Genomic DNA, 105231 nt, shown 5'->3' with positions numbered 1-105231 from the left:
TCTTCCCTTGCCTTTTACCTCTCATTGTTTCCAGTTGAGAATAAAACGTGAAAAAAAAAAAAGCACACCACTCCACTTTTGTTTTAACTAGCCAACAGACGAAACAATGCAAGAGAGTTCTTCCATCCTCACTTCCACCTCAAGCCATGTAGGGTGTAGGCAGCGGCTGACTTTGGCGGTATGGTTCCCTGACCAAGGACAAAAATCCCCCCCCCCCCGATATTTATTCTTTTCACAATAATTCCTTTCAGTACAGTTGCTTTTTAATGGATCTTCTCAGGAGGTATCCATATAAATATAGGTTTAAAAATATTATTATTATTATTATTATTATTATTATTATTATTATTATTATTATTATTATTATTTTGCGCCCCCTTGGCTTGGTGCCCTCTCCAGGGTGGGTGGGATGGCATGCAAACTTCATAACACTCTTATCCTGCCAACATCTAAAGCATATTTGGCGGGAACTCCAAAGTAGCGGCTGTGGGGATAACCAACGTCTGGGATGGCCAGTAATTCCCGGAGTTCCTGCTCCCACTGGCCGTGAACGGGTAATTACGCTGGTTATGAAGCTGAAGGTCGTGAGATTGTTGTTTTGGAGTTCCGAAGGTTTCTGAAGGTTTCTTTGGAGTCACGAAGGCTCCTCTGGAGTTACGAAGGCTTGAGGTTCCAAAAAGGAAAGAATAATAGAGCTGGCCAAAACTAAGAAGGCGGCCAAATAAAACTTTGAAATAAATAAATGAAGAATAAGAGACTGCAGTCAATGGTGGAGTTGCGCTCTCCCGACTACTGCTCTGTGCATTGGTTTCTCTTTCACTTTCCTTCTCTCTTGGCTTGTCTCGTGCACTCTACACAACGTTACAGAGAGCAGGGGCCATTTATTAGATAACTTGAACAACGTCATAAGGTAAACATGAACCAATCACAACATAGTATTCTGCTAAGTTTCCGGGCGGGAAACTTCTCTCCGACCGTTTACTGAGGCTGTTTTTGGCGCGCTCTGCTGCTAGCGTGGAGGGATCCAGGCAGCAAACCTCTGCCAGATCTCCTTGCCTTCCATGCATAGCGTGGAAGGTTACCTGTACTGCGGCAAAATGCAAGAGTCCACAAAACGTATTCCCACAAGTGGCAGGGGGAAAGAATTGCTACCATTCACATTTAAATCTTAATCTTAATCTCAATTTGCATTTATGAAAACAATATGGGGGGAATACCAACATCCTTTGAAATTCATATTTCTCTGAATTTTCCAGCAGGGGCAGACTGAAAATTTTCACTGAAGCCCTGTGAGACACCAAAATCCGGCGCTCCCCCCACCCACCTCTCACCTTCCATGGGATGTTATAGTTATGACACCTCCTGCAGCGCCCAATAAGCTCTTCACCACCTGTGCTCCCCTTTGTTTGCAGTGAGATTCTCCAGCCAAGCAATTGGAAGAAAATGCATATACTAGGGTAAAATATGCGTATAAACACATAGAAATTAAATAGAAAAAATGCATTATATTAGCGGAATTTGCACTAAAATGCAGGTGAATTTTCAGGAGGACTAAAAAAAACCACAACCACAACAACACACTCTCATGTGAAAAATGTGGAGAACTGAACTAAAATTGGACAAATGAGAAACCAAAATGCCCAAGTTCGTCCATCCCTATTCAAGAGAACTGGAACTCTTTGCTAGGAGGTCCATATGGTGACCTTTGGCAGCAGTCAAATGGGTTTTTATTCAGACAGAACTTTGCCCTGATAAGTTGATTTGTCTGTGGCTGGTGTGTTGTAATTTGTTCATCTGGCTGCTGTTCTTATTGATTTTAGCCGCATGTTTCACCTGCTGTTTTTGTTCCTTTTTCATTATTGTTTTGCATTTCCCTTTTCTTACAGTTTGGTAGCTGCCTTGGGCACTCTTTGGTTGAAAGGAGGGGTTCAAATTTAACAATAAACATCAAATAAATCAATATTTATGTACAGTTTTCCTGTGAGTTAGGGAGAGCTATGAAAATGAACATTCTGGAAGTGGTTGAAAAGGTCTCTTCCGTAGGCGGCAAGGCCTTCTCAGCTTGCTGGAGCATGCTTTAGCATCTACAAGATACAAAGATAGGAACCGTCCTAGAGGTTATAAAACATGCCCCATTAAGTATGAGTCAGATATTGCACCTCATATGGGGCCACTCCCAAGTGAAAGAACGTCATGTCACTAACGTGCCTTAAAGCAGGGGTTGCCAAATGTTTGGGGCCCATGGGTACGTTTGCAAACTGGAGGAACACAAGCTGCAATTATACTTGAAACAAGCCTTAACCAAAGTAGAACACTTCTTCCAAGCCTAATTTCAGCTAGGGAGGGCGGGGAACAGGACCCTGCAGAGAAGGCCTCTGTTGGCAACTTATGACCTAAAGCAGTATGCGAAAATAAATAATCTTTGCTACATAGGTATCTATTAAATAGCAGCAGGTCACAGCCGCAATTTATATTTCAAGCACATTTAATGCACATGGCTTCCCCATACACAAATAATCTTTGCAACTGATTACCAGTCACAGAACTAACTTTCTTTCTTTCTTTCTTTCTTTCTTTCTTTCTTTCTTTCTTTCTTTCTTTCTTTCTTTCTTTCAAGTCGTCATGTACTTTAAAAGTGTGCTAAGTGCACTGGTGTGCCTGGCGTGCTCTGGTCCATGGGGTCATGAAGAGTCGGACACGACTGAACGACTGAACAACAACAACAAGTGCACTTTAGATATATTGGTATGGCTCAGCCACAATGGGCATATAAACACATATATTAGTGAAACAACAACAACAAACTTTATTTGCATAGCCTACAGGCCACTGCATCAAAAAGACACATATTACAGATACTGATAAAAACCCTATATAAACCAATAAAATGAGCTGAATTGGGATTCGGCACAATTAAAACAACTTAAGAACAAAGCTCCGGGCATAGACTATATACCTGCAGAACTCCTGAAGGCAAATATAGGCTGGTGGGCCCCCCTATTGGCAACAATGTTGTCCTACATCAACTCTACAGGCATAATCCCCGACTGCTGGGCAGAGGCGATAATCATCTACAGTGGTGCCCTGCTAGACGAAAAACTCGCTAGACGAAAAATGGCATTCGCTAGCGGAAGGCTGCCCCGCAAGACAAAAATGTCAATGGGGTTGCCTCGCAAGACGGGAAAAAAAATTTTCCGCTGCGAAAACCTCCGCTCTGCATTGCCGCTTCGCTAGATGAAAAATTCGCTCTACAAAGACACTCATAGAACGAATTATTTTCGTCTAGCGGGGCACCACTGTATATTAGTGAATGTAACATACCAAAACACATTACATGGGGGGGATGTTTGCACAAATGTAAGCACTGGTCAAAACTACACACAAAAAATGTGCTTATTTGAATAAATTTGCGCAAAAATGTTGATGAATTTCCACGAGGACTCTTTAAAAAAAATAATCACAAACATGCGGGAATGTAGGGAACTGGCTGGAAAAATGAGAAAGTGGGAGAAACTGAAATCCACACATCCCTCTTCTAGAGATAGGCTGAGTGGTCATGACCCTAAAGGAAGGGGCATGAGGCGCCGTCTGAAGCTTGGGGAAACGTTTAGTGGGATCATCATCAGTCCGTTTCCTCCTTCCCTGACCCTGGGCAAGCAGCTGCAGATGTTTCTGACAGCCCAGCCAGCCACCTGTTGGTTTCCATGGAAGGACGGGGCTTTAAAGGGTGCAGGCTGCCCTGCCAGGGGCCGCGTTCCAAGCTCTTGATGCGGGATGCTTTTCTGAGCAATAGCCCGGGGATCCCATGTCAGCAGCATGCCAGGTGATGCCACTCAGCCAGTGATTAAATGCCACTGCTCACTGTTAAAAAAGGAAACCTCACACACAGAACCATCAATAGGGACACCACTGGACCAAAGTGGGGGGTGGGGGTGGGAGGCCTTCTATTTTAAGGAGTGGTACAAAATGGAGAGCTCACTGGTGGGCCCACCTTTGAATTAGGTATTATCACTAGGGACTCCAGCAAACCTTTGTTTGTTTGTTTCAACCCAGGCCACCCTCCAGAATTACGAAAGGCGAAGGCTTCTGGTTCAGGTGTGGCTGTCCTTTTTTCTTTGTTTTCTTATAAATTTGCAGGCCTTGAAACTCTACAGCTGACACCATGCATAGCAGTCAACTTTTCCCTTTTGTGGTGTAGTGGTTAAGAGCGGTAGACTCGTAATCTGGGGAACCGGGTTCGCGTCCTCGCTCCTCCACATGCAGCTGCTGGGTGACCTTGGGCTAGTCACACTTCTTTGAAGTCTCTCAGCCCCACTCACCTCACAGAGTGTTTGTTGTGGGGGAGGAAGGGAAGAGGAGAATGTTAGCCGCTTTGAGACTCCTTCGGGTAGTGAAAAGCGGGATATCAAATCCAAACTCTTCTTCTTCTTCTTCTTCTTCTTCTTCTTCTTCTTCTTCTTCTTCTTCTTCTTCTTCTTCTTGCAAGGAATCCTATTCGGAATAAGGGGGAAAATTGACAGCTATGACACCATGTCATGGAAGGCTTAGAGTAGTGATAAGGATTCTTTGGCCCTCCAGATGTCATGGACTACAACTCCCATCAGCCCTTCTCTTCGAATCATAAAATCATACGAGTTGAAAAGGACCGCAAAAGGGCAACCAGTCCAACCTCATGGTTGGCAATCCAGACTCTTCTTAAAAAAAAACTCTAACGAGTCCACAACCTTCCAGGGCAGGTCCATTCATTCAGATATTTAAAGAAGGACAACAGGAAACTCCTGACTCCCCCCAGATACAATGAGCTCCAGCACTAACTCTCTCTCTATCTGTCTATCTATCTAACAAAACGTATATGCCACCTGATTGTAGTAAAATATTGAAATTATCAATGAAAACAGTTCCAAACGTTTAAAGATAAATGCCCTGTTCTCAGAGTCAGGGCGATCCAGCCCATGAGGCGATGTGAAGCAGTCACTTCAGGCAGCAGATCTGGGCCTAAGGAATGTGCCACTCGCTGCCAATGCCACATCCTTTCCCCAGCTTCCATGGGCACACCCTGCCACTGTGGCTGGTGCCCCCCTGCCTCCTTTGCCACAGGCATGCCCCGCAAACACCATGGCCACCCTTTCTGCCATGAGTGCACCACACTCCATCATGCCCCCATCGTGTGTGTGTGTCCACAGTTATATCAACTGCAACCAAGGAGGAGAAGGAGGCAGCATAATGTCCCGGCCTGGCCCTGCTCACAGTGGTCAGTCAGGTGCCCGTGGGAAGCCTGCAAGCAGGATTCAAGCACAATAACATTTTCCCCTCCTGCAGTTTCCAGCACCTGGCACTCAGAGGCATACTGTGTCCAACAGTCAATAAAACCCTGCTTTGCACATTAGCGTTGTGCAAGCAATCAGGATGAATGTTCAATAAGCAGGTAATCTGGGGGAGCCCTGCTCTCTTCTCCCCGCCCCCCTTCGACCCGCCTCTCTCACACACAGACCACAAATCCACAGATTTGTTTCTTGGCTAAAATTTGTGCAAATGAATCTTTCTGGGAGCCCTAGCAGAAGAAATCTGTAGATTCTGGGCCTGGGAAAATCAGCCTGCAGCTTTTCTTCCCTGTTCTGCTTTGACAATGGCCATGAATACTTCTGACCTAGAAAAACGATCTTGCTTTACCCGTGCAGAGAGCTGTTTGGGGATCATAAATCCTAGATAGTTCTCTCCATTGTCATTGAAATGACATGAGATAATGCTATATTTAAGGCTGCAAGGGTGGGCAGTTTACCCTTGGACACATTCTTCCCGGGACAGTCATTCTTAATGCCATCAAGCAGGGGGAAGGCATCCTTCCTTTGTCCTTTATCTCTCTTCTTCAAGACTAGCACCCTTGCCAACCTGCTCTCTGATTTTTCTCTACACTGGGATAGCAAAGTCAAGATTTAGAAGATTCCCCCAACTTCAGGGAAGGTACGTGATTCCTGCCGCCTGCCCCAAACTTGTATCTTGCTTTAAAGATTGCTTGTGATTCTTGTCGTATGAAAGACTAGCTGGTTTTCATTGTTGCTGCTATTCTTACATTTTGTTTCGCAAGAATTCTTTTGCTCTGTTTTAAATTGAATATAATTTTAAATTAGCATGGAAGGGAAATGCGGTTCCTCCCTGTTCTTGAACTAAAAAGAATGCTCTGCTCTTTTATTTAGCTCAGATCTCTTTGATTATTGCTATTTATCATTTCTGTCATACTTCACACATCCTATATTAAAACCACCCTGTGAAGCAGCGGGGTGTTATGGAAATAGGACAACATAACCAATCCTAGTTTGCAGAGCATGTGCCAACTCTAATTTGCCGATCAGATGAAAGGGCACACTATGGTTTCCTGCAACCAGGAACTAGAAGTTCCTAGTCTTGATTGGCAAGAGAGGGCAGGAGCAATGGGGACAAATGTATAAGATTAAGCACCAGATTCAGCCAACATGATTCACTAACAAAAGCTAGGACAAGGACTCCTGCTAGAACAGACATAGGCAACCTTCGGCTCTCCAGATGTTTTGGACTGCATTTCCCATCATCCATGACCACTGGTCCTGTTAGCTAGGGATCATGGGAGTTGTAGGCCAAAACATCTGGAGAGCCGAAGGTTGCCTATGCCTGTGCTAGAAGAATGGGGCTAACCTCCCACTCTGTTTCCCCCACCCCAAATCTGCTCTGGATGTTGAGAACCACCAAAACAGTATGTGGGGAGGAGAAATGCTTGCGCTGATGGAAAGACCATATTAACTACTCACTCACAAGATACTAAACCGTAGCTGCCCAAAACGGCTGAACCACCTCTGCGGCTCCCCAGAGGCTCTAACAAGTGTCATGGACAAAGAGTGTTTCCATTGGAACTTCCATCTCAAAACCCATTAAATTTCCTAACTTCACCACCTTGTCTCTCCTCACTTGCCTCCAAGGAGAGCAAACCCCCAATCTGAGTGTATAGCCAAAGTATTTATCAAAAGGGAATGACTGGAGGAGGAGTGAAGCAGCTACAATCTCCACTTCAGGGTCTGCACATCTGTTCGCTTGCACTCACACCCTCCAACATTTCAGGAGGGCAAAGCTTCCCTCCCACCCGATCTTCCTGCTCCTCCCCATCTGCCCAAACTCCATGCTCCTTCTCCTGCCTGATCTTTGCACTCTTTCTGGCCCCCACCTGCCTGATCTTCACGCTGCTTCTCCCCCCCATCACCCACCCATCTCTCATTGCTCCAAAACCTCAGCCAGGGCCCAGTGTTCTCATTTATTTCTCAGTATAACAGTACAATATATGAACAATGGTCCACAGCATGTAAGCACCTTTAGAGTTGCTGCACCCCACCCACCCCACCGTTCCATCTTTAATGCGTCTAATTCAGGCACGTCCAACAGGTAGACCGCGATCTACCGGTAGATCACTGGATGTCTGTGGTAGATTAAAAAGCTCAACAACTTTGATCCCTGGAGCCCTAAAAAAAGAGGACCTTCCTCCCTAAAAAAGCTCAACAACCTGAACCACCCCAAAATGGGGTAGATCATTGCCAGTTTTTAACCACTGGTGGTATAACTTCTTGTTTATCGATTAATGGCACCCCCCCCCCAAAAAAAAGTGGCAGAAGTATTTGCTGGTCAACAACTTTGGCTTGCGCCCCTCAAAAAAAAAATATGGGTAGATCACTGCTAGTTTTTTTATCCGGGAGTAGATATGGTGCTGGAGGAGACTCTTGAGAGTCCCATGGACTGCAAAAAGATCAAACATATCCATCCTTAAAGAAATTAAAGAAATCAGCCCTAAGTGCTCACTGGAAGGACAGATCCTAAAGTTGAGGCTCCAGTACTTTGGCCACCTCATGAGAAGAGAAGACTCCCTGGAAAAGACCCTGATGTTGGGAAAGATGGAGGGCACAAGGAGAAGGGGACAACAGAGGATGAGATGGTTGGACAGTGTTCTCGAAGCAGCTGGCATGAGTTTGGCCAAACTGCGGGAGGCAGTGGAGGATAGGGGTGCCTGGTGTGCTCTGGTCCATGGGGTCACGAAGAGTCGGACATGACTGAATGACTGAACAACAACAAAGATTGCAGTCTCTTGGGTGTTGGCCACCCCTGCTCTAACTCAACAGCAACAGCAATGTTTCAAGTGGCCACGGCTAAGGTCGGCAACACCCACCTGCTGTATTGCTAGCCAATGAAAAGAGGAGTTTGCTCTGACTGAGCACCAGCTTCTGCCAATAGTGACACAAAAGGAGAGTGTTGGTGCTAAAGAAGGTGTAGGGGGCTTGGGAAAAAAATCTAATGGAGGCAAAGGTAAGAGAGCATCTTTCAGCTCTGTTTTTTTGGTGCTGTGCTCTGGTGTGAGCCATTTGACTCGCACCACAGCACAGAACCAAAAACTACACGTCTTTTGGTCCCAAATGGGACATCCAGGATTGGGATCAGGAGTCAGGAAGGCTTCTGTTAACCCAGGATGTGCTGCTTAAAACGGGACAGTTGCGTAGTATGTGCTAAGCCATGATTCGGCTTAGCATTGTGTGCCAATACGGACAAAAGAGGCATTTAAAAGAAAACTTAATGAATATGCCCTTTCTGAAATAATAGGGAAAATGAAACACAGCCATCCCTTCTCCAAATTTTCCAGTGCAGTTCTCCAGCCAAGTGATGTGTACAAAAATGTAAGTACTGGGGTAAGGTGTGCGTGTGCATAGAAATCAGGAGCAGCACATCCCATTGCACTGCTTGTGGCCAATTGGGAAGTGCCTCCCTGCCCTGCCCTGCCCTGCCACTGCCACTGCCACTGCCACCTCGGGGGCTTCCATTGCTTGAGATGGTGGCCTCACCCGTCCTAATGGCTGGGCAGGCCCTGACAGAAATGCATATATTGGTGAAAATAGGATGCATAAAAGGTTCCGTTAGTGGGGAAATGCTTTGCAAAAATGCATATATTAGGCAAGTTTTAATATTAGGAGAAATGTGCACTAAAATGCTCATGGTGACTTCTAAAAGAAAGATTGCATACTGTTGATGAAACGTGAAGGACTGGACTTAAGACTGGGGGGAGGGGGAAGAAACAAAAATGGTCAGATCCTTGTCATCCCTCTCCACACAGAATTAGCCTCTACTGTATTTATTTATTTGTTTGTTTGTTTGTGGAGTGACCCTCGTTACAAATCCATGGAGTATACTGCATGTTCTCAGCTTCTGAACTTCTTGTTCTTGTTAAATCATCTAGCAATGTATACCAGAGTACAGCAAATCCTTCAAGACGAAGGCATTTATTTCTGAGTATGTCAAGAGGACTTGCTCATGAGTATGTTGCCGGAGTCCCAGAAATGGCACTATCGAATGCCCTCCCGCTTGGTGCCTGGCAACAGCCTATCTCCTTCCAGTTTTTAAAACTGAAAGGGGTGTTGACTCTTTACTGTTTAGGGAAGTGCCTGATATGGGGCAGGGCGGGGGTATCTGTTGCCTGCTTCTTTGGTCTGCGTTTTGTTTTGGTGGGTGTATAGGTGATTGCCTGTTTTGTGGGCGGCAGCAGTCTTCCTTTAGTGAAAATGAACTTTGTGGAGCCCACAATAGTTCCTTAGATTGCCAAATGTGCCACGTGGCCCCTAAAAATCAGGGGCTCCTAGTACTATATATTTAAAGCCACATCGTATCACTTTAAACCTTTGTGATTTTCCCCAAATAATTCTGGTTACTATAGTTTATTAACATAAGAATGCAAAGAGCACCTAAGTGGATCAGTCCAATGGCCTACCTAGTCTAGCATCCTATTCTCACAGGTGACTCTGGGATTAAGCATAATGAGACTTATGAGGAGACCCCTGGTCTCCTCACAAAGCTATATTTCTCAGAGTGGTTTAACAGTTAATGCATACACTTTTGCTATTGCTATCGAATAACAACAGGGGTGTGTGGGGGTGGGGTTTTTTCCTCAGTAGCAGGAAAAATATACCATGTGTCCCCATTGTGTCCACATTGCACTCTCTTTACACAGAAGTCATTTTGAAGATACCTGCACATCTTACCCCATAACTTTATTTCTAGGAGGGCTAGAGACTGATGTATTTTTCAAAATGAAAGTTCAGAGTCTGGGGAACTTGCCCAGCAGCTCCAATGTAATCCTTCAAGGGCACTGGGTTGGTGACCCCAGTGCTAGTTGTTACAGATATCAGGTTACACACCTGGGATTCTGGGCTAAAGAAGCAAGGACCTCATTTTTTTTATAATGTAAAGTCTAAATAATGTCTTAATAAAATCTAAATAAAGTCTATAATGTAATACTAAAGAATACTAATTTATTTATATCCATTTCACAGCTGCTAAGTGTTATTTTCATCCCGAATTTAAGACAATTGCCTTTCCACTTGCTGCAGTTCTTATGCTTCCTCTTGCCTGAGCTCTATTGATGCAAGAGTGATGGGAACACATGCACAGTTAAGTCTGAGTGTTTTGTGTTCACTGCAACAATTTAACACATGGGCTATTTTAAAACCTGTTACTTGCATTCAAGCGTAAACAGTTTATTAAAAGTATTAGCCTCAGATGTTCTAATTAAAACAGAAAATGCATCTTCCAAACAGAACTTGAGACACACAATAAAACCAACATGCCAAACACAAAAAACCTATTTAAATCCAAACAAAATAAAAAAAATCCTTCCAGTAGCACCTTAGAGACCAACTAAGTTTGTTATTGGTATGAGCTTTTGTGTGCATACACACTTCTTCAGATACCTTCTTCTTAGCTGAAGAAGTGTGCATGCACACGAAAGCTCATACCAATAACAAACTTACCGGTAGTTGGTCTCTAAGGTGCTACTGGAAGGATTTTTTTTTATTTTTTTTTTACTATGGCAGACCAACATGGCTACCTACCTGTATTTAAATCCAGTAAGTTAAATGGGAGTTTCATTTTACAGATTTGGAGACTGTCTTGTCCAACAAGTATTTTGAGTAATTTCTGAGATAATTCACCTGAATAATTTATCTTGGTTTTAACATATCTAGGTGGGGCTTATTGTCTGTTTGGTTGTAAATTGCTTTGGGTTATCCTAGGCAAGATAAAGCAAATAACTAATTAACTAACTGAATGAATGAATGAATGAATGAATGTCTTCTTCAACAGAGATGGGTGAATTTGTCAATTTTCAGTTCTCTTGGTTTCTCATTTTTTTTTTCAAGCAAGTTCATCACATTTTCCACATGATTTTCCATTTTCTTTCCTAATGTTCTCATAAAAACACACCAGCATTTTAGTCTGAATTTTTCCATACATACAAATGTCTCTATGCAATTTTGCCAAATATTTAAATAAGGTGCATTATTGTCTGTTATTTTCATGAACATTTGATGTTATTGTTTCTGACAGGAATTCCCCCCCCCATAAGTGTCCATCATGGAAATCCGAAGCTTTTCCCACCGCAGGGAAGAGGAGCAAAAGGAGGAGAGGCACAGAAATCTACAAATGAGCTCTAGAACAAGGAAGGCAAAGTTCAGGACCAGGTTAGCCAAGGAATGAATGAAATGACAAAACCCAGTGCTCCAAAGAGTGTTTTTGTGTGTGTGCACACACGCTAACAGTGAATGCCAGAATTTTAAATAATGTAAACCTTTTGTGATAAATTTTGTGAGTTCACGAAAACCAAGAGCGAAGCTTTGGAAGATTCACAAAATTCATTAGGGTTTGCTACCATTCCCACGAGAATGTCACTACAGTTTGGATATTCAGCATATCATATGAGCAGAGTTGCCATTTGTAATGCCAGGAATCTGAATTTAAGATTGGACAAATGGGAAACAGGGATTCACCCATCCCGAACTGAGTACTGTATAGTACTGTTGTATTTAGAAACAGGCTGGGTTTTTTGGCACCTCTAGTCCATGTGAAACATTTTGTTTTTGAACTTGTCCCGTTATATATCTCCCTCGCTGCACCTTGTATTACTTCTTTGGTATTAATGAATTCGTTCATTTCTATCTGCTTTCTCAACCTTGGGGGCAACAGTGAAGAAGAAGAGGGCTTCACACGTCTGGATTTGTCCATAGCATCTGCACTTGCATTGACATCAGAAAAATCATGGTAGGTCTGGTGGCTTACTAGAGGAAACTTTTCCAAAATTCTAAAACACAATGAGTTCATTTGGGGTCAGTTATCTTAGTGATGGAACTGTGTATATTTGCATAAAATCTGTCTGCTGTGTGAATGTGAACTGATATCACCAGCAAACCTTTGGACGCCTTAATTTTCTGGAGCCACACCTGTAAGCAAAAGAAGATAGTCATGTGATGCCTCCAGATGTGGTTCAGCTCCAAAAATCCCTGGTTATTGGCCATGCTGACTAATGTGCGCTGAGAGTCCAAAAGTATCTGGAGGGCACCATCTTGGCTGCCAGCCATCTAGAGCCCTGCTCATAGGTTAAGAACATAAGAAGAGCCTACTGGATCAGGCCAATGGCCCATTTAGTCCAGCTTCCTGTTCTCACATGCTTGTGGGAAACTGGCAAGCAGAACATGAGCACAAGAGCCATCTCTGCTCCTGTGGCTTCCAGCAACTGGTATTCGGAAGCATTACTGCCTCTGACTGTAGAGGCAGAGAGAATGAAAAAGGATAAAGATTGCTAGTTCGGGCAAAACCTGTGTGGGAATGTTCAGGGCCCCCTGAGAAGATATATTGTTTATTAATATCCTTCCTAACTTGCGCTAGCAAGTTCTTTTATTTAGCTGAGTACATTCCCCTCTACACAACAGAAAACTAGTTTCAAACTCATGTGAGTTTCTTAAGACCAGGGGTGGAGCAAGGGGGCGGGGGGCGGTCCGCCCCGGGTACCGCCCTAGGAGGGTGACACTCTGGGGGCAGGCCCCACCCCCGTGATCGACACCGCCGGCGCGGCAACTTTTAAAAGACTGCAACGCGCGAACAGCAGCACAGCGCCTGTGCTGCTGTTCACGCGCTGCAGCCTTAAAGGTTGCCACACCGCACGGAAGGGGTGCCGGCCGATCGCGCCCGCCATCTTGGGTGGACTGTACATGTCCACCCAAGATGGCGGGCGCGATTGGCTGGCACCCCTTCCAACCAGCGCTGCACCACACCGCATTTTAAGGCTGCAGCAGGCAAACAGCAGCACTGCTGTTCGCCCACTGCAGCCATAAAACACGGCGCGGCGCAGCCCAGTGCCGGTCGGAAGGGGTGCCGGCCGATCGCGCCCGCCATCTTGGGTGGACTGCGCATGTCCACACATGCGCAGTCCCCCCAGGTGGCTGCGCATGCATGATGTTGTGATGGGGAGGAGGGGTGCCTTGAAGTTTGCCGCCCCTGGCGGCAGAGCGGCTCGCTACGCCGCTGCTTAAGACAATACGCAATTCAATCTGGCTTGTCCAGATAGAAATGTGTTCTATTATTTTCCTGGTAAGTCCCCTTGAATCCCTCCTAAAAGAATAAAGACACCACAGTCTTATTGTTAAGCAGTAAAAAGAAAGTTTACCCACGATCAGGCAGATCACAGTGTGATCCCTGAAGGGAGGCTTTAGGCTTAAAGTTACAAATGCATAAAACAGGTTTACCCCATAAGGGAGATGATCTGAGGCACTGCTTGGCTGGCAGCCAGCAGTTCATTCCAGGAAGTTCGCAGGACGAAAGGAAGATGGAAGAGGAGAGAGTGGTAGCATGCCTTGTCCTTTTACCAGGTTTGGAAAGATCATGCCCACCCACTAGTCACATGCAAGGAAGGATGCTCCAGGCCGGGAGGAACAGGAAGTTTTGACTGGTTGGACCAAACATTCCCTTGCATGTCCACTCTAGGAAAACAAGGAATGTTGTACTTGACTGCTCTCAGTGGATTACATCCCACAACCTGAACCCTGCGAGAAGACATGGAAAGCTGGGTGCTATATATTTTATCCTTTCTGTCTCCAGGGAAACAAAAATGAGGCAGATGACTACTGTTTTGGAGCTAGAGAAAAGAGGACAGAAGAGAGTTCGTTTTGGGAACGAAATGGAGAAACTGGAGAAAACGGTCATTTGGAACTGCCGGGCCTTGCGTGTGAGAGCTGACAAAAAGGCCCTGCGGCGGAAGGTAAGGGGAGGAGCAGCTTAAAGTGGGTTGTTTGAGAGTCAGGAGTCAGCAGCATCTACAGAGGCAAAGTTTATTGGGCGGATACAAACTTTCAGTGAACCTGCCGTGTAGCATTTCAACTCACATCCACCCGCCAGCTTGGGGCCAGTCTGAAAGCGTGCAAAATGAAGATCAGCCTCAAGGCTGCAGCTTTGTGGAGGAGGAATGTCTGGCTCTGTGCATATGTGGATACTTTTCCATTGCTTTCCGGCAGTGATTTCTTCCAGAGCAACAGATTATGTATGTTAGATGGGATAAGAAAGGGTCAGCGCTGCATGGTTTGCGAAAAGAGAGCCTGACTGTTGTATGTAGATACTCTGTTGTTACAGCAAGTGGGTTAACAACCAGCAGGTAAAATAACCAAGCCAGTAAGGAATCTCAGTGTTCATTGACACCTCCTGATTAGTTCTGAGTCCTGAAGCCCCTTCCAGCCCCATATGCACTATACATTTAAAACAGTTTCATCTCACTTTAATCAGTCATGGCTTCCCCCAAAGAATATTGTGAACTGTAGTTTAAGGGTGCTGAGAGTTGTTAGGGGAACCACCATTACCCCACACAGAGCCCCCAGAGAAGGCGGATTTACTGTTAAACCATTCCAACCATTGTAGCTCTGTGAAACAGTACATTATAAGATAAAGGAATGTGTTAGATTTCCAAAACTGTGGACATGATACTTCCATACAGTGGCCACTTATGCATCTCCAAAAAGGAGGGGGTTGCTCTCCACTAACATTTACTTGAAATAGATCCACTGAAATTAATGGACCCAAGTTAGCAATGACCATTAATTTCAATAGGTCAACTCTGAGTAAAAGTTAGTTGGATCCAACCCAGGAGGACACGTATCTGGATATATGGATTTATATGTATAGATGAAGATTAATGATTTAAATAGAAATACTGTGACAGGTAAGCTGCATGTCAGACATCTTCCTGTAAATCATTTGTTCATATCCCACACTTTTAAGTGGATTTTCCTGACACTTTCCTAGCTACAAAGGTGTATATTTGGATTTAGCGCACCAAGGCAGCTGAACATTTTAACCCGACTTACCTGCACAAACTTAAAATGAACAGTATGCTCCTGAATCCCTCCCATGAAAGGCTGACAGTCTGGAGGCAAACTTAAGCTTCCCGGGAGAGCTGTTCCATGAGATACCTTCACAGGCTTGACGCTCTGTCTGAAACCTTTGAGAGCTGCTGCCAGTCAGTGTACACAATACTGAGCTAGGTGGTCTAACAGTCTGACTCCATATAAGGCAGCTTCCAATGTTCCAGAAAGGGCCTGCCTGATTATTCTGTAGCAGAAAACAGAAGGGTGTTAAGAGTTGCCTGCTCCATTCCTGCAAGTGTATTTATAGAACACTAAGATAAAAAAGGTTTTAAAGCTGTTTGTGGTCCTTGTCCTAGGCTGAAGCAAAGGCACAGTTGGAAAAAGAGGTCATGGAACTGCTTTCTTGCCGACCGCCCATGTTCTGGATCCCTCTCCGGGCTCACGCAGTCTGGGAAAGAATGAGCGTCAAACTGGAATGTACAGTTCTGGCCTCTCCTCTGCCAGAGGTGACTTGGTGAGTGGGCAGTGATGGAAGAACTCAATTTCAAGAACCCCCTGCAATTAGGGCTGTGGGTGGGAAATATGATTCAGTCTGCGTTTAAAGGTGACCCTGCTAAACCCACCCTTTCTGAAGCAACATGCAAAGGGAAACACAGTCATCCTTTTGACATTCACATTCTGAAACTCGAAATTAAGTTCTCCAGCCAAGTAAAGTGTATGAAGATATATCTACTTGGTTAAAGTGTGCGCACAAATGCATTTATTAGTGAAACTAACACAAAAATGCATTATATTAGGAGAGATGGCTTGCCAAAAAAATGTTTATTTAAAAAAAACTGCATACAGAAATATGCTTCTTAGGGGAAATGTCAGCACTAAAGTGCTAACAAATTATCATGAGGACTTTTTCTCGTTTCTTAAAAAATCACAAACTGTCAGGGAAACATGGAGCACTGAATTTAAGATTGGCAAAAAGAGAAACTTAGATAACCAAAATTTACAGATTCATCCATCCCTACCTGCAATCTAGCCTTGCTGCTTCTTTTCATGTCTCTGTGTTTGTTTATTTGCACCTGAACAGGTATAAAAATGGAGTTCGGATTGACCTTCGTCTGGCTCCAGCAGGGAAATATAAGATGAAGAATGAGTTTGGAATGCTGACTTTGGACATCAGCAGGTAACGGACTTGCATGAAAACAAGGAAAAGCCAGATTGTGATTTATCTTTATTGAAATATCAGGCGCCATTTGCGTGTTCAGACCCAGAAACCTCCCCTTAAAGAATTCACACATGACTCAAATATTTGGTTTGGTTTTTGGCAGAATTTAGGCCACAACTTTATTGATTACAGCACGTGAGTGATTGCATAGGCTCTGGTTCGACTAGCTCCCTGCCATGCAGGGTTCCAGCATAGGTCAGCCAAGGATAAGAACACCTGGATAAGCGGAAAGCCGGGAGCAGGCTATCTCTGCCACCCAAATGTCCCCCTGGACTCAGGCACGGGCACAGCCCTCTCTCAGGGTTGACCAAACCATCGAGTCCCTGGATTCCTTTAACGGAATACCCTTCACATAGGGATGGCGAGAGCATTTTCCCATCTCTATCACCTGAACCAGAGCCTATCCGCAACCTTACAAGTTGTGACGGTTTGCTACGCGGCAGGCAAAACACAAATGGCAACAGCCAATCAGCCAAGTGGAGAAAATTCCTGCTGTGCCCCTGTCCCAACGACAGACGACACACGATGGCATAGCAAGGTCAAGTGCACAAGCACTAAAAGTAGGGAGAGGTGGGCAGGTGTTCCGATGCACGCACCAAAAAAGGAAGCTCTGGGACACATGCATGGGCATATATAGGTCGCTCGATACACTTAGACTGCGCCCCATTGGCCAGATTGAACCCAGCATCGAGGGACCTTCCAGTTGGGTGTTGTGGCTAACCAATTGAACCCACCCACAACACAGGGTGTTGGTTTCCAGGTCTCACCGCAATACGTGCCCTCTTTAAGGGAGGACCCAATTTCTCCTGTGAGCTCTCAGTCTTAATAGTCCAACCACAGGTATTTAAAAAAAGTGCTCACTTGTATATTAGGAATCAGGGCTTCCAGACTGAAAGCCGTGTGGCACTCCAACACTTTCAAGAGACTGCCACCTTCCCAGCCTCTTTGTCTATCCCTTGGGACTCTCCCTAGGCCATGCCCCACCCCAAGCCCCACCCCCTCCTTGGCTCTCCTCTTCACGCTACACAAGTGCTTTTGCCTACCTGGAATGGGTCCTTGAAGTACAACAATGGCTCTTATTTCCCTGGATGAAGGAAGCTGTGTGTATGTGTATAGGGGTACCTTTCACTTTTGTGCGGCTACAGTACAGCCTAGTCTGCAAAGTTAAGAATCATGTCAATTGCTCCGCCCACCTTCGCCTCTGGCCCCACCCACCACTTGAATGTGGACCCCGAAAAATTCCCCTCAAGAGATTGCGGCCCTCTGGCCAAAAAAGGCGCCCCATTCCTGCCCTTGGACTCTGGTCTAGCACTCATTGCTGTTGAGGCCTCTTGGGGGCCCCTCAGGGCCAGGTGCTTTTAGCTTCCTCTCTTTCTTTCAGATGCTCCTTGGACGATTCTGCCGAATACAGTGTAGAAGTGAAAAACGCTTATGGCGAAGCCTACTCATTTGCCACGGTGCTCGTCAGGAGTAAGTGGACGTGGGCAAGGGGGAAGTGATTTTCTTTTCTCTCTAAAATGCTTTAGGACTCTCTCAGGAACCTTCCTTGCAGCTTCCTCATTGCAAAATGTTTGGGGTTTGTACATAATGTTTGTTTCTCATTTGCGAGGAGCTAATCTTTTAGCGTGGTAAAAGCTGTACTTTGGGACTTCCTGCCTATTGACATTAGGCAGGTGGCCATGCTGTATCGTTTTAAAATTCCTGTGGGATAACCTGTTTATTTCAGCAACCCTACCTAGGCAATATAATTGAGTTATGCATATTAGTTTTTAAAAGTTTTACTGGTGTTTATGTTTCATAGAGAATTTTATTTTGACCTTGTTTTATAGATGATTTAGTTTTTGTTCTAAATTCTTCCACTTAGAAGCCACCTTGGCAAGTAAGCAGTATATAAATTAATAAGCCATCATCATAATGATAAAACAAAATATTCGTTCAGGAGCCTGAATAAGTTCCTTGCAGTAAAAATGGAAATGGAAGACTTTCCATGTGATGCAAAATTACCTTAATCTGCTGTTATAGCAACGACCCATTGTAACAGAAGCAACATATAATTTAATCATCCACGATGTTTACCATATTGTTTCCCGTGTTTATTTTGGTCCAAGCCCCATCTGTTCCATTATGGATCCCTGTAACCCACTGGGATTTTCCGTTGGTGGTATATAGGAGACTTTCCTACAGCTATGAGGCCGAGACAGTGAGATCTGTGAGTGACCTCTAAGCACATTGTGGATACATTGGGCCTCTCTCCTGGGCAGCCTTCTGGTGCTGTCCAGATGTTCTGGACTACAGCTCCCATGATCACTGGGCATTGGCCATGCTGCCTGGAGCTGATGGGAGTTGTAGTCCAAAGTAATTGAAGGGCACCTGGTTGGGGGAAAGTTGCTCTAGATATCTAATGTGGGTTAGCAGACCTGCTGCCTTCCAAGAGTGCCTACCTTCACTTACGCTCTGCCTGTATACTTCAAAATAAACCAAACAATGCAGAATCCTCCAAGGCTTTAGTGGCCTCTCATCCAAAGGAAACCCACCAGAACTGCTTCTGGAATTCTTCAAGCATAGGAAGCTGCCTTATTCCAAGTCATCCCATGGATCCATCTAGCTCAGGATTGAAACAAAATAGAAAAATTCTTTCCAGTAGCACCTTAGAGACCAACTGAGTTTGTTCTTGGTATGAGCTTTCGTGTGCCTGCACTTCTTCAGATGCATGCACACGAAAGCTCATACCAAGAACAAACTCAGTTGGTCTCTAAGGTGCTACTGGAAAGAATTTTCTATTTTGTTTCGACTATGGCAGACCAACACGGCTACCCACCTGTAACTAGCTCAGGATTGTTGCTGCACAAACTGTTGGGAGCTCTCCAAGGTTTCAGACAGAGACTAGTCTTTCCCAGCCCTACCTGGAAAAACCAGAGATTGAACCCAATCCTTTTGCATGCAAAACTACTGAGCTATGACCCTGGAGGAAATGGGAAACGTGAACACTACTTTGGAGGATCTGCTGATCAGCTCTGGGCATTATTATTTAGATCCTGAGAACTGAAATACAATTCTATAAACCAGGAACTGGGAGCCTATGGCCCTCCAGATGTTGTTGGATTCCAACTCCAGTCATCCCTTACCATTGGTTGTGCTCACTAAGGATGACCAACGACTTCTGAAGGGCCACAGATTGTTTATCCCAGCTATAAGTATATATATTTAATGCCTATCTCATAAATTCCCTTCCCCTCTTTTTTTTTGGTAGAATATTATGGAAAGGAGTCTGGATTTGACTCAGAGATATATAAAAGTAAGTACAAAACTGTAGTTATTTTGTGGTTCCTCTTTATTGGTTTAGCCTGGCACGTGACTTCATAGTACAGTTTGGGGCCATTTTGTTGCCCAAATGATGAGGTGGGAATGCTGGGGAGAAAGCAGTAGCATAGGTAGCCTGGGGTGGGGGGGGAGGTCGCCCATAGGGCGTCATGGGGCTCTGTAGGGCAGCACGGGGGTCTGCAGTGTTCTACACTGGCTGCTGTGAGTCGGGGGAGCTTACGGGTGGCACTGCGGTTCCTCAGGGGGCTCAACAACTTCAATTTCCCCCCAAAAGCTCAACATTTTTGGCCCGCCCCAGGCACTGGGAGGGGTTGCTATGCCACTGGAAGAATGTCTAAATGGTGACTGGGAAGCAGGTTTATGTCTATTCTGTGGAGAGAGAGAACAGATCCTGTTCCAAATAAGCCTTAGTCCAGGGGATGCCAACCTTTTTGGGCCTGTGGGCGCATTTGGGATTTTGAGAGCGTGTTGTGAGCACCACTCACAAAATGGCTGCCACAGGGTTTGTGGCACAACACATTTGCTCACAGAGAGAACCTCTTTGTACTTGTTCAGAATAGAACAAGGAGGGTGAGTGCAAGCAAATCAGGGCGAACGCTAGAAGCTGCATAACCTCCCTGCAAACATACCAGAATGGATGTTCAATAAAGACTGCACACTGTATAACCTCCAAGTAAGCATTTTTGTAAGCAAATCAGGATAAATGCTCAATAAACAAGTTGGCTGGAGGAACCCTAAAGTGGGTTTAAAAAAAAAAAAAGCATAGCTATGATTAGAGGAGGGGGTTTTATAGATGCCCAATAAAAATAATGAATGAGTCAAACACAGCAGTTCCACACTTTCCTTAAACTGGATGCAAAGAGCAGAGAATAGCTCCATGCACTGTCTTCTGCTTGTGAGCTTGGCTGTTTGTGGCAACCGAAAGCTGTGGGTGTCTAGAGAGTTCATCTAACAGAAATGGAAAACCAGAGCAGAAATTGTTACAATTCACATGTTCATTAGAAGTCAGGAATGGAAATGGTTGAGGGTTTTTTTTGATCTGCAAACGTCATGTAAATAATTAGTTGTTTTCTGCATTGTGTTTTACATTTCCCTTCCTCTCAAATGCATTTAAATTAATTAATTGCATCATTAATCACATTAGTTTTGGCCAGAGGAGATAGCAAGATGAGCAAAGTTAGGTTTTAGCAGAAGCTGAACTGCAGCTGAATGGAAATAGCACTGATTGTGATGAACAGATCATCGAATCATTGAATTGTAGAGTTGGAAGGGACCCCAAGGGTCATCTAGTCCAACCCCCTGCAATGCAGGAATCATGCCTATAGCTGTCCCTGGGTGGGCTCAATCCACCAACCTTTTGGTTAACAGCCAGATGCACTGGATGGAAATCGCTATCTCCTTACATCTGGCAAAGCCAGATGCTCTTACCCAACCTCATATTCTCTTTTTAGAGTCACTCAGGGACCTGGAAGCTGACTTTGCTAGCACTTTGAGGCCTGTCTTTTCTAGAGAGAAGGAGCCCTTCATGCTTCGCTGCACTTTTACTTCAGACTTGCAGGAATACCAACGAGACATCCGCTGGTTCAGAGATGGTCTGTATTTGTAAACCCCCCCCCCCAAAAAAAACCACCATCCATGACTATTGCCATTTGACAAGTATTAAGAAAATACTGGCCCAAGACATTTTGTTGTCTGGAGTCGGGCCCCAATACAGCCAACACTTCGGACCAGGATTGGAGCACCTTTTTCAGCCTGAGGGCCACATTCCCTTTCACGGAACTTTTTGGGGGCCACGTGCTTCCTGATGCTACATACCTGGTTCCTGGTACTAATTACAGGAATATTTCTCTTGGGGGCAAGGGGGGGGGAAGGCACCTGGCTTCTCCCAAATGAATGCTGGAAGAAGAGATTAAATGAATTTGGGGATGAAATTCTTAAGCAAATTATCCAAGATTGAGTGTTTATGCAAGAATACCCTCTGCATTTAATTTTCCATTAACATTCCCAAATAGGGCTGGAATTACAATTTCACGTTCTGAAATTTTGCTACGTTTTAGCTCTGGTAGGAAGCCACCAACTAGGTAAGTCTTCAGTTACCATCTTTCTCTTGCGCTCAGGTGAGTTGCTGAGAGATTCTGATCGCCGCCAAATAAAGTGTGAGGCCCAGGAGGCTTCCCTGACAGTCTCTTGTGCTTACAAAGAAGATGAAGGGTTTTACAGCATCCGCATACCGACACATGATGGGTACAACGAACAAAGAGCTTATGTGTTTGTTAGGGGTAGGTGCACTTGTTTGCTGCTGTTTGGTGATGGCATTGTTGTATAATTGTAATTTACAAAGGCCCTAAAATGTCAATGGTCTGTATGGAACTAAAAAGAACGTAGGTCCTGCTTAGAGCCTTACAGTCTTTAGGGAGAAAGCGAAAGCAAAACCACAGGTCAGTGGTGAGTAACCTCTTGCCTACAGGCTTAGGTCCACCAGGTCTTCCCATTTAGCCCATGAGGCTGTTTTGGCAAAACCACATGCACCAGCCCTACACCTGATGCCATTTAGGATGTCAAGTGCAGGGCAGGTAAAGATGCATCTGGGCTGAAAGAGGGTTCACAAGTGCCAGCCATCAGCTGATCAGTGGCACCTTCACAGCTCCTTGCATCGTGCTTTGTTGTTGTTGTTGTTCAGTCGTTCAGTCGTGTCCGACTCTTCGTGACCCCATGGACCAGAGCACGCCAGGCACACCTATCCTTCACTGCCTCTCGCAGTTTGGCCAAACTCATGTTAGTAGCTTCGAGAACACTGTCCAACCATCTCATCCTCTGTCGTCCCCTTTTCCTTGTGCCCTCCATCTTTCCCAACATCAGGGTCTTTTCTAGGGATTCTTCTCTTCTCATGAGGTGACCAAAGTACTGGAGCCTCAACTTCAGGATCTGTCCTTCTAGTGAGTACTCAGGGCTGATTTCTTTGAGAATGGATAGGTTTGATCTTCTTGCAGTCCATGGGACTCTCAAGAGTCTCCTCCAGCACCATAATTCAAAAGCATCAATTCTACGGCGATCAGCCTTCTTTATGGTCCAGCTCTCACTTCCATACATTACTACTGGGAAAACCATAGCTTTAACTATACGGACCTTTGTTGGCAAGGTGATGTCTTTGCTTTTTAAGATGCTGTCTAGGTTTGTCATTGCTTTTCTCCCAAGAAGCAGGCGTCTTCTAATTTCGTGACTGCTGTCACCATCTACAGTGATCATGGAACCCAAGAAAGTGAAATCTCTCACTGCCTCCATTTCTTCCCCTTCTATTTGCCAGGAGGTGATGGGACCAGTGGCCATGAGCTTAGTTTTTTTGATGTTGAGCTTCAGACCATATTTTGCACTCTCTTCTTTCACCCTCATTAAAAGGTTCTTTAATTCTTCCTCACTTTCTGCCATCAAGGTAGTATCATCAGCATATCTGAGGTTGTTGATATTTTTTCCGGCAATCTTAATTCCGGTTGGGGATTCATCCAGTCCAGCCTTTCGCATGATGAATTCTGCATATAAGTTAAATAAGCAGGGAGACAATATACAGCCTTGTCGTACTCCTTTCCCAATTTTGAACCAATCAGTTGTTCCATATCCAGTTCTAACTGTAGCTTCTTGTCCCACATAGAGATTTCTCAGGAGACAAATGAGGTGATCCGGCACTCCCATTTCTTTAAGAACTTGCCATAGTTTGCTGTGGTCGACACAGTCAAATGCTTTTGCATAGTCAATGAAGCAGAAGTAGATGTTTTTCTGGAATTCTCTGGCTTTCTCCATAATCCAGCGCATGTTTGCAATTTGGTCTCTGGTTCCTCTGCTTCCTCTGGTTCCTCTGCATCGTGCTTAGTGAGTGCCAACAATCAGCTGATTGTCAGGGCTTGCAAAACTCTGTGCATAGTGCTTTGCAAGCCCTCTGATCAGCTGATTACCAGGGCTTCCATGCACAGCGCTATGCAAATCCCGACAACCAACTAATTGACAGGGTTTACAGAGAGTTGTGTAAAAACGAGTCACCAGTTGTCATTGTGAGATCGAGTGAATGGTCCCACCTACTTTTCAAGCTTGGCCTGTGGGTGAGTGAGAGGAGATAAGTATCCAGCCCACTGGCCGGATTCAGTTCCACATACATACAGTAGATGAATTTTGTACAATGTCTTCTCTAAAACTTGACCATGCTTTCAAGGGCCAGAAGATAAACTTGGGAGCCATTCTAGCTTGTGGGCCAACCTGACCTACAGGAAACCATCTAAGCATGGCTTTTTCTTATCTTTAGATGCCGAAGCTGAAACTGCTGGAGCTCCTGGGTCACCCCTCAGTGTGCAATGCCATGATGTGAATAGAAACAGTCTCATACTTTCCTGGATTACTCCCAGTGATAATGGTGGAAGTCCTGTCATCGGCTATTACATTGAAAGGTCTGTCCTCAGAAGTCACAGACCTGTTATCTCTTTCTTTCCCAGATCATGTTGCACCCAAACTGTAAGGTCCTTCTTTTTCCAGGTGTGAAGCAGGCACAGACGAATGGGTATTGTGCAATGATAAGCTCGTGAAAGGCTGCAGATCTCCTATTTTAGGTCTCACTGAAGGAAAGACATACCAGTTCCGAGTAAAGGCCGTCAACCGTGCAGGCATCAGTAACCCATCGAAGGCCAGCGACCCAGTGACAATGATAGACCCAAATGACAGCAAAAGAGTGCTAAGTACATTGGTTTTTTTTAATTGCTCCAAGACAATTGCTATTTTCTTAACATCCAAGGCAGCCTCCAAGATAATAAAATCCACCAGTAATCCCAAAATAAAACAATTTTAATGTTCAAAACACAGAACAATTACCCAATGTCAGCAGAGTACAAGAGCAATATGTCTGTGCAGGACCACTCAGAGTAATGTCACATGTCCTATCAAAAAGTGGCTGGTGGGGGCAGTCATCTTCCTCCCAAGAATGCCCCCAGGCAATGGCACTATGTCACAACAGAGCATCATTCCCAGTGATCCATTCTGGAAGACATATGGGAATATCACTGGTCTGCTTTAAAGCAGCTCAGCAACATAGGGTTTCCCTCCCTTGTTTATGAAACAGAGAGGGAAGACAAAATCCTCTTCTACTTCTCTTCCACCTCGTCTTATTGGTAAGCCCCCCTGACGAAAATCAACACATTTTAAACAACTCCCTAAAATTATTGCCATACCCCAAAAGTGACCAGTAAAAAAATCTAGGCTGATTATTCTGGCCCAGCCTAAAACAAGAAGAACAAAAAGACTAGCAACTGCAACACTTTGCATACAAGAGTCCACTGTAGTTCAAAATGGTGACAGTAAGGAAAGGGGGGACTTCTCCCAACTTCAGGTCCCTTAAACCAAGGGTAGCCAATGTGGTACCCTCCAGGTGTTGTTGGACTTCACTTCCCATCATCCCTGACCAGTGACCATGTTGGCTGAGGCTGGTGGAAGCTGGAGCCCACCAAAATCTGGAGGGTGCCATGTTGAAGAATATCTCTGAAGAATTCTGCCCCCTTGCAGTTTAGAGGACCCCAGGGGAGGAGCTCTCATCAGGTATGCATCCTCTGAACCCTGTCCCCCATTCCTCACCATGTAGGCTCCCCCAGCCACCAATTTAGCTTTAACACAAGTCTGCACGATTGTTTTGGAAGCTGAAGGAGCAAGGACACAAGCTTCAGCCTTCTAGATTCTACACCAGAGCTTTCCAAACTGTGTATCACTACACATTAGTGTGTCAGCTGCAGTGTGTAGGTGTGTCACACGAATGCTCCCTGTGTTCCTCCCAGGGCTGGTTTGCAAGTAAAGATGAACTACTGTGTTGCAAAATTGAATTACTGTGTCGTGAAATGATGCATATCTAAAAAGTGTGTCACCACTATGAAAAGTTTGGAAAGCTCTGTTCTATACCATCATTGCATGGTTGCTTAAGAGCTTTGGGACCAACTCACCCACTGTGCTCAAGACTAACCCCCATTATATAATAATAATTTATAATAATAATTTATTATTTATACCCCGCCCATCTGGCCGGGTCTCCCCAGCCACTCTGGGCGGCCTCCAACAAATACCAAAATACATTACAAAGTCACAAATTAAAAACTTCTCTAAACAGGGCTGCCTTCAGGTATTTTCTAAATGACAGGTAGTTGTTTATCTCTCTGACCCCTGATGGGAGGGCGTTCCACAGGGCGGGCGCCACTACCGAGAAGGCCCTCTGTCTGGTTCCCTGTAGCTTTGCTTCTCGCAGTGAGGGAACCGCCAGAAGGCCCTCGGTGCTGGATCTCAGTGTCCGGGCTGAATGATGGGGGTGGAGACGCTCCTTCAGGTATACAGGACCAAGGCCGTTTAGGGCTTTAAAGGTCAACACCAACACCTTGAATTGTGCACTATGGATTTAAGGCCACTAAGAGATGAGCAAGCTCACATATATGTTTTTTGTCCATAATGAGGGCAGGTCATTTCCCAGCCACAGCCCCCTAGTCAAGCCAGGTAGCATCCTGGCCATTCCCTGCCCCCAAACTCAATTTGTAATTCTTTTCACAATTCCCCACTTGTCCCCATCTCTTTCTCTTTCTCTCTCTGCTCCCTTTCTAGATATCCCTTATGATGATGGAATGAGGACAATTACAGTTTCCAAAGATGAACTGGAACGTAAGTTCACATGTGACCTTTGTCCTTTCCCCCACCAATGATTAATGTCATGCCTGAGAACTTCTTTATGTAACTAATAATCACTTAGGAGTTTAGCAGAATAGAAATGCCCAAATAACTATATTTTGCTCAAAATGGAACTGGCTCTGAATGGGCATTTCTGCTAAATAAGGGGGTTCTCCAAAAACATTTACTTCCCTTGATTTCTCTGTACTTTAAATACCTGAGGAGCCCTAGTTCCTAGAAGTGGGGTGTGCGGTTGGGTGACACTGCAGAGATGCCCTCCCAATACCATCATCGCTGTTGCTTAACTGGATGGTGCTGGAGGGGGGTGAGAGGGCTGCATGAATGCACTTAGGGCCGGCCCATGCATGAGGTGCAGTGAGACAGTTGCCTCAGGCAGGAGATGCAGGCTTTAAGAAGTGTGCCGCTCACTGTCTCCTGCCACTTCCACCACACACCACCGCCGCCTTCTTTTACTCCCTCACTGCATTCAATGCACTGGGGCTGCCCTGGGCCACCTCCAGGCACCTGAGGAGGGGGCACAGAGAAGGAGACAGTGGCAGGGGAGCTGCAGAGAAGGAGGAAGAGGCTCTACTGGGAGGTGGCATTTTCTGTTTTGTCTCAAGAGGCAAAACCTCCTGGACTGGCCCTGGATGCAGCGATGGGACTTTACCACTGCTCCATCCCACCCATGTCTAGCACCAATGCTGGTGGCAGAGTTGAGGTACCATTGCTGCTGTCTCCTTTGAAAAACATTGGACGGTGGAGCAGAATGAAAATTATATCCATGGGGTCTGACCAGTGGTGACTAGGGATGGAAGGATCTGTCAGCTTCATTTCTGCAAGTCTCTCATTTTTATTCAATTCAGTTCTGCAAGTTTCTGTAGCAATTGCCAGGGGTGTTTGTTTTTGTTTTTTGAATTTGCAGGCTTTCCTGAAAAAATCGCAAGGATTTTAGTTTTAAATTTCTCCTATCTGCAGTTTTGACTGGTGTGCACACTTTTGCAACAATTTCTCATATAATGCATTTTCACCAATTCTTTTACACATTTCCCCTTAATATATGCATTTTTGCAAATATTTGGTTGGAGAATTCCCATTGCAAAGTTCAGATAAGTGTTTTTTTTTCTTTTAATCTGGCTGTGTTTCAGTTCTCGTAATGTTTCACAAATGCAAATTTGATAAATTTGGCTTCAAACATGTATTTCTACTTGTACTTCTCATCATCTATTTTGGGGGCTGCTCCCTTTGGCAGCTTTTATCCATCTGGCTGTTAATTGGTCTTCCTAGCAAACCCTTTTCTATTCCAAATTAAATTGCTGAAACGTTGGCTTGTTGTTTTTCTCCCACAGCCAAGATCAAAGTCCCTTTGCCACCCACCAACGTTCATGCCAGTGAGATCAGGGAAGAGTATGTGGTCCTCTCTTGGGATGAACCAGACCCTAGAGGCAAAGAGCCACTGAGTTACTATGTTGAAAAGGTAAGGAAAGGGCACAGAGAACATACAAGAAGCACCATCTGTTAGTTGCTAAGGATGCTGGAGAAGTCCATCAGAAATGGGAGTAGAAATTGCCAATGTTCCCTAATTCATTCCCATGTCTGGAATGAAAACCAACCCAGTGAATGCAATCAGTAGCATTGCTCTTGCGTTTTTCAGTCTCAAACAATACCTAACAATAAATTATTTATGACTCCCCTGTCCGTCCACCCACAATGTGTCTTGCATTTCCTTTGCGCTGTAATGAATTATGTGCAATAATGTAATGGTAAAATGATTAATTAATTGATTGATTGATTGCATAACATTTCACCACAGTGGACAGCAAGATGTCATTTTTGTTGGAAGCTGAACTGCAGCAGAATGGAAATGGTGTTGCATCTGGCAAATACGGGACAGAACTGAAGTCAGTGCCGTCCTACATTACTGTTAGTTGCTTCAAAGATCTTGTGAAGATCTCTCTATATTTTTGCCCTGGCTTTTCCCTGACCTATAGGATTTGACTTTGTTATTTCTGTATTTCTCTCTTAACTTCCTGTTTTCATAATGTTCTTTTACTGTTTCAATTATAGTGCTGTTTTTATGCTGCTTTTGTATACCACTGGGGATTTTAAACACCCACCCAACCCACACACACCAATAAATGGCCTAGAATGGCTTTTCAATTAATAAATAAAATTAATTAGAAATGGGCAAGGGCTTCCAAGTGTGCCATCGATTAACTCAGAAATTATTCAAATTGTTCCCCCCACAAATTGCAAGGACTTGGGTATTTTTTCCAAGCTATTCTCTCATCTCCTTAGACACCTTTGACTGCACTTAACCATCCAGGGATCCTTTACCTTTACCTTACTTATATGTCACCTTGTTGTGCTGAGTGCAAAAGTAGCAGCTTTTATGATACCTTCAGCTTCCGAAAGGCCACCGTGAGAACAGGACTAGACTGGCCTTTTGATCTGATCCAGCTCCAAGTGCTCCAAGCCAGGGGAAGGACATTAGCTCAGTCATAAAGCAGCTGCTTTCCATGCAAAAGGTCACAGGTTCAATCCCCAAGCTCTCCCAGGTAGGGCTGGGGATATCCACTGTCTAAAACTGCTGCCAGTCAGTGTGGACAATACTGAGCTAGATGGACCAAGGCAGCTTCAGGTGTTCCTATGACAGAACCACATTGGCAAGAGATTAGAACTGCACTGGTCAGTCTGTGCCATTGCAATGGGGTCAGAACAGGAGGCGGAAACTTGCCGCTCACTCGGGTCTGCACAGCTTTTGATACCCTCCTTCCAAGTTGCGCTTGACTCTGTTTTTGAAGGTGTGCGGGAAAAAATGAGGCTTCTGACTACCATCCCCAGCCAGTGAGCTGTGTCCTGCTTTGTGGGTCTCAAGTTTTGCAGACCTGCATTAACTGGGTCTAAGCAGAACCCTAATGAGGCTCTTTCTGGGGACTTATCATGAATTTTCCACTAGAAATCTAAAGGCTTGGTGCAGCCTTGTCTCAGTTGTCTGTGCTAGGGTGACCTCCCATCCGGACTACTTGCAATGCTCTGTATGTATGGCTGCCCTTGAAGACACTCTGAAGGCTGCAGCTAGCAAATAAGGCAGTTGATAGCAGGTTGAGTGGGGCAGCCCGAAGGGACCATGTGTCACTGATCCCAAAAGCACTGCCCATTTGCAGAATGCCCTCCCTCTGTCTCCCTCACTATTGACTTTCAGGAGAAATCTGAAAACCTTCCTGCTTGCCCAGGCAGTGGATGGCAGAAATGCACAGTTCCTGGCAACCCCGAGGTCACTGGTTGAGTTAATGTTTTCAGAATGTTTCAAATGTTTTATCATTATGGTGTCTGCTGCCCTGGGCTCCTTCTGGAGGAAGAGTCAAATATAAATCAAATAAACAACATTAATAATAATCTTTTATCCTTGTAGCGCTTCTGTCTCTACTTTATAGCAATTTGTTGTTGTTCAGTCGTGTCCGATTCTTCGTGACCCCATGGTCCAGAGCACGCCAGGCACCCCTACCCTCCACTGCCTCCCGCAGTTTGGCCAAACACATGCTAGTCGCTTCGAGAACACTGTCCAACCATCTCATCCTCTGTCGTCCCCTTCTCCTTGTGCCCTCCATCTTTCCCAACATCAGGGTCTTTTCCAGGGAATCTTCTCTTCTCATGAGGTGGCCAGAGTACTGGAGCCTCAACTTCAGGATCTGTCCTTCCAGTGAGCACTCAGGGCTGATTTCTTTAAGGATGGATAAGTTTGATCTTTTTGCGGTCCATGGGACTCTTTGCGGTCCATGGGACTTTTTGCAGTCCATGGGACTCTCAAGAGCCTCAAGATTATAGCAATTAGCCACTGATAAATCACCCTTCCTATCTTCTCAGTCAATAGCAGGCAGTGACAGCTGGCAGATGGCTAATCTGGACACCCCAGTGAATTCCACAACATTCACTGTCTTCGATCTGGACAAAGGGAAGTCCTATTGCTTCCGAGTGCGGTCTGTGAACAAGTATGGAGTGAGCGAGCCTTCCTTGCCCAGTGAGCCCATCTCTTCTGGAGAAAAAATAGGTAATCTTTTTTCTTTTCTTTTTTTGGAATCGTTTCAGTGAACATTTCTCCTGATGTACCTTGTATGCAGTTTTGCTTGCATACATTTTACAAGCAATTTCCCCAAATATAAAACATTTTGGTATGTTATTTTCACTAGTATAATATGCATCTTTACACACACTTTCCTCTAATATACACTTCCTTACACACGTTGGTTGGAGAACTTCATTGCAAAATTTGGAGAAGGGCGAATTTCAAAGGTTAATTGTATATCAGTTCGCAGAGTGTTTTCGGGAAATGCAAATTCGGGAAATGCAAATTGCATTAAAATGTGAACCAAACCCAGTTTCCTCCCCATCCCAATCCGTGGTTGATAGCAATAACACCCTACTATAAGGAGCTATAATAGGCTCCCAATAGCTGCTGTTCTTTGGTGATTCCACCCCTCTTCTTTTTTCTTCTTCAGCTCCCCTCCCACCCCCATCCCAGGTGCTGACCTTCAGAGACACAAACACTTCTGTTTTCGTGAAGTGGAGCAAGCCAAAGGAGGGCCAGGAACCACTTGGCTATTATATATATTGCCGGGAGGTTGGGACAGATGAATGGCAAACGGTCAACAATAAACCCATCACATGCAATGAGTAAGTTGGTAATGCAATTTGGTATTCCTCTCTGCATCTCCTCTCTCACCTTCTTTGAGGGCATGGGCTGGATCCTATCACCCAGCTCTGAGATTTGAAACAGGGGAGGGGGAAAATCCATTTGTTTGTACTATTTTATAACATTATTGGGTTGGATACAGACAGGTAAGTTAGCTAAACTGAGGTCCCACTGAAATCAATAATGAAAGGCGAATGATGACTTATTTGGAAGTCCCATTTATCTCAATGGGATCTAACTGTAACTATTGTACAGGGCAATCCTGTGCATGTCTACCCAGAAGTCAGTTTCACTGTGTTCACTGGGAGATGTTCAAGACAGTGTGATTCATGGAATCATAGAGTTGTAGAGTTGGAAGGGTCATCTAGTCCAACCCCCTGCAATGTAGGAATCTCAGCTGAAGCATCCAGGACAGATGGCCATCCAACCTCTGCTTAAAAACCTCCAAATAAGGAGAGTCCACAACCTCCCGAGGGAGTCCATTCCATTGTCAAACAGCTCTTGCAGTCAAAAAGTTTTTCCTGATGTTTAGTTGGAATCTCCTTTCTTGCAACTTGAAGCCCTTGGTTCAAGTCCTACTCTCCAGAGCAGGAGAAAACAAGCTTGCTCCATCTTCCATGTAATGGCGGCACAGTGGCTGCAGGAGTCCATCCACTGCCTCCCCCTCAGCTGCAGGGCAATGTGGTGCCTGCAGACACTCGAGCCACCACATCACTCCCAGGAGAGACATGTGGCTCGGGCACACTGCAGACCCACGGTAAATGCCGCCCCCCCTGGGTAAGTGGCACCCAGTGCGCCCCACTCCTCCCCCTGCCCCCCTTACTACACTGCTGACCCCTAGGTCATTTTCACATGTACTACTAGTAAGCCAGGTGTCCCCCATCTTATATTTGTGCAGCTGGTTCTTCCTGCCTAAGTGCAGAACCTTACATTTATCCCTATTTGACTTCATTTTGTTAGCTTGGGCCCAGTTCTCCAATCGGCTAGTCGTTTTGAATTCACTAGGAGCTGCTCCAGAAACCCTTTTTATTGTGTAATCAATATTACTTGTATGCATGGTGGTTAGGTACGATTCTGCTTTCAATATTGTTTGTGTCTGGAAATGTAAATAAATAAATGAATAGGCTGAACACTGCAAGCACTTTTGCATTCTGAGTTTGGAGGGTGACTTGTAAGGTGCTAATAAATGACTGTGCAGGGCGGATTTCGTTTGTTTATCAGGTTCACCGTTCCAGGGCTCAAAACAGGCAAAGAGTACGTCTTCTGTGTGAAATGTGTTAATGAAGCTGGCGTGGGTGACAGCTCCCCTGAATCAGATGCCATCATTGTGAGGCAGGCTATCTGTAAGTATTGTGTTTGGGGTGGACATTTTTGTCCTCTAGCTTTCTCGTTTTTCCTCCTTTAAACTCTATCCATTTTTGCCCTCTAGCTTTCTCGTTTTTGTCCTCTAGCTTTCTCGTTTTTCCTCCTTTAAACTCTATCCATTTTTGTCCTCTAGCTTTCTCGTTTTTGTCCTCTAGCTTTCTCGTTTTTCCTCCTTTAAACTCAGTTCTCTGCATTTCTGCAGGAACTTGCATTTAAAAAAGAAAGAAAGAAAGAAAGAAAATTCCTCTGAAAATTCATTGGCATTTTAGTGTGAATTTCTTTTGTATGCAGCTTTGACTAATATAAACATCTTTTGCAAGCAGTTTCCCTTAATACAATGCTTGTGTGTGTGTGTGTGTGTGTGTTATTTTCACTAAAATGTCAGCCTGGTGTGTCACATTTCAGCCATCTTTGTGCATATTGTTTGGTTGGAGAACTGCTTTGCAAAATTAGGGGAAGTGGAAATTTTGAAGGCTAGTTGTGTTTTAGTTCATGAATTGGTTTGAGAAGCATGAATTAGGTCCTTTCTCCTTAAAAGGCAAACCAATTCGAATTTCTCTTAGTTATGGCGTACACATTATCCCCTGAAACAACCACAACTTGAGAGAGAAGATGCATGCCGATCAGATTCTAAACCTTCATTATCCTTTATTTCCTGCATAGCTTGTCCATCAGCCCCGCGGGACTTTGCCTTGCTGAGTTGCGGGAAAGAGAACATGACCATTGCTTGGAAGCCTCCCAAACGCAAAGGAGGCACAACAATCCTGGGCTATTTCCTGGATCGACATGATGTGTCGCAGATTGAATGGCACGAGATCAACATTAAGCCAATCGCTCAGCGTGTTTACACGGTATGGGTGTGCCATCAGTTTGCCTCTGAAGAAATGAGTAAATAAATTACTATCCCTTTTAGGCGAGACTTTCGCTCTCTTTCGATTCTATAGGTCACCAGCCTGGATGAAGGACACTTCTATGAGTTCCGTGGTTATGCAATGAACGTGGTTGGTGTTGGGAAGGTGTCAGAACCCAGTGACATATTCAAGTGCGAGGAGTGGACAATGCCAGAGCCAGGTAAAAGTCAATGCCAGGCCTTGAGACTTGACTGATTGCTGTCTTCACATGCCCATTTATTGTGCACTCTCTGCATTTCCAGTGCTGGGTTTTAAAATCTGTGGTCTCACAATGTGATCCCAAATGCGTACACACCCTGTACTTTGCCACAACTCCTGTCTGATGGGTTATGCCTCAAACCAGCTTCACACCAATTAAGAGTCCCAAAACTGTTCTTAAATCATAGGTAAAGGTAAAGGGACCCCTGACCATTAGGTCCAGTCGTGTCCGACTCTGGGGTTGCGGCGCTCATCTCGCTCTATAGGCCAAGGGAGCCAGTGTTTGTCCGCAGACAGCTTCCGGGTCATGTGGCCAGCATGACTAAGCCGCTTTCAGGCGAACCAGACCAGCGCACGGAAACGCCATTTACCTTCCCGCCGGAGCGGTCCCTATTTATCTACTTGCACTTTGACGTGCTTTCGAACTGCTAGGTGGGCAGGAGCTGGGACCGAGCAACGGGAGCTCACCCCGTGGCAGGGATTCGAACCACCAACCTTCTGATCGGCAAGCCCTAGGCTCTGTGGTTTAACCCACAGTGCCACCTGGGTTCCTTTCTTAAATCATACCATCAGGTAAAAGCATCTTGCCCAGTCTCACCTTGGAATTTAAAACAGCAGGAGAAGACTGCCTGACCAGGAATGTCTGGGCTTTAGGACAATTGTGCGGTTGTTCAGCAACCAAACTCACAGCAGATGAGTCCCAAGCAGATGGAACGGTGGTCTAACTATGCCCCCTCCTGGCAGGTGTTGGGGGGAATGTATGTCCATGGATTCAACTTTATAATTCTATGGTTCTATGATTCTATGAAATTAAGGGGCATGTGTGCTCCTTGCCCCTGTTTTCCCGCCTTCTCATTTGCACATGCTTTGAAATTTCATCTGCCCTTGAAACAGGACCTCCCTATGATGTCAGGTGTACAGAAGTGAGAGACACATCTCTGATGCTTCACTGGGAGCCACCTGTGTACACTGGAGCAGGCCCTGTCACTGGCTATTACGTGGATGCCTGTGAGGAGGGATCAGACACATGGGAACAACTGAACAAGCAGCCAATATCCAGCACTCACATGAAGGTCTTTCTCTTGTATTTCCTGTGCCTTTTACATCTGCATTACAGCTGTCGTTGCTCTTCTGATGCCAAGGTCCACTGAAGCCTGCAGGCTGAATCCAGCCCATGAAGCCTGTTCTAGTGTACCACCAGCCCTCTTGCCAAAATTGGGAGTCAGATAGTAAAGCTCTCTTCTTACCTTGGAAATAAGATCTCTTCTTCCTGCTCCATGGCCCCCAGGGATGGTGTGTCCCGTTAGACCACTTGAGGCGAAACAGGAAGTGCTGTTCTGCCGCTTCCGCCACTCCTGTCACCACTACGTCTGCTGCTGTTGCCGCAACTTACACCAACCGCTCCTCCTCCACCTCACACCCTGCTGCATCCACCGCTGGCAGAGAAATGCTGCCACCGCCACCAACAACAACACTGATTTCAGGCAAGGTTGCACCAATTTGGGGTGAGATATCACCCAAAACTGTGAGATATTGTGCGCTCTGCAAGTAGTTCTCACATGATTTCCAGTGTGATCTCACCCAAACTGGACGCAATCTTGTCTGAAATCAATGCCAATGGTGATGTTGCTTATCCGCCACTGGCGGAGGTGGCAGGGCGCCCATGGGGGTGCTGCCTCGGGCAACTGTTGCCTGAGGCAGTGGCCTCACCCTGCCTAACAGCTGGGCCAGTTCTGTTGGCCCCATTACAATAAGTCTTAGAGATTCAAGAAACACACTCTAAAACCGGCTTCCTCAACCTCGGCCCTCCAGATGTTTTTGGCCTACAACTCCCATGATCCCTAGCTAGCAGGACCAGTGGTCAGAGTGGATGGGAATTGTGGTCTCAAAATATCTGGAGAGCCGAGGTTGAGGAAGCCTGCTCTAAAAACTTCTTCCAATGGTGCTATGCTAAAAGGAGAAGGCCTTCTTCTCCCTGTTTTTCTACCTCATGGCAGTGCTGTGCCAGTGGAGGGAAATTACTGTTTTTCTACCCAAGCAGCGTAGAGATAAGAGAAGAGGAATATCTCCTCCTATTTTAGGAGGAAAACACTCTCTGCCTCTGTGTGTGTGTGCGCGCACCCATGCCCTCATCTGACATGTTACCCCTGGCTGTTACCAAAGGAAAAAAAGAACGGGGAGGGGAAATGAAAGCAAGTACTGGAGTTGCTGCACCTCTGACATGTTACCTCTGACTGTTACCTGCTCTTTTTCTTATATTTTTCTTGATAGCTGTCTGATCTGGAGACAGGAAAGTGCTATATTTTTCGAGTGCGGGCCCTGAATAAGGCAGGAGTTGGCCCACCATCCTTGCCATCAGATCCTGTGATAGTAAAAACCAAACCAGGTACAAGGCTTCTGCCTCTGCCCTCCACTTCCTCTCCCCTTCCTCTCTCAGCATTCCGTATTATTTCCACATTTCTTCACAAAAACCTGCATTTCCTTGGAGAAAGTTTAGGTCACTAGGCTGGGGCTGATGGGAACTGTAGTCCAAAACCTCAGGAGCGCATCAGGCCAGGGAAGGTAGACCTTTCATCGGAAATCTTAATGCCATTATACAAATGTATAGTGTGACGGCCTTTGGTATACTGTGTACCATTCTGGTCACCTCGCCTCAAAAAGGATATTGTAGAGTTGGGAAAAAGAAGAGCAACCAAATGATCAAAGGGATGGAATGACTCCCTTATGAGGCAAGGCTGAAGTTTTTGGGACCTTTTTGTTTAGAGAGCAGCTGAGTAAGTGGTGACATGATAGAAGTCTATGGAGAAAGTGGATAGATAAAGGTTTTTCTCCCACACAGCAGTAGAACTCATGGACATCCAATGAGGCTAAATGTTGGAATATGCAGGACAGGTAGTCAAGCTATTGGAACTTGCTCCCAAAGGAGGCAGTGATGGCCAGTAACTTGGATGGTTTTAAAAGAGGATTGGACAAATTCATGGAAGACAAGTTTACCAGTGGGTACCAGTCATGATGGTGGTGCTGTTCCTCCAGAGTCAAAGGCAGCGTGCTTCTTAATACCAGTTGCTAGGAATCGCAGTTGGGCATCACTCCTGTCCATCTTGCCGGCTTCCCTTAGGCATCTGGTTGGCCAGTGTGAGAACGGGATGTTGAACTAGATGGGTCATTTATTTACCTGATCCAGCAGGCTCCTCTTATGTAATGGCATTGTTGTTGTTGTTCAGTCGTTCAGTCGTGTCTGACTCTTCGTGACCCCATGGACCAGAGCACGCCAGGCACCCCTATCCTCCACTGCTTCCCGCAGTTTGGCCAAACTCATGCCAGTCGCTTCGAGAACACTGTCCAACCATCTCATCCTCTGTCGTCCCCTTCTCCTTGTGCCCTCCATCTTTCCCAACATCAGGGTCTTTTCTAGGGAGTCTTCTCTTCTCATGAGGTGGCCAAAGTAATGTAATGGCATTAGGCAAGGAGAAAAGGTGATAAAAATTGTGTTTTAATTCACTGTGTTGAAAAATTAAATTATTATTTTTCTTTTAATTTGCAGGCACAAAAGAAATTGAAGTTGGGGTGGATGAGGAAGGATTCATCTATATGGCCTTTGAGGCTCCAGAAATGGTTGACACCTCAGAGTTTATCTGGTCTAAGGATTACGAAGGGCCTCCAAATCCCGACAGGGTCGAGGTTGTAAACAAAGATGATAAGTAAGCTTGCAGTGTTGCCAATTTTTTAATTGGGTGTGCTTTTGTGCCGTTAAAAGCCACCCAAAGTACAGAACCCTGAGAATGACTACAGTTGCATAGATATGTCTTAATTTGTGTGTTTGCATTTTATTTTATTTTAAGATCTAAACTCATTTTGAAATACGCCACTGAAAGAGATCTGGGAACATACTCAGTAGAAGTAACAGACACTGATGAAGACATCTCTGCCAGTCATCTTTTAACCCAGGAAGGTAAAATTTTTTTAAAAAAGAATCTAGCTAATTCTGCACAATTGGAGGCTCAGATATAAACTTCTCTCAAGTTGCTAGGTTTGAAATTGTGCATCCTCTGTGCTCCGTCCTCAAATGTGCCTGAAAGGGATTGGGGTGGGCAGGTTCTGTTCTGCAAGACTCTCCTTTTTCACAAGGACAAGAGGTCTCAGCGTAGATTGGTGAATGTTTTCTTCCTGCACCTTGGAATGTTGGAGAATTCTGACAAAAATGGGAAAGGGAGCAGAAATAGTGTGTGCTCTTCTATGGTCACAAATGGAATCAGTCAAGTGAATACAACCAGTGTTCATTCACAACGTTGTTCTTTTTAAGTCCTCAAGCAGTATGACATGAGGGATTTTTAAACACTGAAATGAAGGTAAAGTATATAAGTAACTTAACTAGTTATGTAACATACGTTATATACCAGACAGTGAGACAAATACCGTAGTATCTGATGGAAACTGAGCTGCAGTAAAAGAGAAACAGCACTGATTGAGAGGAATATAGGTCAGAATAGAAATTGCTGCCTTCTTACATCCTCTACCTCCACAAAGATGTCTCCTCAAGCAAAATCCAATCAAGTCTCCACTTTGGTTTCATCCGCATCATCCTCTAAGAGGAACCTTGCACAACTTGTGATCCACCAACCCAAACTAAGCTAAGCAGCCATGAAAGGCAGCCCACAAAAGGGGGCCAGTCCTTTACCTCCTGACACCCAACAGGCCACTGTATGTGGCAGGCAAACTTTACGTGACTTGGTGGGTTCCAGGTTACACACTCTAAGGCAATGCAATAAGAGGGAACCAATGTCATTGTGGGGGCATTGCACTCAAGCACCCCAGACTAGGTGTACAGAACCTTTAGCCCATGAGCTGAATGAGGCGCTCCTGGCCTGCCTATCCCTTGGGGACTCATGCCTGGCCTGGCCAGGGCCATCTCCCAGACCACCCATTGCTGTGTGCCACCCTTGAGTGTTTTCTATTAGTTACTGAATCGGCTCCTTCCTAATGTAAATTATGGTCTTACACTAAGGCTGTCTCAAAAGTTCTACCACTCATTTATTCAGCACAGTAGAAATTTGGCAACTGAACCAAAGCACCAGCACCCAATGGGGAAAGGGTTGGGATGTGCATGGCTCCTTCTCTTAAATCTAAGGCCTACTTCTGTTCATTGCATTTTTTTCAGAACTGGACAAGCTGCGGAAGATCAGCCAGGAGATCCGCAACCCGTGTAAGTTGTTGTTTTAAAAAATGATATGTGACTTTGCAGCTACAAACAGTGACCAGGGGATTAACAAACACAAGGGTAAAAATACAGTGGTACCTCGGGTTACAAACACTTCGGGTTACAGACTCCGCTAACCCGGAAGTAGTACCTCGGGTTATGAACTTTACCTCAGGATGAGAACAGAAATCGTGCAGCGACAGCAGGAGGCCCCATTAGCTAAAGTGGTACCTCAGGTTAAGAACAGTTTCAGGTAAAGAACGGACCTCCGGAATGAATTAAGTTCATAACCAGAGTTACCACTGTAATTAAAATTTAAAATAGAAAATAATAAATAACTCCTAGTGGTTTTTGTGCACATTTTTGTATATTTTCTGTTTGTACGTTTTATATCAGCCTTCAGCAACCAGGCAAGCTTGTTTTAGGTGTGTTGTGTAGGCCCAGTTTGCACAGAAAGCCAAGCAAAACCAGGGCTAAGGGTGAATGCATACAGGCATGTACTTTGTGGCCACTTTCCTCCTCTTCCGCTCTATCTGGAACCAAGCCATGGTTTAGTTTAACATTGTGGCCAAACCCAGAATCACAGTTGGTTTTGTTCCAAACCACAAGCTGTAACCAAGGTTTGTTCTTGACTTACTGCTCATGGTTTGTCTGGAGATGAACATAATGCTAAGTCAAAAGTGTTTTACTATGAGTATTCATGCCATAGCTGTCAACCTTTCCCCTTTTTTCTGGGAAATTCCCTTATTATAGCATTGGGAAACAGCAGGGAGGGTTGACAGCTATGATTCATGCCCTTGGGCATTGGTTTTGCCATGGATTGGCATAGCATTAAAGGAAAACCAGACCAAATAATTATGTTTTGGGGTTGTTGTTTTTACATTTTGCAAGCTTCCCAAGGAGTTCAGCAATAAGCCATAATCCATCAAATGTTGCTAGTTCAAGTTGAGCTTCACTCTTCATCCTTGGATTCCAATAACCTGGCACATCTTCTTCTGTTCCTTTCAGTAATTGACCTGATATCTGGATGGAACATTGATGTTCTGGAGAAAGGGGAGGTGCGGCTGTGGCTGGAGGTTGAGAAGCTCTCCCCAGAGGCAGAGCTGCACTTGATTTTCAACGGAAAGGAGCTTTCAAGCACTCCAGTGAGTTCCCCGTCATTTGCTTTACGACAAGGGTGAGGAACCGCTGCCCTGCGGGCCAATCTGGGATCCAGTTTGGCCCATGATGCCATTTTCCCCAAACCTGTCACTCAACTGATGCCACTTGGTGATGTCAGCTGATGGGAAGAGGAGTAAGGTTCAGGTCTGCATTGGCTGTGCACCAAGAAACTGGGGCAAGCATCCATTAAAGCATGATTTAACACACACACCCCAGCTTATTAGCTAATGGGGCTGTTAAATCCTGCTCAGTTTTGCCACGTAAGGCATTTCCTTGTGGGGAATTGGTGTCTGCAGACAATTTAGCAGAAATACCCACCCACTCGCTCATCTGCTGATGAGTTTCCCTCAGATGCAATGGAAGAGGTTGTTCCAGTGGAAGATGCTGACAGTCCAGACACCTTCTGTATGAAAAATGAAAAATGGAGAGGGCTCCATCTTGTACTTCTCAGGCTGCAAAATGTCTTGGGGCAATTCTGCCCCTAAGAATCCCTTCCTGCTTGCACCCTTCTTGCTTTCTGGAAGCTACAAACCCCATTTCTCAATTTTGAAGTCTTTGGACTAGTGACTGATATAAATAAATTGTTGTTGTTGTTCAGTCATTCAGTCGTGTCCGACTCTTCGTGACCCCGTGGACCAGAGCACGCCGGGCACGCCTATCCTTCACTGCTTCTTACAGTTTGGCCAAACTCATGTTAGTAGCTTCAAGAACACTGTCCAACCATCTCATCCTCTGCCGTCCCCTTCTCCTTGTGCCCTCCATCTTTCCCAACATCAGGGTCTTTTCTAGGGAGTCTTCTCTTCTCATGAGGTGGTCAAAGTACTGGAGCCTCAACTTCAGGATCTGTCCTTCTAGTGAGCACTCAAGGCTGATTTCTTTAAGAATGGATAGGTTTGATCTTCTTGCAGTCCATGGGACTCTCAAGAGTCTCCTCCAGCACCATAATTCAAATAAATTTAAATAATTATAATTTAAATAAATGGTTCCTTCTTATTCTCGTGTTTGTCTTTAGCTGTGATTTTAGTGGGATTTTAAAACGCATTGTTCAGTTCCTCACTAGCCATGTTCTCCTTTGCTAACAACTTATTTTTGCTTGTGTTGCTGTTGCCGTTGTTTACATTTAGACACATAAGATCAATTTTGACAAAGCAAAAGGCCTTGTGGAACTGATCATCCAAGACTTCTCTGAGGACGACAAGGGGACATACACTGCCAAGCTGAAAGACGGCAAAGCTGAAAACCAGTTTACTTTGGCTCTGGTTGGGGACGGTATGTGGAGGGTCAGGAAGCAAAAGGAGGCAGCTGCAAATGTCTCTTGTGACTGTGGGTCCAGTGTAACTTTTAGGCAGCCTTCCGCAACCTGATCCCTTCCCATCAGCCCAAACCAGCCCAGGCCAGGGGTAGGTGAGACTGATTAGAACTGTGGTTCAAAACAGTTGGAGGACACCAGGTTAGGGAAAGGCTGCTTTTAAATGTTTAGGAAGTGTCTGAACTTGATTCAGTGTTTAGGGAACAGCTCTTAAATAGTTGGGTTTTAAAAAATAAATAAATCACAAAGTTATGGAAATGTGGTGAATCACACTTAAGATTGGGAAAATTAGAATTTGAGACAAACTGAAATGGAAAGATTCTTCCATCCCTACCACCCATGGGCAAGTGCCATTGCCTTCTCTTGTCTCGCAGTCAGTCTCCCACCTTCGCTCTGTATTCGTGCCCTTGGGTCTTGAGTACTGCACTGGAAAATCTAGTAGATCAACACATCTGGGGAAGTTACTCGTCTTAGCACAGTGTTAAACAAACGACACTATCCTTCATGAATCAAGATATCTTGCCTTGCCGCCGCACGCTGATCCGATGGTGTATTTATTCTTCCAGATTTTGATAAACTTAAAGCAGAGGCTGATGCTAAGAAGAGAGAATGGAAGAAAAAGCAGGGTAAGATACCCTTGCAGTCAATGGCTCTATACCTGACTTGAGAAGCTGCGTTTGTGGCAAAAGGGGTCACCCACAAAATGCACCTGGGATGGGGAGGTGGGGGAGCAAAGCTGTGATACCAAATGGCATTTGTTGACATGGGGCAAAGTAGGTCAAGGTTACAGGTAGAGGAGCTGAAAAGTTAGCAAGGGTTTTGAACAGTGTGTTGTGCTTTAGAGACAGTCCCAAAGCTAGACACAGACTTGTACAGTGGTGTGGATGGTGAAGGGGAACAATTAATCCCCAATGGCTTCTGCTGTAGGGACATTGAGCCAGTGTGGGGCCAGCGGATGCACCTCCCCACTTGGATGCCTGATTCGTTCTCATCTAAGAATTTTTCAAAACCAGGGTCTTTGATTTCTGACATTTCCATTTAAAATTGTTTAAAATGGGAAAATGCCTAATTTCAACAAGCAAAAGAAGAAGGAATCAATCCTGTCCCCAAAGTGATAGTGCTCAAAATTCCACCCATCTCATCACCTGCCTAGTTCTGCCTAGCCAATATTCCCTTGACTGTTTTTAAAAGAAAATTATGCTTAGGTAGGCCTAGAAACCAACCCCTTCTTCAAATCTGCAATGACTTTGAGCACAGCAGATGACCAAGATTGCTTCTTTCCACTTAACAGGTCCACATTTTATTGAACAGCTACAGTGGAAGGTCACTGAAGAGTGTGAAGTCCTGTTGACCTGCAAGGTAAATAGCACAATCCCGGACATTGGCATTATTATTATTATTATTATTATTATTATTATTATTATTATTATTATTAAAAAGAAAAGAGGAGAAACAATATCCACAGTTAATAGGCAGTTAAGAGTGCAATCCTATCTATGCCTAGTCCTGTTGAATTCAATGGGGCTTACTCCCAGGTAAGTGGGGTTAGGAGTGAAGCCTATTGTTTTTTGCATAACAAATATGCAAAATGTTCTGTCTCCTGGTCTCAGTTAACAAAATAAATCTATCCCCACAATCTCAGCCTTGTTCCCATTTTACCAGAGGCTAGTGGGTCAGTGGTACAGTCGTAGAATTTTTTTAAGTGCAAGAGATCATTAGTCTTTGTAACCGTGAACTCAAGGAGAGTCCAACAATGCAAGCAGCTGTTATTGATCCACTCTGTATTATACATACTCATCAAAGAGCAGCAGTACATACCACAATACTCAATTTATTAGGAGCAGCAGGACTGTAATCCTGTTGGGAGTAAATTTACAGGAAGTCAATTTCATTGAACTCATTGGTACTCACTACTGACTGCATAGCATCGTCATATTGTATAAGATGTTGAACTTTAACAAAAGATTATCAACCAACAGAAATGCAATCAATCTTGCAAGGAAGCTGCAATAAGTTACTGTTTAAACCACTAGCATGAAACAGTTATCCCATCCAATAAAAGCAAAACAGTATCTAGCCTCTATTTAAGTATCTCCCTCTTTCTCTGACTCAGTCTATGCTTCTCTGTCCCAGACAATAAATTATACTTGAAAATCTCTTTATCGTTCATTTCACTTGCTGGAGCAAGTAGAATTCGTCAATTCCCTTATACTCCCAGGAGGTATTGTCATTGCGCAGACCCCATAAAGTATCCTGGAGCTGTGCTCCCTTGCACTCTCACTCCACACTACCACTGCTGAGAGCTAAACTATTTGTGACATTAATTGTGCCAAAAATGGGATTCCCTGGCAGGGCTGCCCTAGGGGATGCTGTAGCAGCGGAAAGGAAGAGTTTCTACATTGCTTCCCCTAACTAGATTTCAAGTAAGCCTCCACCCTCCTACCCATTTCCTTTCAACAGGCAGGAAACATGAAGAAGGAGAGCACCTTCAAATGGTTCTTTGATAACAAACCTCGTTCAGATGGTCAGTATGACCCAAAGACAGGTGCTGGAGTCCTGCGGATTAAGAAGGTAAAGGGTATGCAATAGCCAACTGGATCAGTAATGTACAGGGTAGAATTAAAATGGATTTATAGACGCTACATGTTAAAATGGGGAGGAGGGAATGAAAGGCTGCCCGGATAATCATGGTACACAGGAATGTGGACCTTCGTTGTATCTGATCACCTTACACATCAATGATGCTCAATGCTTTTTTCATTTCTTGATAGACAAATATATGTCTGTATTTATGTCTGTATTTGGCTAGATTACCAAAGCAGACAAGGGGATATACAAAACTGTGGTTTCTGATGACCGAGGGGAAGATACAACTCAGCTTGATCTCTCTAAGGAAGGTATGTTTCTCTTCATTCATTGGGCAGGAGATATATTGTTGTCTGCTCATTAAAAAATATTTATAACCTGCCCTTTATCAACACAAATCCAGAGTGTATCAAGCAACACACTCTGGTGGGGTTTTTTTTAAAAAAAAATCATTTATTTAAACAAGAGTATGCACTTCAATAACAAGAACAAAAAACAAAAACAGCAGAACCGAATGAAAACGAAAATTATACATACACACAAGAAGTACAAATATGGGTTGTTTCATTCACATGCCCTGGAAATTATAATAATTATTATTGGTGTTGGGAGCAAATAGCATTTTAAAGAAAGATTTGTTTTATTTATAAGTAGCCCCAAACATCTGGAAGGTACCAGGTAGGGTTCAAATTCCCACTCAGCATAAATCTCCCTGGGTGACTTTGACCTCTCATTTTCTCTTGGCTCAATCCACCTAAACTGGATTTGTTGCGTGGATAAGAGGAAGAAAGACTTGTGTGGCCAGCACTTGCCAACAGCTGTGCTGTCTGGGGATGATGGCAACTGTAGACCCAAACATCAGGAGGGTACCAGGTTGAAGAGGATTGATGCCCATTCTTCTGAGCTCCTTGGAAGAAGGGCAAGATCTGAGTGAAATTCTAATTGAATAACCCCTAATTCTCTTCCAAGTAATCCCACGGTTATCCAGAACATAGTTTGAAAATGTAGCCATTCTGATATGTTTGCTACGTGTTGCTGCTTGTTTGTTTTTATCTACTTAAAAGGATTTTTTAAAATGTGTTTTACAGCGTTTGATGACATCCTCAAGGAACTTGCCAGGATCAGCGGTAGGTTGTTTACTTCTAAACCCACATCCTTGTGGTATCAATAACATTACATTAAAGATGCAAATAGGTACAAGGCTTCCGCCTTGCTGAAGCTAAGCAGGTCTGGGTTTGGTCAGTGCCTGGGATCAGTGGCCTCTGGGAATGACATGTATACATACCGGAACCTGTCTTTGCTATCATCATGGAAGAAAGGCAGAAAGTGTGTTAAAAGAAAAGCAAAAATAAAAATAAAAATAGGAGGCCTGATCATCTTTCTCAACTGCATTTCCATCCCCACAACCCCTCCCTCCCCACAATTCTCTATTTAGTTCTTTCTGCATCACCTTTGAAAGTCCAGCCTACTGTAGAAGGCATCAAGATCTACAGCGAGGTGAAATACTACACAGATGCCATGAAAGCAACCTGGGACCACAAGTACGTGTTTATTTATTACTGCTTAATTGATTTAGAATGCTTATACGCCCACTTTATAGCTCCAAGCGTTGCTCAGGGTCTTGCAAAGGATTCTCAAAACGAAATTACATTCAAAACTAAAGTTTGATGTAGATGTTCAGTTTCATTGTTCTGCATTGAACAATGACAATAAAGATTATCCTATCCTATCCTATCCTATTTCACATTCAGATCTAGCATTTTTGGAAATTATTAGCATAAGAGGTATGTGTACTCATGGGTGGGGAAGTGTTCAAAAATGACACGTCCACATGGTTTGCACAATCATATCTTGGTTTCTTAAGCCAATATATGCCTTTTGCCTGCATGCCACCACTTCTCTAACCAATTCTCAGCAATTGAGCTTTGTTTTAAAGATGGAGGGGGGGAGGGAAACCTTTACACCACTTGTCAGAAGTCATTGCCTCCACACCTGAAAATATGGGACAAATGTTCTGGTAAAATGAGAGGGGGAATTGCTGCTCTCTTCTGCCTTAAACTCGAAGGCACGGGGTTTGGTTCAGCATTTGTAGTTCTTTGTCTATGAAACTGATGGAGTGGACTAGTCTGCTTCAGGAAGGGTGAAACAAAGGTCAGCCCCCTATTTTTGAATCAGGAAGGGAGGGAGGGAGGAACAAAGGAACATTGGAACCTCTGAGTGTAGCAAAAGGCCATACACCCCAATTTTAGATATTTTCCATAACTTAACCCCTAGGTTTTTAACTCTCTGTGGCAGTAATCCATCAATCACATTCCCCAGAGAAGAGGCTGGTTGGCCCCAGCACTATGACGTCTGGCCCCATCACTATGACGTCTGGCCCCAGCACCATTGCTCTGACATAGTTAAATGTTGTTGTTGCTTTACATCATGGTAATCCAATGTCATCCTGTTTATTCAGCGACAAGCGCGTGGAAGGAGGAGACCGACTGAAAACAGGAACAACCATGGAGCAGGTTTGGCTCCACATCCTGGATCCCAAGGAGTCGGACAAAGGCAAATATACTTTGGAGTTGTTTGATGGAGAAAAATCACGCAAGCTGTCAACTGACTTGTCTGGCAAAGGTAAGCAGCAAGCCAACAGCTTTTTTTTTTTTTAGAATCATAGAATTGTAGAGTCGGAAGGTACCCCAAGGGTCATCTTTGCCTCCACCTCAACACCCAACACTCCGCCTGGCCTTTGGTTTTTCCTCTCTCTAACACTGGCATAATTAACCCTTACACTGCAAACTGAATGATCCTTGCCGTTGCACCTCCAGCCATTTGAAGCTAAGGAAGACCTGCTGACTAAAGTCCTGCTTTCTCACCCCACAAAGATGAGTCTCCCTGGCCTAGAAAATTAACATTCTGTGACTTTGCTAAGCTCCTGTCTTAGCTCACTTAGCTCCATCTTAGAGGAGATCCTGGTTTAACACTCCTTCCTGCAGGATTAGAGTTGGAAGAAAAATTTCCACAGATTCAACAACATTTCTGATGTCAGATTTGACTTTTTGAATTTCAGATATTTATAGATTTTTGTACTGATATTTGATTTTAAGGGATATGTAATATTTGCTATTGCAAAGGAGCAATGTGATGTCACTGAGTGGCAGGAGACTGAGCTATGGAACAAAGTTTACTTAATACACTGCAACTCTTACAACAACCAAATTCAAAATGGCTACTACTACCCTGCATCTGCAATCCTATATGCACTGGGAGTAAGTGCCACTGAATTAAATGGCATTCATAGGCTTATGCTGTAAGTTTCAGTTACTTGTTGGTGTTCCACAGAACTGTTTCCCTCCATGTACTTATTCCAATAACACTTTGGTTCCTACTTATCATTCCTACCTGAGATGTTGCTGGAAATTTAGAATTCACTGTCATTTAAGCTCTACATTTCCCCCCTCCAGTTTCTAGAATAACCTTCCCTTCTCCTCTCCCAATGAACAAGACTCTGTTTTCACTAATGGAGACTAATTCCCCATGTTAGAGAGGGCAACTGAGCATTTTCCGTCCAGATTTATGGGCATAGGTGTTTGGGATAATAGAAAACATTTTACTGCTGACAATCTTTCCTTTTCGTTGGCTGCTTTTGTATTTGCCTTAAAGCTATCTATCTATCTATCTATCTATCTATCTATCTATATGGTGGAAAGAGTTTGGGCACTTCATTGGAGATGAATGACAATTCTGTGTGTAGGAGACAAATAGAGGACAAGAACCTGGTATTGTTTTCATATTTCAACAGTAGAGAAAAACATGGCTCATTCAGTCAAAATCTCTCTCTTTTTGCAGTTTTCGATGATGCGCTGGCTGAACATCAAAGGCTCAAGTAAGTTTTTGCTCCAAACTCTTTCCTTTTCAATAGAAAATCTCTACTTGTCACTTAACCAAGACTCAATGCAGAGGAAGGTTTTGCTTCCTTTCTGAGCATGCGCCAATCATCTGGGTGTGAAGCTGATGCCCTAACTGTGTACTTCGTGACAAAATGTGCATCCTGAGATAGGAAGCAGTTAGCATGGCATCTACACCAGCCTGCTCATCCTCTTAGCGATCCTTTGTAGCCACATTGTTTTCAAGAGGCACCTGCCCTTTGGAGCAAAGTAGTCTGCACTGGACCTACCATTAAACAAAGGGTGGTATAATTTGTTCTTCTGACAGCTGCCAAACTAGATCTTGTCCAAAAAGCACTGATGGCAAGCTTTGTTTTAAAAAAAACAAAACCCAGAAAGTGGGGTGGGGAGACATGCAAGTTTGAAATGCCAGCTGGGAGAGTAGCCATATTACTTGTGGGATGTGAGGGGTTTATATTTGCCCTACAGTTGGGGTGATGGTGTCTTTGTTAGTGTTTTAATTTTAATTAAGGATGGGAGGGCTTTGGATATTTATGGTGGAACTCTCTAATCTAATTAGCCAGTACAGTGTGTGGTGACTAGAGCATTGAACTTAGACCTGGGTTCAAATACCTGATCAGCCATGAAGCCAACTGGGTGGGCCTTAGATGTAAAACACTCTCCCCCCCACCCCCAGCTAGAGTGGCAGGGAGGGAGAGAAATTCAACTCAGGTCACATTTAAAGGTCAATCTACCTAACTCACACTTTCTGAAACCAATATGAGAACCAAAACATAGCCATTTTCAGAATTTGCACTTTTCTGAATTTTCAGTGCAGTTCTCCAGCCAAGTAAGGGGTACAGAAATGTATATATTGCAATAAACTGTGCATTGAATAGGAATATACATAGTGGGGGGGTATGCAAAAAAAATTACATTAAGGAAAATTTGCTTTGCAAAAATGTACATATTAGGCAACATTGCATTCGGAATTGTATATATTTGGACTTTTAAAAATTGCAAATTGGTGTGGAAATTTGGAGAACTGAGCTTAACACTGGGGGAAAAATGAGAAACCAAGAGAAACTGAAACTGGCCCATTCATCTGCCCCTCCTTTGAACCTACATCACGGGGTTATTATGCAGCTTAAATGGGTTGGCTCCTTGGAGTAGGGGAAAGCAGAGATTCAGGAATGAAATCTCTTTATGAGTATTAGATACTCATTTAATAAGAAAAACCCTATGCTGATTTCACAATATCATTTTTCATCTTAGGGAAGCAGCTGTTGTGGAAGAGCGTGAGTATACAAAAGTGCAATCTTTGTTGACTGAACCAAAATGCATCAAAAGCGCTTGTTTTGTATTGTATATTGTACTGTGACACACGGGGCAAACGAAGGCTAACCGACACCCGGGGCAGGGCAAACCGCCAGCTGCACACGCGTTGCACTGCTACGTATGACGCATGCGTGGCGTCGCTACGTAGGGCGCATGGGCAGTGTCGCTACATACAGTGCATGCATGCGACACCGCGCATGCATTGTACATAGTGGTTTGCCGCCAGCGCCGCCTGAGCACTGTACAGACGGTGGCAGGATCCTCTGCTCGGAGCTGCAGTGGAGGGATCCTCCACTTGCGGCTGTAGTGGCGACGGAGGGATCCCACCGCCACCCATACGGCGCTCAAGCGGCGCCGGTGGCAAACCGCTATGTACAACGCATGTGCAGCGTCGCCATGTACAGCGCATGCGTGCAAAACAGTGCATGTGTTGTGCGTAGCGGTTTGCTGCCAGCGCTGCTCAAACACCGTATGGACGGCAGTGGGATCCTCTGCTCACGGTTGCAGCTGTGAACTGAGGATCCTCCACATGCGCCTGCAGCGGTGCAGTGGCTGCTCGCACCGTCACGCCTGGGGGATGGGGCAATTACCCCATGGGGTGCCTTCTTGTCACCTGCCCCCAGACATGGCATCCGGGGCACGCACCCCATCCCCCCTTGCGACGCCATTGGTGACACACTTTCATTTCCCTTGGTCATGGAAAGGAGGTCTAGGGGCAGTACCAGTGGGTTGAGTTTCCTATGGATCCAAAAGTATTGGAGACTTAAAGATGTCTTTCTAATATGAGCCATCCTCATAAATATACAAGTTGGACATATAAGAAGCAAGCAGACACTCTTTCAGCATGTCCAAAGGGATAATATTCCGCAGCAGCATCAACTCCATCCCTGCCATCAAGGCTGCTCCACCCATTTCAGTTAACTCCAGGTGGAAAGCTCTCTCAAGTTCAAACTGCAAGCTGCTTTTTTGCTATCTGACCCCTGTTTGCAGCTGGAGGAGTATCACCTTCTTCGAGCTTTGATGTGCATTGCATTCTGAAAGCTACGAAGAGAGATTCCCAGCTATCACAAGATCATCTTCTGGCCTTAGCTCTCAGCTGTGAAGCATCAGCTGATTGTCCTGTTCAAACAGTCAGTAGCCTAACCAAGGAACAGTCAAGCAGCAGTCATAACATTATTAATATATAAGCTTAGTAGACATTCCTCTTTTGGTGGGAAAAGGTGAGGTGATAGTTGAATAAATAATAATGATATCTGATCTTTTGCCAGGCCGAGCAAAAGTTGTTCGGGGCCTTCCAGATGTTGCCACCATAATGGAGAACAAGGTAATTCTAATGTTATGGACAGGTTAACTCTAGCCCTAATAGTAGGGGAACAACTTCTTCCTCTGGGTGCCCTAAACTGCTTGAGAGCCCTTACAATTTATAACATCATGGATACAATAATGCCCCCTTTCCACACCCTAATTCATTAACAGGACCATGGTCTAAATCTTTTTCTCATATTTACATTTCTCTGTGTATGTATGAGGCAAGGAAAAGACACACAAAGGGAGGGCATTTAAAGCTCCTGATTGTGATTAGTAGCAAATCACAGTTTCCCATATTCAGAGAAAATGGTAAACTATGGTTTGTTACCAACTGAGTCTGGAAGCTTAAAATAACCTCCTCTGCATGTAACAGAGGTGGAGTATGTGAACGTAATGCTCACTAAGGCTTACACGTAGCAACTGAATTGGTGCTGCATCCATTTTATAAGGGCATAATAAGTTTAATATACTCTCCCACTCAGAGACCTCTCTTATCTGTATTGCTCTTCTTTTGTAAAGCCTGAATTCCTATCACTAATGCTATGTTTGTTTGTTTGTTTGTTTGTTTGTTTGTTTGTTTGTTTAAGACTCTCTGCTTGACATGCATCATATCTGGAGATCCTTATCCGGAGATCACTTGGTACAAAAACGAGCAGGTCATTACATTCAAAGATCGGTACAAGATGGAAGTGAAAGGGACCGTTATCACCATCACCATTGAGAATGTCAGCAGCGAGGACTCTGGGAAATTCAGCATCTATGTCAAGAACAAGTGGGGCTCTGAAACTGGCAGGGTTACCGTCAGTGTGTACAAGCATGGAGAAGAGCCTAAGGAGCTAAGAGATGAGCAGGCCTTGATCAGAGCTAAGCCTTAGCCCAACGTCTTGTTTCAACCCCAGAGCTCACATAAAATAATCAGATAGAAGAGATTTATTTTCCTTCCTCATTTGCAGAGCATTTCTCTCACTGCCAAATAACTGCCACCAGTATACCTGGATTGGTGCTTCCAGGACAGATTACCAGCTATGCTGGCTATGTTCTACCTCCACTGTCAGAGGCAGTATGGCTCAGAACAGCAGCTGCTGGGAATCACAAAGGGTGAGAGCTCTGTTGCACTCAGTTCCTCCTTTGAGCTTTTCATGGGCATCTGGTTCACCACTGTGAGAAAAGGATGCTCAGCTCGAAGGGCCTTTAGCAGCCTGATCCAGCAGGATTCTTCTTGTGTTCTTATGACTGCCTGAAGCCGCAACTCCTCTCCTTTTAGAAATTAAGCACTAGAGAGAAATAATTCCCCAGCCCCTACTCTTGTGTTAATTAATATCCTGACAGTATTTCCTTAACACAGCACGCATGCACACTTAGATAGATACATGGGAAGGAAATAAATACCTATGAAGAATCAAAAACCAGTGGAGACCCATCTGTTTTTACATGGTAAAGGCAATCTGTGATGGACAGTGTCATTGGGTTGGATCCAGGCTAAGCTAATTGAACGTAGGTCCCATGGAAATCAATGGATTGGGGAAGTCATGACTGAACTTGCATTGAAATAAATAAAACTTGAATTCAGCCAGCAAAATTCCTCATATGTTCACCCAGAAAATTTGTTTGGGGTGTCAATCTTAATCTGCATCCATCCTGCTGTTGTTTTTTTAAATCTATCCTAACTAGTGGGCATGCACAGTTTGTACTGCCTCCTTCCTAAACCTAGAACAGCTGGTGCCAAGGGACAGTTCCAATGAAATGGCTGGAGGTTGGAGGCAGCACTTGGCAGTCAAGGTAGGAGGCTGGAAATGAAGCCCGGTTTTCTTGTAGGCACCCAGGAAAATACAAAGTAAGAGGCATGTGCAATGGACTTCCCCAGTCTACTGAGTCCCTCTGAAGGACAACTGCTGCAGTGAATGGACATGAGGGTCCATCTTTAATCAAGCATCTTTCCACACAGATGCCTCATGGGAAACTCAAAAGCAGGGCATGATGGCAATAGCTCTCCCCACATTGTGCTTCCACCTAAACACACACATCCAGTAGCTGGTATTCTGTAGCATACAATTTCTGACTCTTTCTAGCTGATTTTGTCGTAGTGATCTGAGCTTGTGAAAGTGCCAACCACCACCACATCCCTTGGTAGCCCATTTTTTGAAAATATTTCAGAACACAGCTACGGGGAGTTGCATCAGAGCATCCATAGGTCAGTACTATACTTGAAAATCCCACTTGGGAAATGTCGACTTACAAGCTAAGGGCCCCTCCAGACTGGTGCTTTATTGTGGGTGATTTCACAATAATTTTGTTTTAGTAGTGGCTTTATTCTGCTCATTAGTTCTGTGATGCTTCCCCAATGCTACCTCATTATTGATGTCTGGAAAGGCTGCAGCAGAACAAAAGTGGGACACACACAAACACACACACCCAAAACATTTGTAGCATGAAAAGTCAAGGAATTTCAGCAGGAAGTCACAGGATGTACACTGATTGGAAATGAAGTAGTGTGACCACCCCAACTTTTGTAGGTGCAAATAGTGGGATTGCATATGACGTCCCCGATAGGATGATGATGATGATGATGATGATGATGATGATGATAATAATGATGATGTTGTTATTTATACCCAGCACATCCTGAAATAACAATTTTAAAAATCTGGGTTCACCATGTTAAAAAGGGACTTGTCAATCAAGCTCTATTGGAAAGTTTTGGGACTTGGGTGGTATGTCAGCCAGGTCTAAGAGTGATGCTAGGTCTACAGTGGCTCATTCACAAATTATAACATGATATTGCGGTTGCCCAGTGACGAGCAGGCATGCATGACTCAGCCCTGGCAGACAGAAAGAAAAGAAAGTGTACTTTAGAGAATGGGGAAAGTGGGGAAGGAGAGGTGCTTGGAAAGAGTGACGGGCCTAAAGCTGGATCTCTTTACAGGACAAACATGGCCTGAACTAGAGTACAGAAGATGCTGAATTTGTTTTTCATGAAAAACAAACCTGAAATCAAACGCCTATAGCAGCAGCAGCATTATTACCTGAATTATTATTATGATGATGACCATGGTCATCCCACCTTATAAGGAGCTCAGGACAGTATACGTTATTCCCGTCGACTAATTTTATTCTCACAGTAACAACCCTGAAAGGTAGGCTAGTGGTAGAGTTGGTGTGTGGCTCAAGGTCACCTCGTGAGTTTGATGGTTTAGGTCTCAGTCTACAGCACTATATACTAGGGTCACATCCTTTCCACAGTATTCATTTAAAGCACATGGTTTCCCCCCCCCAAAAAAAAAAATCCTGGGAACTATAGTTTAGAGTGCTGGGAATTGTAGCTCTGTGAGGGGTATACTTCCAGGATTCATTGGGTGAAGTCATGTGCTTTGATTTAAATATGCTTTAACTGAATAGCATGGATATATCTGAAGTCAGAGACCTTCCTGCTGGTGTTAATAGCAGTGGCTCTGTTCTGGATGTAGAGTGCAGGTGACACTTTTTCAGAAAGAAGGCTTGAGTGGACTTCTGATGCATTTATTCCTTGGAGTTATTAATCAAGAATCTGTAGTGAGCTGTTTTGTGGTTCATGCTATGTTTTTAATATTCATGTTAAAGAAAACATAGAAATGTGACAAGAGCAAATGATGATGCTTGGTGATGAGGCGTGCATTAATAAACTAGAAGTCTAAAACTTGAATTCATGGCTGCTCACCTGTGTGCTACCTAGATCTAAAGAAGTTTGAAGGTCTTCCTTCGTTATGGAAAGGGTTAACAGGGGTTGCCCAACTCCCTCCCCCCACCCCCTGGTGGCCAAATATAGGTGAATATTTAATGCAGACACACTTCAGACCACTTGAAAGAAGCACACAGACCGCTGGTGGTGTTGGGGAAATATTGGGGTTCAATACCCAAGTCCCTATGAGTTCAGCCTATGTGGCCAATAAAATCCAGACTTCAATTGCCGGTCACGAAGGGTGTTTATTTAAGCGTTGTAAGGCCAGTGCGGCAACCTCAACCAGCAAGTAGTTGAGAGGATGGCACACCAAATATGAGAAAAGCACAAGCATTTGTACATGTACCAGCAAAAGAAAGCAAAAGGGCCGTTATCTGCATATATGGCAGTACTTCCTTGTACTAGCTTCTACTGAAGCTTTTGGTCTGCCATAGTCAAAACAAACAAACAAACAAAATACTTTCCAGTAGCACCTTGTTGTTGTTGTTCAGTCGTGTCCGACACTTCGTGACCCCATGGATTAGAGCACGCCAGGAACCCCTATCCTCCACTGCCTCCCGCAGTTTCACCAAACTCATGCCAGTCGCTTTGAGAACACTGTCCAACCATCTTGTCCTCTGTCGTCCCCTTCTCCTTGTGCCCTCCATCTTTCCCAACATCAGGGTCTTTTCCAGGGAGTCTTCTCTTCTCATGAGGTGGCCAAAGTACTGGAGTCTCAACTTCAGGATCTGCCCTTCCAGTGAGCACTCAGGCCTGATTTCTTTAAGGATGGATAAGTTTGATCTTCTTGCAGTCCATGGGACTCTCAAGAGTCTCCTCCAGCACCATAATTCAAAAGCATCAATTCTTCGGCGATCAGCCTTCTTTATGGTCCAGCTCTCACTTCCATACATTACTACTGGGAAAACCATAGCTTTAACTATACAGACCTTTGTCGGCAAGGTGCTAAAGTAGCACCTTAGAGACCAGCTAAGTTTGTTATTGGTATGAGCTTCTCAAGACATAGCAACTTTCTTAGCTCCCCCTCCTTTCTTTGTCCTTAACACTTACAGCGGTATCTCCTGTTGTTCCACCTTTCTCTCGTGGTTCTCTTGCAAACACATCCTTCACTTGCTCATCCCCCTCTCACACACATTTCAACTTTCTTTAATTCTTTAATTTCTATACTATGTCTCAGACAGTGGTCCATGGATCTTAGTGTGTTCATATTCACGTGATAAATTTAAAGCACATGGATCCCCCACATAATATTGGGAACTATATTTTGTTAACGGTGTTTGGGAATTGTAACTCTGGGAGGATAAATTACAGTTCCTAGGATTCTTTGGGGGAAGTCATTAGCCTTAAATATAAGGTGTAGACATGACCAAAATCTGCCACGCTATTTTGTGTTATAAATGCTCGCAAAAGCATTTGTGGCCATTTGTCATGTCCTCCTCACCCTCTCTAGTGGCTAGGGCTGGTTAGCTAATGTCATAGTCCCTTTGACACAGCAGCTTAAATTTTAGCTCCCCAGGGTCAGCAGAAGTCAAAAGAGGTAACTGGCAGAGTTGAGCAGGATTGCTTAAGAGATAATGAACTTTTCTGGTGTTACAGCTGAATGTGTCCTGTTATGAACTAAATGCCTTCAGGCACAAAAGGACAATTCTGATACCATTAGGAAGCAAGAGAAGAGGAACTGCATAACCCAAAAGAGGAGGCAGATTTGAAGAAATTGGCATATGCTATGTGGTGGGAATGTGGAAAAATTAGGAAGTTTTGGGACATTATATATAACGAACTAAAAAAGATGTTTAAAATCCCAATCACAAAACGACCAGAAGCCTTCTTATTAGGGATAATGTCAACTGAAATCAAAAAAGAAGTAAGTATGTATGCAACATCCGCAGCCAGAATTTTAATTACAACATACTGGAAAAAAATGAAACTACACCTACAAAATCAGAATGGCAAGTTAAACTATTAGAATATCTGCAAATGGCAAAAATGACAGGGAGGATAAGAGAGTATTCAATGCAAAAAGTAAATCAAGAATGGATTATATTTAAGAAGTATCTGAAAAATTACTGTGATCACAAAAACCTCCTGGCAGATCTTGAATGAGTCTTGCAATGTACAGACAATATATGTAAATTTAATGTTTCTATTTAATTTTTCTTTTATTTTTATTTTTTATTTCTTTATCAAAAAGCTTTATGAAAATAATGTAACAATATGACACTGCGTAAAATATGACAAGTGTAATTTAGCTTTTTTGAGAACATTCGGAAGTCTACTTTAGGTCTTTTTAAAATTTCTTGTATTCTTTTTTAATCTTTTTGTTATATAGGACGAGATATGGATTGTGAGATGGTATGTTGTTGTATAATTTTGTGAAATACGTTTAATATGTTCAATAAAGTTTTATTTTTAAAAAAGAAAAGAAAGCATAAAAGGGGAAGAAGAAGAAGAAGAAGAAGAAGAAGAAGAAGAAGAAGAAGAAGAAGAAGAAATTGGCTAACTTATACTGTATGTAAAGATGCAAATTCAGAAACAATTACAATGATTTAAATAGAAATGCAATACTTCTCACTGCAGTGGGAAAGACTGCTCAAGTGACCTGTGTACAGGTATCTACTCTCCAGGCCTGCTGTCAAGGTGCTAAGTGTTGTTGGGCAGCTTCTTCAAGGCCCCTCCTGCTTTCCCTTCCTAGGTTATTTCTTTTTAAACTAGCCTGGAACCAGACAGCCATTCATGACTGTCCTCTGTAAAGTAAGACATGGCCACCCTGTCTGAGAGAGCCCTAATCTCCATCTCATACGTACGTATGCTTTTCTGCTTCAAAGCTAGCTCTGAAAATGTGTTCCTACACAGGGTCTGCATGATTCAGTTGCTATTGGTCCAAGTCTAGGAACCCTTGGAGATTCTCTGAGGAGAAGATGGCTCCACTCCCTGGTCCATCCCATGTGGGGCTGTGTGTACCAGAGTCCACATCTCCCCAGAACAGATTCCTTGGATGATGAGGAGAGCCTTGAGGAGATATCCCCACAGCTTGAAACCCCAGGGCCTAGCAGAAGCCAGTGGCCACAGAAGGCATCAGCCCATCAACTGACCAGATACAGCATTTAGTGGGTGGGGCCTCTACTCAATAAATACCTACGCTATAAAAATAGGAACTTACAAATATATGAAGCTGCCTTAAACTGAGTCAGACTTTTGGTCTGGGGTTTCACCCAGCAGTCTTTCCTAGACCTACATGGAGACATCCAGGATTGAAGATGGAACTTTCTACATACAAGGTCAATGTTCTACCACTGAGCTACAGCCCTTCCCTGTAAAGAGGGGGTGGGTGGGGAGAAACAAGTTGCCAGTTGCTCCAGGACCCTGCTGGTAAGACTTTTATGTCCTACCTCAGCTGCAGGATCACTAATTGTGACCCGCCCTCAGAAGACTCTGCCATTAACAGCCGAAGGACTGTCTGAACAAAAAGCTCTCTGTCTGCTGGCGAGAGGAAAGCTGAGAGGGGACCAGCCTAGCCTCCCATGGAAGGGAGTTCCACCATCTGGGAGCAGCCACCGAGAAATCCCTCTCTTGTGTCCTCACCAAAAGTGCCTGGACCAAAGTCATATAAGGTTTTGTAGGTCAAAACCAGCACTGATTTATGCCTGGAAACAGACCAATAGCTCGTGGTGCTGTTGCTAACAAGGAGTTTTCAGTGAGAGCCTGGAGTCACCAAGCCTTTCACCACCAGGAGCAAATCAATTCAACAGTACTTTGCAAGTGCAAAGCTGCTCCAAACCAGGACTCATGATGTCATGTTTCTCAAAGTATGGTGCAGGGGTATTAAGATGGTTTCCACCTCTTGGCATTTCAGGAGGGGGTGGGTGGGGAGAAACAAGTTGCATACAGTTACAAAAAGAGGGGAAAGTATTACTCTTCCATTCTGTTATCAAAAGGGGTGGGAGTGCATTGTGTAGTATGCAGGACTAGAAATGTTGACCTACCATAGGTAGGTCAGACCTGGTAGCACACAAATACTACTTCAATTAAGCAATCTCGTGGCAAACAAGGTTACACTGCAGTGTAAAGCCGGCCAAAGTTAACAAGCCATCGTCCTGGAGTGACGAGTCATCTCTGTTCTTTGGCCCTGTGCCCAAAAGGTGTAGAGGTCTGGAGTAGAGGGGGGGGTCAAAGACCCATTACTATTTTTGCAGCAGGGTCCCTGTCTCCAGCATTCTAGAGCCATCCAATCAGCATGAAAGGGGAGCTTCGTAGCCACGGAGAAGAAGTCTTCTTATCATTTGTACTGATTGGAGCCAATCGGAGTGAAAGGAGGTGAGTTGGCCACTGAGGATTGGCTCCAAGGGTCACCCTGGAGAAGGCACATGGGAAGAACACCATTGCTCCAAAACTAAGCATTTAGGAACACTGAAAACACAAGGTGCCTCCGTTTTCAAGAGAATGGTTTGCAAGTTCTGTTATGCACAACGGAACTTCAAGGAAAACACAGCTTGAGTCACTGCAAAGGAAGATATTGGAGCACTCCAAATCATTTGCCCATGTACGTGTGCAGAAAATAGTACTGTAGCTCTCACTGAAAAGCAACACAGGGAGATCTGCATTGATTGTTGCAATTAGCCCCTAATTATTATTGTTGTATAATCTAAGATTATAAGAGGTTGTGGCTGTAACTGGAGTATGGCTGTGACTATCATAAACGGACCGTGAACTTCTGAATTTGCCCAAGGTGAGCTCCCGTTGCTCGGTCCCAGCTCCTGCCCACCTAGCTGTTCGAAAGCACGTCTAAGTGCAAGTAGATAAATAGGTACTGCTCCGGCGGGAAGGTAAACAGCGTTTCCGTGCACTCCTTTGGTTCACCAGAAACGGCTTAGTCATGCTGGCCACATGACCTGGAAGCTGCACACTGGCTCCCTCAGCCAGTAACGTGAGATGAGCACCGCAACCCCAGAGTCGTCCGTGACTCGACCTAATGGTGAGGGGTACCTTTACCTTTACCTTTAGGAACAAAGGAAGCTGCCTTACATCAAGTCTGGTCATTGGTCTATCTAGCTCAGTATTGTCTGCACTGACTGCCAGCTGCTCTCTAAGGTACTTCCAATTATCCTTCCAAATTCACATTTCTCCAGATTTTGCATGTAGTTCTCCAACCAAATAAATTTGTTCAGAAATGCTTATATTAGGGGAAGCATGCATAAAAATGCACACATGGATGAAAATAACACCAAATATATTGGGAGAAATTGCTTGCAAAAATGTGCATACTAGTCAAAATGGCATGCAAAAGTGTGTGTATTGGGAGAAATGTGCACCAAAATGTTGGCAAATTTTCATAAGGACTTTTTAAAAAAATGCAAACTGCAGGTCTTAAGTTTAGACTGGGAAAAGGAGAAACTAAAATCAACAGATTCATCCATCAGTAATGTTCTGAAGCGAGGGTGGAAGAGAAATATGATATACCACCAGGGTGAAGTGCAGTATACCAAAAAAAATGCCTAATTAGTGAAAATAGCATTTTCATGAGGACTTGATTTTTTTAAAAAAAATTACAAAGTGATATGGAAATGTAGCAAATGAATTTAAGGGTAGGAAAGTGAGAAACTGAAACTGGCAGATTCAACCACCTTTGCGTTGGATTCACCCACCCTAAATACATTGAGGCTTCCTGCCTTCATTGTTACATAAACCCTGGATCTTGAAATACTGTGTGATTTGCCAATGCCTGTTCCTGTGAGTCAAGGCTTGCACCGACCCAATGACCGGAAGGTTATTTCCACAAAGCCAAAATTTAGGATTAATTATTGATAGTTCCTCGTATAATCATTTGCAGCTTGAATCTGGACAGGATTCAAGATTCACATCTTTATAAATGGCACCAAGTTAAGTTGGGGACACCAACAACTGCTCTTGCCCTGCACCAGTAGCCTGTCATTCTGTCATTCCTGGTTTCCAAAATGGCATTCAATGGCACGTGGCAGGTCTACAGCCAAGAGAAATATGAAGAGTTCCTGAAAGCTATTGGTAAGCAGCTCCTTGCTATTTCCAGAAGAGACAAGTTCGCTGGAGTATAATCAGGGGTCTCACGGGAGACCAGCTCTCTCTGCTTTGAGTACTAATAGAATTTGTAAAGTCCTCTGGGCAGAGAGGCAAAGGGCAGGGCTAGGAACCATGCAGACCTCTTTTGCTAGATCAAGGTGAGCAGCATCTTCTGCTACAGAATCAATCTTTCGCTGCAGTTAGAAAGCCCTTCTTTGTTACAATTCTGTGATTGTTTCCCTCCAGTTTTAGAGGCCGAGGATAGCTCAGTTGGCAATTAAGACACTTACGGTAATCTCAGGGTCATGGGTTCAAGCACCATGCTAGGCAAAAGATTCCTGCATTGCTGGGGGTGGGACTAGGTGACCCTGGTGGTGCCTTCCAATGCTACGTCATTCCTCGCCCAGTCATACATTCACAATCGCCCCAATTTAAACATCTTCCCGAAACCTTTTCAACTTCAGAATTGCTCTTTTACTGATAATATAATGCTCCTTGTTTCCAGGCAAGAGGAAGCAATCCTTCAGACAGAAAGCATGCATGGGATTCCCCACCACAGAATGGGGTGATGGTCACTGCTTTAGAAGGCATTAAATCTAAAAGGAAGGGCCATAGCTCAATGGTAGAGCATCTGATATGGATGCAGAAGATACTGGTTCAATCTCCAGGGTCTCTGAGGAGGGCTGGAAGACAGTCCCCTGCCTGAAATCCTGGAGAGCTGCTGCCAGTTGGTATGGAGTTAGATGAATCAGTGGGTCTGACTCAGTACAAGGCAGCTTCCTGTGTTTCTAAAAACGAGTGAGACACAAACATGGAGGAAGAGAGGCTTAGCAGCAGTGACTATTAGCCATGCACAGTTGACACCTGCAACCAAATGTTGCCCTTTCTAGGGCTGCTGTTCAGGATTCCAACCCCACTTCCCCTCCGGCTTCCCCCCCCCCCTCCTTCCTACAGTCATTCTGTGGTCAATGAGCATGCTCAGTTTGGGGCTCCTTTAATTTGGAGTCCCCCCCAGAAACCTGTAGATGTTGCGTATTTAGCAGCTTAATTAACGCAACTTAACAGCACCTGCCATTCTGCTTCACAGCTGTAAAACTAAGTCATGATATTTACTTTGGCCTTTAAAGAGATACACATCTTGTGAAACAACAGTGAACCTTAATATTTAAACAAGCCATTCAACAGTAGATATACCACCCAGTCATGTTGAGGTGGTGCTGTCTGGGCTACATAAAGGATTGGCACTCATAACCAGAAGCCTGGGAAATAGAAGGAATGGTAGCAAAATGGAACTTGCATTGCCTGTGAACAATGGTTGCAGGGGAGCAATAGTGGCGGAAGGCTGTGTGCTCAGGCCTGACTTGAAGGCGTCTCCAGAAGTATCTTGGGGGAAGGGGGAAACAGGATGCTCCAATAAGCAGTTCTTTGATCTGATCCAGTCAAGATCTTTCATGTTCCCCATTTATGAACACCACATCCATCTCTCTCTCTCTCTCTCTCTCTCTCCCCACCTCCCCAGCTTTGTCAGACGATATCATCAAAGCGGCTAAAGACATTAAGCCCATCACTGAAATCCAGCAAACCGGGAACAGCTTTGTCATCACATCCAAAACCCCCAACAAATCCGTCACAAATTCATTTACTCTGGGGAAAGAAGCAGAAATGACCACCATGGATGGCAAGAAAGTGAAGGTAGTAACTAATGGCTCTGAGAGTTAACAGCATTATGCCGGATCGATTGCTCAGGCACATCTGCATCACAAACTGGAGCAGAGTTGGCTCCAGTGTAAGAGTTGCTGGAAAACTGTAGCTGGTGGAGATTCCCAGATGCCTTGCCAGAACTACAGTTCCCAAAGTTCTTTGCTGGAAAGGCATTATAACCACACTTCTTTAAAAACCGTCTTGTTTGTAATGTGCAGAAAAGGGCCAGTCCAAGATATTTTGGTGCATAATGTAGAAAACTGACCACTCCTCACATGTGCATGAATCTAACACGGTGCACAATCTCCTGTGACACTAAGCTGTAGTTGCTGCTTATTTCACTGGGACTTGAGCAAGAGAAAATCCCATAGGACTGTGCCTCCTGACTCAAATCTGCCCTACCTGTTTTTACTCTGCCATCCTCAGAGGCATACGATGCAGCTGTCTCACCTAGTGCAGCTGCCTCACCTGGCTGCTGTTGTCATCCACACTTCTTCTGTTTGCCCTGCCACTTTCTCCCAGGGAAACCTGTGGTTTAGCGCTGAATTGGAACAGTTGGCCGTCAGATTTTCCTCAGATTGCTGTTTGTTCCAATTTAGCACTAAAGTGCAGGTTTCCTAGGGGGAAAGTGGTGCAACAAAGGCAAAACCTCTTGGACCTGCACCTAGAAAGTATGGGACAAGCAGGAAAGCACTCAGATGTCTCCTTTCTAAGCACAGGACAAGTGAAAGTGTGTGTGAGTCCTGAATTCTCTGTAGAGTTGCCAGACCCAGAAAAAAAGGCAGGCAAGGGAGAAATTTGATCCAGTTTTCATTTCAAGGTGAACATATCTCATTTCGAAACAATACGCAAGGCAAAAGACAGGTGTCCTTCAAAATCCACACTTCCCAAATTTTGTATTGTAGGTTTTTCAGTCAAGCAATGGGTACGAGAAGGCAACTACTAGGGTGACGTGTGTGTTAAAGTGCATATCCTGGAGAAAACAACAAAGGAAAAAATGCATTATATTGGGGGAAATTGCTTCTCAAAATTGTGAATATTAGTAAAAAAAAAATGCATTAAAATGTATATATTTGAGGAGAAATTTGCATGAAAATGCTAGTGAATTTTCACAAGGACTTAAAAAAAATCAAACTGATGTGAAAGTGTAGAGAACTGAAGAATGGAAAAATGAAAAACAGGTTCACTCATCCCTACTCACACCTGCATGTGAGAGCCCGCATGGGTGGGTTGTTAAAGCTAGGCACCGAGGCCACAGTCACACCATACATTTAAAATGCTATGGCACCACTTTAAACAGGCATGGCTTCCCACAAAGGATTCTGGGGGCTGTAGGTGGTTAAGGATCCTGAGAGGCATTAAGAGGCTCCTACTCCCCTCAGAGAGCTACAGTTCGCAGAGTAGTTTAACAGCCAAGCCCTCTTCATAGGGAACTCTGAGAACTGAAGCTCTGGGAGGAGAACAGGGGTTTGCTAACAATGCTCAGCACCCTTAACAAACTACAGTTCCCAGAATTCTTGGGGGGGAACCATGACTGTTTAACATGGTAGCAAAGTGCTATAAATGAATGGGGCAGTGTGGTCAGAGACTCTGGGCCTGGCTGGCAACCCTCAATCTTTGTGGCACAGTATTCCCAAGAGGCACCTGTTTCTTTCCCATTGAAGTGCATGGAGAAGCTTCTATTCACTTTAGGGGCTCCATAATGTACACATTTGTTTAGAATGTATGTACAGGCAGCAACCGATTTGAGTGTGGGTTACATTCCAGACCCCTGCACACATCAGTGGTGCCTGTGTAAGGTGCCCTGTCCTATTCTGCCCCTTTTTGTGATTTTTGCGTGTGTGGCATTTTCTGGGTGTTTCTGGGTTCAGGGCAATATGCACATATGAAGTCATGCACATATCAGAGGTGACTAAAACAGTAACTGCCTGTATTTATTTCCTTCATTCTGGTGCAACTCTGCCTTGGCTGTGGCCACCTATGCATGTGATCTGTTGCTGCCCAAACTTTGTGCAGTAATGGTTTTTTTCTTCTTCTTTTTTAAAACAGTGCACAGTAACCCTGGAAAATGGGAAACTAATAGCCAGAGCAGATAAATTCATCCATGAGCAGCAAGTAGTAGGCAATGAAATGGTGGAGGTGAGTAAATGCTGATATTTTAAGATGAACAGTTGCTGAAGGGTCACTTTCTCCAAAATAGGGCCTGGGAGAATGTCTGTGTCCTCTTCCTTTGGAAGCTCCTGTTCTCCCAGTGCCAGATGTGTGGGAAGTATTGGTCAAGAATGCAAGCATTTTGCTCACTTTTATTTTGGCATTTTGCATCATGTCACATGGTTCTGCAAAAAACCGCAGGCCATCTAGAGGAAGGCACTCTGCACATGCTCAAAGGGCACCTGCTCCTTTAACTATTGCAAATGTGGAAGCAAGAATCAAAGCAGGTGTAGTTGCTAATGCAACCAAGAGCATTTTGAACATGGCCACCCTATCCCCAATCCAAGTCTACAGCAGACTGGATCTCATCAGGCATATGCTCCAACAATAGCCATGGCTTGAACAAAGGTGAAAACTCACTCCAACCAGAATAGTTTCATTGGAATGTTTTTGAAGATAAATTGTATGTGTCATTTAATTTACCAAGGGATCTACTTTTAATTGGTCCCCTGGCTTCAACGATTGCCCCAATTATCTGGTTGTTTGCAGGGTTTTGGAACATGTTCTGATGTACTTTGCGTTGCTTAGGTAAGTCTTACATCTGCTATTACGAGGCAATTTAGAGAAACATTTCCCAATTTATCTTCCACAGACCATCACATCTGGCTCAGCAACATTCACCAGACGAAGCCGGAAGGTTTAAAGATGCAGAAGACAACCCAATTTTGTAGCAGTGTTTTTATATTTGGGGAATAAAGTGCCCTGTCCATCACTGATAATGTTTCCTTTCGTTTATGGAGGGTAAGACTGTCAATATGTTCTCATTCCACTGTCGGTGGCAGTGTGTTTGTGAACACCAGTAGCTGGAAGCTGCAGGAGAGGAGAGAGCTGTTGCCCTTGGGTCCTACTTGCAAGTTTGGCACAGGCATCTCATTGGCCACTGTGAGAACAGGATGGTGGACTAGATGGGCCATTGGTGCATTTCAGCAGTAAGGTTCTTCTTAAGTTTAGCAATGCTAAAGGAAATGTAAAGGGACGTTGCTGAAATTGAGAGGTCTTTGAAACTGAGAGGATTTTAGTTTTGAAAAGATTCCAAGAAAAGCTTTGGGACGAAAAGAACTCTGGTGTCACCAAATGGAATGGAATTACCATGGGTTGCTGCCAACGCTAGTCCTACTCACTGTAGATCCACTGAAACTCAGTTGGATACAACCACAAATTTGTCATGGGAAGTTTGCTTCTCATCAAATGGCAAAGATGCATCGTTAAGCATCAAGTGCCTCTCCTCTTGCAAAGGACATCAGCTTCTGCCTTTTGCCTCTTTCATGCCAAAGCCCTCATATAAGATTCCCAATAGTGCCCCTATAGCTGCCCATAAAGCTGTGCCAATTAATTACAGACCTGCAGCAGCTGAGAAGAAAGAAGAGCAAGGAACACTGTTACAAAGGTGAGAGCTGTTTCCTAGTTCTGCTGGATCTCTCAGCGGCTTTTGACACCATCGCCCATAACATCCGTCTGGACCATCTAGAAGGGAGCTGGGGGCACTTTTATACAGTGGTTCCACTCCTTCCTCCTTGGCCATGTTCAGTAAGTGGTGGGGGAGATAAGTGTTCAGACCCCTGGGCTTTCACTTGTGGGGTGCCTCAGGGTTCTGTCCTCTCCCTCGTGCTTTTCAACATCTATATGCAGCCGCTGGAAGAGATCATCAGGGGGTTTGGGCTGGGTGTTCATCAGTATGCGAATGATACCCAGCTCTACCTCTCTTTCAAATCAGAACCAGTGAAGGCAGTGAAGGTCCTGTGTGAGTGTCTGGAGGCAGTTAGAGGATGGATGGCAGCTAACAGATTGAGGTTGAATCCTGACAAGACTGTTTTTGGGGGACAGGAGGCAGGCAGGTGTGGAGGACTCCCTGGTCCTGAATGGGGTAACTGCGCCCCTGAAGGACCAGGTGCACAGCCTGGGAATCATTTGGGACTCACAGCTGTCCATGGAGGTGCAGGTTAATTCTGTATCCAGGGCAGCTGTCTACCAGCTCCATCTGGTATGCAGGCTCAGACCCTACCTGCCCGCGGACTGTCTAGCCAGGGTGGTGCATGCTCTAGTTATCTCTCGCTTGGATTACTGCACTGACTGGGAGCAGTCGCCAAGACCACATAACACCAGTCTTGAAAGACCTACATTGGCTCCCAGCACGTTTCCAAGCACAATTCAAAGTGTTGGTGCTGACCTTTAAAGCCCTAAACGGCCTCGGTCCAGTATACCTGAAGGAGCATCTCCACCCCCATCGTTCTGCCTGGACACTGAGGTCCAGTGCCGAGGGCCTTTTGGCGGCTCCCTCACTACGGGAAGCCAAGTTACAGGGAACCAGGCAGAGGGCCTTCTTGGTAGTGGCACCTGCCCTGTGGAACGTCCTCCCACCAGATATCAAAGAGAAAAACAACTACCAGTATTTTAGAAAACATCTGAAGGCAGCGCTGTTTAGGAAGGCTTTTAATGTTTAATAGATTATTGCATTTTAATGTTCTGTTGGGAGCCGCCCAGAGTGGCTGGGGAAATAAATTATTACCTGTATTATTATTATTATTATTATTATTACTGTGAATCCTCAGCTAGAGGGCCAAACCTTGGTAAAAGTAAAGGTAAAGGGACCCCTAACCATTAGGTCTAGTCGCGGACACCTCTGGGGTTGCAGCGCTCATCTCGCTTTACTGGCCGAGGGAGCCAGCGTACAGCTTCCGGGTCATGTGGTCAGCATGACTAAGCCGCTTCTGGCGAACCAGAGCAGCGCACGGAAATGCCGTTTACCTTCCCGCCAGAGCGGTACCTATTTATCTACTTGCACTTTGACATGCCTTCGAACTGCTAGGTGGGCAGGAGCTGGGACCGAGCAACGGGAGCTCACCCTGTGGCGGGGATTCGAACTGCCGACCTTCTGATCGGCAAGCCCTAGGCTCTGTGGTTTACCCACAGTGCCACCCGCATCCCTGTTACTGTGAATCCTCAGCTAGAGGGCCAAACCTTGGTACATTCGCATAATAGCTCTCTAAGAGTGACTAGAATAGGATAACAATGCTCACTTCAGGCACTCCTCCAGCATAGATACGTGCTAGTATTGACATCATCCATGCAGCCAAGAACCCATTCACAATTCTGCCTCCAGTGAAATTGTGGCACCCTTTAAAAAATGAGAACGCTAGATTTAACGAGATGGTAAGAACCTTAAAAATAAGTTCAGAATTACTGTCACACACACCCCTGCAGTTTTGCACATGGCACCAAACTAGGAGGGGTAGCTAATGCTGCAGGTGATAGAATCAGGATTCAGGATTATCCTAACAGATTGGAGAACTGGGTCCAAATTTCAATAGGGACAAATGTCAGGTTCTACACTAGGCAGGAAGAACCAGCTGAACAAATATAAGATTGGGGGACACCTGACTTATCAGTAGTTCATGTGGAAAGGACCTAAGGGTCTTAGTAGACCAGTGTTTTTCAACCTTTTTTGGGCAAAGGCACACTTGTTTCATGAAAAAAATCACGAGGCACACCACCATTAGAAAATGTTAAAAAAATTAACTCTGTACCTATATTGACTATATATAAAGTAATTTTATATATATTGACTATATATAAAGTAATTTTTCAATTTTACCCACGGCACACCAGGCAACATCTCGCGGCACACTAGTGTGCCGCGGAACAGTGTTTGAAAAACACTGTAGTAGACCACAAACTTATCAAGTCAACAATGTGATGTAGCTGTGGAAAAAGCTAATGCTATTTAGGCTGCACTAACAAAAGTATAGTGTCCAGTTGAAGGGAAATAATAAGATGGCTCTCTATTCTATTTTGGTCATACCACACCTGGAATATTGTCTCCAGTCCTGGGTGCCACAATTTAAGAAGGGTATTAACCAGCTGGTGGCAAGAGCTGCTTGACAATGGAATGGACTTCCTCGGAAGATGGTTGACTCTCCTTCCTTGGAAGTTTTAAAACAGGTTGGATGGACATCTCTCATGGGCGCTTTGGTTGAGATTCCGCATTGCAGGGGTTGGACTAGATGACCCTCAGGATCCCTTCCAACTCTACATTCTATGATTCTGTTATCTTTTACTAGCCTGACTGTGCACATATACAGCAAAACCGTCAAAACCTCCTCCTAACAACAAAGGGACATGGCAAAGGGATGGTATCCACAATATACAAAACACTACTCCAAAATCCCACAATCGCCCTAGATGCAATTAAAAAACAATGGGAGGATGACATAGGCTATGAGATTAACCCCACCCAGTGGACCAGAATATGGTCTAAACCCCCCTTTAAATCCATATCAACGAAAATGAAAGAACTCACCCTGAAACTCACCTACAGGTGGTTACAGTTTAAGGTTCATTACTGTTCCACAAAAATGTGTATCTCTTTAAAAGAAAGAAGGAAATGAACTGACCTAGTTTTGCAGCTGTGGGGCAGTACAGCAGGTGATGTTAAGTTTGTATTGATTTAAGGCCTATCAGCAATCGGATTTTACTTTGCAGTCTCCTCAGAATGCCTTTTGTTGCGCAGTTACTCAGTTTAAATACGCCAACACCTAACACCAAGAAAACTAGCGCTAATACGCCCAGGAACCTCACCTAAATGCTGGAGAGGGTGCACCTCCACAGGCACGTACCTCCACATGTGGTGGGAATCCCCAAAATCCAACAATTCTGGACAACAGTCATATGAGAAATATGTAAAACAACTAAGCAAGTATTAGAAATCACCCCAGAAATGGTGGCCCTACTAAACATATTCCAAGACAATAATGCCCACTCACATCACAAAGAACTCATAACCCACCTACTTTCAGCAGCCAGAAACATCATATCCAGACACTGGAGAGACCTGTCAGGAGTAAGCATGGACCAATGGTACCAAATAGTATGGGAAACAGCCCTACTAGAAAAATTAACCAATAAACTGAAACTGACATGGGGACAAATAGAAGAAGACGCCTTCACCTCGGTATCACATACACAGCCCAACAAGACAACAAAAATCCACCAACAGCATACAAATCAATATGGCTAACCTGATCCAAAACACCCACCCACCCCACTCCCACATGAAAACAAAGACCACCACAGCCAATCACAAACGAACAACCAGTGGCGGAGGAAGCCTCCGTGCTGCCCGGGGCGGCGGTGCTGAGGCACCCCCCTGGGGGCAGGGGCGTTACAGTGCATGCGTTGTGACATCACAGTGCATGCGCCATGACGGCGTGGCGTGTCGGATGCACTGCACATGCCTGGAATTTCCAGGCGTGCGTAGTGGATTCAGCCGGCACTGCTGCAAGCCAGCAAGCGAGCGGCGGGTCGTGGGGCTGCCCTGTCCGTAAAGAAGTACAGACGGGGTGCCAGGCGGTGGGGGAGGGGCCAAGGAGTGTCACCCCCCTCCCCTGGAACCCGGGGCGGAGCGCCCTTCCTACGCCCCGCCCTTCCTACGCCACTGCGAACAACCATACCCTAGGCCAAACCCAACCTCTCTCACCACCAAAGGAACACAAGCGAATAGCAGAGAACCTGCACAAGCAACGCTGACATCAAACTCTCTATATATTAAGTAAAATAGAAACATCGCCACCCGACCCCACCCACACTCGCCTTTCCCCCCTCCACCTCTTTCCCCCTTTTCATCCTAATGTCTCAACAAATGAAACTGATCTGTAAAAAAATTACTTGGAAAAGAAAAAAGAGACACTGCCCATACTTTTGTAAACCAATAATTTTTTAAAAAATAAAAAAAACATTTTAAAAAAATCATGATGGTAGAACTGTGGAGCTGGAAGGAGCCCAGTGTGAGGCTTGAACCCACAACACTGAGATTAAGAGTCTCATGTTCTAGTGATTGTCATCCAATATTGCTCAAATATGTGTGTATTACTTTCGTTTCCCTCCTTCTCCTCAGAGGGCTGGGAAATAGAAACCTAAAGGTTTGTGGATTAGTCCCTGGACATTACTTAATAACTGGGGCAGGGCTGCAGCATGGAACTAGAGTCCAGATTGTGTTTTCATTGGTGGAGCATGCTGTCAGTCACTAGCCTCTCCCCAATATAAAGAAGGATATACCCGGTAGGTGGCAGTGGCTGCAGATACGCAAGAAGCTGAGTGGGTGAGTATGAACTTCTTGCAGGGTTACCCAAAATAAGCAAGGGAAGTTGGTGACTCCATCAGTTCCTTCCCCAGCAGCTGAATATAGAGATGTTTCTTTTTCAGAGAAGTATTTCTTAATGCACAAGACCAAGTATCACTTCTCAGAATGTATGTTTTCCAGGAATTGAGTAGCCTTTAAGCTTATTTGGTGGAGATGTAAAGATACGTAGTGTTTTTGGCAAAGTATTTTAAAAGGAATCAAAGAAAAAGCAGGGTGTGAGCTTCCCTTGCCCCCCTGGTTTTACTGTTAGACAACATTAAGGATGTTTTTAAAATGAAAGATCTAACTGTTAAAAGTATTGTTAATAGGTTGTTTTTAACACAAATACTGAATGCGTTTTTAAAAGCAACAATACCTTCATTTAACAAAAGAAAATCTGGTGAGAGGTAGCTTAATACAATTGTTCATATTATTAGCAGTTTGTTAACTTAATACAACATATATAGGATAGATTGAAACAAGCAGACTCCTCATATAATTGGCAGCTGCTTGTTAAATTTCTGGGTTAAAGTCATATAGAAATGTTAAGTAGAAAATTCTAAAGATTAACTCTTTGGCTGTAAGTACATTCTTTACTTCACCTTAGTATAACCTGGTAGCTGTTGGTTGTTTTCATGATATTATGATTTTTTAATCATATAAGTTTGCACATTTTAAATTTACATTTGGTTATATTAAAAGCACAGTACATTATTCAGGGGTGAAACTGCTTTATTTCACCAAGGTCAAAGACACGGTTTAACACACACACACACACACACACACACACACCAAAGGCATTTGCGTACACAAACACATCTCAACACATTTGTTCATAACAAGTAGACAAAATATTATTTGAATACAAAGTTTTGCTTTAAAAAAAAATTCCCCCCAACAGAATTTACACAACAGAATATCCAAAATAACTTATATCAACAAGTAATAAAAGGTATGCATTTTTTACAGTATATGGGGATATAATTGATCGATTAAGAACATTATAATTTTTTTATTTTTTATTTTTTGCTGCAGGTTAGCTGTGAGATAAATTAATTGTTCTTATATATTAAAAGCCAGAGCCAAACTGACTGAGGATGGGGGTGGGTGGGAAATAAGAGTGCAGAAGAACAATATACATACATGGAAAGCTGAAGCAGGATTGCTCACAAACAGGAAGGCCAGGCACGCAAGCTAATCCCTGAAGCCTTGCCGGCTGGGAGCCTGAATGACGCCCCTCTGGAATGACTGGAATGTAATTGAAATCAATAAGATTTTGGAACACAAAAATAGAGAAAATAATCAATTCTAGCACGTGGGGAGGCCACCTTATCTAAATTATATAATTTGGTATCTTAATGATTGATATTATTAATTGCATTATAAATTGGTATTGTTATAATGAGGCTATTATTGGATTATAATTGAAAATTAATAAAAATTATTATAAAAATGACACCCCTCTGGAGGCTTCACCTGCAGCAAAAAAAATTGTGGCTACCAACCCCCAACTAACTTTTTATCCAACTAACTTTTTCCACCAATGCCCTTCTTACTGGCTCTTCTATGCCTTTTAGCGGCAGCCTGGCCTGCAGAAATTATTATGTCTCTGAATATTTTTTCTGCCAGGCAGATGGCAGAGTGAGGAACCCTCACCCCAGCACTTTGTTTATCTGCATACCAAACTACAAACTGACAAACTACAATTCCCAGGATTCCTCGAGGGGACACCATTTTCTGAGTTCCCTGGGAAGAGGGATTGATTGCTAAACCACTTCATCAGATGCACAGAATTATCCTAAATTGGCCAAGTGATGTACAGTACACAAATGCTTGGGAGGCAGAGGGTATGGAGAGGTCAGGAGGGAAACAAAATGCAAAACAAAAAACAAAAAAAACCAGGCAGTTGGTAATTGTGTAAAGGGAAATAATAATACAACCCCGCCCTTCTGTATATAAATACCCAGCCACTCTGGACTGCTTCCAGCAAAATACAAAAACAATAAAAGGTCACACAGTAAAAACTTCCCGAAATAGAGATCAGCAGAGGATGATAATTGTCACTGTAAATATTTAGGGAATGATTGTTAAACCACTTTGATACTTGTTGCTCTCAAACAGGATCAGGGATCTCCTCCTAAGAACTCTCAGCATCCTCACCAAAATATAGTTCCCAGTATTCTTTGAGGGAAGCCACAATCACCATTTAAAGTGGTATAATACTGTCAACCAGCACATGGGCGTAGCCAGGATCTTTGTTGGGGTGGGGACAGGATTTGGTAGGGGGGGGGCAGGACTTTTGCTAGGGGGGCAGAACCAATGTGATTGGTCAGTTAAGTATTTATATTGTTTTACTTGATGGGGGGAGCTGCTCCCCCTGCCTCCCCTTGGCTACACCCATGAACCTGAGTCCTTTTTTAACTGATGGAAGCTTATGCTGGATATAATTTGCTAGTCTTTATGTTACGACGAGACTCTTGGTTGCTTTTGCTGTGAGACAAGAGTTAACACGACAGGGAATTGTTTTAAGCAAATCATTTTAACATTGCGGTGGCATAATGTGCGAGTGGGTTCTGGACGCAGTGGGAGTCTGAGTGGTTAGTTAAGAACTTAAGATCTTGCTAGATCAAGCCAATGTTCCATCTAGTCTAGAATCCTGTTTTCACAATGGCCATCCTGATGCATCCGGAAAACCATCAGTCGCAACTCCAGTGGTATTCAGAAGCATTGGGGCCTCTAACCTGGAGGCAGAGCATAGCCATCATGGCTTGTAGCCACTGATAGCCATGTCCTCCATGAATTTGTCCAGTCCTCTTTTAAAGCCACCCAAAATTGGTGGCCGTCGCTGCCTCCTGTGGGATCGAGTTTCATAGTTTAACACACAATTGTACACTGCATTATCCTAACGAGAGTTTCTCGCACCTCTATTCAGGTCTTTAGGAAGCCAGCATGGCTGATCTAGGTAAGCGAGCCTGTTTACTTTCTTGGGGATTGGGTAACTGTAACCTTATAGTCCAAAGCAGTTGTCTCAAACTCTCAGTCAGTGACACAAACTCTCCTCACCCCCACCCCCACTCAGCGCAGATTAAAATCGGAAGCATGCTTCACTGTTAGGATCTGTTGACACTATAGCACAAGTAAGGTAAAAGGGTAAAGGACCCCTGGACATTTAATTCCAGTCAAAGGTGACTATGGGGTTGCGGCACTCATCTCGCTTTTGAGGCTGAGAGAGCCGGTGTTTGTCCTCAGACAACTTTCTGGATCATGTGGCCAGCATGACTAAACCACTTCTGGCACAACAAAACACTGTGATGGAAACGAGAGTGCACAGAATCGCCGTTTACCTTCCGACTGCAGTGGTACCTATTTATCTACTTGCACTGGCATGCTTTCAAACTGCTAGATTGGCAGAAGCTGGGACAGGGCAACAGGAGCTCACCCCATCGCAGGGATTTTAACTGCCTGCAAGCCCAAGAGGCTCAGTGGTTTAGAACACAGCACCACCCGCATCCCAGTACTGTTTCTGTGCATGTATTTGTATGCCTTCATCGGCATAGGAGTGCTTTTAATTTTAAGTTTCCAAAATCTATCTTAATGTTCATGTACACTAGTAGGCAGTACTTGCTTAAATGTGTGTGTTGCCTTACGCTTCAATTAGAACTTCCCTGTTCCTGAAACTGGAGGTCTCTTGTGGGTATGAATGCAAGTATTTTTTAAAATTGTACAACCGTATACATAGTGACCAAGACTGGATGAAAGAATTGAACAAATCTGAAATACTTTTCTTCCAGCTCTGCATGTAAATGCCCCTGTGCTGTTACATTGGAAAATGCCAGTTTGAAATACATCTTGCCCAGTATTAAAAGATTTGCACTGGATAGCAGTTCATTTCTGAGCACAGTGCCAATTGATAGCTTCCACTTCTGTCTGCCACAGGTAGCGATGGGGGAGAAACTCATTTCTGTTCAAATTGAAAGGCGAACCTCCCTAATTTGCACTTTCTGAAGCAGTATAAGAACCAAAACAACAACCCTTTGAAATATGCACGTCTCTGAATTTTGCAGTGCAGTTCTTCAGCCAAGCAATGTGTACAAAAAGGCACACACTGTCCTTAAAAATGTGTAGATTAGACCGGGTTCGCATCTCCACTCCTCCACATGCAGCTGCTGGGTGACCTTGGGCTGGTCACACTTCTTTGAAGTCTCTCAGCCCCACTCGCCTCACAGAGTGTTTGTTGTGGGGGTGGAAGGGAAGAGGAGAATGTTAGCCGCTTTGAGACTCCTTCGGGTAGTGATAAAGCGGGATATCAAATCCAAACTCTTCTTCTATATAAAAAAGGGGGGGAAAAGAAATGTGTAGATTAGTAAAAATAACATTTTTAAAAATGTATTAAGAGAAATTGCTTTGCAAAAAAAAAAGTGTGCACTAGGGAATATTGCATACAAATGTATATATTAGGAGAAATTAGCATTAAAATGTTGATAAATTTTCATGAGAATTTGTATTTGCTTTTAAATCAAGCTGATATGGAAATGTGGAGAACTGAACCTGAGATTAGAAAACATGAGGAACAGAAAGGAACTGGAACTGACAAATATGCCCATCATAGTTATAGCTCACCTGATGCTTTTTTTGCATTTTATACCTTATTAAAACAAGTCTCTCTTTCAGTAACTGCAGTTTTGGGAGGAGCAGCTGCCTTGGGTAAGTCTTTAGTAATATGGATTTTCAGTTGGGCAGGTTTTGGTGATTATCTTGCTTGCAGCAGCATGAATGAAGCTTGCAAGTCATTGGAAATGGTGGAGTTCACAATGAAAGTCTGGCTTGATGAGATTTGTTGAATGGCTTTGACAGAACACCTAGCATATCAAAACAGAATAACTGAAGGGATGGCCAATAGCATTAAATTTAACAAAATGTGGGTGCCCTTTCTGCATTAAGCAAATATCTATATATCATAGTCAGTTCCCCCACCTTTTTTCAAGAAAAAATGCACTGGTAGCAGAGATAGCCAAAGCAGGAAGGATGGCAGGGGTGGGTGGATGGAGGAGAGACACAAACTGCCATGACTGTCAGAAACGCAGCTTAAGTTATGGCAAGTTGTTGTGAGCAGGTGCTAGCAACGGAGGTACCTAGTGCTGGTGAAAAGGTTTGTCCCCCCCTCACTCCACTGGTCTCAGAAACAGTGACTGGTCTAGGGCTACTCTGAATTCTTAAAGCGAAAAAGGGACTTGAACCAAATTCTCCCTAAGCCCAAGTTTCTAGGCACCTGGTTGCCCCCCCCCCCCGTCCAAAATCAATGAGGGCTGGACGGAAAATTATGCATTTGCTTGATTGGGCATATTTTTAGAATCCCCCTTATTCATATGGCATTAAGTTGTTTTCTATTACCTTTAAATATTGTGTTTTAATTGTTGTAATCCGCTTTGGGACCTTGGGGTAAAAGATGGATTGATGGGGGCAATGACAATAGGTGGAGAGCTTTATACGCCAAGTTGTCTGAATTAGGCGCTCCTAGTTTAATTATTTTAGATCAGGCCTCCTCAAACTCGGCCCTCCAGATGTTTTTGGCCTACAACTCCCATGATCCCTAGCTAGCAGGACCAGTGGTCAGGGATGATGGGAATTGTAGTCTCAAAACATCTGGAGGGCCGAGTTTGAGGAAGCCTGTTTTAGATGATAAGCAACCAGGAGCTGCTTCCCCTCTCATCCTAGCAGGGCTCCATGAACTCGCCCCATGAACTTGGGGTATTTTTTTCTCTCCTTGCACCAATTGCAACAGCCGTAAAATGATGTCAGAGGTTGTGCCCCAATCCCTACTTTCTTGCCATCCAGCAACTTTCCCTGATAGTGCATGGAGGCTCAATGATCCACAGATGGCTTTCACTCCCCAATTAGCAAGATAAGCAAGTTCTCTCAGGGAGGTGCCACAGACCCCCCCCCCCAATTTGGAAACCACTTCCCTAAATACCCCAGCCCAAGAGTCTATTCAGCCACCTTAGCTTTTGAAATAAGAGTCTGTCAGTCAGGGCTCCACCATCCCAGGCCAGGTGGGAAAAGGCCTGCAAAGTAGGGAGCAGGTCTTCCAGGACCCACAGCCAAGACGGTTAAGCACTGTGGTCTAGCCAATTTAGATTTAAGGCTTCTGTCATGTAACATACAGCTTATTGTGTGTTCCTGCAGCAGTGGCCACGATTGGTGTCCCAGCAGCACTGGGAGCAGCAGGTTTCACTGGAGCTGGAATTGCGGCTGGCTCTCTGGCTGCAAAAATGATGTCAGCAGCGGCCGTCGCCAATGGTGGAGGAGTAGCAGCTGGGAGCGCTGTTGCTGCGCTTCAGTCAGTCGGTATGTCTGCTGCTCTCAGGACAAGAACCACATGATTGGCAGAGCCAATGCTTGAGATCTTCATCCCAATAATTGTGTGCCTTAATCATCTTCTAGGTGCTGCTGGGCTCTCCACTGCTACCACAGCTGCAGTGACAGCTGGTGGAGCACTGCTGTCTGCCGTCTGCCGTTAAGAAGACACACGTGCACAGAGGCCATATCTACTTGGAAGAGCAGTACTTGGAAGATCATGCTTTGCCATCAACAGCATAACTCACTTGACGTACCTTAAGCAAAATGTGCTTTTAATCAATGCTACGTTATTCCTACTGGACAAAATGTGAAACAACAAATAAAGCTTTGAGAATTAAACAACAACAAGAAGTGTGTTAGCAAGAAAGCTGATTGGTGGCATCACACAACAACACACATGTAAAATACTTCCTGTCCCATGAGGAAAAGATCCATGTTTTCCTTAGCAGGCTTTTGACTTCAGTGTTTTGTGCTGCACTGGGGAAAACTCAATTTCCCCTCTTTGCACAATTATGAGCTTCTTAGTTGAGAATCCCATTCCGATTAGAGTCCAGACATGTACTGAGGCCCCCAGTAACAGAGCTCGGATTAACCTAGTGCAATTGACTGGCAGTTGATTCAGAACCAATAGAGTAAAACACTCCTTTGCAAAGTTGTGATAGTCAATAGCTTAGAGGGGACATTAAAAAATAATAATAATAAATAAGGATCAGACCAATTGATTGATGACAGATATTGGGCAGTTGCATATTCCTGCATTGCAGGGGTTGGACTAGAATCCTCAGGGTCCCTTCCAACTCTCTAGTTCTGTTGATGACTATTAATCACTATAGTTATTTGGAACATTGAGCAGAATATAGTGGGAAGAAGCATGGGACAGGCCTGCCTGTTAAGCTTCACAAAACTTATCTTGGCAGCACTCAAGGGTGGTCTTTCAGCACTCGCCACAAACTATTTGGAGAACTTTTGAACTTGGGGTATGTGCTACTTAAAAGCAACAGTGTTAAATGGAAACACCAGACAGAATTGAAACACCCCTGGGAATGACAAACGGGGGACCAAGGAATCTTCCAGATGGTCAGCATTTTATGTAGGTGATTCCAGCACAAACTGGAACCTAAGGTCTAGGCATTTAAACAACTATCTTCCCCTAGTCCAACAAATCCACTTTTTTACTTCCGAGTACACTGCTGGCTGTGCAAGATAAGATGAAAAAAGAAGTAGGTTGCTGTAGGGATTGCTTATGCCAATGCTTATAGCCAATAGAATCATAGTATTACTACGTATAGAGTTAACTGTATAAATTGTGTGAGCACGCCATAAATGCTGTACAGGATTTGGAACTCGATTTCCCCATACTTTCTTCCTGCTATCTGAATAAATCTTTTTGATCCTGGTGTGATTAATGGCTTAGGCCACCCCAGCACTGGACCTTTTGTCCATAACACAGTTATAAATAACATGAAAACATTTATAAACATCCAAAAACTTAATAAAATATAATAGAACAGTCACATGCGCTTGTTACGGAAATTACCGGGTCGAGGCTGCTCAGCTCCCGCTCCTACGGAGGAAGCCCGTGGTTCGCTGCGGAGGTAATGGAGACCAGCCGGAGATTGGAGCAAAAGCAAAGGAGTTTATTGCGCAACAAGGTTCAAAAGCAAAGGAGTTTATTGCCGAACAAAGGGTGTCACGGACTTTTAAAACTTCCCGCCATAGCCCAGAATACATAGTGAGATACATCATAGAAACGTCAGAGAAGGGAGGGGGAGAGAGGAGGTTCTAGCAGAATTTACATATAGGTAAACAAGTTTTACATATCAGGAAGGGTGGCAGGAATCGGTGAATGGATTTAGGGTGGGTGCAATATACATTGAGAGTTTCTACCGGGAGAGAACAATAGGAAACTTCTGGGAGGATGTCTGCTACCATGGCAACTGATCGGAGGGTGATTGTGAGGATTACTGGGAGGAATGCATTTCCTCTTGCACCAGGGTGAGTTACCGTTTACAGGATTATGGAAGTCACTGACACAAAAGTCCAAAAATCATATAGGTTCAGGAAAATATACTTCTGATGGTCGGAGGATGGCGGGAACCGAGGGGATGGAAAGTCCATCTCCTGAGGAGAAGATAGACACCAGAACTGAGCAGATTGGACACTGCGTTCAGGAGTTGTGGATTTTTACAATAATAAACATTTTGAGCTGTCAAAACGGGCCACCCAGAGTCTAAATTGTCCATTTGCAACATTGTAACAAGTTATAATTAATAGCTTCCCAAACTAGATACATTTTAGTTTCAGTTCCATTGTTCTCGCAGCAGGGAGCCTGTCAATACCCACTTAGCGTGCAGTCAAGCAAGAAGGTGTTGAGTACATCACAGTAGCTGAGCTGAACGTTCCATTTTGCAGGCTGAGCTGAATGCATGCTCCTGATTGGTGGGTTTGCCGTTCATTGAGAAAATGGCGCGCACGAGGAGCTCTTTGACAGGAGCGCTTCTCGGAGGCTTTTCGGGACATTTAGGGGAAACCCTTTATCGCGAGGGTTTTATGTGGTGCTTGTGCGACTTGTGTGGTGAAGGGGTACCCGCTCATCGTCGGGGGGGGCAAAGAGAAGAAAGAGGCTTCCAGGTCCCGCACTCGGCAGCGCGGGAGTCCCGCGAGGAGGCTGCGCGGTGGGGGAAGGTGGCGGCTGGAAATTTTCCTTAACACGCTGAAAGCTAGTAATGTCAAGCTTACCGGGAGCAGTATCTTTCAGTCATCAAATGTATGGGTAGGCAGGAATATTTTAAAACTACTCCTGAAAGTTAATGATGAAAAATATTACTCACCAAAATGTCACCACATTGGGGTGACAAAGCCTCACCCAACCCCCCAAAACGTGCTAGTGAACTTTCACAACACCCATGCTGACTGCAGATGCAGAACGAATTATTTTTACTTGGGCTTTCATTTTCTCCCGGAATCACAGTATAGGTAATTGCTTTCAATATTTGCTTCCAATAACTTCTAGCGTGTAAAATAAATAAATAAATAACAGCCACCCCACCCCTTCACTGCCACCTTTCCCCTCTTTCACATTCCCAGGATTTGAATCCTTTCTGATAAAAGTATTGAAGAAGAAGAAGAAGAATCTTTATTGGCATCAGCCACTACCTATAGCAATAAAATAAAATGTACTGAAGATAGAGGTAAAAACTTAACTATACAAAATGCATTCTGGAGGTTTACATCAATAATCAAATAATAGATCTTATTCTAATTGCCCCTCCTAAAATTTTGGTGGTTTTTGCTGTCACCTGATTATCTTGATCTGCTAGAAGAAAGGACACAGTAGAGGGGTAATAACCTCACTCCTCAAATCTTTACGAAGAGTGCAAGCTAGAAGCACATGAGCTACTTATTCAATTCTGCCATCTCCACATGGACATGACCTTTTTCCCAGCAGAATTTTTTGAAATCGACATTCCCAGGATTTGTCTGAAGAATTTTGAATCCTTTTTGATATAAGTAATTAAGTCTCATCGTGACTCAGCTTTATTATTTCATTCCTCCCATACATAATTCCATTCATCTCCTGAAACTTTCCAACTACAGATTAGTTGCCTGTTTGTGTACACATATTGGATTGCCCTTAAAAAAATAGGGGGGGGGAGTGTTTTCATAGGGTTCATTACCAGTATATGCTCAAACCACTTAGCTGACTCAGCCCTTGTATTTCTCTCACGGTTCCTGATGAAAATGCTTAATTTGTGAATATTCCCATGGAGACGTAGCTCAGTCTATCTCTTCTCGCTCCTAGGCAAGCTACAAAAGGGGAAACTGAATCATTAAAATTACAAGCCACGTGGTATCAATGTTGTAAGACCATTATACAATGTCACTTTCGTTTCCTCCCTTCCTCTTCAGAAGACGGGGAAATAGAAACCTAAAGGTTTTGTGGGCTCGTCTTTCTGAGCATCACTTAAAAACTGGGGGAGGGCTGCAGTATAGAATGAGAGTCTAGGGTACTGTTTCCATTGGCGGAGAATGCTGTCAGTCACTAGCCCCTCCCCACCATAGAGAACGTGATGAAGGTAGCTGCAGATCTGTAAGGAGAGGAGCCGGTAAGTAACAGCTTCTAGCAGCGTTAAACAAAACAATCAAGAAATTAGTGACTCGATTCGTTCCTTCCGCAGCCCAGCAACTGAACATAGAGATGTTTCTGTTTTGGAGAGCTGACTTCTCTTCATATGCGAGAGACCAAGTATCACCCCCCCACACACACAATGTCTGTTTTCCAAGAATTTAGTAGATGTTAAGTATGTTTGGTCGATATGTACATATATGCAGTGTTTTCGGCAGGATATTGTAAGAGGTAATTTCATGCAATTGTTTATATTGTTAGCGATATATTAGATTTATGCAACATTTATAGGATGGATTGAAGCAAGCAGACTCTTTGGATAACTGGCAGCCATTTGTTAAATTTTTGAAATTCTAATGATGGTGTAATTCTTTAGCTGTGTACTTGTAGTATGACCTGGTGACTGTTGGTTGTATGAATGATCAATCATTTAAATTTGCACATTTTAAATTTACATTTGGTTATATTAAAAAATATAGGACAGTATTTGACTAACTTGTTTAATCAGGGCAAGGGTTTCCACCTGTGCAATTGAACTCACACCCATCCCGCACCTCCTAAATCTGTTCTTGGTTCCCTCAACACTTCAGAGAGAATTCAAGGTGTGTGTGGAATGAGTTAGTTGGATACCACCCAAAGAACTGGAAAAAAAAAATTATGTTGCTCTTTCCCCCACATTCTTTTTCCCCTTTCATATCTCGTCTGATCAAGCAAGTTTGGAAAAGGTAAGATAAAATGTAAAGGACACCTAGCAGAATCAAAGAATTGTAGAGTTGGAAGGGACACCGAGGGTCATCTAGTCCAACCCCCTGCAATGCAGGAATCTCAGCTAAAGCATCCATGACAGATGGCCATCCATACTTTCATGCTGTCTTAAAGCTCAATGGAAAGCCTGTCTTCATTTTTTGAGAAGTGGCTTCCGAACCAAGGGGGCGGGGTGCATTCTTTGACTTGCTTCCAAGTGAGATGTCCATAGAATCAAGCTGTTGTAGCTGCAGCTTTGCGAACCATACTTGTTCACCAGACTGCATTGTTGTTGAAGTTTCTACAAGGCTTGACTGCATTCTTCTAGTATCTTTACTGAATTTGTTTTGAGCATCTTCTGAGCTCTGGGTGCAGTACTGCGCCTCAGATTTCACATTAAAACTGCCATAGCTGGACGGAAAGGAGGACCTTTTTCTGCCTCCCCACTTCCAGCCACTCTCTGAAGACTGGAGAAGGGACCCTCATTAGAATATTAGCGGAGCAGGCAGGGGAAGTAATGGCTTTGTGGTTTTTTTTGCAGTCTTCAGATGAGGACTAGACCATGTGAAAAATGAACATAAGATTTTAGCTGTGCTTCATTCATTTTCAGCTTTGTATTCTTATTTTTTAAAATGTGCCTAGACATAGATTTAAAGTTCCATTTACATAGCTCCTAGCTTTCATATCTCAGTTTCTTAACACTTGACAGTGTTATGTCTCCTGATAAAAAGGCAAGGAAAGGAGACTTCTGATGCTTTCATATTTAGATTATCTGTGAAAAACGAAAACCAGGGTGCAGCTTTTCCCAGCATGAGGATGCCTTGATGGGGAGAGCTGGCCTGGCATTTCTGCCTGCCACACAGCTGTTTCAGACAATCCTAGATACCACAAATAAAAGCAATAATTATATCCTCCTCCTGAGATTGTCCAGTGCTGCTGTCAAGCACTTTTATTTCCCTTTGATTCATACTCATGGTTATTTATTTGCATCTAAAAATCAAATCTTGGCTTTATGCTATTTCTCAGCATCTATTCTTTGGGGCAGTTGCAGTTTTGCAGCTGCTGGTATATTTGCCTCTGAAAAAGGCGATGCTGCATGCATAAACCCATCCCTCATACACCCCCCCCCAGGAAAGAAAGATGAATCCTTTCTAGCTCTGCTTTGTCATGGGGCTACATGTTGTACAAAGGGAATGCTGAGATTTTATGCACTACGTGTACTTATTTGCTATTATTATTATTATTATTATTATTACTCATTTATTATTATTCATTAATTATTATTATTCTAATTCTATTATTATTATTATGGTTTGGGATTGCTACCATTCTTGCCGGTCCTTCTATGCCTTTTTAGAGCAGCCTGCCATGCAGGAATGATTATGCTTCTGGATATTTTCCTGCCAGACAGATGACAGAGTTGGGAACCCTCTTTCCAGCACGTTGTTTATCTACATGTCAGGCTACAAACTGACAAACTACAATTCCCAGGATTCCTGAGGGGACAACACCATTTTCTGATTTGTCTCAGGCACCAAAATGTCTTGAGAGTTCTTGGTGCTGAGAGTTCTTAAAGGATCTAGGAGTCTTGGTAGACCACAAACTTGATATGAGTCAACAGTGTGATGCAACAGCTAAAAAAGCCAATGCAATTCTGGGCTGCATCAATAGGAGTATAGCGTCTAGATCAAGGGAGGTAATAGTACCACTATATTCTGCTCTGGTCAGACCTCACCTGGAATACTGTGTCCAGTTCTGGGCACCACAGTTCAAGAAGGATACTGACAAGCTGGAACGTGTCCAGAAGAGGGCAACCAAAATGGTCAAAGGCCTGGAAACGATGCCTTATGAGGAACGGCTTAGGGAGCTGGGTATGTTTAGCCTGGAGAAGAGAAGGTTAAGGGGTGATATGATAGCCATGTTCAAATATATAAAAGGATGTCATATAGAGGAGGGTGAAAGGTTGTTTTCTGCTGCTCCAGAGAAGTGGACACGGGGCAATGGATTCAAACTACAAGAAAGAAGATTCCACCTAAACATTAGGAAAAACTTCCTGACAGTGAGAGCTGTTCGGCAGTGGAATTTGCTACCAAGGAGTGTGGTGGAGTCTCCTTCTTTGAAGGTCTTTAAGCAGAGGCTTGACAGCCATCTGTCAGGAATGCTTTGATGGTGTTTCCTGCTTGGCAGGGGGTTGGACTGGATGGCCCTTGTGGTCTCTTCCAACTCTATGATTCTATGAACTCTCTTACAAAACTACAATACCCTGGTTTAACTGGGAAGAGGGATTGGTAGCTAAACCACCAGAGTCCACGTTGTCAGATGAACTGTATAGAATTATCCCAAATAGACAGTGTCCAGTTATCACAGTGGCCATCCAAATGCATCTGGAAAACCCTCAAGCACAAGAGCCCTCTCCCCTCCTGTGGTTTCCAACAACTGCTCTTCAGAAGCACTGCTGCCTCTGACCTGAAGGCAGGTCACAGCCGTCATGGCTAAGTAGCCATTGATAGCCTTATCCTCCAGGAATTTCTTCAATCCCCTTTTAAAGCCACCCAAACTGGTGGCCATCACTGCCTCCTGTGGGATAGAGTTCCATAGTTGATAACACACAATTGTACACTGCATTAGCCTAACTGTTTCTGGCATCTCTCTTCAGGTCTCTTAAAGCCAAAATGGTGGGCATTCCAGGTAAGAGAGCCTATTTACTTTTTCGGGGATTGGGTAACTTGTCACCTTCCAGTCTTCTCGAACTCTTCTCAGTCGGGGACACAGGGTTCTCCTCACTTCTGCCCCCACTCAGCCTAGGTTAAAATTAGAAGCACACTTTACAAGTGGACTATGTCCAGACTATGGCACTTACATGTATGTACACAGGCCACTGTTTCTGAGTGTGTATTTGTGCGCCTTCATCTGCATATAACTGCTTTTGATTTTATTCTTCCAAAATTTATCTTGATGTTTCCCATCCACACCAGTAGGCCATACTTGGTTAAATGTGTGTGTTGTCTCTCACCTCAACTAGAATTTCCTTGTTCCTGAAACTGGAGGTCTCTTGTGGGCATGAATATACATTTACCTGGGTCCAGCACCTTATCGTAATACAAGTTGTCCTGACTTCGTTAAATTTAGGGCTAAATCATTATGCCACTGAAACAATAGCATTGCTAAGCAGTTCTTTTTTTAAAAAGAGACCACACAGAAGAAAACGATAAAAAGTCATCAGAAAACTGAAATAATGTTTCCAGGCAAGCTACCTCAAAATGTTAATGATATATTTTGAAATCTTGTACAACTTTGCATAGATAGTGATCAAGAATTGAGGCTGGCTGAAACATATTGGAATTATTTTTCTTTCAACTCTGGTCTGGCACCATTCACTGGTATGGCAGCTGCAGCATTTTCTAGACTAAGATAGTTCAGTCAGTTATCCTATGTTACAAGAACTTATTAGATTATTGTATCTAGCCACATGTGGAGCTGCCTTTGAAGAGTGGCTGGGGAAACCCAGCCTGATGGGTGGGGTATAAATAATAAATTGTTGTTGTTGTTGTTAAGACAGCATGGAAATTGAAGCTGCTTAAGAAAATGCCCCTATGCCGTTACATTGGAAAATGCCTGTTTGAAATATATCTTGTCCAGTATTAAAAGATTTGCACTGGATAGCAGTTCATTTCTGGGCACAGTGCCAATTGATAGCTTCCACTTCCCTCTGCCATAGGTACCATTTTACATGTACTTGAGAACTCTTACATTACAAGCTTCTCTTGCTTCGTAGGTATGGTCTTTGGAGGTGTAGCCGGCTTGGGTAAGTCTTTAGTAAGTAGGTTTCAAATTGGGTAGGTTTTGTTTTTAAGAGCTGTACTGTGCACAGGCAAATATTTAACTCTAGGAAACGAGAACTGGTATTGTGTAGTAGTAAAGAGCCTGAGCTGCAAAGCAAGATGCATCTGTCCTCCCAATCTACAGTACGGGAGATAATAATACTGACTTCTCTTGCAGGGTTCTTGTAAGGATTACATCAGATAATAGTGCTCGTGAAACACTTTGAACACTTGGGTGTGCTATACAAATGTTTAATATGCTAACAAAACATTCAGACAACTGTGATAAGCTATTCACATGCAGCTTAAAAGTAAAGTCTGGATAAGGGCCAGGAAATGTTCCAACAGCAACAGGAAAGAGAAAGAGCCTTAATTTTTTTTTTTTAAGTAGAGAAAGAACCTTTATGGAGCTTCAGAGGAAGCATGAGGTATTGTACGGCAAGTCTCTGCACAAGCTGCCAAGCCAAAACCACCTCCTGGTGATCCAACTATGTACTGGGTCTTTTATTTCAAGCCAGAACAGATCAAGAGGGAGGCTAGGAACCTGTGTTGGGAATGCAGATATGCCAAGGAGTTTTGGGGTTTGCAAAAATATCAGCTATCACTGGGCAACTGGTTCCTCCTGTCCCTGACCCAGCTCTAGCATGACTGACATTGGGCAACCAGAAGGTTCTGATTCATTGAGAGCTGGTGGCTCTCTTGCTTGAAGCAGCATGAATGGAGCTGGCAAGGCATTGTTAATGATGGGGGTTAGCAATGAAAGGGTGGCTTGATAATCTCTGGGGAACGGCATTATCTCAACTGGAATTTGTTTTAATACCATAATTATAAAACTGTTTGAAGACTTTAAAACTGATCTCCCGCCTGGCCAGAGTTCTTGGATTCTTTATTTTTTACTTATAGCAAAATACCTGGCATAGCAAAACAAAATAACTGAAGGGATAGCCAAAACCGTTAAATTTAGCAAAAACTAGATGCCCTTACTGCCTGAAGTAAACATATACGGGTAATCTAACACAACCTCTGTCAGGAAACCCCCCTCACCGCTGCGGGAAGACAGCCCGCTTTTGCAGTACCAGGAACCCCCTCCTGCCTTGAGCAGCTCATCCTCTTCCCAGAGTGAGGGAAGCGACAGCCAATCCAGTGGGGAGTGGGAGCTGGTAGCAGGAAGTCGGCGCAGGGGCTGTGACAGAGTTGGAGAGCCTCAGCACAAGGCAGGAAGTAGGGAGCAGGGAGCTTTTCCCGCGCCCCATTTTCGCAGGCAGGAAGGACGTGGAAGGTGGAGGTGGGGGTTCAGAATCCCGCGCCTCTTATGTTGGACTAAAAACCGGAAGCAGACATTCCCGGACTCTGCAGAGGGATGAGCTGGACGTCTTTACTGTAACTCCACTGTAAATATCGGCACAATAAAGAACTTAGTTTAGAAGAAGTTCTGCGTCTGCCTAATTCCTCATGAGCAACCACTGAGAGTCCTTACAACCTCCATAAAATCAAATTACATTATGGATGGATTTGTTCAAAAAATAAGGACTCCTGATGCTAGTACACAAACAACTTCTGAGAAACAATATTGTTGCATGCCACCCTACTCTCCCAAGTGGTGCAAGATTCCAGGGGTTCCAGGCACTTAGCCAGGGTTCATATTTCCTTCGGAATGAGGCACAGCGGAGGTGGGTGTAATTATGATATTTGGTTTGGATTTCCAGTGCTCACCACTATGGTGAAAAGCGGCTTCCGTGCTAGCGGAGACCGTCCATGCAGCAAATTAAGGAGAATTTGAGAGTAATCCTGCAAGCCCCCCACCCCCAGATTGGGGAGGTGAGCTTTCACTCAGATTGTCCAATACCTGCTTCTACTTCTGACAGAATGTGGGGGGCAGAATGTGTATATAGACTGCACATATCGGTAGCTCTCCAAATCAGTCACTATGCATGGAGGTTCTTCTGTTTTTTAAGATGGATCTGAATTTGGATTTAAGGAACAGGTGTGTTCTGGGTTAGGGAGACAAGATAACCTGCCACATGAATCAGCCACTGAGTGCCAAGGTCTTCATCTGGAGAAGATTTTCGCCATAACCTGATTGGTATGTAGCGGGAGGAGAGCCTTTGCTCTTTCTTTATATACATTATATCTGCTGTTTTAGGATCTAACAAGCCTCCCCCGAAGAAAGAATTAATTATTAATGGAACGCAATTATTAATGGAATGCAAGAACTTCATGATTTTTACAGATTAATTGAAAGAATTGAACAGCCAAGACAGTTAAGCACTGTGGTCTGGCCAATTTAGATTTAAGGCTTCTATCATGTAACATATATCTTATTCTGTGTTCTTGCAGCAGTGGCCACGATTGCTGTCCCAGCAGCAGTGGGAGCAGCAGGTTTCACTGGAGCTGGAATTGCAGCTGGCACTCTGGCTGCAAAAATGATGTCAGCAGCGGCCGTCGCCAATGGTGGAGGAGTAGCAGCTGGGAGCGCTGTTGCCGCGCTTCAGTCAGTCGGTATGTGTGCTGCTCTCAGGACAAGAACCACATGATTGGCAGAGCCAATCTCCGCACCTTGAGATCTTCATCCTAATAATTGTGTGCCTTAATCATCTTCTAGGTGCTGCTGGGCTGTCCGTTGCTACCAAAGCTGCCGTGACTGCTGTTGGAGCACTGCTACCTGCCATCTTTCGTAAAAAATAAGATACACGTGCACAGAGGCCATATCTACTTGGAAGAGCAGTACTTGGAAAATTATGTTTTGCCATCAACCGCATGACTCGCTTAACTTGCCTTAAGCAAAATGTGATTTTAATCAATGCTACGTTATTCCTACTGGCCAAAATGTGCAACAACAAATAAAGCTTTGAGAATTAAACAACAAGTGTGTTAACAAGAAAGCTGATTGGTGGCATCACACAACAACACACATGTAAAATACTTGCTGTCCCATGAAGAAAAGATCCATGTTTTCCTTAGCAGGCTTTTGACTTCAGTGTTTTGTGCTGCACTGGGAAAAACTCAATTTCCCCTCTTTGCACAATTATGAACTTCTTAGTTGAGAATCCCATTCCGATTAGAGTCCAGACATGTACTGAGGCCCCCAGTAACAGAGCTTGGATTCACCTAGTGCAATTAACTGGCAGCAGATTCAGAACCAATAGAGGAAAACACTCCTTTGCAAAGTTGTGATAGTCAATAGCTTTGAGGGGACATTAAAAATAATAATAAAAATTAAGGATCAGACCAAAAAAACTTTTTATTTCAGTCAATCCCGGGGGTAAACTGAGATGCTTCAAAGAATGGCAAAAATACATTTCAAGATTCATCTGGAGAGGGGGAAAACCAAGAATTTAACATACATCATTAATAGTTGCTAAAGATAGAGGTGGTTTCTCTACCAGATTTAAGATTATACTGTATTATGAAGCATCTTGCATCTGCTGGATCTGGGACTGGATAAATTTAACAAATGCTGATTTGTTACATTTAGAAGGGCATGCTTGCTGAGCTGACCGGGAAACTCCCGAGATCAGAGGGATGACGCAGTCGAGAAAGATCGGAACAAATTTAAAGTATATTTTAAAAATTATGTTAAGATTAGTATTTAAAATAACCAGGAAGAATAGATAGGCAACAGATATAGAAGTTAGATAAGATGAAGAAATAGATGAAGTAATGTTAAGATTATTAAATAAGAGAAGATGATTTGTGTATTAACATTAGAATATAAAAAGGTAAAGAAATTACTGAAGATGATATACAAGGAAAGCAGACTGAGAGGGCGAGGGGAAGTCAATCTACAATGTTACAAAAGAGGGTGAGTTAGATTTAAATATTTGTTTTTTTATTAGTCTTTTTTGTTGTGTATTTTGTTGCAATGTTTTTTTTCTCTATGTTTTTTTTGTGTGTGTTTTATTAAAAATCAATAAAATGTTTGAAAAAAAGATTTGGAAGGGCATGATAATAGATTTGGTTGGCATACGTATCTATGGTACCATAAGGCAAAAGTCCACAAAAGTTTTTATAATCCTATAATAAAACTGGATTCTTAAAGTCTGGGAGAAATACAAAGATTCGTTAGAACAGAAAACACCATGGTAGCTTTCCCCTTTAAAAGCAATATCTTTTTTTTTAAGTGAATATGAGGACAAATTGGCTGACACATAGAGAGCTGTTAACAGAAACTGCCAACCAATTAAAATTAAAAGATTTTGAGGAAGTTAGAGAAAAAGTAATAGATTGGTTACAATATTTTCAATTAAATGAAACTTTTAAAACTGATAAAAAGGAACATTTTAGTTATGAAGTGTCAAGATTTCAGAGAAATAGTCGAAGGTGGTACAAAAGTGCTGTCAAAAATGTATAATCTGCTCTTGGAATGGGACACTAAAGAGGAACAAGTCAAATGTGATGATAAAATAGGCAAAAGATGTAGGACATAATATATTAATGACAGATTGGGAAAGGCTTTGAAAGACATAGGAAATTTACTGCATGTACTTTACTGAAAGAGAATTATATGAAAATGATGTACCGGTGGTATCTAACCCCGTTTAAATTAGCAAAAATGTATAGAACTAATAAGTGTTGGAAATGTAAAGAAACAGGGGGTACGTTCTATCATATGTGGTAGGAATGTATGAAGGTTAAAAAGGGGGGGGGGAATTATTTATAATCAAATGGGAAATGTTTAGCATAACCTTCATTAAAAAACCAAAAGCCTTTTTATTAGGTATTGTAGGAGCAGTGATCCCAAAAGACCAGGAAAAAATGTTTATGTATGTTATGACGGCCACCCGGATACTATTAGCCCAAAGATGGAAGGAGGAAGCAGTCTGAACCAAAGAAGATGGGCAAACCAAGTTAATGGACTATGCTGAAATGGCGAAACTAACTGGAAAGCTCAGAAATCAAGACAACAAAAAATTTAAAAAAGAATGGGAAATGTTTATTATGTATTTGCAAAAGTATTGTAAACAGGTTAATACATTGGCAGGATTTTAAAAACACTTGTAATCTTAGAAATAGTACAGGAAACCTGAGGTAGTACAGGAAATCTGGAGTAGAAATGATATGAGGCTGAAAAGAAAACTTAAGGAACTGGGGGGGGGGTCACGGAATTCGGAGAATCCTACTTTATGGATTTGACATTGTTTTGTGTGTATTTTCTTTGTTTGTGGTTGTTATTTGTCATTGTGGGGGGTGTTATTGTTGAAAACTTAATAAAAATGTTTTGGTTTTTTTTAAAAAAAGGATAGAATCCCCCAGTGATAGAGCTTGGATTGACTTAGTGCAATTGACTGGCAGTGGATTCAGAACCAATAGAGGAAAACACTCCTTTGCAAAGTTGTAATAGTCAATAGCTTTGATGAGACATTAAAAAATAATAATTAAGAACCAGACCAATTGATGGATTGCAGATATGGGACAGTTGCATATTCCTGCATTGCAGGGGTTGGACTAGATGATCCTCAGGGTTCCTTCCAACTCCCTGATTCTATGACCCCAAGGGCTGTTGATGACTATTAATCACAATAGTTACAGTAACCAGAGGTATGACTGTATTTGGAACATTGAGCAGAATATACTGGGAACAAGGATGGGACAGGCCTGCCTGTTAAGCATTCAAGGGCAGTCTTTCAGCACTTCTTAACACAAACTATTTGGAGAACTTTTGAACTTGGGGTATGTGCAACTTAAAAGCAACAATGTTTGGAAACAACCAGAAAGAACTGGAACACCACTGGGAATGACAAACAGGGTTCTTCCAGATGGTCAGTATTTTATGCAAGTGATTGCAGCACAAACTGGAACCTAAGGTCTATGCATTTAAACAACTATCTTCCCCTAATGCAACAAATCCACGTTTTTCTTTTAATAACTTCTTGCAGTTTGAAGAGTGACGGGGGCATGCACTGATGTGGAATGAATGATGACTGGGAAGACATGTAAACATCCTGGAAGCAAATCAGGAAGAATGCTTATAGAACTGCCCCATAAACAAATTATAATTAATGCTGATTAAAGACTAGACAAAGTGTTTATCCACATTTACTCTCCCCCCCCCCCCGGTTTTTACAGGCATGTCATATATCAGAGTTGAAAGGAACCCTAGGATCATCTATTCCAACCCCCTGCAATGCAAGACTATGCAGCTGTCCCTTACAGGAATCGAACCTGCAACCTTGGAGTTCTTAGCACCATACACTAACCAACTGACTTCCGTGCCTTAAACCTCTGAGCGCTCTCCTTCGCCCAGAGCTTTCCCTGGGAAAACCCACTCTTTAAAGCTGAAGCTCAACAAGCAGCTTCATACCAATTGGGTTAGCCATTCCTAATTCATTACTAGCCAAGGTTCATTTTGCACAGGGTAGACATCCTTGAAAGCCCCTTGGTGTGTACACAAACAGAATTGAAACAGACACTGATGAAGCTGTGCTGAACAGCTAGCAGGGGTGGGCAGGGGAGTGCTGTGAAAGGAACACATATCAGAAGCTTACTAAGGGCAATGGGCTAGCAGAGTAGCACCCTTGGAGCTCATCAGCAACCCTGAGCTGCAGACAGCAAAGTACAGTCAGCCACTGATTACTGCATCTGCAGGGAAGAGAAAACTTCTGTGAGTAATAAACTTCAGCATTATACAAAGGACAAGGTCAGATCCAGGAATGCAGAGCAAAGTTATCATAGTGGATGGTGGGTCGAATGCACAGCTCTGCTGCAGCTTGGCTTGAAATCCTCCATAAAGCAGCACCAGTCTTGTAAACATGCAAACACATGTACAGGCATGGCATCCACTGTAGAAAAATGCACCCCAGATAAAACAAAAAACAAAAGTAGGTTCTGCTGCCACCTGCAGTCCAGAACTGGAAGTGCTTTTGCCGCTCACTTTGGTAGAGCAGAAACAAGTATTTAAAGAAATTGAAGCTATAACCAATCCTAAACTTCCTTCTATGTATGGTACATACACACCATACATTTAAAGCACAACTCCCCCATTTTCAAAGAAACCTGGAAACTTGTAAAGGATATGTAGGAAGCTGCCTCATGCTGACCTAACCATTGATCCATCTAGCTGAATATTATCTACACTGACTAGCAGCAGCTCTCCAGGGTTTCAAGCAGGAGTCTCTCTTACCCCACCTGGAGATGCTGAGGATTGAATCTGGGGCCTTCTGCATGCAAAGCAGATCTATCTTCTTCTTCTTCTTTGGCAATCACTCGTAGCCGAGTAAGATTGTCTTCAATAAACACAGTTTTAACAATGAGTCCATAAGTGACTGTGGAGGTCAATTCTGGACCCACACATCCTTCCACAGTCGGGACATTGGTTCCTGGGTGGGAGTAGATCATGGTGTGAATTTGCCAAGCGTGCCTTCCTATTAGCACGTTTCTCCCTTGCGTCCTGAGTTTGAGTGTCTTCAAAGTCCATTCCAGTAGCACCTTAGAGACCAACTAAGTTTGATCTTGGTATGAGCTTTCGTGTGCATGCACACTTTTTCAGGGTATCTGAAGAAGTGTGCATGCACACGAAAGCTCATACCAAGAACAAACTTAGTTGGTCTCTAAGGTGCTACTGGAAAGATTTTTTTTATTTTGTTTTGAGTATGGCAGACCAACACAGCTACCCACCTGTAATTCAAAGTCCATGACACCTTTGATAAAGGCTGTTCTCCAACTGGAGCGCTCGCAGGCCAGTGTTACAACTGATCTACAGCCCCTCTAAATTCCCAGGGTGCTGGGAATCGTAGCTCTGTGAGGAGTGAACTAGTTACCATGACTTTGCCAGGGGGTGTGTGCTTTAAATGTAAGTTGTGTATATTGTCAGAGAAACGAAAGGAATGCTAAGATTCCCCTGAAACACGGTTTGAAAACTGCTGCACTTTCATTTTTGGGAAGTGTATTGTTATCCTATTGGATTTGTTTTGTGCTATGTAGCTTGTACCATAAAATGAAAACTTTCAATGAAAATGCATTTTTAAGGCACTGCATTCCAAACATAATTAGCAGCAATAGCAGGATGTTAAAGAGGTTTGAAAAACAAGCGCATTGTAGCTGGCAGCATCATATTTCAGAAGCATAAGGGCGTGTGGAGACTTGTGATGACTCCATCTGGTTGAAGGTTTTTTTAAATATACACAAGCCAAACAATAGCTAGCCTTCTATTCCAAAGTGCTTTATTCACTCGACTCATTACCTGTATACCTTTTTGCAACAATACCTTTGTGATTACTAGCAACACTTTTATGTATCTACTACAAAGTGATTGTTGCCATAGAACCACTAATCATGACATTGGCCTCAGCGCTGAGCACTTTGCCTGTGGTTTTCTCCACCATCTTTCTATTTCCACTGGCAAGCCTCAGAAACACACTTTGCATGAATCACCCCTCAGGCTGCAGGCTTTACTGGATAGTGCTGAAAAGTTAGGAGTGAAAGAGTAACTGAAATCATAGGCACAGTGTCTCTGAGCAGTGTGTATTTCGCATGCAGGTGATCCAAGTTAGTTTGTACCAATGCAATGAAACCAGAGGGCCATGGGCATAGCCAGGATTTTTGTGGGAGGGGCAGGACCTCGGATTTGTATTTATTTTTATTTATTTAGGGGGGCATCTGCCCAGGCTACGCCCATGCAGAGGGCTTGTGAGCATTATGTGAAGAGTGAATTTCTAAAGGTCACCTTATTTTCTGAAATGCAAACTAATAAAGGTTTACAAAAAATTACGAAAATATTTTTTCGTAGAAATATATCCTTGAAAGGTTTTGTGTCCTGCAAGGTAGTGCCCAGATGAACGAAAGCCTGGCCAACGGCCAATAGCAACCTTCTCACTCCGACCCCGAAGAGACCAACATAGCGCGCGCCTTAAACGCGGGAAAATGAGCCGTTCGCTTCCACAGACTTCCGACCACTTCAACAGATACGCATGCGTACTCGGCGAGCAACCGCTTGAAAAAGAAATGAGGACTCAAAGAGAAGGAAATACAGTAGGTGGAGCTGGGAAGCGAACGGGAGGAAATTCGGCGCCTGCGCATAAGTCCACGCGAGGGCCGACGGCAGGCGAAAGTTCTGCGGCGCCTGCGCGCTAGCACTCCCTCAGCTCCTATTGTGAGCGAGCGCCAGTCTTGCCGCCCCGCGCGGGACGAGTCTCGCGAGAGGTCAGCACAAGGCGGTTGGCCTGAGGCGCTTTCTGCTTGTGTCTCTTTCGTCAGGAGGGTCGCTTCGCCGACCTCCCTTCGCGTTCTGCCTCGCTCTCCCTTCGAGCCAGCCGCCTCCAGACGAGCCATGTCTCGCTACCTGCGGCCTCCCAACACCTCGCTCTTCGTGCGGAACGTGGCTGACGACACCAGGTGTGTGTAAGTGAGGCGGGGGGTGGAGAGGGCATGGCAGCCGCCTGGCTGGGCCTGCTGGACGAGGCGCGGAGAAAGAGAGAGAGAGAGAGGAGCCCCCTCCCCCCCGCCGCCATTAGCTTTCTTGATTCTTCCCGTCCCGCATAGGCGTTATGCAGAATCGGCCAGGCCTCAATTTAAGCTGGAAAAAGAGCTCGCGGCGGAGGTCTTCGCGAGCCGCCTTCCCGCCATTTGTCTAATCTTCCCGCCCCACCTCCCGCTTCTTGTGTACTCTTCGTAGGGCCCCTGCACACTATGCCCCTCGTTTCACATCCCAGTTCAGCGCGTTTGTTCCGTGGCGCTTAACTGCCAACGTCGTTCTGAGGTCTCAGCACGCGGGTTCCCTGGGAGTAAGCGCCACTGAACTTCTGTGTGTTGTTCTCAAGCTTTCCCTTTTGGAGCCAAACATGACTTGGCAAAACGCAATAATAAAAATAGGCATTTAGGCTCCGCTCTTCAGCCGGAACAGTCCCCCGAGTAGCTTACAAATAAATGTTAAAAACCCTATCGCAGCAGGGTTTATTTTCAAAGCCGCTTTTTTTCGTTTTCCCTTCCTACGCACTTCTTGTCCCCCGCGCTTCTTGTCCTTTTTCTTCTTTTCCCCTCTTTCGTCTGTGCTTTTTACCTGCACACCTATATATTATTTCATCCCCACCTGAGTCTCCTCTGTCTTTTTTTTCTATTCATGGCACCATCTAATTTCTGTTTGGAATTTTTCCTCATTGTATGGTTTTGCCATCTATTTTCAACCAGCTGCGATGGCTATAATGTACTCATGTCTCTGAGGAAGTATCCTTCTGAATACTCAGTGCTGGAAAATAAGGAAGGGAGAGTACTTTGTGGTTAAATCCTGCTTGAAGGTTTTCTACAGGCACCTGGTTGGTCCCTGAGAACTACAGTAAATGCTGGACCAGGCGGGCCATTGGCCTGATCTAGTGGGCTGTTATGTTTTTAATTACCTCTCTAATCCAAATCTACAATTTTTAGGTTTTCAGTTTCCTTATCTAGTTCCTTTTTGTTTTACTAGGTCTGTTATGCCAGGTCTCTCTCCCTCCACCTATGGTTAAACTTGTTAGCAAGCCTCTAGAAATCACTTGAAATATAGAGTAGTTTATATTCAATCAAGTGTGGCTGAATTTTTCTATTAATTCAGTCCCCTTTCTTTACTTTAAAAAATGTTTCCAGGTTGCAATATCAAGGAAAAGGAGAATGTGTGTCATTAGGAAAATTTTATATTAGATATTAGCATTTAAATAGTACCTTTTTATTTAAAGCACATTGTTTCAATAGGCCTTAACACAGCTCTAAAGTATTTTACAATTAGCAGTTCATAGCTCCTGGTGATGGTGGATGTGCTCCTTTACTTTTTATCCACTATTATTCTGTAATAATTCCTAAAAGTCTTGAGGGACACTTTAGCATAGATTTTTTTTTATAAAAAAAAACAACCTTGAAAATGTTTTCTTCTAACTGATACACTTTAATAATGATTTAATATATAGTGGAACCCTGGGTTACGCACGCGATCTGTTGCGGGTCGCCGTGCATTTCCCGAATGCACAGAAAAAACGGAAGTAGCACAATTTGAGCGCTTTTTCGCATGCGAGAAGTGCGCAGAAGCGTTCTGTGCATTCGGGGGTCGCGCACGCGCTCCGGAAATGCTTCCGGGTTGCGGGCATTCTTAACTCGAACGTCCGCAACCCAGGGTGTGCATAACCCGGGGTTCCACTGTACTTGTATTGGGGAGTGTACTGTTATCACAAAATGCTAAGGAAAAAGTCTTCTGTCCCACATTGAAGTAAGTTTCATTATTTTCAGTGGTTTTTATTCCCTGTTGAGTTAGCATGGAATTGTAGCCTTATGGTTGTATCCAACATGAATCCCACTCAAAGTTAAGCCATTGATATTATTGGACAGTGGACATAACCTAAAATAGGTCTTATCAATTTCAGTGGCTCTAAGCCAAACTTAGTTGGATAGATCCCTTAGGGTTGTATCCAACGTTACTGTTCCACTTGCACAACAGAACTCCCCAAAGCAGATTTTGGGCACACGGCAGAATTCTGCAAGCACAGCATTGGATACAACCTTCATTTCAAATAGTGGCTTTACAATTGTCTCTTAAATGTGTGTTCGTATAGCCTGTTGTTGTTTTTCTTCAGCTTGCTTTGATTATAATTAGTAAAGACACTCAAATGGTCAGTGTTCTGTTTCAGGTCTGAAGATTTGCGTCGTGAATTCGGTCGTTATGGTCCGATAGTAGATGTGTATGTACCTCTGGATTTCTACACTCGCCGTCCAAGAGGATTCGCTTATGTTCAATATCCTTTCTTCAGATGGCTGATTAGTGAGGGGTGTTGAAGTTTGAAATTCACGTTTGTGTATGAGGTAACAACCCTAAATGAAAAAGCTGTATCTTTTGTGTTGTATATAATGTCATTGTAGTGTGCTCCATTTCCCTCACAGATGACTATCTTACAAAATTTCTATAAGTTATCAAGTAAAATGTGCTTTCTTATTGCAAGCTTCATATACAGATTTGTGCTTTTAACATTGAAATGGCCTTTGCTGCTGCCTCCAAGTGTATTGTTGCAGTTTTATATTACTGGCATTGATAAACTTGTTCTTGTGCTTAGCAAAATGTGGCTGATATTTTATTGTTTAACTTCGTGGAAACTGGAATAATTTGATCAAAAGCAGATTTGTATAAAATGAGGTGAAAAGTTTTGCTCTGATTATTGTCCCCTAATTTACTGTCCTCTGTTGTTGCCTCAGAGTGTAAAGCTGTACAGTAATGGCGACCCCAAAGAGAAAGCATGAAAGAACCTTTAGAGTAGAGTTCAAGAATTAAGGCAAGTAGACAAGCCAAAGACCTCTTAAGGATCAGGCTTGAAGAGAAGGGAAAGTTTGGGAAAAGAAAAGATAAAGAAAAAGCTGGAAGAAGGACAAGCCATAATGGGAGACAAAGCTTCGCTTTATCTGCAAATGGGGGAAAAGGTTGTTTTTCAAAGTATAAAGATAAAGCCATCTGTCACTTTTGACCAAGCATCTCATGACAAGTCCTTCTGACAAGCACTTAAAGAGTTAAAGGTCAAGATGAAGTTGACTGGTGGCCAAGATAAAAGGAGCCAAACCTGATGTATCCTACAGAATAAGAGCTGTCCTCTGGCTGCTTGTGTAAGTGATTAATCAATCAATTTTTCTGGTTTAGTCTAGCTGTGGGCCCTGTAATAATTTGCTTAACGTTGGTAGTATCTTCTGAAATTACAGTTCTCAGTGAAAAGCAGTCACTCATTATTTGAAATGAGTGTACCTGTAATAGGGTGAAAGTTGGCTTCAGCTTAGGATTTGGTATATGAACATATAGGGATAATCTGTTTAGGCTACTTAAAGGTATGCTGGATATGGGTTATTACATTATATAATAAAATTTGGCATAATTTCATACTTTAATACCTTAGTATAAGAATCTAGGAAACATCTAGTACTAGTTTCATCAGCAAAGAGCAACATTTTGATGTCTTCTAATAAAGTCTCTGCTGAGGGAAGCAAAACAGATTTTCAGAGAAGCTATATTTGAAATACCCATATAGACAACTATAGAATATTTTTTTAACTGAAATTTGTCTTTTGTCTCAAATAGATATTGTTAATGTCAGCTAATTTTTGTTATGCCATAGAACATGCCAAAAAAATGAGGACAAGTTGGTAAACAAGGGTGTGTGATGACATTATGGGAAAGCCAAAGCTTGCTAACTGTGTAGCTGTAAATACATCAAATTCCCAAGTACCTTAACATCTAGCACATTTGAAGATGTCCGTGATGCTGAAGATGCCCTTCATAATTTGGACCGGAAGTGGATTTGTGGCCGCCAAATAGAAATCCAGTTTGCTCAAGGAGATCGTAAAAGTATGTATACTGTCTTAACAATTGCGTAGTGTAAAACTTAAATCCTAATACTCAGGGCTATGTATTACCGGTAAATGTGTTGTCTGACTTGTCACAAGAACACAAAATCTGGTGCGGGTTTAGCACTGTGAAATAAATTAGATTATTTAAAAGCATTTCTGTCCCAATCTTCAGCCAACAAGGTTCCCAGAAAGGCTTGCGTATGGGACAATAAATTAAAACAAGACCACTTTGAGGGGGTTTTCTACAAGCGGTATTTAAATTTTATGAAATACATAAATAAGACCCACAAGCTTACACTAAATAAATAAAAGTGACACAAAGGGAAAGGGACAAGAAGGGAAGCAGAAGAAAACTTAGGCACCTATTCCTAAACAGTTGTTAATGACTAGATGGCACAGTTCAGGGTTCTGTTTAGGGAAGTTTTTAATGTTTGTTGTTTTATTGTGTTTTTAATATTCTGTTGGGAGCCAGCCAGCATGGCTAGAGCAACTCGGTCAGATGGGTGGCATACATATAATAAAATTATTATTAATAATTTTTTATGGAAGGCCTGATTGAGCTAGGCATTCAGCAAAGTGGCTGGAATAAACCCTGCTTCCTATCCATCCCACTGAGACAGTGATGGAATGTCTGTTCCCAGGGAGAGGAGGCCAGGTGTAGTTGGTCTATCACAACAGAGCTGATGGAGTGAGTGCTACTTACCATTTTTACAGTTCTAACCTGTGATTGGAGACAAGGAGAAAATCCTGGAAACAAAGCTAGTGGGTTGGATCCAATATCAGTAATACTCAAAAGTAGACCTATTTAAGTTAATAGAACTAACTTAGTATCTACCCAAGTTTAATAGTCCAACTCACCCTCATTTGTCAAGAAGTGTGCAGATCATAAACTAGAATGCTGGATGCCAAATAAAGGATGCAAAGTTGATTTGCATGTTTCTGATAATTTCTGCACGGTGCGTGTGTATTTCAGCTAGAAAATATATTCATATAAACATCTTGCATTTGAGTGTGTATACAACGCGGGTGGTGCTGTGGATTAAACCACAGAGCCTAGGGCTTGCCGATCAGAAGGTCGGCAGTTTGAATCCCCGCAACAGGGTGAGCTCCTTTTGCTCGGTCACAGCTCCTGCCCACCTAGCAGTTCGAAAGCACGTCAAAGTGCAAGTAGATAAATAGGTACCGCTCCATCAGGAAGGTAAACGGCATTTCCGTGCACTGCTCTGGTTCACCAGAAGCAGCTTAGTCATGCTGGCCACCTGACCCAGAAGCTGTACGCCGGCTCCCTCGGCCAGTAACGCGAGATGAGCGCCGCAACCCCAGAGTCGGCCGTGACTGGACCTAATGGTCAGGGGTCCTTTTACCTTTACAATAACTTACTGTAATTGAGTATTATAGAAAGGTTTTGCTGTTGATTATGGATAGGAAACATTTGGCCCTCCATATATCTTAAAATAAACTGAAATGATAGGAAAGTACAGTATGTTTTTTAAATTGTTCCATTTCAGAGATGAAGATACATTGGTGGTGGGCAGTCATTTCAGGGGTCTGTTGCTTAATGATTAACATGTATTGCATTTACAAACATCAACTGAGAATTTTTATTGTAACATTAAAAAATTGCTGTTCTGTTCTTCTGTAGCACCAAACCAAATGAAAGCCAAGGAAGGAAGAAATGTATATAGCTCTTCCCGTTACGATGACTATGACAGATACAGACGTTCTAGAAGCCGCAGTTATGAAAGGAGGAGGTCAAGAAGCCGCTCTTTTGACTACAGCTATCGCAGATCTTATAGTCCTAGAAAGTAAGTGTTGTACTTGGATTGACCTATGCTGCCATGTAATGGAGAAGAGAGATCATATTGACTGTTTGACACTTCTAGATATCAAGTCACCTTTGTAATAACATGCATGGAAGTTGTTGTACCTTGCATGGACCATCCGAAAGTCTGTGCATCACTGAAGAAAAATGAAAAACAAATGCAACTCTCAAGAAACTTAACGTAGTTGGGTGTGTGTGAATAATTTTAAAGGTATATGCCACTGTTTACTTTTTCTGATGTACCTTTTTAGCAGTAGACCTGCTGGAAGACGTCGACGTAGCAGAAGTCGTTCAGATAATGATAGGTAAACATTCTTTTATATAACAAATTCAAAATCAGACTAGTCTGTGCCTGCAAGAGTAAGCTATTTTGATATGAGATACCCAACTCCTAGCAACTTGTCCATATTCAAATGTATTATCTTCCTCTTTCTGATAGGTTCAGACACCGTAACAGATCTTTTTCAAGGTCAAAGTCCAATTCAAGATCACGATCTAAATCACCCAAAAAAGAAATGAAGGCTAAATCACGTTCTAGATCTGCATCTCGCACTAAATCTAGAGGCACCTCTAAAACGGATTCTAAAACACAATATAAATCCAGCTCAAGATATGAAAAAGAATCAAGGAAAAAAGAACCAGCTAGATCCAAATCTCAGTCGAGATCGCATTCTAGATCTAGATCAAAATCCAGATCCAGGTCATGGGCTAGTCCCAAGTCCAGTGGCCACTAACAATGTACCTTGTTTTTAGGCATGTATCATCCAGTTACACAGTTGAGTTATGATGTTGCAACATTGCTTAAAATAACTTTCGTCAGTTATCCTGTTAGCAGACAATTAATACTATTAAAACAAAATATTGAGAATCTTATACAAAAGAGTCCACTTTGTTAAATGTCATGGGCAGCTACTGAGGTTCTTGTGGTGTTTCTATGTATATTTTTGTAAAAGACTTGCATTTTTATGCTTCAAATATCAATGGCACATTATGACAGTAGTTTACAGCTTGTCCTAATGAACTTGCCCACAAACAATAACTGTTTGATGTATATTTAAATTGTCCAATAATCCCTGCAGTACAGTTGGAAAACTGCACAGTTGTGATGCACTAGTAACGGCTGTGAAATCAGAAATACTTTGACATTTGAGAGGGAGGGGATTTGCATTTTTCTTTCCCACTTGTGCCAAAGTGGCTTGTTCCTGAGGCATTGTGAAAAATAGTATTAAGATTCTTATTGATAACATCTGAAGGGATGGTTCTTGTAGCATAGCAAAAAGGAGATAAAACAGCCATGAGACTGTTGTGGATTTTGTCAAGGTTCCAGGTACTTTTTGCTGGCTACTATATTGACACCTAAAATATTTAGTTACATAATTAGGTAAATGTGTATACATTTATATCCAGTGTATTGTGAACAGTTGACCTCAAAATTGCATAAGGTTACTTGCTGTAAAACTGCAACGAAAACATCTCAGATTAAAGTGTACGATATGTAAGAATTAATATTTTTTTGCCAATGACTTCATAGGTAGCCTGTGTATCCATAAGAACCAATTTCTAGTCTCCTATCTTTAATAATTATAATTGACAGTTTTGAGTTTACATGTCAGAACCTACATCATAGTAGGTTAAACTAGTCTGTTTACCCAGAAGATGATTATAAATTGTGCTCCACTTGCAATGTAGCATATCCAGTTGCAGTATAATTTATCATAATGTGAGCTTCGTCCCTATGAAGAAGAGCTGCATCCTACTTTTGGTTTATTGTAATACAGTATCAGAACCGAACATGAAAAGTTGCCATGGCATAATCTCAAAGTATTCTCTGCAGAGAGCTCTATTGTATTACAAACCATAGCTTTTTAATTCAAATGTGAATGCCAGTATCAAACATTTAAAGACCCTCTACTTCTTTTTGGTAGGATAATTGAATGTTGATGAATTGTTTTGTTTCAATTTTAGTTCTAACAGGCCACTCTAAATAAAGCTGGCTTTTAAAATTCTGGCTGTGGAATGTGTTTAAGAAGTGATTCTAGAACCTTTGTATATTTGATAGTATTTCTAACTTTCATTTAATGTTAAAAGTTAACGTTCTGCTATGCAATCATTTATATCTGCGTTCCTTTAATTTTGTAGACTTTCCCCCAATGTATAGTTTAAAACAAAGTGTAAAATGGTAGCGTTACTGTGCAGCTCTGGTCAGATGAAAGTTGTGGAAATAAACTTTGTATTTCCTTTCTTATAGAGGCTTCTAAAAGGGTATTTTTATATGTTCTTTTTAAAATATTGTGTACTACTTTAAAACATCAATGTTTTGATCAAGGAAGACCCAGCTTATTATCTGCTGTAAATTTAGCAAACATGCTGTAATAAAAGAGATCCAGTGATTTTGCATTGTAATCTTAACCTGTTCCAAACAGTTTAAAATGTATCGGTTTGTGGCTGAGGGATAAAATTTTATATCGGTATTGCATAAAAGTGGGTAATAAGTTGTATTGCTCAAGACATACCAATGTTTTTCCAACTATGTTTGGAAGGTTGGTCAACAAAATAAGATATTCTTTGTTGGGATAGTTTGGTGTAGGTATTTGTATAGGATTGCATTTGACCAGTTTAAAAAACAAAATACCGTATATACCGGCGTATAAGATGACCCCCAACTTTTCCAGTTAAAATATAGAGTTTGAGATATACTCGACCACAGATTTTCCACCCAGCGTATAAGACGACCCCCAACTTTTGAGATGATTTTCCTGGATTAAAAAGTAGTCTTATACGCCAGAATATACTGTATCGGTCAAATCAAGTAGCTAAAACAAGCCAGATTGTAGTGCTCACTGTAAAACTCCTGGTTCCTAGAAAGCTCCTGTTCTCCCTAGCACAGTGCTAGGTTATATGAAGTCATTCATCATCCTGTTACGATATAACTGACCCTATGATAGTCACCATTGTGGCACATAAGGATGCAGGATTCCTTTTCTAGGACCCAAACTTTGTTCTCTGACTACACTTTCTGCGAAGTATCCTTGATGCAATGACAGGCAGTCATTTGAGACAATCATGCCAGATGCATCCTGCACAAACCTCCATATTCATAGTTTTAAGGGCTCATTCTGCATTTATATTCAGTGTACATGTGTATTACACTAAGAGGTGCTATCTTTACATCCATGCCATACCTTAGCTCAGATGTGCACTGGGGCTACTATATTTATGGCAGAAGTTTCCTGGAAAATTAAAGAATGGTTGACTACTACAACAGGGTTGTATGCTTTTCCAGGGCTGCATTTGTGGGCACAGGGAGTGGGGAATCCCTCAACCATGTACCTGTAACAGCTACAAGGTACCATGATGCAAGTAAGAGGTTCTTGGGTATATGGATGATTTTGGAAAGTCAGGTATCCTAAAACAGATAGAGTATTATGAATTCCTATCATTTTCCACTGGTTGCATACCACACAAGAAGTGACTTACATTTCTTTCATTATTCCTTTTCAAATAAATACATTATAATTCTAAAAGCCAGTACAGTATTGCTCATTGCTCACCCTTCCAAATCTCTCATGTGTCAACATTGTAAGCTAAATAACTGCTAGTCTTATGGCAGACAAGTGTTTCAACTTCCTACTTGGCCATAACAATCACTTTAGGTTTGGTTGATCTGCAAGTTTGTTGGGGTCACTGGGATGCACATTTGCTTTAGTAAGCAGCTATAAGTCCGTGTTTCATTTTGTCATCCAAACAATGCAGCAGACCCGACAAACCAGTGATGGGTTTGGGAAAGAGCACTGTGAAGGTTATGCACTGTTGCTTTTAATTTTGTGTAAGCTCACCAAATCCTTTCACCTGTATAAACTATTTCAAACTGGGGCGTGCATAAATTATATGTCCTGCTTTGCACAAATACTGTTTAATGATTAGTTTCTGGGACAAAATCCGTTATGGGCAGTATCTTTATCAGGCAACCTAATTGTCACAAACTGGACAAGCTGCTGGGTTGTCGCAAAAAAAGTAAAACGGTGCAATACTTTTGTTGAATACGGGTCTGTTGTAACTAGGGGGGCAATGCTGTATGTATTGTGATGCCTCTTCCATTTTGCTTGATAAGAGAGGCAGCCACATTCCCCATATTAAAATTAGGCAAACTGAGCAGCTGAACCTGTTCCACCAGTGGTGGCTTGGCTAAAGGAAACAAGTCTTCTCAATGGCCACATCTAAACGGTTGAACTCTGCCATCAGTGTCAATTGGCATTGTCTGTCATATGCCAAAACCTTTATTTTTAATGAGCTGTTACTCATGCTATATCCATCTTACTATACTGTTATTTCATAGCTGGTTAACTGCCTTGTGTAGCACATAGCCTAAGAGCAGGATCTAAATCTGTCTAAATAGTTTCTTTACTCCAGTTGCAGAGGAATAAGCCTGAGTTTTCTTTTGTGTTTCTCCCATTATTTCTTTCCAAGGCATCCATTACCAACATATGCATGAGCTCTTTAATAAACTCAGATTAAGAAGAGTAAGGCATATTCAATTTACAAACCCAAATCCATAATTCTAAGATAAAGCAAATTAAGTAACTGTGACCAAGTGATTTAATCTTGCAGTTTACAGTGCATTTAAAGTGTGTAGGGAAACACCCCCCCCCCATGAAAAGGGAAAGTTTGTGTAAAAGTAATACACCAACACATTTTTAGGGGAGAAAACGTTAGTTTTTTATTTAAATTTTGTTTCTAATTCAAATTCAAGCAGTACTTCAAACATGAAATTTAGATCAGAATTACATTTGGGCTATAACAATGATTTCAACATATTAAGGACAATTTGGGGAAACAAGATTTATGTTTTTTTCAGGATGCCCAATAAATTTCATTTGGGAATATGGAAAGTTTCTTCACTGTTGCAAATATTTTGAATGTACAAGTAGCTAAAACATGCACTTGTGTATTGTCAAGTGCTGCAGAGA

General features: G+C 43.4%; 5 protein-coding genes across 10 annotated transcripts; all 5 read left to right on the top strand.

The window, feature by feature from the left end:
• The first annotated feature begins 5723 nt into the window (after positions 1-5723).
• MYOM3 (myomesin 3) lies at positions 5724-52936 on the top strand. Its single transcript, XM_033157761.1, has 37 exons — positions 5724-5961; positions 11383-11516; positions 12019-12093; positions 13927-14086; positions 15539-15696; positions 16264-16359; positions 17783-17871; positions 19652-19696; positions 21174-21314; positions 21840-22001; positions 24014-24155; positions 24241-24440; positions 26335-26391; positions 27747-27874; positions 30265-30448; positions 30897-31071; positions 32312-32433; positions 33119-33306; positions 33400-33526; positions 34459-34637; positions 35836-35950; positions 37109-37265; positions 37407-37516; positions 38723-38767; positions 39770-39906; positions 41047-41191; positions 41798-41857; positions 42523-42590; positions 43692-43802; positions 44041-44128; positions 44906-44944; positions 45253-45358; positions 46276-46439; positions 47655-47691; positions 48968-48990; positions 50299-50354; positions 50926-52936. The coding sequence occupies exons 2-37, from the start codon at positions 11410-11412 to the stop codon at positions 51211-51213; spliced, it is 4284 nt and encodes a 1427-aa protein (XP_033013652.1). The 5' UTR covers positions 5724-5961; positions 11383-11409; the 3' UTR covers positions 51214-52936.
• A 6976-nt stretch (positions 52937-59912) lies between these two features.
• On the top strand, positions 59913-64712 carry LOC117051404 (fatty acid-binding protein, liver). Its single transcript, XM_033157760.1, has 4 exons — positions 59913-60071; positions 61606-61778; positions 63837-63926; positions 64591-64712. Exons 1-4 carry the CDS (start codon positions 60005-60007, stop codon positions 64639-64641), a joined length of 381 nt encoding a protein of 126 aa, XP_033013651.1. The 5' UTR covers positions 59913-60004; the 3' UTR covers positions 64642-64712.
• A 5339-nt stretch (positions 64713-70051) lies between these two features.
• LOC117051403 (interferon alpha-inducible protein 27-like protein 2A) lies at positions 70052-76945 on the top strand. Its single transcript, XM_033157759.1, has 5 exons — positions 70052-70092; positions 73046-73075; positions 74785-74817; positions 76297-76458; positions 76555-76945. The coding sequence occupies exons 2-5, from the start codon at positions 73063-73065 to the stop codon at positions 76629-76631; spliced, it is 285 nt and encodes a 94-aa protein (XP_033013650.1). The 5' UTR covers positions 70052-70092; positions 73046-73062; the 3' UTR covers positions 76632-76945.
• A 3609-nt stretch (positions 76946-80554) lies between these two features.
• On the top strand, positions 80555-88027 carry LOC117051402 (interferon alpha-inducible protein 27-like protein 2A). The gene is made up of 6 exons (XM_033157758.1): positions 80555-80576; positions 81312-81321; positions 83997-84028; positions 85116-85145; positions 87499-87660; positions 87764-88027. The coding sequence occupies exons 3-6, from the start codon at positions 84013-84015 to the stop codon at positions 87844-87846; spliced, it is 291 nt and encodes a 96-aa protein (XP_033013649.1). The 5' UTR covers positions 80555-80576; positions 81312-81321; positions 83997-84012; the 3' UTR covers positions 87847-88027.
• A 6223-nt stretch (positions 88028-94250) lies between these two features.
• On the top strand, positions 94251-101132 carry SRSF10 (serine and arginine rich splicing factor 10). Of its 6 annotated transcripts, none has more exons than XM_033157752.1 (6): positions 94252-94491; positions 96747-96851; positions 98337-98440; positions 100085-100247; positions 100516-100569; positions 100704-101132. In XM_033157752.1, the coding sequence occupies exons 1-6, from the start codon at positions 94427-94429 to the stop codon at positions 100996-100998; spliced, it is 786 nt and encodes a 261-aa protein (XP_033013643.1). In that variant the 5' UTR covers positions 94252-94426; the 3' UTR covers positions 100999-101132. The 6 variants fall into 6 exon arrangements, with proteins under 6 accessions (XP_033013647.1, XP_033013643.1, XP_033013642.1 ...); XM_033157751.1 differs by having other exon boundaries at positions 94252-94497; XM_033157756.1 differs by having other exon boundaries at positions 94251-94491; positions 100516-100776.
• The last annotated feature ends 4099 nt before the right edge of the window (positions 101133-105231 follow it).

The sequence above is a fragment of the Lacerta agilis genome, chromosome 8 (genome assembly GCF_009819535.1).
Source record: "Lacerta agilis isolate rLacAgi1 chromosome 8, rLacAgi1.pri, whole genome shotgun sequence".
In the NCBI taxonomy this organism is placed as follows: domain Eukaryota; kingdom Metazoa; phylum Chordata; class Lepidosauria; order Squamata; family Lacertidae; genus Lacerta; species Lacerta agilis.
Note: the sequence above shows the minus strand (reverse complement) of the source record. Positions and strands in the feature narration are given on the sequence as shown.

What these genes read in the sequence shown, in the direction of transcription:
- MYOM3 (XM_033157761.1), top strand. Translation starts at nt 11,410, where the DNA reads ATGGAAATCCGAAGCTTTTCCCACCGCAGGGAAGAGGAGCAAAAGGAG. An exon ending in TTCCAAAGATGAACTGGAAC is followed by an intron (nt 26,392 to 27,746) that starts GTAAGTTCACAT and finishes TTTCTCCCACAG; the next exon opens with CCAAGATCAAAGTCCCTTTG. An exon ending in GCTGAACATCAAAGGCTCAA is followed by an intron (nt 47,692 to 48,967) that starts GTAAGTTTTTGC and finishes TTTTCATCTTAG; the next exon opens with GGAAGCAGCTGTTGTGGAAG.
- LOC117051404 (XM_033157760.1), top strand. Translation starts at nt 60,005, where the DNA reads ATGGCATTCAATGGCACGTGGCAGGTCTACAGCCAAGAGAAATATGAA. An exon ending in AGAGTTCCTGAAAGCTATTG is followed by an intron (nt 60,072 to 61,605) that starts GTAAGCAGCTCC and finishes CCACCTCCCCAG; the next exon opens with CTTTGTCAGACGATATCATC. An exon ending in TGGATGGCAAGAAAGTGAAG is followed by an intron (nt 61,779 to 63,836) that starts GTAGTAACTAAT and finishes TTTTTAAAACAG; the next exon opens with TGCACAGTAACCCTGGAAAA.
- LOC117051403 (XM_033157759.1), top strand. An exon ending in GGGAGGAGCAGCTGCCTTGG is followed by an intron (nt 74,818 to 76,296) that starts GTAAGTCTTTAG and finishes GTGTTCCTGCAG; the next exon opens with CAGTGGCCACGATTGGTGTC. An exon ending in TGCTGCGCTTCAGTCAGTCG is followed by an intron (nt 76,459 to 76,554) that starts GTATGTCTGCTG and finishes ATCATCTTCTAG; the next exon opens with GTGCTGCTGGGCTCTCCACT.
- LOC117051402 (XM_033157758.1), top strand. An exon ending in TGGAGGTGTAGCCGGCTTGG is followed by an intron (nt 85,146 to 87,498) that starts GTAAGTCTTTAG and finishes GTGTTCTTGCAG; the next exon opens with CAGTGGCCACGATTGCTGTC. An exon ending in TGCCGCGCTTCAGTCAGTCG is followed by an intron (nt 87,661 to 87,763) that starts GTATGTGTGCTG and finishes ATCATCTTCTAG; the next exon opens with GTGCTGCTGGGCTGTCCGTT.
- SRSF10 (XM_033157751.1), top strand. Translation starts at nt 94,427, where the DNA reads ATGTCTCGCTACCTGCGGCCTCCCAACACCTCGCTCTTCGTGCGGAAC. An exon ending in GCTGACGACACCAGGTGTGT is followed by an intron (nt 94,498 to 96,746) that starts GTAAGTGAGGCG and finishes GTTCTGTTTCAG; the next exon opens with GTCTGAAGATTTGCGTCGTG. An exon ending in TGCTCAAGGAGATCGTAAAA is followed by an intron (nt 98,441 to 100,084) that starts GTATGTATACTG and finishes GTTCTTCTGTAG; the next exon opens with CACCAAACCAAATGAAAGCC.